Here is a 142,156-nt window from a genome sequence, read left to right on the forward strand (position 1 = left end):
TTATCATGTAGTAGTAAAGTGACAGTTGTAAGGTCTTCTCCAAGATCCATGACTTCACTATACCTCTGGGTGGTTATCAAGGTTTCAGGTACAAGGCATGGTTTCCTCCTGTTGAGTGGCTCTTAAGTCCAATTAAATAGCTGTTGGTTATGGCCAAGGTATGTTCCGGGCCACACAGTAAAGCACTGTCTGAAAACAAGGAACAGAAAAATACTTAGTGGGAAGAAGCTAAACTGATTCACTGGAATGCTGAGAACACAAAATTGTGCTGCAGCTTCTGAATGCAATACACAGAGGGCCAAGGTTTTAAATCCTGCAGAGATATATACCAGCTTGCAGGTCATGTTCCCTCCTGACAAGAAGAAGGACTGTACGTCAAACCAAGGAGCTTTCTGCTCTGACTACTGTCTTAAATATAAAACAAATGTTACCATCGTTGATCCTTAGCAGTGGGTGTATAAATGATTTAATTTCTCCGCGTTTTTAATGAATCTGTGGCTTCTAAAAGGCTGAACAGCCTGTCAGAAAGTAGAAAACACTGCCTCATTGCTCTGAAGTACATCAAAGCCTTGGCAAAGAGTCAGTAACATTCATTGAAGGTCATTTAACAACCATAACCCACCCTTGCCTTTGAACATTCTCACGTCCGATGAGACGAGTCACACCAGCAGGCACCAGAGTCCCTTTGTGGAGCAGGGGCTGGCCCTGCACAGAGTCCACGTCGCTGTTGATTCTATTGCTGAGAATTGCTGAGAAGGGTGTCTCTGACACTGCCCACTGTGTCATCATGACTTCCAAAGTAGAAAATCCTCCTTGAGTTTTCCATTTGGGAGGAACCCTGCTTCCCTGATATGGCTCTAGTAAGTACATCTGTCTCTGAGTGTAACAACCATCACTTATGTGACACTGTGTCTGTAAGTTGCCCTTGAAGCCTCTCATTAAACCTGAAGCCCTACCAAACACTGGTATTTTCTCTTCATGGTTCAGAGACTTTCTTTGGATCTTCTTGAGTTTTCTATTTGCATTTCATTGTTAATATTTTACTGCATTGTTACTGTATGGCAATTTGAATCTGGAGTCATCCACAAACTTGCCATACTGATGCATGCACAGGGCACCTCCAATGATCTCCCTGACACACTTGGTGGGGTAGACTGACACTAATACAAAAGTATTTTTAATATTCAATAGAACTGCCCAGCTTAGAAAAGGTGTGTCCCTTTATGCTGGCTGCTCTTTCTTTCTGAAGTGAGCATCTTCTCCTCCCTAAACCATGTGTAAGGATGCTCAGAGACTCCCTCTTGCACCCAATCAGAACTAGAGGTCTCCCTGGGCTCAGCACAGTGTTCAACTCTGTCACAGCACTTATCCCTCCAGGTTGTATCTGCCCCTCTATGAGGATGCATTAATTACAGAGGTTACAAGACACTCCCCTGTAAAAATTTGTATATTTTATATTTATTTTTTAAACTTAATTTCTATATTTTGCTTCCAATAGAAAACTGGATTTGATTATTGGGTGTCCTCAAAATTACTACTGAACTCTGTGGCCTATAATAAATATGGGTTGAATTAGTGAATATTGGTGATATACAATGTGAACTGACACTCCTTGATTCAGCCTTGTTGAACTTATATCTTGGAGACTTGAGATGTTTTCCTGGGCAATAGAACCACTTTGTTGATGAATATTAAAATCTGTTTCCCTTTATACAGAAAATTAATTTGCTTGGCTTATATACTGAGATTGTATTTACTTTCTCCAAAAAGCAAGGTTGTTGTCTATATAGTTGATTGTTCAGAAGTGAAACACTTGGTCCAAATAGTTCAGAAAGATACCCACCCTTTCTTTTCATGTGCTCATGAGGCTGTAGAGAAAAATCTCTTGTGCACTCATCACCTGTCAGTAAAAATCTCTAATGGCCTAACAGCAAAAGACAAGAAACAGAAGGTGGGAGTTTCCGTTGACAGAAAAGAACTCTGGGAGTTAGTCAGGCATGGGGAAATTCAGCAGGGTGACTCTGAGGAGACAGACATATGAAACTGAGGAGAGATAACCATCCATATGGCACACCTAGGTAGAGTAGAATAAACAATTATATAAGTTAGGAGCTAGTTGGGGAACAACTCTAAGCCTGTGGCCTAAGCATCCATTAATAAATAACTGTCTCAGAGTTGGTATTTGTGGACTGGGGTGTGGGGAGAAAAGCCTGAAGTTCATAGAACCATTTCATCCAACATCTCAATCTTTACTGGCACCTGATCTGAGTCAGTTCTGTCCCAGGAACCACAACGGCACAAATGCAGGCAAAGGCAGGTACCACAGTGGGGTGGCTTATTCTAAACCTGACTCTGCTACTCCTTGCTCATTCAGCCTGAGAGGAACCTAGATTTTCCTTATTTTAGACTTATTTATCTGAAAAAAAAGTAGAATGCAGGTGGAATCCATGCCTTCAAGTTGTTATAAAGTCGAAATGAGTTCATCTTTCCAGGGTGACTTAGGTAGAGATTCTATTGTTGTAATAAAACACCGTGACATGGGGCTTGAAAGATAACTCAGTGGTTAAGAGCAGTGGACACTCTTCCAGAGGTTTTTAACACCCACATGGAAGCTCACAACCATCTGCAACTCTAGTTCTGAATAACCCAATACCCTCTTCTGCCTTCCACAGGCACCAACCACACACAGGTGCGCAGACATACATACATGCAAAACACTTATTAGCATAACATAAAAATAAAAGTAAAATTTTAAAAATAACCCAAAATAAAAACAAATAAAAATAAACAATGAAAAGACAATATAAATACATGCTGTCAGCTAGATAGTATTCTGTCATAAAATTAAGGGCAAGGAAGAGAGAGCAATAAGGCAGGCCTGAAATTGGTTTTATTTGTTTGTTTAGCTTTTTAATCTCATCTATAAGTATGTATTATGTACAGGTTTGGGGACATGTGAGCAGTGTCCATGGAGGCCAGAAAAGGTCATCAGATCTCCCTAGAGATGAAGTGGTTGTGAGCCATCTCTGACATCAGTGCTGGGAACTGAGTTCAGATCCTCTGTAAGAGCAGGAAGCGCTCTTAACCATTGAGAGACATCTCTCCAACCCCAAAGAAACTGCTTTTATGGGTGTACATGGTTGGGGGATAGTAAATTGCTTTCTGGGAAGACAAGAGGTGACTAATGGGTAAGAGGAAGTCAGGACCTGTTTGTGTAGCCCTGTTTACAGACACCTGTTCTTCTCAAACATCATGTTTACACTCTCACATGGTAGAGTCAACCAGCTTCAACATGAGAGAGGAACCTTGTAATGTTTATCCTAACCCTGAGCATAATGAACAATTGGAAACCCTAAACACACTCCCTCTAACATCTATTCTCAGCTACTGTACACCTGTGGCCCGCAAACGCCACTGACTTCAGGGTGCACAATCATACTCTGGCTCTCAGGCTTCACTTAGAAGATAGCTTCTTCCTAGATTCTTGGGGTGAGGGGACACTTCCCACCAAAGGTAGATCTTGGCTTCTTCTGAGTAAATACCATGAGACTTATCTTTATTTTTAAATTATGTTCATTATTTTCAATTATGTGCATGGGCACATGTCTGTGTGCAGGTATGTGCACATGAGTATAGGTGCCCATAAGGACCAAAGTTGTTGGATCCCCCTTGAAGCTGGAGGTTTAGGTGGTTGTGAGCTACTTGACAGGAGTCCTGGGAATCGCACTAGGGTGTTCCTGAATGGCAGTGCATGCTCTTAACCTCTAAGCCATCTCCCCAGGCTCCCTTCTTTTTAGATTATAGCAGCCATTGAGCAGGTGTCTCTGTAACAACAGCTTACAGACCAACAGTGACAGCTTCAGCAGGCAGCAGGTACCTTGGCTGTCACATTGACTCTGTTCCCCCATCGTTGACAGAGACACTTCAGGAAGGGAGACCAAGCAAACTTTCTATCTGAAACACCATTCAGCATGAAGGGGAGCAGAACTGTCCTCATCCCTCCCTTCACTCTTTTGCTTTGTGAATTGTTCTTGGGAATTTCAGTAATGGCGTCATGACAGAATTAAAAGGGAACAAAGGATGTTCAGGAATGTGGATAGAAAATTCTTTTTCATCTACTCTGTTTTCTAAAACAACATTTCACCACCACAGCACTGCTGACATTTGAGCCTAAAGTCATCTTCGCCGCAGGAAATCATGCTGTGCGTTGCAGAGTATTGATCCACCACAAAGTCCCATCGGACCATGGCCCCACCCCTTCCAGTGGGACAGCCAGAAATGTCTCCTACAGGGAAAAACTGTTCCCATTTGAGAATGACTCAGTGAAATCACCCTCATAGAGTTTTGAAGGACATTACAAACAACCCAAATATGATTGTATGTATGTATTAAAACTACTGGAAAAAATTAGGCCAATTGATCTTAGAAGGTAGCCAATTTTTCTTCAAATTACACTTCCCATCTTCCATGTATTACATTACTGGATATAAAATATTCTCCCAAGGTAAATTATTTTAAGACTATTAAAATAATAAGCAGATGGATTCTTTCTAGGACTGTTGCTCTGACCAACTTTAACAGAAAAGTAAAGGGAAATATGTAACACACTAAGAACATAGACTGTTTTGCCAACTCATAACTTCTACCTGTGTAATTATTGTTCTTCAGCATTTTTTACATGTAGCCAGCATTCTGGTTATTGTTGCAGCATCCTCCCTGGCCTCTGTCCCACCTCTATCAATCCCCTCCTCCTCTCAACAAATCCCTTTTCCATATTTATGTGGTTTTGTTGAGTTTTGTTTGAAGACCCACTGGGTTTAACCAGGGCCTTCCATGTGTCCATGGTTTGGAGCCTAGTTGGGTCACCAGTGGCTTCACGACTAATAGCAGTAACTCTCCATTTCCTAGAATCTATCAGTGGCCACTAGTTCAATGGTTGTAGGCAGGCCTCTAAAGCCATCCCCTATACATGACTGCCTTTAAGAGGCCCATTTTTGTACAGGCTCAGTAGGCAAGCATGGTTGCATTGTGCTTGGGACTGAAATGGCTGATCAAGCTCAGACTGTGACATTCCATAGCCCTTCTTCCTACCTTCTTACATTCTGTTCAACCCCTTTTGCAATGTTCCAAGTCTTAAAGGAGGTAGTATCAATGCTTTGTTTGTGGCTACACAGTCAACTGTCACTTATTTTTAGAGCCTTGAACAGTCATGTGACACTGCATTTGGCACCTTTCAATGTAGAAAGACTTCTCTGATGAAGGCTGGATGTAGCATTTATCTCAATACAAACATAAATAATTAGAAGGTGTGTGGTGGTTTGAATGAGAATGGCCCTCATAGTCTCATGCATTGGAATGTCTGGTCCCATGTTGGTGGACTGTTCAGCCAGGATTAGGAGGCATGGCCTTGTTGGAGGAAGTGTGTCAGTCAGGGTAGCTGAGGTTTCAAAAGCCCATGCTGGGCTTTGTCCAAGAGGTAATAAATAAAAGCAATAGGAAAATTTAAGAATACAGCCACAATATTTAGTTCTCTGTTTACCTTCCTATGGAGCATAAGGCTTGCTTTGAGGAATCTAGTTGAGGGTGTGTGATTGCACTCCTTAAATTAAGAGAGAACATGGAGAAGCATTTCAGTGGCCCTAGCAAAGAAATGACTGAAAATGCAGTGTTCCATCAGCCTGACCAAGAGGTTAGCAAGCTTTGTGCAAAAGAGAGCTAGCCAATTGGAATCCTTGGTCTTATAAAAGTTGTCCCTTGAACTGATATTCCCTCCATACCTCCCTCGTATCCCTGCCCACTCTGTACCTGACTCCCACTGTGATTCTGGCTGCCATTATTTTGCTAAGAAAATTACAGCACCATCTCATCTCTTGGTTGATTTCCATCTCTTGTCCTCAGCCCACAACTTTGTCACCAGCTGAGTCTAAGTATGAGAGGCTGTCTGACCTTCTGGATCATCTTTTACTAATTCAGATTCCCTGAACTCTGTCCTCCCCTTCACAAGGTTAGGAGATGGACAGGAAGAATAACCAGGCTAACTCACTCAAAGACTGACTACCGAGCACATCAAAACAAAGCAAGATGTCATTTCCACAGAAGGGCCTGACTGGGGTGACACTCAGCTTTTGTTAGTTCCATCAAGATGAGTACAGCATACAGCTGAAGCTGTCTAGCCTGAACATGTCTGACTACTGAGCTTTGCTCTATGCAATGACAGGGACATGGAGCCCTTTCAGACACAGGCTCTAGTCTTCTATGCCAGGTTTCCAGGGCCCCTGTAGGATCATAGCCATTCCAACCACCTAGAAGTGGAAAAGAGCATTGGGCATCACATGTGAGGGGTCTCTGAGAGCATGAGACATCATATGTGAGGAGTCTCTGAGAGTGTGAGATATCACATATGAGGTATCTTTGAGAGTGTGGGACATCACATGTGAAGGTTCCCTGTGAGAACATAGAACATGACATGTGAGGGGTCTCTGAGAGCATGAGACACCATATGTGAGGGGTCTTTGAGAGTGTGGGACATCACACATGAAGGGTCTCTGTGAGAATGTGGGACATCACATGTGAGGGGTCTCTGTGAGAACATGGGACATCACATGTGAAGGGACATCACATGTGAGGGGTCTCTGTAAGAACATGGGACATCATATGTGAGGGGACATCACATGTGAGGAGTCTCTGTGAGAACATGAGACATCACATGTAAGGGGTCTCTGAGAGTGTGAGACATCACATGTGAGGGGTCTTTGAGAATGTGGGACATAACACATGAAGGGTCTCTGTGAGAACATAGGACATCACATGTGAGGGGTCTCTGAGAGCATGAGACATCACATGTGAGAGGTCTTTGAGAGTGTGGGACATAACACATGAAGGGTCTCTGTGAGAACATGGGACATCACATGTGAGGGGTCTCTGTAACTTTACTTGAGGAAATCATGGGTCGTTTCCACTCAATGAGCCAAGCCATGTGGTCACATCTGACTACCAGGAAAGCTGGACGAAATGGTCAGGGGAAGTGCTCGGGGTGGAGAACAGGTCTGGCAATCACCTCACAGTCTCTTCTGCAGATTAAATGTAAAATAAAGAACTTGGTTGAATTTTGTAAAGTGTGTCTCCTAGAATGTAGATTCACTGTTACAGTGCAAATGTTCGGTACCCTCCAACTCTAGTAGTAACATGCATTTACAATCCAACGGGAAGACTCATTTTAGACTACATTAAAGTTCCTTGTAACCTATTAAAATATAATTATTTCACTAAATATTTCTGCAAACCCAGGCCTCTTAAAATGTGTTCAGCATGGCCTCATGGCACATGCCGGTAATCCCAGCATTCAACACTGAAGCAAGAGGCTTGCAATCTCAAGTTTGGGCACAAGTATGACTCTTCCCCATGGGATCATGGTTAACACGTGGCTAACACAAGGTTCAGGCTGTCACATGGCCATATCTCTTCCATGATCACCAGCAGAGACATCCTACATCGATGTCACAGACATAGGCATTCTGACTCAGGCAGAAATGCGGTTGTAAATGAGAACTATGTTTTTACAGCTTTCCTTGGCATTTCAAGAAAATTTCAATGAGACAACAATCGCAGGAGAGTTGCTTCTTCAATAATTGTACAAAAATCACTTAAGCTAGAAGCACAGAATGTGGCATTAGCATCCTCAACATCAAAGAATGGAATCCAATCCCCCGTGCCTGCTGGTTTTGACAATGGTGGTCATGGGTACATGTGGATGGGTAGACTGGGCTTTGCTTGAAGCTGCGAGGCACCAGAGCTTCATAGCTGGGAGTACAGCGTGGTCATGCTAAATATCCACAGGCATGGATAAAAACTCTGGCAATGATACAAATTTCTCATTTCAAAGGGATCTAATTATGCCAGGCATGAAACATTCCTGACATGTCTTTGGTTATGTCACAGTTCAGAGGGGGTGGTAGCCAAACTTCTAAGACAACAAAAATATTAGTATTTCCAAACTAGATTATTTCATCAAACTCGTTTTGCAACTGCTCACCCATGTACATTATGGGTCCCCCAGGACATTTTATGTGATAGGAAGCTCTCTGGCTCTGCCAAGCCTGAGAATAAGACCCAATTCTTTCTCAATTTACAAGCCTAGCTCACAAATTCAAATTACTATGCAATTACCAACCACATCTTAATTTACAACTGATACTTTAAAGTGCACATGCAAAAGTGATGGGAATGAGCTCTGGAAACATCTTGATAAATCAAACAGATAAATCAAGAGAAATATAATTGAAAATAATGTGTGCACTGAGAAAACTAAAGTGACTATTCATAACTTGTTTCAACAGACGGTTTAAATGAATAATAAACAGTTACATCACTGGAAATCAGCTGCTTTGGTGGCATAACCAGCAATGACGACAGCTGGGAGGCTCACCCACTCCCACTGCAGCTGTTTCAGATTACTGAAATTCACAATTTGCAGCTGACACAAAAGCCATCTTGATTATTCTAAATAGCATAATGAAGACCAGTGGGTAAGGGCACATGCCTCCAAGCCTGAAGACCTCAGTTCAATCCTCCTACCCTGCACCACCTCCCGGAATGGAGGAAGGAAAGAAGTAACTGCAGCAAGTTGTCTTCTGACAGCTACAAGAGCACTATAGCACTCCAGTGCTTGTGCTTATATGTATACACACACAGAGACATATATACATACACATACATATACACATATACATATACACATATACATTCACATACATATACACATACACACATATACACACATACATATATACATACACACATACACACATATACATACATACACATATACACACATACACACATACATACATACATACACACACATACACATACATACACACAAACACACACATACACACATATACATACACATACATACACACATACACACATATACATACACACACATATACACACATACACACATACATACACATACATACACACATATACATACACATACATACACACATACACACACATACACACACATACACACATATACATACACATACATACACACATACACACATATACATACACACACATATACACACATACACACATACACATACATACACACATATACATACACACATATACACACATACATACACATACATACACACATATACATACACATACATACACACATACACACACATACACACACATACACACATATACATACACATACATACACACGCACACACATAGCCACATATACATAAAATCCCGCTTCTGTCTGTTCTTCTCAGCTATTGGTTGTTGGCATCTGTATTTACCAATCAGAACTGACTGGGAGCAAGTTCTCAAAAGCTATGTGTAAACCCTCTTGTGCAAACAGTTTCTGGGGTGAAACACAATTGTGCAAACCCTCTTGTGCAAACAGTTTTGGGGGGAACACAATTAGCATTTGAAATGCAATCAGCTACACATACACCAAATAAATAAAATGTAGGGGAAAGGAAGAATTTCTAAATAGGTAAAAATCCTCACATTGAAAACCATATTCCTCCAGAAAATATACAGAAGCTAAAACTGAGCCTGCTAAGAGCTACAACTAAAACAGCAGATGATTATGTACAGTGTACACAGGAGATACATTTACAATAATTTACTTTAAAACAAATAAGTAAAAGCACTCATAAGCACCTACTAAGTGTTTGGCCCTAGGTAATGTATGGCAATTTTTAAATGGAAGCAACAGATGTCAGACAGCCTGGAGGTCCAGGTCCAGGACCTCCTGTATCACTTGCTGAACTCCTCCCTCTGGATGCCCTGTTCTGGGTTCTTCATCCTCTCTCTCCCTGTGAGCTTTCTCTTCCTTTCCATTGCTTCTGACCCTCCAAATATGCATCTATTCCCTTCCTCTCTCTTTGCTTCCCCTAAAATATCCTACCATCTTTACCCACAATTCCCTACAGTAGAGTAATGCGGCACTTAATGGGTATTATTCTAGACCGACAACCTGCATATAATGTTTAAGATCTACATCATACAGAGCCTATCCCACACCACAACATCCCTGCAGCTCATGAGTGACAGGGACTAAGTGCTTCTTTGCCACCACTACTTTGGGATACACACAGCTTTGTACCAAAGATAATTTATGATTTTCATTAAAAATAAAATGTGTGTAAAAGGCTTTTCCCCCTAACCCAAAATGACATACAACCTAGTGGGCTACATAGTCCTCAGATATGTACATCTTTTAGAAGACAAAAGGTGTTCTGTGAAACAACATTCAACCCTTCATGTATAAAAATCATGCCTCAAGTGTAAAGCGTATGCTTTATGCTCACCTAATAAAGTCTAAGACATCCCTTTCTTTCATTTCTTTCTGCCACCATGGCTTACATTACCTATCTAGCCCCATAAAAAACTGAATTTAATGCACTTCCAATTATCCAGACATAGACCTACAACATGTGTTAATCTTCCCGGCTCTCCAAATTCCCAATGCCATTTAGTTTCAACTTAAAAATGGGTTTCTTTCTTAAGCCACGTTTGAAAAGTGATCTCAAAGTTCCCACACCTGTGCTTAGGGAGGTTGAGAAGATGAAGCATGTGCTGTGTGCTGAGAGCCCTGTCAACTGCTGAAGGGAAACTACCCTCAACAAACCTAATAGAACCCATCCTTGCTGAGAACAAGCGCATGCCGATCGATCGACTGATGGAGCGCTATCCACGTACAAACTTCACGCATTCAATCTTCATGCTTCATCAGCCTCTTTTAAAAAGGGCTTTGAAGTGCAATTATACATTAATTTTAAACAAATAATTAACTCAGTTTTTTGTTAAATTAAACTGCTTGATAATCTTTATCTAGGCTTATCAAATGTATTTGAAAAGTCCTTAAAACAAATTAATTAATTCACCATTTATAGTAGTCGCTGTTCTCCAAAGAAATGGCGTCAGTAGCTACAGATGGTTTGTCATAAGGCATTGGCTCCTGAGTTCTATTTTATTTTTTCATCACTACATTTTAGGAAAAGAAAACCCATTATCTGGCATCCTGGGTTTACAGCTGCAGAGGAATTTGGTCCCACGATGAACCATATCTTGAGTCTTACCTCAGTGTTGGAATGCTGTGTTTGTACTTACAATGGACTCTGTGGTGCTTAAGACTTCTGCAGGTAGTGGAAGGGAATGAGTGAATTATGCATGGGTAAAAGACAGGTGACTTTGGGGGAAACTAGAGAATGGTCATAAGGGTTAAATTCTCCAATTCACAGACTTACTGAAGTCCTAACACCAAGTGATTCACAGCATGACCCTTACTGTGAGATAGACACTATTGCAGACAGGGTCACATTAAAGAAGAGGTTAGAAAAGTGAGCCTTGGCCCAGTTTCACCGACATCCCATGGGAAAGGAGGAACAGCGTAGAAAGAGGGGGGCTGCTGGACAGAGCCTGCCCTCAACAACACCCTGCAGTGTGCAAAGACACCCATCTCTCAAGGCACAGAGAACCCTGCTCAGATCTGTGCAGAGGGCAGCCTGGCCATACAGTCTGTGTAACATAGCTAACACCATTGAAGACGTAGTTCTGAGAAGTGACAAATGACCTCTGAGGCCAGTGGCTGTCACTTGTTCTATTTTGTTGTGGTTTTGTTTGTTTTTATTTGTAGCCTCCCTATTCCAGGTCCTCCAATGTCTTAGAACCCCCTGGTGGTTCCCGGCCAACTAGATTAAACCCTCCAGGTACACAGAACAAAAGTATTTTCTTAATCAATTGGCTAACAGTCAGATTCAAAGCATCCATCCTTATACTGGGCCTAAGCCTTCTCAGTTCCTCAACGGGTAGAGAATAATACTTTTGACAAACATCAGCAGAATTAGTCTTGGCTGGGATCACCTACAGAATTAGGAAATGCTGTTGTAGCCTCTCCTCAATAGATGGACAGAACCTTTCTTACCTGTTCTCAGTCATTCTCTAGCTTGTCTCTCTGCCAAACACATGCAGTGTATTTGGACAGGATATCTCCCCGTATCTTCTTGAGTGTCATTCATTGTACATACTTCAGAGCACAGCCAATTACTTATGCAATGGTACATGACAAAACGCCCTATTAGAATGTCAAAGGTATATAAGGAATCTTTTCCTGTGGGACACATTTTTGGTGACAGTGGAATTAATTTACAAGGTAAATTTTTCTGTTTAATTCCTATAAATCTCAATTTCTTATCTGTAATTACAATAATAACTTATATTTATTGAGTGCTTAGTGTGTACCTGGCAGTATTCAAAGAATCCTTTTATAAGGAGTAATCCACTTAGCTCCTGTGGCTACTGGATGAAGTGGGATTCATTATCAAATATAAATTAGAGACAAGACACAACCACTTTGCAAGGTTTTTGCAGAAATCACATGGCGTAAGACTTATAAAATACGATCAGAGCACATGCATTATAATTTTGTTTTGTTTCTCTCCTGCTTAATGATAGATTTGAATTGCAGCTCAGGTTCAAATGATAAATTCAAGGTGATGAAATATAGAGATACCACACTGATACAAGAAATTACTCTGAGGAAACAAAGATTTAACGATACAAAGATTTGGCTAGAAGACAAGTCTGGGAGGTCTAAGCACAGCTGACAGCAGTTTCTAATGAACTGGTGCATTCTGGGAAAGGATAAAAGTTATACCTGCTGTACTAACTTCTTGACAAAGGCCTACATTTCATGATCTGTCATTACTACACAATCGATTCCTTTCCTCTGCTCTTAGGCTTCTGTGGTGACTGCCACACACTCCCTGTTGGTATAGACTACGTGGGAAGACAGACTTCAATTGACAGCTATATGCATGAATGTGACATTTAATGACATGGTTGGCAGAACCATGTGACGAGAAGAGAGGAGGGAAAGTAGAAAGGTGTGACCACATCAACCATAAAGACTACTGATGACCAGAGCAAGTCTCTGTGTCTAAAGACAGACTAGAGCACCCTAAAGAAAAAGCAAGTCAGAGGCAGAAGAAATGAGCTGGTAAGATGTGGGGACCCTTCCAGATATAAAATGATCAGAAAGGTGAATGCCAAGCAGAGAAGGTCAGAGAGCAAAACCATGGACTTAATAATAACGCAGCATCTCAGCTCTCCATCTTCTCTGTTCTAATATGGAAAAGAGTGAGTGCAAAAGATCACCTAGAGGAAGCAAACGACTCATCTTAAATGCTGAGTTGGGAAAATTTAATATACTTAAAACTAAAAAACAAAATTCTCTTATACCAGACAAAGCGATGCATGCCTAGAGCTCCAGCACTCACAGCCTGAGGCTGGAGAATCATAGGTTCGAGGCCAGCCTGAGCTATACACTGAGACCCTGTCTCTAAACAAGAACCATTTTAAATGTTTGCTTATGATCTTCATTCTCTACATAAAGCAGTAATCAGCTTTCCAGTATAGAATGCTTCATTCTTGCATAACAGAATTATAGGTGTGTTTAAATTTTAAAAACGCATGTTTAAAAGAGATTTTCTGGATGTGCTGGTTAACATGACTTAATTAAGCTTAAGCATGCATTATTTAAAATGTACTATCTCTTACAATGTTGCTATATGAACAGCTCCGTGCTGGTGAGGTGGAGAAGTATTCAGCTCTAGTGGACCACAAACATCACAGCACTTGACAGGTTGGCTGTTTAGAGAGATTAACACTTTGAGGCTCATAAGGTATCTTGGTTTGAAAACAGTGGCATGGTGCTGGCTGCGTGGCAGCACTGGCTGCTGTTGCTAAAGTAAACAAACCATTAGCAACACTGATGAAAAATCAAAAGATTAGTTTATGGATGACAATCCCGGGTTTATGTTATCCGGTTGAAGCCATTTTTTTTTAACCAAATGTTTTAGCGTGCATCTATTTTCAGTCACTAAAAAGTCCCTGACATGAAAAAAGAAACCAAGTCAATTGGATTATCTTGCAGTGACTGGCCAGATTCTTCTAGTCTCTAAGAAATTAAGACAAGTCAGGACCTGACATTCACTTCACTCACAGACAGGAAACAGCTGCCCCGGCCAGTCCCCCGCCCCGCCAACCCTGTCAGCTTCAGCGGTAACTCTGACTCTGTTCTACCAGAGACACTATTCCTCCTGGGTGAATGGACCATGCCAGCGGTGTCTCCCACGCACAGAACTCACTCAGGCGCAGTCACTCTCTCTTTCCCAGCCCTGAGGGACAATCCTTTTGTGGCTCCCAGGGAAAGGGGTATCCAGAGAAGACAGTCGGAGGCAGGCAACCCAAGGCGGTGACGTACCAAGGTAACTGGGATAGACACTGGGAAGGGGGGGAGGGTCTGCATGCTCCCCGGGTGTCGGTGCGGTGCGCTGGGGCACATCTGGGTGGTCACTGACACCAGTGCAGGTAAAGACTTGGAATACATAAAACAGAGACAGCCCTTCCCTCGCTGTTACCTGCAGCAGCTCCTAGCTCTGGCGGGATCCAAGCATCCCCCAGAGCATCACTGCTTCCATTGGACTGGGCATCCTCTAGATATATCAATTCCAGAATTCCATCGGACCATGGCTGGGGATTCGCTGAACCTTTCTGGGATGTCTCCGCAGCTGCTAATGGCTCTCACCTGCCTGCTTTTGACTTGTTGCTCACTGGGGGAGCAGGTACCCTTGAGTGAAAACGTGTCCCACTGGGAGCTCTACCAGCCTCCCTGAAGAACGCTTGATGGTGGTAGTCACCAGAACCCTGGCATCCTGATAGCAAACCCCGGTTTCCAAGAGCCACAGGGCCGTTCGGTTTGGCTCGACCCACTGAGGAACCTGGTGAGTGCAGCGAGGGGATGAGTGCCAGATTACCGTGCTGGACATCCCGCGGTTCCAAGGCGCACTCTCCCCAGGCCAATTTCCCTATGATTTCCGGGCCCACCAGGTCAAGTACACTCATTCAGGCTCGCCCAGCGCCGCAAGAATCCGGATACAGCTGCAGCTGCGCTACCACGCAGGGAATTCCACGCTGATGCTGCCCTTCGCTCTGCTTCAGGTGGTGACGCACAACAGGCCATTGAAAGTGTTTAAACTGCTAGGCTGCAGCCACCGACAGGAGAGTGCTAAACTTTGCCTCCAGGAGCAGGTGCAGGCTCACCTTGCTTCCTCACGCTGGCGGACCACTCCCCAAGTATGGACGCTTGGTAAACTCCGCTGGGACCCCTCTCTCCAGGAGCCATCTGGCCGACTGTGGGACTCTCATCCAGGCTGGGGTGCGCTACCAGCATACTGCCACACCATCCTCACCCAGCAGGGACTATATGCCCATGCTAGTGGAACTGCTAGGACCAGAGTCTCAAAGTACCAGGTCAGTGGAGGTGCTGGCCCAGGAGTACTTCCAGCTTCAAGTCAGAATCCAGAAGGGAGCCAGAAGCACAGCACCGAGACCCAGTCTCTAATGATGGTGACGTCGTCGAACAGTCCTTACTGACAGCCCTGACGCCTGAAGCGCTGGCTGCAGAAGACAGTCAGACCCTGATGACCTAGTCTTCAACATTCTCAATGTCCCTGAGGCCCCACCTGGACACCATGGTCGACGGGGTTAAGGTCTTCCAGTCTCTTTCTTTATCCAGAAAGAGCTTCGAGAACTGAAAATTGCCTATAGACCCCCAACGGGGAGCATCTTTCAGCTCGAGCTGCAGGTGGTGGATGAAGGCGGTGACACCTCTGAGCCCCATGGTGGTGGTGAAGTCTATGAATACTCTGGCTCCAGTATCTAGCTACAGACGAGGGCTGGCGGCGTTTGAAGGCCAGGCAAGGCCCTTGTCCGATGCCCAAAACTTTCAGGTCAGTCATAAAGATAATTCCAAACCTCTGCAGTCAGAGGTTTGCAACATGGGCAGCTGGTGGTGCGTGGGGCACCTGCTTGGTGCAAGTATTTCACACCAGCAGACCTAGGTGCAGGGCGAGTGGTGTATCATCACGATGGCAGTGACTCTTACAGTGACAACATCATCCTCAAGATGGAGGATGGGCACCACCAGGTGGACTTCCTCTTCCCTATCACTATGGTGCCTGTGGGTGATGAGGCGCCAGTGCTCACCACCAACATGGGGCTCTCCATGACTGAAGGGCAGGTGGTCCAGATATCCCCCTTTGTCTTATGTGCCACAGATATTGAGTCCGAGAACTCAGGTATCCTCTTTCTGTTGGAAGACCAACACCAGGAAGGAAAAGAGGAAGAGAGGAAGAGAGAAGCGGAGATCCGGCCCCTGGTTCCTACGGCTCAAGCCAGCACCCAGGCAACATGCTGCTGAGGCAGGCTGAACCCCCTTTATCCTTTCTGCACGGTGACTGGCACTATGTGAAAAAGGGGGGATTTTATGAAACGGTGGTGACTGAGTGGCTGCAGAGAGACATAACAGAAGGGAGACTTTTCTTCTCCCACCCTGGAACACAAAGCCCATCTACACTGGCCCATCTGGCTTTCCGAGTGCTGGATGATCATGACCCTCCAAACCTCTCCAACCAGCACCTCTTTTCCATCAGCATCCAGCCTGCAGATAAGCTGAGTCCTCAGCCTTCTCCAGAAACTACCCTAGAAATGTCAGTGAGAGGATACCAGCTCACTCCCTTCCAAGAAGTTCCTCCAGTACACTGACCAGAACTCAGATGAACAGAACCTGTGGTATACTCTACTGACACGACCGATGGATACTGCCAGCAACCACCAAGTCCAGGCTGGAGAAATCGTGCTCACTGATTCGCCAAATAGACCCATCCTTCATTTTACCCAAGCCCAGGTCAATCATCAAAAAATTGCTTATTTACCCCCACAGAAGAATCTGGGCATCGTACCTTGAGTTGTACAATTCACCTACAAGGTGGAAGACACTGCAGGCAGCAGTGTGCCTGGTACATTCACACTATTGCTACAGCCTTTGAACAACCAACCACCAAAAGACATCAATAGAGGCTTTGCTGTCTTAGAGGGAGAAAGCTTTATTCTTGGCAGAGGTGAACTTAATGTTTCAGACCCTGACACACCAATGTTGGTCAATTTTTCTTCACTTTAGTTTGGGGTCCCCAGCATGGACACCGTCAGTATATATATTTCCAGGAGAATCATTTATGCTAGCTGATGTTATCAATGGGAACATCTCTTATCAACCCAGCAGAGACCAGACTACCAGTGACATCATCTACCTAGAGGTAAGTGGAGGAGTACACCATATACCCATCACTGTCCAGGTTTCTGTGCAGCCCACTGTGGCTGACAGAAGTACTGGAATCTCTATTACTCCGGTATTGGCTATTTCTCTAGATGTGCTTGAAAATGCAGCTTCTGAGATCACTATGGGCATTACTTGTGGCAGAAAGGATTTGATGCTATCTTTCATTGTGGAAGAGAAGCCTAGACTGGTCATGATTCTGGTGAATGGTTTGCCTGCAGAACGAGTCACCCAGGAGGACCTCCTTGATGGGGCAGTAAGCTATGTTCACACAGGAGGTGAAATTGGCTTCCAAAGGGTTCATGATGCTTTCAGCTTCATCCTCTCCAAAGATGCTTATCGCTGGGCCATGGGGGACAACATACTGGAGAGATTCCTAGTGGAAGTGACAGTGATGCCCATGGACAACGTGGCCCCCAAGGTCTTGGTAGGAGAGCCCTTCATCATATATGAAGGTGGGAAGAACCCCTTGACCCCACAACATGTCAGCATTGAAGATGTAGATGAAATCCTTTGCACTCTGACTGCACAGCCATCCTCTGGCTACCTGGAAAACCTGGCACCAGCTCCTGCTTCAGAGGTGTCACAGGCTGGCAGTTGCATCAGTGCCTTCTCCATCAAGGATGTTCAAGTGGGGTGCATCAATTATGTACAGAGTATCCACAAGGGAGTGGAACCAGGAGCAGATCAATTCACCTTGCATTGCTCTGATGGCATCAGCTTCTCCCCCAAATGTTCTCCTTCCTCTAACCACCTTGCCCACCAACGATGGCCAGCAACAAGATATTCTTTGCCCATATCTCAAAGAATGAAGTAAAGATGAACCACTTTGAGCTTACAGTGACTGGGGAACACAGCTCTGTGTCTAGAATCTTCAGGATATTCATCATAGACAAGGACAACAAGATACCTACCTTGACTATCCAAACAATAGCCCTGAAAAGAGGAGACAGCATAGTGGTCACTCCTTCTCAGTTGACAGTGGAAGATGAGGATACTCCAGCTGATTTTATTCTTTTTACCACCATGCAGGTCCCTATCCATGGCAGGATTTTGTATAATGGTAGCCATCCCCTGACCACTTTCACTAAGAAGGAACTGGCAAAACCTGATTCTCTACTGTCACGATGGCAGTGAGATAGTCAAAGACAGTTTCTCCTTCACTGTGACTGGTGGCATCCACACAGGCTTCTATGTGTTCCCAGACACTGCCCTGGAGACACATGTGCCTCAGATAGTGTGGATCCAGATAAGACCCCTTGGCAACAGGCTCCTGCAGATTGCCATCAACAAGAGAGCCACAGCCTCGAAGCTCCTTCACACTGGACACTTGGGTTTCCTCATTACCAACAAGTATTTACAAGCAATCCATCAGGATGCTCCCCACAGACTCCTGAAGTATAAAGTGACCAGCGGACCAGAACATGGCTATACTGTCAGTGCTGGCCATGGAAATGCGAGCACCCACATGTTCACACAAGGTCAGTCAGATGTTCTTCCTTGGCGCCTCTGTAGTCTGTCTCCCTCAGTGGATTAGAGTTCTCAGAGCTCTGTAAAATGGTTCTGACTCTAATTTTGTTTTTTAAAAAAGAAAGAAAAGAAAACATAGTATAATGTAAAATTACTCATTAAAAAAAGTCTAGTCCTTTTTCAACTATTTATTAGAAGAGGCACTTAACAGAAAGCCCATGAACCTTGTAATTACACCTTAGCTTTTGGTATATCATAAGATAAGGTTACATTTATTTTGGTAACATGTTTTGAAGTTAGAAATGACAACTGTCATTGCTAGTAGAGTCTAGATTTTTAAAATAAGTGTTATCTAGATTTGAGATATAAATAACTATATCATATATGTTAATGTACTATTCGAAAGTAATTTCTAAAGCTGAAAGCTCACTCCTGCAATTCCAGCACTCAAGAGGCTGAGGCAGTGGGATTGCAAGTTTGATGACAATGTGTAACAAATACCAGGCCAGACTGGGCTAGAGTGTAAATTCCTATCTGAATGCAGGAAACAAATATAATTTATTTATTAGAAATGCATAGAACTAAGTTAGCCTCAGTGTACAAAGGACTTTGTTTTAAAATCATGGTTTTTTTTTTTTTAATTTTGAGTTAATACTAGAGCTGAACTAGGAAGAAAACCCTGCTTTTCCAGGTTCTATGGCGCCAGGGGTCCTTGGGATGTGCTTTACTATTTCTTTAGGTATCTTTGCCCATGAGATGCAAAGAGATGCATGGAGTGATCTACCATGTGTGTTCCACCATCAACACACATGTACCTGGCTGTCATCGCAGAGTAACATTCATGGAGAGGGTTTGTCTTGGCTACTTTTCTATTGCAGTGAAGAGATGACCATGACCACCAAGGCAACTGAGAGAAGAAAGAGTTTATTGAGGCTTACAGTCTTAGAGGGTGAGTTTGTATGTAAGGGAGTGTGCCAACCAGCAGGGAGGCATGATGTCAGAGCCATAGCTGAGAGCTTACCTCTGATCCACAAGCACAAAGCAAAGAGAGAGTCAACTGGGCCTGGCATGTTCTTCTGAAATTTCAAAGCTCACCTCTAGAGACACACTTCCAAAGAGACCACACCTCCTAGTCCTCCACAAACAGTTCCACCAACTGAAGACCAAGCATTCAAATATATGAGCTTACGTGTGTGTCGGGGGGGGGGGGGGTCTCATTCAAATCATCACAGTGTTTAAAACGTAGCTTGGCTAGGTTTTTAGATTGATTCTAAAACTGGTGAAATCATATGATTCTATAAAGTTAGTTTGTTCAAATAAATTCTACCTAACAGCAAATTGTCATTAAAACACTAATAATTACTAATATGAAAAAACAACTACAGATCTTAGGAACAAGTTGTTTAAAGGCAAGGGTTATAGACAGTAAGTAAAAACAGTAGCTTTATTCTCATTTTCTTTGTTCTCAAGATATAACATTAATTGTTATTTAGACAAATTTTTGCAAAGAATTAACAAGTACTAGTCTTTATGGCAAGCTCTCTGCTCACACCAAAACTTAGGATCATACTGACCTGGCTCTTCACAGAATGGCTGGATGCTCTAAAAGATGTATAGCCAGCATGTTGCCTGGATTTATAGTGTATCCCAGAGCACATGTTAATAGCAGCACTTTAAAATGTTCTTTTATTTTTGCCTTTCTAGCTTTAAAAAACCAATTTGTTGGTCAGCAAGGTGGCTCAGTAAGTAATGGTGCTTGCAGCCGAGACTAACAACCTGAGTTCAGTTTTCAGAACCCACATGGTGGGAAGGGAAAACAGACTCCTGCAAGTTGTCCTGGGACCTCCATGTCTGTACCATAACACACACACATTCAATAAATAAATGTAAATAAAAAACTTAAAGCACTCCACCTACATTTAAAATGGTGTTACATTCCCCCACCATATGGAGCACAAGTTACCAGCACCCCCTTTCCTATTGCGCACATGTGACTTGGTATGGTGTCTGTTCTTGTTTAAAGCTGACATTGATGAGATGCGGGTCTACTACATCCTGAGCAAGGGCAGTGGCAGTGCAACAAGAGATGCCTTCTACTTCTCTGTTGAAATCAGTGGTAAGTCTCGCAAAGCCCCAGAACGCACCATGGTGAGTGAGTATCAGTACACAATGGCCAACAGTGTCTGCCCTTCCCATCACCATCAGTAATATGGCACGCCATGCCAGCCAATGAATTCTTTTGCTTTCACTGTGTTCCTGTGCCCAGTGCTTTTTGACAAACCAATGTCTCCATCAAGTAAACTTTTTATTATTCAGTCTTCTCAAGGAAGTGCTGGTATTTAACACAAAAGGGAGGGTTGAGAGGCCAGCCAGTTTTTAAGAGGAGAAAAGGATCAGGGAGTTGATGACTGTGATAAAAGATGTGGTAACTGACTTTCTGACATGTATGATGATCCTAATGGCCACTGAATCCTAACTTTAGGAGATTCTGAAACCCCAGGTAATGGCGTCTATCATACTGACTACATAAAATGTCCCCCTTTCCAGTTGGTCAGCATTCTCAGCTCCAGAGTGAGTTTTGTGGCTTTCCAACATTAGAATTTAATTTCCTCGGGGGTTGATGGGGTGCAGTGGTGGAGCATATGTTTTGCATGTGTTAGACAGCTCTGTGCCCCTCCCCCCAGTGTAATCTTCTGAAATTTTTTTGGATGGGTGCAAAGTGTTATTACTGGAATTTTAATCTCCTTAAATGGAGAAGAAAATGGATTTACTGACATTAAAGAAAACTTATTTAAAAGCTGCTGGTTTCTGCTGCACCTGAGTCTATCCATTGTGTCTTCAAAATCACAAAACAGAAAGTGAATAGTTAACAAAAAGTATTTACTTCACACAGCAGGGAACAGGATAATCCTGTGGTCAGAAGAAAGGCCATTTTGAAGCATGTCAGGATTAGAGCGGAAATTATATCCATGTGCTGCTTGCCACTTAACCTCTCTCAGTAGAGGTCATTACTCACTCCCAGCAAGTGACAAGACTCTCTTCCTAAATCATAGGTCATCATTCAAGGACCAATTTACTCCAAAGTCATACTATATGAGAAGCTGGAGGGTGAGCTCAGCCCAGGCAACCTTGAGCAAGACTTTTTGGCCCTGTTCTCATTCATCTACCAGTGACATAAAGATGTCTCATATCTAACTCAGCTGGGTGAGATCACACAGAAAGCACTTGGCACAGAATTGATGCTCAGTTGTCACTGCCTTCTCTGATGAGCCTACAATGCTGTGAGCTCACTGATCTCTCCTCTCCATCTTCCCGCCTAAATGTGAAAACAAGTCTTTCCTCCTTTTCCCAAGTTCTCAAGAACCACAGTTGTTAAAAAGATGAATGTATACTTTTTAAACAGATTCATAAAAGAACATGGCACATGGACATTGGATAGTCAGTATTTCCCCTTTTATTTTTGAAAAGGAGATGTCTTTGATTCTGGCAATGTGGTTTGTAGGCAGCATCAGAAGCAAGATAATTCTGTGCCAATTCTGAGAGAGAGGTTTTTGTGTTGTTTTGTTTTTCTTTGTTTTGTTTTGCTTTGCTTTGTTTTGTTGTTTTTTTAATCAGTACTAGTTGAATGTTTCTTGTGAGCCAGCACATATGTAAGTTAGGACTTGTAGCCCTCCCTGTAGAATTGACAAGAAATGGCACAACATTGTCTAAGATGAAGATACTGGGGTTGAAGAACTTGTCCAAAATTGGAATCATAGTAAGCCAGTGAAACAGCATCAAAACTCCACTTCCAAAGCTAAGACTCTAAAGTGCCAGAGATCCAGGAAGCTGCAGCCATGAAAAGAAGTCAGGGAATAGCTTCCCATGCCAACAAAGAAACATCTTACAAGTTAAAGCTACCAGAACAATTAAGTGCAGACACCAAAACATCAGGAATGTATTTGTTTACAGCTGGAGCTGTCTTAGTTTGAGTTGCATTACTGTGAAGAGACCAATGCTACTCTTACAAAGGAAAACATTTCATCAGGTCTGGCTTACAGTTCAGAGATTTAATCTAATATCATCATGGCGGGAAGTATGGCAGCATCCAGGCCGACATGATGCTAGAGGACTAGCTGGGAGTTCTACATCTTGATCCATAGGAAGCAGAAGGAGGGTGTCACTGGACATAGCTTGTGCATACAAGACTTCAAAACCCACCCCCACGATGACACACTTCCTCCAACAAGGCCACACTTCTAATAGTGCAATGCTACTCCCTGTGGGCCAAGCATTCAAACCTGTGACTCTATGAAAGCCATAAGCTATTCAAACCACCATAGTCGCCATAAGCTAAGTGTGCATTTATGCATCCTTTTTATTTTCAGTAAACTGTTCCACTACCTACTGAGCACCAAGCATAGAGCTAAGATATCTTTCTATTGGTGATTCTAACTGCTGATAAAGTGTTCCCTTTAAACACTGTTCATCTGGTAGTTTCAAAAACAATTTAGTCTCTGTCTCCACAGGAACCAACTTCATAATTTTTTTTCTCTTTAAAATATTCCCACTTTGGGCTGGTGGAAGGGTCCCGTGCTTAAAAGCTCATATTGGCCTTACAGAGGACCTGAGTTCAGTTCCCAGAACTTTTATTGGGCAGCTCATGACTGCCTGGAACTCCAGCTTCAGGCAGCCCACACCTTTCTTGCCTCAGTGGACACACACACGGACACACATCCACATAAATAAATAATAAACCGCTTTTTAAAACTTCCATCTTTAAAAAATTTCCAAATGGAAAGTTGAATAAAAATTTCAACCTGAATTCTCAGTAATTTCTTTCCCAGTACACTCGCAGAAGGCGCTGCTTCGTGTCCCATGAGTGGTCTGGCATGGATAACTGTCTAGTGATGTACTTTCCACTGTCGCACTGAAGGAGAATGGCTGTGGGGGTCTGGGTTAGGTCGCCTGGCTCACATCTTCTCGAAGGAAAGAATTCAACTGAGTTTGAGCAGTTTCTTAAACAAAGCAAAGCAAACACTCCAAAAGAGACTGATGTAGGCTACTCAGAAAGAGAGAGAGGCAGCCCACCCTATTTTGTACTATGAGTTTTTGAAAACTTTTTATAACTATTTTTGAGGTGCGTAGCACATTCATGGAGTATGGTGGACAGGCTCTCCCTGTTAGGATTGGTCCTCATGATGATCCTCTATGTGATGGTCTGTAGATGCTCGGCCCAGGGAGTGGCATGATTAGAAGGTGTGGCCCTGTTGGAGTAGGTGTGTCACTGTGGGTGTGGACTTTAAGACCCTCATCCTAGCTGCCTGGAAGCCAGTATTCTGCTAGCAGCTTTCAGATGATGATGTAGAACTCTCAGCTCCTCCTGCACCATGCCTGCCTTGATGCTGCCATGTTCCTGCCTTGATGATAATGGACTGAACCTCTGAACCTGTAAGCCAGCCTCAATTAAATGTTGTCCTTATAAGAATTACCTTGATCATGGTGTCTGTTCACAGCAGTAAAATCCTAACTAAGACACTCTAGAAAAACCCACAAAAAAATAAAATGCATGGGCTGAAAATGACAGTGTGGATGATGTCGTAGTGCTGGGGTCTCCTGGAGATGTAGCCCCTTCAGTGGTGCACAGGTATGGCGGCTGGCAGCTGGGTTTCTGGTATAGCAGAACAACCTAACTACAGCTTCAAAGATGCTTAACCATGAAAGGGCATCGGACCATCAGGAGAGTCTGCTACCAAGATCCAAGATCTGCAGTTGCCTTGTTTCTCTTACATCTAACTGTTTGCTTGCCTGGCTCCAGGGTGATGGTGGTGATGGTGATGGTGGTGGTGGTGATGGTGGTGGTGGTGATGATGATGGTGGTGGTGGTGGTGATGATGGTGGTGGTGGAGATCATGATCATGATGATATGAAATTATAGTGTTGAATTCACTCAGAGGAGTCAATCCCTGCAGAACTGTGGGTTACGAGTATGTCTCTGGTGAGCTGGGCAGTCTCAAGGATGAAAATACTGGCAAGATGTCTACAAAGCTATAATTTTATGAAAACCACAAGGCTGGTGCTATGAAAGCTTCCAGTTCATAGAATCTGACGCTTCCAAGTCCCAACTCAACTCTAGAAATTTGTGAGATATTTTTTGATGACCTGACATTGGGGAACTGCTTGTTGTCATAGCATGAACATACATGTTCATGAACATAACACTATGCTATGCTACCGCTACCATATAACTAATCACCACAAACACAGTAGCTTGAGCAATATACTCTATTACCCTACGGTTCTGGTGATTAGAAGTAGAGAAGGTTCTTACAGTCCAGAGCCGAGGTTTTGTCAAGGTGAATTTCCCTTGTGGGGATCCTTAGGAAAACATGCAATCCCTGATTCCTCTCAGCTCTGAGGGTTGCCTATCTACACAGCCAGAAGTGGCCTTCTACCACCCTCTCATTGACATGGACCTACCTTTGTGGTCAATCCAGAACAACACCCATCTCAGCAGCAAAGCCACCTTTGTTCAGTGATACACTCACAGGCTCCGGACTATGTAGACAGCAGTGAGAGCATCCCATGCCAGCCACAAGTATGATGGAAATCCACACATGTAAGGCACTTGGAAGGATGCTGGAGGCACAGCAATCGTGCATTAAACCCGTCTTGACAATTATTTGTGCAGAGATCAAAGTTTGTATTTTTTTTCTTCCTCTAGCTGAAAAATTTAACAATTTAATCCTTAAAATCTATGATTATCTGACTTGATTATATATATATAAGATAAGGCTGTTTCACTGGCACTGTGTGCAGTATTCACTGTCACCTCTGTAACTCTGCCCAGCTTTTTGTCTTTGCTAGAAGTGGGCACAGGAGGAGGAGGAAGCACCAAGTGCCATGTAGGCTTTGGCACTGAGGGCTGAGCTGGTGCTGGGTGGCACTGCCCGTCCAGTTCTCGACTTCACAATCAGCTGTGCCATTTCCTTTTGCTCCTCTACAGCTCAGGGGAGTAACAGACATCAAAACATACGAGGTGGCCCTTTGTATATCAGTTGACCCTGATAAGGGTAAGGGTCTCTTCCTCTCACACAGTTATAAATACGATACTTGTGTACTGCAAAGCCAGCTATATAATGGAAAACTTGACAGTAAGTCCAGTTTCTGTGTTCCGATGGTTTCTACAGTTTAAAGAATTCAAAGTCAGGCTCCTTCAGAGTAAACTCTCAGTCCCCTTTTTAAATTAAAGACATATATGTGTATCTGTGCATATATGTGCCTCTGCATATATGTGAACCACATGCTTGCAGGTACCCAAAGAGGCAGGAAGAGAGCATCAGCTCCCTGAAACTGGACGTACAGATGGTTGTGAGCTGCCCAGTGTGAGTGCTTGGAACCAAACCCAGGTCCTTGTATAACAAGTGCTCTTAACTTCTGAGCCATCTCTCTAATCCCAAGATAAGAGGAAAACATATTTTTGTTTGTTTCTGAGAATTGAACTTAAGGCCTGTCTTAGAGTTCTACAGCTGTGCTGCTGTGAAGAGACACCATGAATTATTATTATTATTATTATTATTATTATTATTATTATTATTATTGTTGTTGTTGTTGTTGTTGTTGTTGTTGTTGTTGTTGTTATTTATTATTATTATTACTATTATTATTCACTTTACATCCTGATTACAGCCCCCCTCCTTCTTCTCTTCCCAGCCCCAACCTTACAAATCCCTCCTCCCATTACACCCTCCCCTTCTCTCTAGAGAAAAGGAGCCCCTCTTGGGTACCACCCCACCCTGGCACATCTAATCCCAGAAGGACTAGGCTAATCCTCTCCCATTGAGGCCCAACCAAACAGTCCAGGTAAGGCAAAGGAGATCCAACTGCAGGGAACAGAGACCAAGACAACCCCTGCTCCACTTGTCAGGGGCATTTGCTACAAATGTGTAGGTGCCTAGGTACAGCTCTGCATGCCCCCAGTTGATGCCCCAAGCTCTGTGAGCCCCCATGGTCCCAGGTTAGTTGACTCTGTCTTCTTGTGGTGTCCTGGACCCCTCTGGTTTGCTTATTTCTATCCCCCACTCTTCCACAAGATTCCCTGGGCTCTGTCTGATGTTTGTCTGGGTCTCTGCATTTGCCTCCATCTGCTGGATGAAGCCTCTCAGGAGACAGTTATACTAGGTTCCTGTCTGCAAGCAAAGCAGAGTATCATTAATAGTGTCAAGGTTTGGCCTCTCACATAGGATGGATCTCAAGTTGGGGCAGTCATTGGTTGGCTGTTTCCTCTGTCTCTGATCCACCTTTATCCCTGTACATCTTGTAGGCAAGACAAATTTGGGGTTGAGGGTTTTGTGGGTGGATTGATCTCCCCCTCCCTCTTCTGGAAGTCCTGCCTGGCTACGGTAGGTGACTACTTCAGTCTCTATATCCCCACTCTGGTAGGAATCTCAGCTTGGGTCACCCCCATAGACTCCAGGTTCCAGGCCTCCAGCTAGTCGCCAGAGATGTCCCCACCCCCACACTGATTTCTATTCACTCTCAGACCTCTCTCACCCCTCACCCACCTCCGCTGCCCCCTGCTCCAACCTAATCACCCACTATCTCCATTCCTCTCCTTACCCTCTTCCCTCTCCCACACGGTTCTCTCTCTCCATCCACCTCCAATGACTATTTAATTTCCCCTTCTAAGTGAGATTCACACATCCTCCCTTGGGACCTCCTTAAATCCAGCCACTCTTATGAAAGAAAGCATTTAGCTGGAGCTTACTTACAGTTTCAGAGGTTTAGTCCCTGGTGGGGAGCATGGCATCGTGCAGAGAGATGTGACTGGAGAAGTAGCTGACACTTCTACATCCAGATCCTTTGGCAGCAAGAAGACAGAGAGACTCTGGATGTGGCATGAGTTTTTGAAACCTTGAACTCCACCCCAGGTCACACTTCTTAATCCTTTCAAATAGTGCCACTCCCTGATGACTAAGCATTCGGATCTCAGAGCCTGGGGGTGGGGGAGGGGGTCATTCTTGTTCAAACCACCACAGGGCCTTATACTTGCTAGACAAACACTCTACCACTGAGCTGTGTTCCCAGCCCTCAGTCTTCTTTTTAATATTGAGATAAGTTTCATTAATTCAAGATTGCCAAGAAAGCCTCTGGTGGAGCAGAGATTCCTCAAATTCTGAACCGTGGCAATTAAACATACTATTAAGTACATTCATTTGTCTTTTTCCAGGTCATTATACCCTCTATACTCATGGAGGGGTGTGTGTGTGTGTGTGTGTGTGTCTGTGTGTGTGTGTGTGTGTGTGTGTGTATGTTAATAATAATAATCAAAGAAAAAGAGGCTATCTACTTGGCTTGGGGCATGAGAGAAGTTCAAGGGAGGGTAGCCAAAAAAGGCTGGAATGAGAAAATGGAAGAAAGAAAGTGATATCAATATATTTCAATTAAAATCATACTTTTTTTAAAAAAAAAGATTTTAAATTCATGAGTACCTAAGGAACAACAAAGTGGTGAGACAAAATATTTCTTGTGTTTTTCTGGCTCCTTGTCAAATCAAGGAAAGCATGGCTGTAATACAATTATATATAAAACATTCCATGGATCCTGATGTCATAATAAATCTACAGTTATAAATGTGGAAAGATTTTCGCCAAGATGGCGCCGAAAGCGAAGAAGGAAGCTCCTGCCCCCCCCCCCCAAGCCGAAGCCAAGGCAAAGGCCTTGAAAGCTAAGAAGGCAGTGCTGAAAGGAGTCCACAGCCACAAAAAGAAGAAGATCCGAACCTCACCCACCTTCCGGCGTCCCAAGACACTGCGGCTCCGGAGGCAGCCAAAATATCCTCGGAAAAGTGCGCCCAGGAGAAACAAGCTTGACCACTATGCCATCATCAAATTCCCACTGACCACTGAGTCAGCCATGAAGAAAATAGAGGACAACAACACGCTTGTGTTCATAGTGGATGTCAAGGCCAACAAGCACCAGATCAAACAGGCCGTGAAGAAACTCTATGACATTGATGTGGCCAAAGTCAATACCCTGATAAGGCCTGATGGAGAGAAGAAGGCGTATGTTCGCTTGGCTCCCGATTATGATGCTCTGGATGTTGCCAACAAGATTGGGATCATCTAAACTGAGTCCAGATGACTAATTCTAAATATACACTTTTTTTCACCAAAAAAAAAAAAAAATGTGGAAAGAGGTTAATAATGTGTCATTAAATAAAGATGGTCAAGCAGCAAACAGTGTGGAAAGACACAAAGAAAATTATATGAGTGAATGTGTGTGTGTGTCTGTGTGTGTGATTGTATGTGTGTAGTATAGGGGCAATGTCAAGGAGCCGGGGTGTGGTCTCTGTGGTGTGTGTCTGTGTATGTGAGAGGTGTTTCTTTGCATATGTGTGGAGAGGATGGGTTTGTACATATGTGTGTGGGAATAGGTGTGGAGGAAGTATATATGTACGTGTATGATGTGTGTCTGTGTGGGGGGTGGTATTAGAGAATGAAGAGGAAGGGAATGGGGTATGTGGTATGTTTGTATATGTGAGGAGGTAGGGAGTGTGTGTGTGTGTGTGTGTGTGTGTGTGGTGTCAGTGTGTATGTTGAAGCAGAGGAAATTTTTCTACAGTATATACAGTGATAGTAAATTAGTTTATAATGGCAATAGTGGATCATAAATTCTTTATTGCTATTTACTTTTTTACATTTTCTTATCTACATGCTTTACAGAGGTCATTCCGATTATCAGGAAAAAAAACAATTTTCATTTTTAAAAAGAGAATGCATGAATGAACCACACCCATTTTGGTCCAATAACATTAATAAGCATACCTAAGCATGTTGTTCTGGTTGTGCACACTTTAACAATTTTTTTTATTAGATATTTTATTTACACTTCAGATGCCATCCCCTTTCCCCATTCCCCCCCCCCCCCGCTTAGAAAACCCCTATCCCATGCCCCCTTTTCCTTTTTACATTTATACATTTTTTTAAATAATGTTAATCATAAGCGTTTTAAGTTTGGTATTGTTCAATCAGAGGTGTAACCCACTGACCAACCTAGATATAACAACTATCTTTGACTGGTGGAGATACATGAATATCTGCCTCCCTGTCTCCCCTCTCTTTCTCTCTTTCATCACCTAGCTTCTCCTCTCCTCCTTCTCCTCTTCTTACTCCTTTTCTTCCTCTCAGTACTCCTCCTACCTTAGCTCCTCCTACACATCACCCTTCCTGTTAAAATGAAACTTTTCTCTCAAAATACAATTAGAGCATAATTATGCCAATTTGTACCAGTGAGGTACAAGATAGTCCTAATACCCCATCCATCCTTTTGTTGACTAACCAGCACCTCTGTCATTTATCCTAACTAAAACATTTAGTTCTGAACCTCGCTTTAGGATGAATGTCAGCTGACGACCATCCACTCAAATCTTTTCTCTTATGGTAAATAGCTGTAAGTTTTCAACCCCATCAGAAATCCAGAATGACTGAGTTAACTATAATTGTGGGAGGCACAAAGCATAGCTTCTAAAACTTAGCCAATTTATAGAGACCTCTGAACACCTGAAAAGCCCCTATACTACCGAACGTTGGAGCATCAAATCTTCAGCCTTCTGGCCCAGAATCATCTGACAGACCTTGGTGATGCAGGATTATTAAGGACTGATTACTCTGTCTAGGCAGATATATTCTGCATGTGTGTCCTTTTCTGGACAGTAATTTGTCTGTAGATGGAGAGAGGCAATTCTTGCCTAGTGGCTGTTACCACACAACTGGAGTAACTTCAAGGATGCTCAATTTCTTCTTAGAATCCACGACAGGAAGCTGTCAGGAGCAGACAGGTCTCTAATCAATATGAACATTAATATATAAATATTTGTAGCATCGGTTCTATGGACTTCTGATGTTTTGAAAACCAACTATCCATGTAAGGTAACCTGGACTGTTGTCTGTTCACTCCTCTCAGCTATTTCTAAATAAAATATGGGAAACACCCTAACAATAAACTCAAAAATATGAATTTGCTATAGTCCCTTAACTCATAGGTTAAGCGTCCTAAATCAGTTAAAAAGGTTAAAAAAGGACTGGGTCTAAGCCTTGTATTCCTAAATGTGTTATACAGGCACAATGCCCATGAGCGTATCAATATTCATCTCATTTTTATATTAATAAGAGGCTTGTACCAATGAAAACCTTAAATTTGAAATCAAAGTAAATTTTGTACCATTTAAGAAATTATAACTTCATCTTGATAATAATTATACAGATTTCTACCAATAGGTTATGGCTATGCAATAAGTCCTAGCTAATCCCCCTTGTTCCAACAAAACCACTACTTGTCCCTAGAAAGACAGACCATTATTAACCACATTAGTCCCCAAGCTCAGGGAATAGGGGCGCTGACTCTTCTTTGACTTCTTCATGCTGATTAAGGGCATTGAGATTTTAGAAGAGGGGTTGGGGGTAAGAGTAAGTTGATAAGCCTCTAATGCTGTGTCTTCACTGAATCCAGATGGAATTCCAGGACATCAGAGGTTTGGGCAGGTCTGCTCAGTATGCTTGATGAGTAGATACACCAAGGCTGTGTATTCTGCAATATACAATTCTCAGAACAAGTTTTAGTATCAAGAAAAAAAAATTTCCCACAACCAGGGGGCTGACATTTTTTTTTAAAGATGTTGGTTCTGAAGACCTCCCCCCCCCCCGCTTGTTAAAATTGGTTGTAGTATTTACATTTCAGATTTTATCCTCTTAGCCTACTTCCTCCCACCACCCAGAAACCTCCTATCCCATCCCCCTCCTCATGCTTCTATGAGGCAGTGACTGCACCTACCCCCCCTCACTATCCTCTCCCCATCCTCACATCATTCCCCCCCCCACTGTGTGTTCATTTTTTTTTTATGGGACCAAGAAACTTCTCTCCCACCTATGTCCGACAAGGCCATCCTCCCCTACATATACCTCTGGAGTCTTGGGTCCCTCCCTATGTGTCCATGTTTTGTTTCCCTATTTGCTCCCTTGAGCATTTTTGTTTCTCGTTCTAAGTAGAACTGAGGCATCCCCTCTTGGTCTTCCTTCTTCATGAGCTTCATGTGGTCTGTGGGTTGAGTCTTCACTAATCCAAGCTTTTGGGCTAACATCCGTGGAGATATGTTTGTGTAACTATCTTCTTTTGGGGTTTTTGGAAGATTACTTTCTTGCTTTTTCTAGGTTATAGTTTCCCTCCTTGTGTTGGAGTTTTCCACCAATTATTCCTTGAAGTGCTGGATTTGTGTTGAGATACTGTGTAAATTTGGATTTGTCATGGAATATTTTGGTTTCTCCATCAATAATGATTGACAGGTTTGCTGGGTATAGTAGTCTGGGCTGGCATTTGTGTTCTCTTAGGGTCTGTATGATATCGGTCCAGGATCTTCTGGCTTTTATGGTCTCTGGTGAGAAGTCTGTTGTAATTCTTATAGGTCTGCCTTTATACGTTACTTTGCCTTTTTCCCTTACTGCTTTTAGTATTTTTTCTTTGTTTTGTACATTTGATGTTTTGACTATTATATGGCGGGAAGTATTTCTTTTCTGGTCTAAACTATTTGGAGTTCTGTAAGCTTCTTGTATATTTATGGACATCTCTTTCTTTAGGTTAGGGAAGTTTTCCTCTATAATTTTGTTGAGGGTATTTACTGGTCCTTTAAGTTGGGAGTCTTCCCCCTCATCTATACCTATTATCCTTAGGTTTGGCCTTCTCATTGTGTCTTGGATTTCTTGTATATTTTGGGTTAGTAGCTTTTTGTATTTTGCATTTTCTTTGACAGTTGTGTCAATGTTTTCCATGGTATCTTCTGCACATGAGATTCTCTCTTCCATCTCTTGTATTCTGTTGGTGATACTTGTGTCTATGACTCCTGATCTTTTTTTTAGGTTTTCTATCTCCAGGGTATTGTCCCTTTGTGATTTCTTTATTGTTTCTACTTCCATTTTTAGATCCTGCATGGTTCTGTTTAATTCCTTTTCCCATTTGGTTGCATTTTCTTGCAATTCCTTAAGGGATTTTTGTGTTTCCTCTTTAAGGGTTTCTATCTGTCTACCAGTGCTCTCCTTAAGTTCTTTGAGAGCGTTATTTATGTCTTTCTTAAAGCCTTCTATCATCATCATGAGAAGTGATTTTAATTCTGATTCCTGCTTTTCTGGTGTGATGGGGTGTTCAGGGCTTGCTCTGATGGGGGAGCTGGGTTCTGATGATGCCATGTAATTTTGGTTTCTGTTGCTTATGTTCTTGCTCTTGCCTTTTGCCATCTGGTTAACTCTAGTGCTGCCTGTACTTGCTATCTCTGACTGAAGCCTGTCTTTCTAGTTATCTAGCTTGTGTCTGATCTCCTAGGGGTCCAGATGTCTCTGTGATCTTTTCCAGCTGTACTGATTATAGTGGTACCTCTAGGATGCCTCAGGATATGGTGCCTCCAAGGTAGTAGTCCAGCTAGGTGTCTGCTGTTCTGGGTGCAGTGTCTCCTCTAGAATATCTCAGGATATGTTGTCTGAAGCTCTGAATTCATTTGTTCCTCTGTGGCTCTGGATTGAGTGGACCTTCCAGTATGTCTCAGGTGCAATCCAGGGTCGACACAACGGCAGATCTGGCAGAGGTCTGATCCAGGCCTCAGATCTGAGAACTAGTTTCTAAGACACTGTCCAAGTTAGAGCACCTGGGATCCCTGCTTCCTCTGGGTTCTTGGAGGTTGGGGACAGAGCTGCCACCCAAGATCTGCTCAGTGCTCTGGCCCAGACTGAAAGGAACCAGTGTTCCGGGCCTGGAGTGACTTCCTGGGTCCTTTTGGTTCCCAGTTACTCCCTGTTTAGGGCGGGCCCTACTGACTGCTTACCTAAGATACTGCCTGAGTTCGAGCGCCTGGGATCCCTGCTTCCTCTGGGTTCTTGGAGGTTGGAGACAGAGCTGCCACCCAAGATCTGCTCAGTGCTCTGGCCCAGACTGGAAGGAACCAGTGTTCCGGGCCGGGAGTGACTTCCTGGGTCACACTTTAACAATTTAATGAACTCGGAAACCCAAGCAAAGACGAATCAGAGTAGCACCTTTTCAACAGGGAAAGAATCAAGCATCATACTGTCATCATTTCTATCTTTATAAAACAAGACATACACTCATTTTGTCACTATAAATTAATTAATTATTTTAATTTTAATAAAATTTAGTTAGTAAATTTAATTTTACATTTAACTCATTTAAAATTAGTTTTTCAATCATGAATTTCCAAAGATGATAACAGAAGGCCAGCTTGAGTGTCTAGGAAGTAATTCTAAGAAAATCTTAGAAAACCAACATACTTTAACAAATGATCAATGGGAAGAAACCCTTTACACAGCAAGAAATGATTCTCTTGCCTATTTAAGGTGTTGAGGTCCAGGAGTCATCCCACAACCCACACAAACACTGATTTCAGTCAGACAGGGATAGTTTATTGAACACACAGCCCAAGACTGATTGATCAGGGCCATACCTTGGCATTTCAAGGCTGAACTATAACCTTGAATATCTTGCTCTGTCAGCTTATACAAAAACCACAATAAGCAGGTGCAGGAAGTGCTGCTCAGTGGTCAGCTCTGACTCAAGCCACTTTAGACACAACAGTTCATATTGACCTTTAATTTGATGGGTCTTACATAAAGCTTTATGGAACCTCATGAGATTAACATACAGAGGATAACAGGATATGGGATCAGCATGACCCTGCTCTGAGTCGAGTTATTTTTCTGTGCCAATGACTGGCAGGCATGTTACAGCAACAATATGAAATAGTTGGCAGGCATGGAACAAAATGGCTACAGCTATGCTGTGGGAATGGGGGTGAGGCAAACCTCAACAGAGGTAAACCTCCTTCTTGTCAATATAATGAGATCTATGGTTCGTGTGGAGATGGAGTCCCAGCTTCTTAGGTGAATAGGGTCAATGGCCTAGCTATGGGGCCCTAGGGAGGCACAATCACCTTATGTCATGCCTAAGAGGTAGGAGGAAAGGTCAGCCAATGATAATATACTTTCCTTCCCAGAATCTCCACCCTCACCACACAACTCCAAGTTGAGCCGAGTGGTGTTTGCCTGAGTCCTGATCCCTGAGTCAGAAAGGTAGAACTTTAGCCATGTCTTCTCTTCTGTCATTTCTTTTGAGTGCTGATCAGACCTAAGCCTGCTTTTCCTGGCTCTTTGGGCTACTTTACTTTTTCTCTAAAGATCTTGTCCCTACCATGTGGATAACTGCCACCATGCAGGTAGCTTCCATATCCAGCTTACACAAAGGAAATGGCTTTTCTCTTCTTCTCTTCTCCAAACTGAGATTTACAGCTTGCCTGCCCTAGAGTTTTTCTTTGAAATGCTAACAAGAATTGTCTTTAAACTCCAAAACAAATAAACAATTTCCTTTAGTATTTTTATTAATAAATAATACCTACTGTTCTTGAGGGATATGATGCTTACATAGCCTTATTATGAATCTCTTGCTTGCCCTTGTCACTTTCTAAATATTCTGGTTACGGCATACATCAATTGAGGAGTTTGTTATTCCGTGAGAGGAGAGTTCATTTCTTGAAAAAGTCAAAGATGTTCTCATTTTGCATTGTGAAACAGATGTGTTGTGTAGCAGATTCCCAAGTCACTTCAGGGTCAAGCATAGTGTCATATGCCTGTATCCCAACATATGGAAGGCTGATACAGTAAAGTCATGAGCTGGAGGCCAGACTGAGCTACATAACGACATCCTGTCTCAAGAACAATGATGATGATGATGATGATGATGATGATGATGATGATAGTAATAATAATCACTTCAGGGATACAAATACAAACATGTACATTTACATATGCAAGTGCATGCTAATATTTGAGGCTGAGCATGCATATAGCTCTCTAGAATGTTTTATTCACTTGGAATGGCTGGCTCACACATTCCCATCTCCTTAAGGCCAATATCTCATTGTCAAACTCATGCCCAGCAGTCACTGAATAGCTGCCTCATTGCAGGTGTCACGGTAAACCTGCCTTCCCTTCTCATTACCCTTCACAGCACCATCGTGAGGTAGATATTATGCCCCATCTCACAGATGAAGAAGGAGAATGTTGAGGTAGATATTATCTCCACATCATGAGATAGGTATTATCCCCCATCTCATGGATGAAGACAGAAAATGTTGAAGATACTGACTTAAATGGTTAGGGTTGCTGTGATTAGTGCACAGACTTTTTAGGCAGAAATGTGTACAGATGAAAAATATCACAGAAACCAGCCAGTGGGTTCATACGGTAATTTGTTAATCCACTCTAAACTCCCTACATCTTCATGCTACCATGTCTATTGGCAGCTGGGTGCACTAGTTATCACCTGCCAGAGTGTTCTGGATTCATTACACAATGGCTGGGCATTTCCAAACCTCCCTGCAGCTAACACACTCTCTCCTCTGATATTTCTGAATTATTACTTACTAAGACTTATCTTCCATCCTGGTTGCACAGACCTAGTCCTGCAGCCCTCGTGGGCCACGACCCAGACTCTTACATCTTGGCAATGCCTCTGTCCCTCTGTCTTACACTCTGCAGGCTGGGACCTTCTCCTCCATGGCAATGGCGATCTCCTTTGTCTTGTTCCTTGCCTAGGAACCTCAAAGGCCCACCTCTGTCTCACTGCCCAGCCATTGGCCACCAGCAACTTTATTTACCAATTAGAACTAGCTGGGGATGGGGCCCTCAGTGTCTCATACACAGACATGGGAATTCACGTGTAATTTGGGAAGTCAATTAACATGATATAAGCAACAAACCAAATCCACAACATCTCACCCTTTTTGTCCATTAAAAAGGCCTTTTCTCTCAGATATACATTGAATATAGTTATAACAGTTATGTGAACTATAAAGTATGATATAAGGTATGATATACACTAATAACATCCAGTCTGTCAATTTTGACAATTTAGGTATATTACTTTAACATCTATTCTAACTTAAAGAGTTTACAATTGTATACTGAATTATGTTCTGATTTTAACTTGTATTACTGTCTGAAAACCATCCTTTCAAATATAAATCACCTTACTTAATGCTAAACAACTTAAGTTTGGTTATGAGACTATAACTAGTCCTCAGCCCCATCAGAAATCCAAGAGCAAATGAAATATTACCTGAATATATAGGAAGCACAAGGACCTACCTTCCAAAAGTATACAATTTGGAGAGACAGCTGGCTGCCTGGACAGTCTCTTAATTTCTTATAACATTGGAGCATCTGTCTTCAGCCTTCTGGACCAGAACCATCTGACAGACCTTATGTGAAGAAGGAAATGCGAAAGACTAGCTTATCCTGTCTTGGCAGAGCTAAGCTGTTTACTATCCCACATGTGTGTCCTTTCCTGGACAGTATTCTTTGTCTGCAGAAGAATTAGGGCAATTCTTGTCCAGTGGCTACCTTGGTACGATAAGCAACTCCACCTGGAGGTTATGATGCTCAATATCTTCTTTGAACTGTGAAGGGGTTATTGTCAGAAGCAGACATGTCTCTAGTCAAGTGATCTTTAATAATGAAATAACATTAAATACCATATTCCGTGGATTTCTGATGCTTTTGAAGACTATCTATATAAAGTATATCTGAACTGTTAAACCTTGACTACTCTTAGCTATTTCTAGTTGAATAATATTAAAAACACTTCATTATAATTAAATCGGAATCTAATATAACTATGAGTTTACTATCTGTCTCTTAACTTGTGTTACTTAATCATCCTTAACGGTTTGTAATAGCAGCTAGAAGGACTGGGTTAAAGCCTTGTATTCTTAAATTACTTGCATAGGCACAATGCCTCTCTAAAAGTAACAATATTAATTTCAAATTTTTTATCAATATGCAAAGATTTAACTAAAGAAAACCTTAAATTTCTGTGTGAATTCTGAACCAGTGTAAGAAATTATAACTTTGATTGTGCATCAATTATAAACATTTCTATCAATGTAAGATTATGACTATACAATGCTTCATTCAAGAATAAATTTAGTAATCCATACCATCTATTTCCTCCCTGTTCAAAATTATGACCATTTCCAAATTATCCCTTAAAATAACAACCTATCTATAATTTATAAAATAACCATAACCAAATCCCCAAACCCAAGGGATCAGGATGACAACTCTCCATAGCTTCTTCCTGCTGAATGTGAGTGACAAAAAATTTTTAAAGGGGTGGAGAGGGGTAATAAAATTAGAAAAATTGGTTAGGCTTAATAAAGCTAGCTTTAGCGTCTGTTATCCAGTCTCTGTATACTTAGAAGACTCAGGACTTGACTGAACTTCTGACTGGCTCTGTCTGAAAGGCTGGATGAACTGAGTCAGTCAGGAACCAGCAGCTAGTCCTGATGCTGTTTTGGGAGGCAGGTAGCAGGTCATTTCAGCATCCCTGTGGATGAGTTTTGTCAGAGTTGTACATTCTGTCATATATGAATCTTACAACCAAACTTTTAATACTGTTCAGATATTCGTATGGATTATGCAAGGTGCACAGATCAGTTAAGGATGAAATTTTTGTTCCTTATTTGAGCAGGTGAAAGACAATTATCCTTTTATGAGTTAATTTGATCAATAACCAATTATAATAAATCTTCATTCATGCCATGTGAAGAATGATATGATGAATGTTAAGAATTCTATAACAAACAAGATTTATTATCTAAATTTAGCTGAAGTTTTGGCTAGAGACATTTTTAGGTCTAAGCCAGTTATTGGGCTGTTCCCATGTCGAGGAATCAGCAAATTATGTTACCTGTTTGATGTTCTTGAATTTTTCTTTTCTGTACCCAAGAACATTAGGGGGTCTTCCTCTGTCATACCTGAAACATATTACTCTGGAAGGGACCCAAATCCTTTTCTTCTTTCATATTACAAATACAGAGCCTCTCTCCCAAAATAACAAGTCCTTGGTCCAGTAACCCGAAATCATCAAAGGTATAGATTGATTCAATTTAGTAGCTTGACCTTTCTCCCAGAGGATTTTTAATATCATAGCCACCAAACTTATAACCATACACATCTTTATAATTGAAACAATTCAAAGCAATGAAAACAATCTAAACAAATATTATCATCTGTTGAGACAGTGTTCCTTTACTATCCCCTGCCTTGTTCTTACACAAGGTCAAGGCCTAAGTTTCTACTGTCTGTCATTCTCCTTGTCTCCTGCTCTTGACCTACAATTTAAGATTTAAAAAAAAAAAAAAACTCAATTTCTTTATTTATCTATGTATACTTAAATTCTCCCTTCTGTTGGGATTAATATCTTTTCCTATATAACTTCCTATCCTTTCCTATGTATATAACTTCAATTCAATTCCCTTCTGCTTACGGTATATGTCTACTTCCAGGCTCTAAATTTGTCATACCAGGCTAAGCAATCCCAGAATTCCTGTGTAGACCACGTTTAAAGAAGCCGAGCACTGCCCTGACATAGACCTTTCCAAATTTCTTTTAAAGCATTTTTCTCATTCATTCTATTCTATCTCCATGCCTCTGCTGAGAAGTCAGTTCTCCCACCTCCTCATCTCATGTCACAGTGCATGTTTTTCCATTTGGGTCTCCAATTAATTTTTTAAAGTGAGTACAAGCCTAAGACTTGTACCATCTGATGCTGAGCACCATCTGATGTGGTTATTTGTTAATCCACTCTAAACTCCCCGGCAGTAGCTGCTTGCAAGCTTCTCACTACTGCACCTACCAGCAGCTGCACGCATGCTTCTCATCACCCTCCAGAGTACTCTGGATTCGCGAACGAAAAGACACAAACACACAGCCTGCTATTTTAATATGCCTTGTAGAGCGTGATGGTTGGGCACTTCCAAACCTGCCCGCAGCTAACACACTCTTCCCCTCTGCTATTTCTGTATTATTACTTACTAAAACCTATTTTCCATCCTGACCACCACAGACCCAGGCCTGCAGCCTCGTGGGCCACAAACCCAGACCCTTACATCTTGGTAATGTCTCTGTTCCTCTGTTCTACACATCTCCTCAAAGGTCTGCCTTTGTCTCCCTGCTCAGCCATTGGCCACCGGCAACTTTATTCACCAATTAGAACCAGCTGGGGGCAGGGACCCTCAGCATCTCACATGCAGACGTGTGAATCCTCATATAATTTGGGAAGCCAATTAACATAATATAAGCAGTAAGCCAAGTCCACCACAGTGGGCTCGGGGTGGAGTCACTTGCCATGAAGACTGACAGCTTGAATCAGTCCTTGGGACCCACGGGGCGGAAGGGGGAGAACCAGCTCCTGCGTGGGCCTTGTGTTACATTGTGCAAAATGGTTTTAGAAAGATTGATGCTTTGGACAAGAGATGTAGCTCAGTTGTTAGAGCCTAGCACGCATGAGTTCTTGGGTTCAGGCCCCAGCACCATATAAACTAGATGTGGTGGCACATGCAAATACAATCCCATGACTTGAGCGATGGCGGTAATGAGGGATCAGAGGTTCAAGCTCGTCCTCAAGTACATAACGAATTTTAGTCAAGCCTGACCGACGTGAAATCTTGTCTCAAATAAAACAAAAAAAATTATAAGGAAAAATGATTTGACTATTTTTAAATAGTTATATTAAAATACAAATTCAAGTGTCACCAAAGTGCATGCCTTTATCCCGGCACTCAGGAGCAAAAGGTCATCTCTGAATTTAAGGCCAGTCTGGTCTAGAAAGTGACTTCCAGGGCAGCCAGGGCTACATGGAAAAACGCTGTCACAAAAAAAAAGAAGAAGAAAACATACAGATTCAATTATTAAATTAAATTCAATATCACACAATAAACTACTTTTTTTATATTTGACTACTAATGTACCTTAGGAAAGTGTAATTCATATTTTTAGAAGTAAGACTTCTCTGAAATAGTATTATTTGTGATGTGTACTTTAAAAGTTAATATTGAGGTTCAGAAATCACCATACAAACCATGTGAACACTGATCTCCGTTAAAGAATAGTTTATTGAACACACATCCAAAGACTGATCAATCAGGACCACAAAAAGGGACTAGGGATCCTGACTGTGGTGTCAGTCCGTTCTTACTGCAGGCTTTTTACGGGTAAAAAAAAAAAAAAAAAAAAAAAAAAAAAGGTTCAGAAGTTCAGAAGGTAAGGGTGGAGGTAGTACTACATTTTGGCTAACTAGACAGAGTGTTACCAGTTAACCTTTAAGCTAATTGGACCTGAGTGAAGGGTGGTGGATGCCTGGTGAACAGGGGAATTTCAGAGCATTGAGATAACAGAACATGAGTAATTCAACCATAAGTTTTTAGCTTATTAGTAGCAGTCTTCAGTGCTACTTAATACTTAAAACAGGGAGACCCCATTTTAAAAGAATAAAAATGTAAGAATATTAGAAAATTCCCCAAAAAAATCAAATCCCACTAAAAAGAGAAAATACATTCCCTAGAGACTGGCTAGGTAAGATGTTTCATTCCCACAAGGAGTTCTTGGGAGCAAACCTCCTCTGTTTAAGTAATTGAAGGGACATCAAGCTACAGGGAGCAGGCACTTTGCCATACTGGTGGTATTACAGCCGGAGAGTTACTCCTTAAGGGAACTTCTAGCAGATTTAAAATGATCTGTGGTCTCTGTTTCCTCTGATGAAGGGAAGGGGAAAAATGTGCCAATTGGCAAGGAATTATGGGGGAAAATTGGGTTTCTTAAGACAATGACTTGCTAATCCCAACTGGGGTTAGACAAATGAAAGTTTGAGGGAAATTCTGCCAGAGACTTACTTCCTGTTTTCTGTGATAGCTTGATTTAATGTGCAATTCTAAACTAGTAGTTGTTGCCAAATATGGAATTCTTCATTGCCAAAATTGTTCATGCAACAAATTAAAGGGTGCAGGCAAAGAGCATCACCCCGCCCCCCAGGAGCTGAGGTTCCAAAAAAATGAATACACACACCTTAGTCCATATCTCTCCATGGCATTCAGGGAAATGAGTAAACCTGAGGGAAACGATAGTTACTTTTACTCTTAGTCAGGGCTACCATTGCTGTGGTGAAACACATATCCCAAAGCAACTTGGGGAGGAAAGGGTTTATTTTGCTCACAGTTCCATGTAACAGTTTATCATCAAAACAGTGAGGGCAGGAACTCAAACACAGCAGGAACCTGGAGGCAGAGACTGACAGAGGCTATGGAGGGTGCTGTTTACTGGCTTGCTCAGCCTGCCAGCCTAGGGATGGATCCACCAGGATGGATTAAGCCCTCCCTTCAATCACCAATAAAGAAAAAATACCCTACAGGCTTGCCTACAGAGTGGTCTTACAGAAGAATTCTCTTAATTAAGGTTCCCTCCTTTCAAATGACTAGCTTGTATCAACTTGATATATTCAGCAAAATAATCTTCACATAAAGTTTAATATTATCGTGTGTGTGTGTGTGTGTGTGTGTGTGTGTGTAACAAATGGCAGGCTTACTGCCTGTTGTTGTCTATGTAGCCATAGAAATGATAAATTACAGATATTATAGAGATGGCAAAATACCCTTTCATCCTTCAGTATGCTGTTATTTTGTTAGTGAGTTCATCATAGATTTCCTTTTTAACTGCTTTATCGAGATGTAATTCACACACCATACAGTTTGTCTTACTTTTCTATTGCAATGCTAAGACACTGTGGCTGGGGCTACTATAGAAGAGTTTATTGGGGTTACAGTTCCAGAGGGTAAGTCCATTACCATCCTGAAAGGGGGTATGGCAGAGGGCAGATCCACGTGGCACTGGAGCACCACCTGAAAGTTTATATGTTGATACAACAGCCCTGAGGCAGAGAGAAAGAAAGAGCCAACAGGCAATGTCATGGACTTTGAAACCTCAAAGCCCTCATTCAGTGCTATACCCCCTCCAATAAGGCCACAGCTCCTAATCCTTCCCAAATAGTTCAACCAACTATGGACCAAGTGTTCAAATATATGAGACTACAGGGGCCATTTTCATTCAAACTACCAGACAATTTATCCATTTAAAATGCACACTTCAATAGTTTTAATATTTTGCTTTTACTGATGTTGTTTTTGAGATAGGCTCTCACTTTGCAGCCCAGGGCTACTTAGAAATCATGCTATACCCCAGGCTGCCTCAAACCTCTTGTCAATCCTACTGCAAAAGTCCTGCAATTACAGACATGAGACACCATGGAAAATGTGCAACATAAATGTTCTTGTTTTGGTAAATTTTGGTGCATAAGTCATAGGTGACATCAATTTCACATATAATATTTTATAATCCCTACAGCCACATTTCTTCAAAACAGAAAGTCTGTAACCACAGAACAATAACTTGGGCTGGCAGTGAGTATCGATGACACAAATTTCCCTTAGTGGGTGCATGACTCTGGGTTCAAGTGCCCCCCCTCTTAAAAAAAGGACTGGCCTTTTCTGTCTTCCCGCAATCCCTGACAAGCTCTGACCCTCTGATCTGTTTTGTATCTCTGTGGATTCTCCTTTCTCTGATATAAGTAGATTAATATGACATTTATCCTTTTCTGTCTGACTTTTTCCCCTTAGCATACTGTTGTCTAGGTACATATGTAGCTTGTATCAACATATCACTGTTAGACTGAACAATAATATTCTGTCTTATGTATACATACCCTTATCTGCTCACCTGTTGATGGACACTTGGCTTGTGTGTGGGCTTGTGAAGCTGCTGCACTACAGTATCTAAGCTCTGCATTTAATTGGGACTGGCTTACAGGTTCAGAGGTTTGGTCCATTAGAAGCATGAACGAAAGCATGGAGGCAGCAGGGAGAGAGATGCGGGACTGGCTTGGGCCTTTGAAACCCCAGTGACACACTTTCTCCAACAAGGCTACACCTCATACTCTCTGTCAAGTAGATCGATTCCCTAAGGACCAGTCATTCAAATCTATGAGCCTACGTGGCCATTTCTATTCAAACCACCACACTCAGCATGCACATGCATGAAATTGTCAAAGAATAAGCAAAGAATCTAGAAAATTCCATCACCTACATAGATTTATAGTCACTTTAAACATCTGAAACACATTTGTTGTATTCTGCATTGCTGCACCATTTACAGAGTTATGTTTAAATTCTTCCTTGCTGGGGCCTGGTGTTATTTGTTGTTGCTGCTGCTGCTGCTGCTACTGCTGTTGTTGTTGTTGTTGTTGTTGTTGTTGTTGTTGTTGTTGGAGTTTTGTTTTTTGTTTTCAGTACATAACCCAAGCTGGCCTCAATCCTAAGTGTGCCAACATATTCAGCTAATTCTTTATTTGTTTGTTTGTTTGTTTTTACTTTTTGAGTCAGGGTTTCTTCGTATATCCCTGGCTGTCCTGGAACTTGATCTGTAGACCATGCTGGACTCAGACTCAGAGATCTGCCTGCTGCTGCCTCCCCAGTACTGGGTTTAAAGGTGTGTGCTACCATACCTGGCTCAAGGTTTTGTTTCCTGGTAAGAAAAATACCTGTTTGATTTAACTGCTTAGAGTTTAAAATATGATTAATATCAATCTGCAAAACCATTCCTAGCAGAACCTGGACTCAGGTTCAGGCCCCACTCTTCATCATTTCTTTGTTGTGAGAAACTTGAAATCCTCTCCTTCATAATATCGCTGTGCTATCATTAGCTACAGTCCCCTACTGTCACTAGAACTTCAGAATCATTCACCATCCTTGACTGTAACCTTGTCTATACGTGTATGAATTTATTAATGGGATCTCAATTCTGTCCCACTGGTCTATATATCAGTTTCTATGTTGGTACCATTCTGTTTTGTTTTCTATAACTTTATAGTGTATTTTTAATTAAATGATGCCTTCACTCTGTTCTTCAAGATTACTTTGGTTACTTGGGTTCTTTTGTGGTGCCACAAGAATTTAAGGATTTTTTCTATGTCTTCAATGAAGACTAGACTTTTGATAATGACTACACTGAGTCTGTAGGTGGCTTTAGATCATGAAATAAACAAATCACTAACAGTGACAGAGTACATTAGCAAAGTGAAAAGCAAAAAACCCACAACACGTCAGCAACTTTTTAAGACTAAATATATGTAGTGTGTAGTTTACCCACATAGAGTAAGATGGAATGTATGTAGTGTGTAGTTTACCCACATAAAGAACACAATCCCATGGTTTCAGGATGTACACAGAGTTATGAACTCATGAAGGCCCCCAGAGAAATCACATACCCGTGAACAGTTACCCTATGCCCATCTAATCTACTTTCCCTCTGGACAGATTTGGGTGCCTTCCATACAAACAGAATCTTTTCTGGCTTCTATCATCTAGAAAAAATTGAAAAGTTCAGCCATGTTTTAGTATTATCATTCCTTTTCATGCCTAAAAAATATTCCATTGTATGACCTGTAGTCTGAACTTGATGGCATTTTAGTATTTATAAATATTGCTGACATTAATATTCATGAACAACTTTTTGTATGGCTCTAAGTTTTGTGTATGCTTGAGTGGAGCCTTCCCTTCGGACAGCTTAGGATCCTAGTATCTGCTCTCACTGCTGCCTTGCAGAACTTCACTACTTCGATAAAAAAAATAATAAAGTTGATAATCAGTTACTGAGAGAGAATTTGATCTTCTTGAAAAACATATTTAGACTTGAACATTTTCTAGGTATGCATATGTCACTTCTTTTTGGGTTTAGAACTACTGAAGTGGAGACGTTTTAGTGTCATGCCCTAAGTTTGCCATCTGGGGATTTCATTTTGTGATCTTCTGTTTTTCTGGTCAGGTTTGTTGTTGTTGTTGTTGTTGTTTTGTCTTGTTTTGTTTTTATTATTGTTTATTTGCCCTGGGGGTTGAAATGTTACCTCCCATTTCCCAGCAAGTGTACTACCACTAAGATACATACCTGGCTGGTGAGCTGTTTTTCCAAGAGACTTCACAGTTTGCCTATACTTGCTCTGGTATTGATTAGTTCAGGACTTAAATCCATGAACTAGACGGTTCAGATAACAGTAAATCTGGTGCCTATTCTCTCAGCAAAGTTTTGCTTTTGTATTAATAAAAATATTTTTATTATCAAATGGAGTATAAATTTTACCGAGAATTCTCAAGGTGCCTCTGACATTTCAAAGCTCATAGCCTCCAGCCATGATCCAGGTCCTGGGTCCTCCCCACTGCTTCTAACATAGATTCATTTGCAAATACTCTGAGGAGTCTTTTAACGCAAGGTGTAGGAAGCACTGATAGAATAGATTTGAAATGTTTTTATATGAACCTACAATAAAGTGCTACTTCCTCAACAGGATCCTGTGGGATTCATAGTGAAAAGGTTGACATTAGCAGGAAAATTATTCTATTCCAAGAGCTATAAAAATTGCCACACAGAGTAGTGAAGACATTGGCCAAGGACTTCAGACAGATCCATGGTTCCTGGGGTGAGACCTTTCCTCAGCACAACCATCCCCAGCGCAACCACCTGCATAAACCCAGGACAGTCCCCCTGCTATGTGTTCCCCCTGGCTGACTTCTGTCTGGATATTTCTGCTGTTGTCTTCAACTTGTCTCCTACCTAGGCCCAACATGGCCTCACTGATCTCTAACTTGTCTGCTGCCTAGGTCCAACATAGCTCACTGCAGAGTAGCATGGCAGAACAGAACAAACAAAGGTGTGAAAATTCAGCTTGAAGATCATCATGTGAGAAAATATCCACAAAATCATCCAAGCAAGTCTCACAGGGGCTCATAGAATCTGAAGCAGCAATCAGGGCATCCCCATGGGTCTGACCTAGGTCCTCTACATATGTGTCATGGATGTGGAGCTTGGTGCTTTGTAGGACTCTTATCAGTGAGAATGGATGTTGTTTCTGACTCTGTTTCCTGCTTTGGGGAACCATTTTCCCCTACTGGGTTGCCTTACCCAGCCTTTATATGAGAGTATGTATCTAGTCTTATTGTATCTTTTTATGCCATATTTGGTTGATAACTCTGGGAGGCCTGCTCTTTTTTGAAGGGAAATGAAAGTGAAGTGGATCTAGAGGAGAGAGAACATGGTAGGGAAGAGACTCAGGAGAGGGAGGAAGAAAAGAAAAGAGAGAAAAGAGGAGAGGAGAGGAGAGGAGAGGAGAGGAGAGGAGAGGAGAGGAGAGGAGAGGAGAGGAGAGGAGAGGTACTTGTGAAAAGATACTCTTATACTCTTTTCTCTCCTTGGTCAAGAATTCTGTCAAAAAAAAAAAAAAAACAGAAACACAAGAGTTCAATGAATGACATTGTTTCATTCAATGTAGTAACAGAGAGAGAAACAGAGTCAGAGAGAGAGAAACAGAATCAGAGAGAGACAGAGAAACAGAGACAGACAGAGAGAGTCAGGGGGGAACAGACAGAGACAGAAGAAAGAGACAGTGGGGGAAAGATGTATACAATGTTACAAAATGTTACATATTATATGCTGCATTAATAGAAAACAATGACAGCTGGAAGATTGGATTTCTGTGTTCATTTTCTACTGTTATGACAAAATATCAACTTCTTTAAAAATGAAATGTCATAATCTGTTTTCAGTGGTTTCAATGCTTGGTTCTTTGGCTCTGACACTTTGGGGCCTGTAACAACACAACCAAAGGCAGTGGGTTCACGTCTTAGTGAGTGACGTGGAAAAACAGCATGAGCGATAAAGAGTAGAGAACTACTTATCACCTGATGAAGGGAAGGGAAGTCCCTCACAGTGGACACTCCAAAAGCAATGTCTCCTTTAGCAAAGGCAACATAGGTTTTGCTTGACGAGCTTACACACACTCCTAGAGGAGAGTACCTGGCAGTACATTCCTAAGAATGTGCTGGTGAAGGTCATAATTTAAGACAGAAGATGGCAGATGTGCTTCTGGGCATGCTCAGCTCAAGGTCATGGAGACCATGTTTAGAAAGGTCTAAATAGTAAACAGAAATGCTCTGGGCATGCCATGTTTTCCAAACAATTTTGGCTAAAACAAAATGCCCTTTTGAGGGTGTTTCTATACAGTAGCATTCATGAATGGGTCCTTAAGAGCATGCACTGCTGATCCAAGTCTCTCCTGCTGTACTCTACTTCCTAAAGGGCCCGACACAGAGACACATCCTTTAATTCATGGGCCTTTGGAGGGCATGCAGATCTCTATGGTAGCTTTGGAAGTCCCTTCATCCTTTCTATTTCTTTCCTGTCTGTTCTTGCCCACACATTCTCCTGGTCAATCTTTCCAACTAGGATTTTTGTCCTAAGTGTACCTGAAACTTTTTCTAGAAGATGCTTCTCTACCCACACCCCTGCACCCCAGCACTTGGTTTGTTTTGCTTTGGGGCTGGGGATCAAACTCGAGGACTTTTCCTCCCCTGATGGCTCTAACATCTCTCTTCATTCCACTCTTTTCATTATTGTCAGCTGACAGGAGTATTCTCCAACCTGCCACGTTAGATCTAGATTCAGACCAAGAGATTTCTTAGAAGTATTAGCTCAACTACTAGACACTGTCTCACTTGGTCAGAAACTTTTACTTTGTGTACAAGCTACTGAATAAAGATTTGTTCTTTTAAATTCTCTGATATTTTTGTCTTTTTTGGTTCAGAAGAAGAAAGCCCTGTGTTTTCAGGGTCATGCTATTGTGTTTATAAAGAGATAAAGAGAAAAGTAATATGTTTTGGTGGTTGTGTTGTAAGGTATAGGGGAAAAGGGTGCCTCTTCAGGCCCATGCTGAGGCATCTCTTCCCCCTGGCAGACCAACCACATAATGGTATGATGGTATAGTATAGAATAGAGTCTTTTCAGGGTATGGGGAAGGGAGTTGAGAGACAGAGTAGGGAAGTAGAGAAGTAGAGGAATAGAGTCTGGCCATAGAGAGAAAGGGGGTAGGGAATGGAGAGAGAGGGGGGAAGGGGTAAGAGGACAGATCGGGAGCAAAAAGGCAAGAGCAAAAGAAGAGGGGACAAGCAGCCCCTTTTATGGTGAGTCGGGCACACCTGGCTATTGCACACAGGTAACTGTGGAGCAGAGCTTAGACAAAATGCTAACATTCCCTTGTTTTGGTTTAATTAAAAAAGAAAAACTAGACAGAGGTGATGGTGGAGCAGGAATAGGGTCATCGTGATCTTCAGCTACTTCCTGCTGACTTTGGGGTGTGGTAGGAAAGCTAGAAGAATGGGTATGGGATGCTGGTCCAGTCTTAGGAGAGTTGGTTGTTTCTTTGTTGCCCAGGGTCCATGGAGCCATCTGCAGCTAGGTCAGAAGAAACAGGTCTAGTAGAAGCATCTGTGTCTGTGAGAGAAGATTAGAGCATCTAGAGGTTGCTTCTCTGAAGCTGTTCTGGATTGTAGTAAGCACCTGGACTTGACAAGATGCTGAAACACACACACACACACACACACACACACGCGCACACATTATAGGTAGAGAATAAGATTAAGTACGTTTGTGAGAAAGAAATTTTTTTATATGTACAATTGAAACTCAGAGGAATCCCACCCTTTGGAACAGATAGTAAGTGGGAACTTTAGGCAGATGTACTCATCTGGATGGAGTCTATTTGGTCCACAAGAGGCAGATCTGAGTGGGTTTCCTGTAGTGTATAAGTTTTAAAAAGAGATAACAACACGAGTTAACAATATGAACAGTCTTTTGAGCTTTCGTGGAGGAGAAAAAGCAAGAAGGGCTTTTTCCTTCTGTCTAGGAGACTGAATATGTATCACTTTAGATTTAGCTAAAAGTCAACCAAAGAAAACTTAAAATTTGAATTTGTGCTTATACAGTTGGATCGCATAGTGGAATGTTTAATGTTAGGACAGTGACACAGCAAGAAGAGGAAATATGAAGCATTTAATCAACAGAACCCGAGTTTAGGTAAGAAGGTGACAGATTAAATCTGTGAAAGTTTACATCTAACTAGTCGCTAGAAACTGAGTTTAGGTAAAGAGCTAGATCTGTCTCCTAGCTGTCAAGCTATACTTACCTTAGCTGTCAATGTAGTCAGAAATCGGGGGAAGAATAAATTATAATCTAGCGGTCATATATTAACTAAAAAATGACAAAGTTCATCTGTAGTCCAAACAGTTCCCTGTGGTCTCTGTGGTCTCCATGGCGACTTGAGCGACCACATACAATAGGTGCACCTGAAGACTGGTGACAAACTCATTGCATAATAATTAGATTACTTTGGACATTTTATAAAAGAGAGCACAAGTGTGGGCCCAGGCCCCTGGATGCTCTAGGTGAGTGCAAACTATCTGTATGTTAGGAGCTCTCCGGGCAGTCATAAACTGCAGTCAGATTAGAAACTACAGCAAGCAAAACTCTTAGGTAACCACCCCCCCACCCCCAACCCCCCTGTGTGCTTCTATCTCTGTTTCTCCTTCAGGGTAAGTGGGAATTATCACTCACCTCCTGTGGTGTTTGAATGAGAATGGCTCCCATAGGGTCAGATGTTTGAATGCTTGGTCCCAAGTTGGTGGCTTTTTGGAGGTTTGCTGGAAGAAATGTCACCAGGGCAGACTTTTGGGTTTCAAAGCCTTGTTCCCTTTCCTGTGTGCTTTCCACTTCCTGCTTGTGATTCAAGATGTTGAGTCCTGAGCTAGAGAGATAAATCAGTGGTCAGGAGTACATACTGATCTCCAAAGGGATGTAGGCTTATTTCCCATCTCCCACATTAGACAGTTTACAGCTGTCTGTTAGTCCAAGACCTCTGACTTCTGAAGCACATGTGCACACACACACACACACACACACACACAATTTTTTTTAATTTTTAAATTTCCTTTAAATCAGCTTTTTAAAGGAAAAGTGTGAACCCTCAGCTTCTGCTCTATCCACTTGCCATGTCTGCCGCCTGTTGCCACTCTTCTTGCCATAATGGGCTCTAATCCCTCTGTAACTGCAAACCAAATACAACCCGTCCTTCCATAAGCTGCCTTGGTTGCAGTGTTATCACAGCAATAGGGGAGTAACTAACACACTTCAAGTGAACAGAATACATCAAGAGTGCTAGCACACCCTACTGTGATTAGATTTGCACACACCTGTGGGTGTATGATGGTTGTGGGATGGGGGGCAGGTGGGCTCCATCCTGCTAATGGACACTAAAGCAATTGTCCTCTGGCCTTGAAGAAGCAAATGACCATGTTGTGAAGTTCCCACTAGAAGATCTTCAGAGTATGGAGACCGCAAGACCTTACAGAGCTACTTACAGCCTCCAGCCAATGCCGTGTGGGAAGCTGCTAGAAACCTCAGCTGCAGACGGGTTCCAGTCTCTGCCAACAATCCAAGTGTGTCTGAAGCATATTCTCCTCTCAGTTAAGAGAGACCAACTAGCTCCTTGGTCTTCGTCTTTCCAAGCCTGATCCTAGCTCAGCCACACACCTGACCCACTGAATTAAGGGAAAAAAAAATGTTTTCCTGGGCAATGGTGGCACACGCCTTTAATCCCAGCACTCTGGAGGCAGAGGCAAGTGGATCTCTGAGTTTGTGGGCCAGCCTGGTCTACAGAGAGAGTTTCAGGACAGCCAGGGCTATACAGAGAAACGCTATCTCGAAAAACAAACAAAACAAACAACAGCAACAAAAAACTAAATATGTGACGTTAAGTGTTTAGTAAATTAATAAGTACCCTAAATCCCCTATTCAACAACACCCACCTCCAAACTCAAAGTCCTAAACATTGGACAACAGCTGCTAACTTATCCTTTTATATCTAATTTTGCCTATTAGGGAGTCAGAATGTATTTATTATATATACTTGCAAGTTTTTCTCTGGTTGTTTATAATCCCTGTTTGTAAATAATTTCCTTATTTTCATTTTATATGCATGGGTGTTTTGCCAGTATGTATCTGTGTGAAGGTGTTGGGTCCCCCTGGAACTAGAGTTATAGACAGCTGTGAAGTGCCATGTGGGTGCTGGGAATTGAACCTGAGTCCTCTGAAAGAGCAGCCAGTGCTCGTTACCCGTGTGCCATCTATCCAGCCCCTATAATCTGTTTTAAGCTCTAAAGGTCTTGCATTTATTTTCTACTCTGTCCCACTGAGTTACATGCCTAACACAGTGAGCTGGTCAAAGGACCACTTGCAAGAGCAGGGAATCTCCTTCTGTTTGATGGGTTCTAGGGATGGAACTCAGATCACCAGGCTTGTCTGCAAGTGCTGCTGGCCCAATTTTTATTTTTAACTTTAATTCTAAGTTCTTTCATTTTTAAAGGAAACTTTATTTTGCTAATAAGACTTAGACATTGAGTCCTCCTAGATACAATGTCTAGAAGGGTTTTTGCTTTGTTTGGTTTTTTGGTTTGGTTTGGTTTTTTGTCTTTTTTGTTGAGTGGTTTTTGTGTGTATTTGCAGTGTAAAATATAATCCGATACTTGTATAACATATACTACTGAATCTAGTACTTGGATAAAGATTTGATGAATTTTTCTCACTTTTCTCAACCTCATAAGAGAATTGTGAAGATGTGGGTCTCGCTGTGCACTGGGGATGTAGCTCAGTGGTAGAGAATTTGCCTAGAAGGCTCAAGGTCTGTGCTCAGTTTCCATCACTGCAAGATGAAGGGACTGATATTTTGTGCCTTTGTTAACTTAGGTGGAAATGAAGAGATACTCTAAGTATGATCTCACGAATGATAGGATTTGTTGACACACAGAATTTTTCTTAGAGCAGATACCAGTCTCTCCAGAAATAAACCTCTAACTAATTTGCAGTATTTTTGTTTGTTTGGTTGGTTGGTTGGTTGTTGTTGTTGTTTTTCTTGTTCTCACTCTTGTTGTTTGAGGTTTGTTGTTGTTTGTTTTTTCAAGACAAGGTTTCTCTGTGTAGCCCTGGCTGTCCTGGAACTCTGTCTTAGACCAGGCTGGCCTCCAGCTCAGAGCTTCACCTGCCTCTACCTCCTGGGTGCTGGGGTTAAAGGTGTGCATCACCATGCCCAGCTAGTTTGCAGTGTATTTTTACATGCATGTTTTCCAGGATTATCTGACTTGGCTCCTGCAGTGAAGTTCCTTAGTGAATTATGAGTTCTCTTGATGCTATAGACAATGTCCGGACCGGCAGACATGGCTTTAAAACCCCCACGGTTAACAGGGCATTGCCCTGGAAACCTGAACTCTCAGGTTTAGAGAAATAGCTGACAGAGTGTAGCCTGTCACAACATGCATTCAGGACCTAAGCTCTCTGTATCTACATCAAATTCTCAGGTTTATATTGCATTTTGGACTATGTCCTTGAGGTCAGCTACTCACATATGGGTATAATTAATCTGAGATGGATTAATATAACTTTCCCAAGAAGTGGAAAGGACTCCACACCCTCAGATAGAGATTTGATAGGATGTCACATTGTGGAAGGGACAAGGTAGCACACTCTCCCACAAAAAAATACTATGGTAAACTGTTTGGAATCCTTCAAACCTAGACAGAAGTCATTGACATTTCGGAAAGTTAGAAATTCTGCAATTGATTGTTTATCTCCATTAATAGTTGTGGTAGTGAGCTTTTCTTGACTGTAACAACGTATCTAATGTAATCAAAATAAAAAGAGGTTTCCTATGGTTCACAGCATTGGAGGCTCCAGTATATTGGAGTAGTGATATCCCTTCAAAAACATGGCTCAGTGAACTAAACACTCCCCGCAGGCTGCACCTCTCAAAGGTAGCATCATGTATAAGCCAGCGCCAGCATCAAATATTGTCATTGGCAAAAGCCCATACTTAATGAAATGTAATGTGTCTTTAACATCTTTTAAAGGGTGCATATTTAAGATCAGTCTGTGGGTCATGTGCAATATTCCAGAGGGAGGGGACCACTCAAAGGAAGGGGTGCTCTGAGGCTCTCTCGACACATAGGGCTTTTTAATTTTTCATGACTACTTTTTTTCTTCACAGTGTCTTATTGCACACACTTGTGGCATCTATCCTTACACTGACGCTTTAGCAAACTGTGTCTTAGATATTTGCTTCTGTATTCCTGGGGTCTGCGTTATCTAGTACGGTTCATGATAATAGCCTTCAAGGGCCTGCAGATGAGCCTCTCCTGTTAGCTTCTTCTGTCTCCTCCTATCACACTGATGCAAACGTCCCTTGATGTGTGGACATGCAGGCTTTCTCAGTGCACACTGCTGACGTTTCTTGTTTCTCTAGGAGGACATTGATAGGTGGCCCTACAACAAGCGAGGGCTTGCAGAAAGCACTGGCTTGCCTTAGAAGTAGTGAGTGCCACAAGGACTGGTAAGCTGGGCTTCAGGCAGGGACACTTTCACAGTTACTTACCTTGCTCCAGGACAGGCAAGCTAACATTAGGGCATTGTATGTAACAATGCTTTGGCTGGCTACTGGGCAGAGAGAGTAGGCATTGAACTGAATACTCTGCAAAGGGAGGAGAAGGTGCTTTGAACTGAGATGTGGAAAAAGTAAGGGATGCTCTTACGGCTAGCAGAAATTTTAAAATATACATGATCCAGTTATTAGTAAAACCAAATATTCTACCAAGAGTCGATAGCCTGGTGGGAATCAAGTCTATGCTTCTTTATGATGAAAATCGAGAAGCTCACAACAGCCTGCAACTCCACGCATTTTGATGTCTTCTGGTATCCATTGACACCTTCACCCACACGTGCATACGCAAGCACAGACACGCACACACACCACATACCACACACACATCACACAGAAACACACACCACAAACTCACACACACATATACACACACAGCACATACACTCACACATACACAACACACACACACAGCACACACACAACACACACATACCACACACTCACGCAACACAACACGCACCACCCACACACGCCACACATACCACATACCACACACACCACACACATACACACCACACACATACACACCACACAACACACACACATACATACCACACACACACATACCACACATACACACCACACACATATAAACCACACACACCACACATATACCACACATACATGTTGAGAACCGCACTACCCCACGTTGGGAGCTGAAAATGTTGTGGACCACTCTGTCAGTGTTGGAACCCGCACTGCCAAAAGCCTTGGGGGCTAAACTGTTAGAACCCACACTGCCCCAAGCTGCTCCAGTCCGAGGGTTAGGGACACAAAGAATGAAGACCAGAGTGTGATTCAATCCCGTTTATTCTTCAGTCTCTCTTCTTCTCTCCAAGTCCCTAATTCCAGGTCTCTAGTTCCTAGCACCTAATCCTAGTTCCAATTGCTAGTCTCTTTCCCAGTTCCAAGTTCTTTCTCCAAGTGCCAAGACTCAAGTGCCTCCTACCTAATAATAATTTCTTCTGAGTTCTCTAGTCCAAGTGTCTTCTTCCTCAATGCCTAATTCCTACTCCAAGTTGTACTGAACTCTTCTGTCTGCCTCTTGCCTTTTATATGTCTCACTTCTAAGTCAGGCCCTTAAGTCACACCCTTAGGTCTGATCTCTAAGTCACACCCTTAAGTCTCGGCTCTAAATCACAGCTTTAAGCCTCACACACCCAAGGGAAGATCCTGGGTATCTAAAGCAAGATGTTATCAGAGTGTGCTCAGCTGTTGTAGGCTGATGTAATCAAGTCTCTTGTCAGGGTATATGGCTCAAGACGGCTGCAAGGATGATAGCTGCCTTCTGTCGGCTCCCCACACATACACACATCACACACACACACACAAGCCACACATACACACAAACCACACACACCACACACACATACCACACACATAACACATACACACATACCACACACATATACCACACACTCACACATACACACACACCACACACTCACACATACACACCACACACACACCACTCACTCACACATACACACCACACACACAAACAACACATACACACAAACCACACACACCACACATACCACATATACACACATCACACACACAAACCACACACACAAACCACACACACACACCACACACTCACACATACACACCACACACACACAAACCACACATACACACAAACCACACACACCAAACACACATACCACACACTCATACACACACCACACACTTACACATACACACACACAAACCACACACTCACACATACACACTATACACAGACCACTCACTCACACATACACACCACACACACACAAACCACACATACACACAAACCACACACACCAAACACACATACCACACACTCATACACACACCACACACTTACACATACACACGCACAAACCACACACACATACCACACATAACACATACACACACCACATACTTACACATACACACCACACACACAAACCACATACACAAATCACACACACATAACACATACACACCACACACACACACCACACACACACCACACACTCACACATACACACCACACACACACAAACCACACACACCACACACACATACCACACACTCATATACACACCACACACACATACACACAAACCACACACACACACCACACACATAACACATACACACACCACATACACATACACAACACACACACAAACCACACACACAAACCACACACTCACATGCCACACACTCACACATACATACCACATACATACACCACACACTCACACATACATACCACACACACAAACCACACACTCACACACACACTCCACACACTCACACATACACACCACATACACATACCACACACACAAACCACACACATCACACACACAAGCCACACACCACATACATATGCACATATACATTACACACAATGCACAAATACACAACATATACATACACCATAGACACACAAATACACACACAACATACACAATGCACACACATACATACATACATACAAGACAGACACATACATACCACATATACCACACACACAAATGAAAATTTAAGACTAAATAAACAAAAACCCTGATAAAAATAGCTGACATGTATTGAGTAATTTGTGACCAACAATTTGTAGTATTCTTCCCCTAAGTCTTTATATGATGTTCACTAGAAAACAAAGAAACTTTCCTCTCTACAAAAAAATAGAACAATACATATTCCCAGTCATTATTCCTTTCATCACTTCTGCTCACGTCTTCTTTATCCCTCACAATTACAGGAGGAAACCAGCTAAGAAATCAACCTTTCCATCTAAACTGGGCTTGGATTTCACTGCACTAGGTTTCCACATTGCCTCCCAAATGACCCCCAATTCCAGCTGTCTCTCCCTAAATTTTCTCCTTCACTCTTCTACCTCCTTCCCAGGGAGATCCATACACCCCCAAGAGCCCTCCTCTTTACCTAGTTTCTCTGGGTCCGTGGATCGTAGTGTGATTATCATGTGCTTAACAGCTAATGTACACTTATAAATGTATGCACACCATATTGGCCTTTCTGGGTCTGGGTTGCCTCACACAGGATGATCTTTTCTAGCTCCATTTATTTACCTGCAAATTTCATAATGTCTTTGTTTTTAATAGCTGAATATTATTCCATTGTATAAATGTTCCACATTTTTTTTTATCTATTCTTCAGTTGAGGGATACCCAGGTTGTTTCCAGTTTTCTGACTACTATAAATAAAGCTGCAATGAACTTCTTTTAAAATTGCCTTTAAAGTGTAGAAAAATATATTTTCATATACTAATACATTAGTTCTAGCTATTCTTCTGAAGTATTGTTTCTATTTAATTGCTGTTTTAAATTTCATTACTTAATTATGTATAATTGTTTTATCAGCGCTGAGGTTGTAACTTGCTTAAGGACATGAGCAGTGTCAAGTTTTCTATGCATTACAAACACCGCCAGCAAAACACAGCTCTTTGGAGTAAACACACAGGCAGGGCTGACAGAGAGGATCCAATTGTCATCCTTAATAATTAATAATAATTGTTCTAAGAACCCACTACATTTTCACAGCACTGTTAGCTACCAGAACCTTCTGAAGTCATTTTGCCTTTATACTTATAATCTCTTGAGAAGTCAAACAAGGTTGTCTTCATTTTTTTTCCTACATGGGCAGCTTCAAGACAAGATCTCACAGTGTAGCCCTGGCTATCCTAGAGCTCACAGGCTTGTCTTGAACACACAGAGATCCTTTTGCTTCTGCCTCCGAGTGCTGGAATCAAAGGCATGCCCCTTTTTTGTGGTTGTAGTTTATTTTACATTTTACATTTTACAAATGACCAGTAGGAGCCTCCCAGACAGGTTCAGAACTCAGCCAGTGAAGGGGGGGGGGGCAGGAAGGAAACATGATGTGTGGGGCGAGGGGTGAAAGCGGCTAATCAAGGAAAGGAGCTATTCAGGAGGCTTTAGGAACAGGCTTGTCTTAGGTCAGCTGAAGCCCCAGCCCATACCTCAGATCCTTTCATCACTGTGTGGTTGGGATGGCTGCCAAGACATTCAGCTGAAATACGCCTCCTTTCTCTTTTAGTACTTGCTTCTGCAATTCATCACCCAAGGCCTCCTTATGAGTTTGAATTAATATGTCAGGAAGAATTTCCATACTCCAGTTTTAAAGGTGTGTGTGTGTGTGTGTGTGTGTGTGTGTGTGTGTGTGTGTGTAAGCACTTGTCTGTGTGAGACAGATGCTCAGGAGGCCCTCCCTTGTACCTAAACCAACACCCTTACAGCGCTTGCCCGCTCAGGCCGGGTCTAGCAGCAGACCACACGGTCTACAAAAAGAAAGACACAAAACTGCCTAGTCCAGCTCACTGTTCCAGCTCTGGCTTTTCAATGAGTCTTAACTGCTATGTCTGACACTGGCTATTTTCTATATTATCGAGTAGGTGTTTTATTATTGTTGATGAGTTTCTTTCATAAGTTACTAATTCCTGCTTCCTAGAAGAACTCCAATCAGTCACCGCCTCTCCATTTTCATTATTGAGGATCTGACTGTCTGGAAAGTTATTAAAAATTATCTCACAGTGGAAAGTCACTAAACAGGTTTGGAGTGAGGCTCAGCTGGAAGGGTGGCTGCTTAGCATGTGGGAAGCTCTGGCTCTGATCCACAGCACTAAATAAAACCATGCCTATAATCCCAGAACTTGGGAGATGGAAGCAAGAGGGTCAGAAGTTCAAACTCATCCTCAGCTCCATAGTGAGATGGAGGATGGTCCGGACTATGTGAGACACTGTCGCAAAAACAGAGATGGCAGAGATTCAAATTGTCGTAATATTCTCCATTCTATGTAGATCGTCTTTTTGCAGTGTGGTTGGAAACTCAAGGCCTGGCACATACTTAGCCGTTGCTCCAGCATTGAGCTGCACCCTCCCCTCCCTCGCTCCTTCCCTTCCTGCTTTCTTCCTGACTCAGTTCACTTCTGCTCACTCTTGTAGCTGGGAAAAGTGTTCACAAATATCTTCTCCAGACACTAAATAGAAGCAACAACTATGTTATCTGTGTTTGTCAACAATAGAAAACAAAATATTCCTTCAGCCCCTAAGAGTTATGTTGAGTTTTCTGGCTTCATTCATTGGATCCAAAGGAGACACTGACAAAGAAAATAAGGATTTTAAAGGAAAGGCTTCTGCACTGGTCCAGTTCGATCCCGGCCAGTCTACAACCACATGGAAGGTGGAACTTATGCCTGAGACCTCAGAAACTTTCCAAATCGTTCTCTCTGAACCTGACATGGCTGCACTGGAGTTTCCAGAGATGGCAACAGTCAAAATTGTAGATCCTGAAGATGGTGTGCCACACATAATTTAATAAGGGGGAAAGACAAGGGGATCTTCTAAACTCAATTCTGCTTTTTACTTAATAACGAATACTTCCTACCCTTCTCAAAAATGATTCAGTTAATCATGTTGCAAACATAGGAGCCAATGGCTGCACACTTCTGCATAGGTGAGATAAAATACCAGGGAGCTGGTATTTTAATCCTGCTGAAATGCCTTCTCCGGTCTTTTCTAGAATCAACAGTTTACATTCCAGAGGCAGAATATAAACTGGCAGAGGCTGTTGGGGAGTTTCTGGTTCCTGTAAGACGATCTGGAGACACAAGCCAGGAGCTCAGTGTCATCTGCTCTACTCGTCCAGGTCTGAGACTCGTGGGGGTTCGGGGGAGTGCACATGGCAACAGGACTATTAGAATGGGTTGCAGTGATTCTGGGTGTGGGAGAGACTGAGGGCAGGGCATCAGACACCAGGCTCAGCCACCAGGCATGAGTTGCAGTTTCCCTCCTTGGCTGACTCTGCTCAGGTGCCCTGAGTGCCTCCAGCTAGCTGGTCTCCATCTAACAGAGATAAATGTACTCAATATTGGAACAAGAATGCCTGCTCTTAGTGTTTCGTTAGGTTTTGTGAAAGTCCAGTGAGACACTCATATGAAACAGTTGCTATGAACTGATGGGAAATATAAGCTAGGCACAAGACCTTTACTGGTCTGTGTCTTCAAAGCAACACTGTGAAACAGCCTACGTCACTCTGTCATTCTCCTACCTTTCAATCTTACAACTGTACGTATCCTCCGACCTTGAGGTCTGGAGTTCGCACGCCTCTAGATATGGCGCCATTCTTTGTGGCTTCTCTAAATGTACAGGGGAAAAATTAATTCTCCTGCATCTTACCCTTTAGGTTCATTGAACACCACCCACATGGGAATAAGAAAAAAGTTTTGTTTAGTTCTGGATAGAGCAAGAAAGTCTGCCTCATCCATTTGGCAGAGATTCAAAGGCAGGGAGAACAGTAAAACTGAGCAGTGAGAGGAAGAGGAAGGTGTCAGTGTGGCCTAACTCAAGATGCTGGCGTGAGGAAGCTGAAGTTGAGATAAGGGCTGTCCTGTGGTTGGCTGAGATAAGGGCAGTCCTATGTGCTTGATTGGCTGAAATAAAGGCTGTCCTATGTGATTGGCTGAGAGAGATAAGGACCATCCTATGTGATTGGCTGGGATAAGGGCTGTTCTTTGTAATTGATTGGCTGAGATAAGAGGTGTTTATGTAATTGGCTGCGATAAGGGCCTACGTGATTGGATAGAAGAGCATGTTTGGGTTTCTCTGGCTGTTCTTAAATGAGAAAAGATTTAAAAGTATGGAAGTTGAGAGTTCTGGGCCTAGTCCTCACCATTTGTCCTGATTACTGCAGATCTGAGACTTTGCTTCCTGACTGAGCTCTCTGGGCTCCCAGTGTTCTGGGAGTTGAGGGTAGGAATAGGTATTTATTTATGTATGGGGCAGAGATTTCATGAAGTGTGTGTGTGTGTGTGTGTGTGTGTGTGTGTGTGTGTGTGTGAGAGAGAGAGAGAGAGAGAGAGAGAGAGAGAGAGAGAGAGAGAGAGAATGCTCCCATAGACATATGGAGGCCAGAAAATGATATCATATGCCAGCTGGTGTCTGCTTCTCCCCCTCACCATTGCACACCAGGCTGGACTGGTAGAAAAAAAGCTTAGCCGGGTATGAGTGGATTCAGGTAGGATCTTGGTCTGTGGTGAGAAAGGGGACATTTATGCCCCTGGAGAAGTGGCCAGGGTCTCTAGGGCAAGGTTTGTGTGGCTGTGTACCACTGGTCAGGACAGGGGTGTTGGAAGAGGCCTCATCTGAATATTCAGGGGCTGCAGGAGGTGTAGAGTTATAGGTCCCACATCTGCTCAGCAACAGGGCTCGGCCACTTGTGAAGCCTGGACGCACGAAGTTGACTGCACTTATCCCATGCCGTTGTTGGGCAGGTACTGCTCCCGGGATGGGAAAGCGCAATCTGAGGCCTGTGGAGGCTAGGTCCATCTGGTTCTCAGGCTCTTGGACACCCAGGTACCGCTAGAAGTCAAGGAAGAGCTGAAAAGGAAATGGGGGTCCACGGGCTGGATCTAGCCCTGGGCAGAAGTGGGAGCTAGAACTAGTCCCATGGTGATTGTCCTTGGCTTGACAGCTGCAGGCTTGAGCTTGGCTTGGTGGCGGTCATGGCTGGGAGTGCAGAGAGGCCTCTACAGGAGACTGTACAGCGATTCTGTATATAGGTGAAGCCCTCCCCACGGAGGATACCGATGAAAAGAGACTGTCCATGGTTTTAAGGCATTTATTGTCATGGCAGAAAGTGGATGTGTAGAACCATACCCCACTTCTCAGGGTGGGCCTGAGATTAAATACCTTTTGCAGGAAGGAATGCCTAGGAAGGAAAGATCATTGGCTGAGCCTTCCAGCCCTTCAAGGTACCTCATCAAAATGGAGATCTTACTTGAGCCTACGTGACCACAGGTCATGTTCTCTACATGTAGAGGGGCTTGGGGCATTGCCCTTATGTGACTGATGGCCACAAATCTATGGGGGGGTGGGGGTGCAGCTAGTGACACGGGCCTGGTGCCCAAGAACAGGCAATGCTCCTACTGTCCCTTCAGGGTCTCTGGGGCTTTTAGCCTTAGCTCAACCAGGAGCCACAATACCTTTCACGGTCCCACAGGGAAAGGGAATCTTGTAAGGTCAAGCAAGGAGGGAATCGTGATAACTGTCAGAGTGATAAATTTGTACTAGGGTTGATGGTAGGGTGGCCAACTTTATGGCACCAGGTTGGGAGTGGGGTAGGAGCCAACTCCTGCCATTCTCATCTGAGCTATCCAGGGATGAAGCTCTCCTCCACCCATCCTCTGTTTCCTTGGGCCATTATGGTCCCAGAATCAAATATCCTGCTCTATCATGTGATACCTCATTCATTTACTGAAGGGAGCTAGGCCAGCAAGCCCCAGTAATGCCCCTGCCTCTGGCCTCCACGGTGCTGAGATTACAGACATACACGGTTACACTGAAGTGTTTGTATTCGAGTTCTGGGATTTGAACTTGGGTCCTCATGCTTACACGGCAATCACTCTTAACCATCTCTCTAGCCCTGTATTATGGTTTTATGTGTAATTAGCCACTGTCAAGTCATACAGCCTGTCTTCAAATCTGGCCCCTGTTGATGGTATACTAACAGTGGGCATTTAGTTGTTCTTTCCTACTCTGTTCAAAACAAAATAAAAACCCCTCATACTTTGTTTTTGATGTTTTGTAATGCTGTGGCATGGTGCGGCAAGAGAAGGCCCATGCTGAGGCATCCCCACCTGAGGTAACTGCCATAGGATGTGTCTAGTATAAAATAAAGTTTATTTCGAAGCATGGAAAGTGGGATTGGAGAAGGGAGTTGAGGCAGAGAAAGAGAATGGACAGAGGTCCGGGGGTCAGAAAGAGAGGGGAGAGAGAAAAAAAGGGAAGAGTTGGGCTGGGAACACTAGGAGAGAGGGGGAGGGAGGGGAGAGGACACAGAGAGAGAAAGGCCAGAAAAAGTAAGGCCAGAGAGAGAGAAAGAGGGGCCAAACAGCCATTTTATAGCAGCCAAGCTGTTGCTAGGTAACTGTGGGGCGGAGCCTAGAAGAAATGCTAAACAGCTTTAATATCAAACCTCTACATTGTTTTCTGAAAGTAGTGATGAGGAGACCTCTCACCAGAAAACAAGAGCTCGTTATCTCCTCACTACTGTGACAGAATGTCTGCCAAGAACAACGTGAGGGATAGGGTTTGTTTTGGCTCATAGTCCCAGGGCACAGCCCTTCTCAGGAAGGCACAGAGACAGGAGCATGAGACAGCCCACTGCATCTGCCGTCTGAAAGCAGAGAAGAAGCAAATTGGTACTCGCTTCATTTTCTCCTTTTTATGGAGTCATAAGACTGTAGCCCAGAGAATGGCACCACCCACAGAATGACTCCACCCACAGAATGGCTCCACCCACAGAATGACTCCACCCACAGAATGGCTCCACCCACATGTACAGTGGGTCTTTCCACTTCACTAAACTTACTATTCTAATCTGTCACAGAATGTGCCAAAACTTGTTCCATGATGATTCTAAATCCAGTCAAATTGACAATCAAAATCACACATCAGAGGCAGACAGTGTGAGGCAAATGGAAACCTTTGATGGGATGGCCTTGGGAGTCTTCCCAAACCATAACATTTGGGAACCCAGAGCCACAGTCAGTATTTGTAGTCTGTTAATAAGATATGTGTCTACCGTCCTTCCAACCGTTCAGCTGTTCCTAAAATCCATGTTAGTTTTATTCACTGTTAATTGTTAAATCTTTATTTTAAACTTTTGAAAAAACTTTAAAAGCGATGGCAGCTCGGACCAGTCAGAGGGCCTTGGCAAGGGTGGCAACGGGGTGCCGTCCGAAGTCCACCACGGTGACTGAAGCCCCGGCGCGGGGGTCTACGCGCAACGTCAGATACTTAGCTCCCTGTGGTATACTGATGAACAAAACCCTTCCACCACGTGCCTCAGTTTTGCCAAAAGAGCTCTGTGCAAGAACCTTCTTCAGAATCACTGCTCCATTAGTAAATAAACGAAAGGTGTATTCAGAGAGAAGAATTATAGGGTACTCAATGCAAGAAATGTATGATGTCGTATCAGGAATGGAGGATTATAAGCATTTCGTTCCTTGGTGTAAACAATCAGATATAATATCAAGGAGATCCGGATATTGTAAAACCCGATTAGAAATTGGGTTTCCACCTGTTTTGGAACGATACAGATCAATAGTAACCTTGGTAAAACCGCATTTGGTAAAGGCATCTTGTACTGATGGGAAACTTTTCAATCATTTGGAGACTATTTGGTGTTTTAGCCCAGGTCTTCCTGGCTATCCAAGAACTTGTACCTTGGATTTTTCAATTTCTTTTGAATTCCGCTCCCTTCTGCACTCTCAGCTCGCTACATTGTTCTTCAATGAAGTTGTGAAACAAATGGTAGCGGCCTTTGAAAGAAGAGCATGTAAACTCTATGGTCCAGAGACAAACATACCTCAGGAATTAATGCTTCATGAAATTCACCACACCTAGAAGGAAAATAAGAGCTGCCTCCACTAACTCTTGACTAGTTTTTCACTTAGGAAGTCCTTTCGCCATCTGTTGAGAAGTCAGGAAGCATTTGTTAAACCTGCCTTGATTCTAAGCCTGCTCCATTGAAAATTTGCACATTGAATATGGATCCACTTGTACATAGAATCATTTCTTCAATCAAGTGCAACTCTAAGTAACATGTACATTTCCAGGCTCCTTCTGCCTTTGTAATAACGGATGTCGTCACTGTTGCTACGATACCACATTCCTCATTTGAGCACACAGATGAACAAGTCTTTTAATTCTCACCTTACATGAAAGGTTAGCTGAGATACAATGTGTGTTATATTTACCATATCATGTTTAAGTTATTAGGTTCAGAGTATTTGTAACTTATTGTTATTGGGCATGCCATACATACGGCTTAGGGTATTTTTGAGTAATCATATATGTAACATTAAAACTTTGATTTAAAGTACTGCTAATGAAGTCTTAGCACTTTGGGTATTTTAAATTGTTCTTACGGGTAGCAGTAGATAATTCAGTGTTGTTGGGAAGTTGCTTCACAGATGTACTGAGTGGGGTTTGGGGGAGGGGTTGTTTTTCTTTTTTGTTTTATTTGGTGAGCGGTCCAGAGCTCTGAGCTACTTTTCTAGACATTTGAAACTTCCTACCAGGTGCTTTGCACTTTCGCGTGCTGATTGTGTGTCAGAATTTTGTCTGCTACTATAGGCAACAGATAAGTAAGTAGTTAATATGTCTCCAGCACCACACAGGCCATTTTCTATTTATTGTGCATATTCACTTTCAATAATATTCTAAACTGATTTTAAAAAAAAAAAAAAAAAAAAAACAAATCAGTGTAAGGGCTGAAGTCATGACTTAATAAAGTTAAATTATTTATTTTTGTATTGTGAAAAAAGAAAGAAAAAGAAAAAGTTTAAAAGCCCACTTTCAAGTTCCATCCTCTGAGATGTTGAAATAGCTGTGGGAAGGACTGAGGACAAGGGCCACAGTGGCCTTCCGTGTGAGACATGACAGTTCTCACAGTTCCACAAGAGTCAGGTGCTCTCATGCACACACCGTGTGCCTACGCGCTAGGGAGAAGATCTGAGTCCATTACCTGTTTCCTTGTTTTAACCACAAGCAGGAAAATAAATGCTGTGTAGAGTCCAGGATCACATGCCAGCATTCTGTACTATGTGACAACTGGGAATGGAGTCTTCTGAGAACACCTTTCAGATGTGGAGACATAACAGGAAGTCACGTTCTATAGAAGAGTCAGCTCCAGGGAGGTAACTCCGTCTCACCGCCTCTGCCCACTGATTCACAAAGCTCTTCTCTCAGCTTCCCAGCTCATTTCCAGAGGCAGAGCGATGGGTGGACCCCAAGTAGACCCGTCCAGTTTAGCAGATCCATGAGCTCTGCCAAACTGCTGCTCTGTTACAACCTCATTGCACTGCATTCTGGGAGGCCCTCTGATTGTGAACAGAGAATTCCGTGTGTGTCTGTGTGTGTGTGTGTGCCGTATATATATATACACACTATATATGTGTACATATAAATTCCATATATGTGTGTATATTATATAAATATGTAAATATATATGGAATTTATTGGAATGACTTACAGGCTGCAGTTCAACTAATCCAACAATGGCTAGCTGTGAATGGAAAGTTCAAGAATCTAGTAATTACTCAGTCCTACAAGGCTGGGGGTCTCAGGTGGTCTTTCATATATGCTGGGATCACCCATGCCAGTGAAGGAATAGATGTGCTAGCAAGGCAAAGGCAAGCAGGTTAAGAAGAACCAAAATCTTCCTTCCTCTGTGTCCTTACATAAGCTTTCAGCAGAAGATGTGGCCCAGATTAAAGGTGTGTCATTGCACCTCAAGATCTGGATTAAAGGCCTGTGTCTTCCCCCTCCCCCAACCCCCAAAGATCCCAATCAAAGACATATCTTCCTGTCTCAAGATCCAGATCATAGGTGTGCCCTCTATTTCTGGATTGTAGTTCATTCCAGATACAGTCAAGTTGACAACCAACGATAGTCATCATACCAGAAGAAGTATGGTTTGAAGGTGCACGTTAAAAAGTACATTTGTTACACCACCAGGCACTGAATATTCCTCTGTGTAAGGATCACGTGATCTTTCCTAGACAGGCTGGGCTCTCTGGAACTGAGTGCATGCCCCTGTAATTAGCTAGCAGAAAAAGAAAGACTTCCGTGGGCAGTGGTGGCTCATGCCCTTAATCCCAGCACACAAGAGGCACAGGCAGGTGGATCTCTGTGAGTCTGAGGCCAACCTGGTCTACAGGGCTATTTTGAGGATGACAAAGGCTACAAAGAGAAACTCTTGAAAAACAAGACAAACAGATTTTAAAAAGAAAAGGAGAAGGAAGAGGAGGAAGAAGAGGAGGGAGAAGAGGACAACTTCCTCATGGAATGCTTCTGCCCACCTAATTTTCTTTTCACCCTTCAACACCCAAAAAGGAGAAAATCCAGGTCTAGCAAGGAGGCTCAGAGGGCAAAATCTCTTGCCACTCAAGCCTGACCACCCGAGTTTGAACCCCAGAACCCAGAAGGAGTGAACTAACTCCAAAAGTTATCCTCTGACCTCCACATATGCTATGACCACACACAGAACATATTGTACATACACACACACACACACACACACACACACACACACACACACATACACGATAATAGCAAAGGTTTTGTTTTTTAATTTTAAGAGTAAAATTAAGTTAAACTTAGAGTTAATAAAAAAAAATCTACATGCATCTGGTTGTATCTGGTGTTTGCAAGATAGAACCTTTTCTTTGTATAGGTGTATACGCATATATTTATGTTCCATGCATTCGAATGTGTAGGTGTGTGCCATGCGTGTGCATGCAGAAGCCAGAGCCAGACATCAGGTGTTGCCCTTTACCATGTGCTGCCTGGTCTCTTACTGAACCTGAAGCTCACATTTCAGCAAGGCTGTTTGGCCAGTGAGCTCTTAGGATCCACCAATCTCTGTCCTCCAAGTCCTGGGGTTACAGGTTTGCACAGCTATGCTTGCCATTTTGCCCGGCCACTGAGGGCTCACTCTCAAATCCTTTTGCTTGCAAAGCAAGTGCTGCTGCCCACTGAACCATCTCCCCAGTCCCTTGAGAGGCCACAGGATTGTCCATCTCTGAATAGTCAGCCAAACACAAAAACATGAAAAGCTTTGAAATGTGTCTCAAGTGCCTTGTCCTTACGTTTGATTTTGAACAGCTCAAGATAAATGGTATGTGTGCTATCAAATCCTCTGTCCTCAGGGTCAGAGGAGAATTTATTGTTTGTAGGATATTATTAGAATACAGGAGCATCCACCAGCTCCTGCTGTGAGTCTTCAAAATACCACCACACATTAACAAACAGCCCCTGGGAGATGCAACCAGCCCAACTAACGTTTATTGGTCTTCAGTGAAATGTTTTGATTTTAATGATACTCTGTATAAAAACTTGCTAATTAGATATTTCTTCTTCCCACATTGTTCACAAAGTAGATCTCAGCCATCTTTTCTTACTTACTGGCCACTTTCTTATTAGGAAACTAGACTTTTTGCAAGAAACAGTCAATGAAAAGCAAACCATAAACCCAGAGGAGCAGGAGTAATGTTGAGTCATCCTGTGGTGTCAATCAGCCTGAAACTGAGTGTGTCGTAAGTTATTAATGATGGCTCTATCCAGTTGAACAATACCCTTAAACTTTCTTTAAAAAGTATTTTAATCAAATCAGGAATTCTATAAAGTCATTAATTCATCTAAACATCATTAATTCATGAAAGTTCATCTTCATGTTTATCTGTAGGAAATTTGCCCAATGGGGTGGCCTATCATCCAGGAAGTAATCACACCAGGCTATAGGCAGTGAGACCTTCCCAGTGTCCACTCACACCACATCAAATCAATGAGGAATATGAAAATGACAAACATAAGAAAGCACACCAGTAGCAAGAAATAATCCTGCAAAGAAGTCTCACCAGAGTGCACTCATTGCAGCCAAGCAAACTGGTGGGCTGTCTCCGAGCTCACTTGCCCACTACAGCAATTCCTGCATGGCATCTGCCACCTGGTCCCACTCCTCTTATTGGCTGTTTTTTCTTCTGTGCCTTGATAAAAGGTGGGTAGATTATGCTGAGAGAGTTGGAAACATCCAGGTGAAAGACTTGCCCCTCTCTTCACACCTTCCTGTACTGTCAATGTATTTGTTTGCAGGTTTGTTTTCAGAGTATAGATGTGAAGCTCTGTATCTCAGAGGATTTTTCTTCCACCTCAAGCAGATCCTTCAGAAGTGTCCATTGGGGTGGACTAAGTCCTGTTTATAAGCTCTAGGTGGGTAGCTGTTTTCTCCCAGCATCTTAACACTTCTCTTCCACTGTTATTTTTAAATCTCCCTTTGTTTTGAAACCCACCTTGGTAGTGATGACTTCTTACAGCTAAGATCTTCTCTCATATATTTGATCTAAGGCTGTGAAAGTTCTGGAAACTTCACTTAAAGAGGATTTACTCCCAGCACTTGGGAGGCAGAGGCAGGCGGATTTCTGAGTTCAAGGCCAGCCTGGTCTACAGAGTGAGTTCCAGGACAGCTAGGACTACACAGAGAAACCCTGTCTCGAAAAAACAAAAAGAAAAGAAGAAAAAAAAAAAAAAAAAAAGAAGAAGATTTACTTCACTCAATCCATGGACCAGGACCAATCCAAGGCCCCTCTGCTGCTCCCAGGTGTCATCCCGCAGGTTCCATGTTTGCTCTTAGAAGGTGTCCCAGACCGGAGGCCAGGCTCCCCCTGCAGTGCTGCTGATGCAATGGCCACTGGAAGATACCAGTTTCTAAGTCGAAAACCCTAGGTGTCTATTTTTGAACTTTGAAGGATTTGGTGGCGGCGGTGGCGGTGGCGGTGTAGATGTAGCAGGGTGTTCTGTTTATGTTTCTGTCATTGTTTGGGGCTCTGGATGGTTTTCCTTGCTTTCTCTACAGCACAGAAAAGCCAGGATAGTTGCTCTTGCTTTGGCTGTAGTGTGGAGCATCTCTGGGTGTCTCACTGGCCAAGCACTGGGAGCAGAAGTTGCAAGAAATCCCTGAGACTGAAGCCCCAAATCTGCCCTTCCCCCACTCGCTTCCCTACCTCTCTCCAACCACAGGCTTTCCTCTCTAGCTTAAGTTGCTTCTCATAAAGCTAAACTTTTTATTTGTATAAATGTCAATATTCTGTGTTCTTGACTATCCCACATACCTAGCCAAAGAGTCTCCTAAATTAAACTAGAATCACTGATAAGCTACATCTCATCCCTTCCTTTTCTTAGACTCTCATTGTGCTACTCAGGATGGCCTTACAATTTTTATTTTATCCTATTTTGTTGTGGTGTGTGTGTGTGTGTGTGTGTGTGTGTGTGTGTGTGTGTGTGATGGCACATGAGTAGAGATCAGAGAACACCTTGTGGGAGTTGCTCCTCTTCTTCTACTATACGGGTCCCTGATTGAGCTCTTGCCACCAAGCAGGGTAATAAGCACTTTTTATCCATTGGCTTTAAATTACTGATCCTCGTCCTGCACCCAAGTGTCACCCATACAGGTGTGTACACCATGTCTGTCTTTGCTGTTGACTTTCATTGTTGTCTTCTGGCAATACTGGGAATTGAACCTGGGGCCATGTATACAGTAGGCAAACACTCTGCCATTGAGCTACAGCCTCAGCCTTTGTGTTGTTGTCTATTAATGTTGTCCAAAAGTGAAGCCGGGCAGTGGTGGCACATGTCTTTAATCCCATCACTTGGGAGATGGGCATGTGGATCTCTGTGTGTTTCAGGCCATTCTAGTCTACAGAGCAAGTTCCAGAACAACCAGGGCTATGTATGATGACAGCACTCAAACCCTCAGGAACATCTGCTAAATTGTCATTTAAGGTGTTTAATGAAAAAGGCGTCCCCTGACAGACAACATACCAGCTTTTGGTAGCAGTAGCTGAGACTGTCTCCAAAGAAGGCGGGCCCCAACAGACTCCCAGATCCAGGGCTCTGAATCGGCCCACCCCAACGGTGGAATGCATCCAAGGGCCAGTTCTGTTGATCCAAAGCTGCAGGATCTCCATGACACAGGACAACAGGAGAACCGGAAGGAGTCCTGATGAGGATCCAGTATTGGTGGTGTCACAGAAGCCAGAGGTCTCAAAGCAGACCAGTGACTCATTGCAATGAACATTTGCAAGTTAAAATGTGTGGACCAAGGGATACACTGTGGGACACATTATGACACACTGCAGCTTCCACCATGAGATATTTCCTATGCTTTGGGGGTTTTGTTGTTGTTGTTGTTGGTGGTGGTGGTGGTGGTGGTGGTGGTGGTGGTGGTGTGTGTGTGTGTGTGTGTGTTTTATTTTCCAGGAGAGGTTACAAGGTCAAAGGGCAGATATGAAGGGGCAGGGAGAGGAGTGGGATGGGGTGCATGGTGTGAGACTCACAAAGAATCAAAAAGCTAAAAAACAAGAAGCCAGCAGTGGTGATACATGGAGGCGGATCTCTGAGTTCAAGGCCAGCTGGTCTACAGAGATAGTTCCAGGACAGCCAGGGCTACACAGAGAAATTCTGTCTCAAAAAAAAACAAAAAACAAAAAACAAAACAAAAACAAAAAAAGGAAGAAGAAAAAAAAAGAAGCAGAGAGAGTGAGAAATAAACACATTATTATTATTATTATTATTATTATTATTATTATTATTATTAATGATAATAGACTTTAATCTCCCTGCTTCTGCTCTCTGGAGTTGGTCTTGCTTGACTGTTTTTATAAACAAAAAACCAGAGAGGACCATGCTGGGATTGTACAGTCTTCCCAGAGTCTGTCCAGGCAGAGCGGGAGGTTACCACAGGTGCTGCTGAGCCAGCACTAGCTGGTTTGATCCAAAGGCGCCACCTGGAGGCTAGGACACTTACAGTAGAGACGCCCAGCTGTGGGAGTGACAGGCTGCTGAAGATGCCACAACATTTTTATAACAAATTGATTTTTCATCCATCCAAGGCCAGAGAGGACCAACAACATGAGGTGTCTGTTAAGAAAGACCTGCCTGGCAGATCCACAAAGTCGTATGTGTACAGACATGAAACTAGGGGAAAAACTGCCTATGGGGACAAAGTAGGCTCAAAAAAGGGGACAGGGTACAAAAGGGAAGAATAGCCAGAATATGCTCAAAGCACACTATATAGTCACACACACACACGCACACACACACACACACATGCACACGCGCGCGCACACACACACACACACACGCACATGCACACGCGCGCACGCGCACACGCGCATACACACACATACACACACACGCACACACACACACACACACACATGCACACGCGCACACGCGCATACACACACATACACACACACGCACACACACACACACACACACACGCATACACACACACACGCATACACACACACGCACACATGCATGCACACACACACGCATACACACACACGCACACATGCATGCACACACACACGTGCACACACACACACAAAGACTTTATGTAACTCATTTTATTAAACTTTTAAAGAATGTAAAGAAAAATTACTTCCTTTCCAGCTCTTGACTTCTGTCCTGGCTAACCTGGGATGGGAGGTGTCAGAAACATCTCCAGGATTGAGAACAGGGAGGTGGGGTTGGAATTCTTGGTGCAGAAAAAGAAGACGGCCTGGACGCCCTTCTCTGGATGCTGCCTGTTGTCGGTTTGCAGGGACCATTCCCACGATTACAAACAAGGCAGGCTTTTATAGAAGCACAGCTTACAAAATTCACAATTTCTTGAGAAAATTCAACATGGCTTCCCAAACTAAAACTCTGGGTTCCTAGTAATGTTTCACCAAAGCTTTGAAGAAGACGCAGTCTTCAACATAGCTCAACCCAGCTCAGAGAAAATCACCAGTGAATCTCTTGCCATGTGGAGCACAGTGCAAGCTCTTAGGTATAACTGCGAAACAGGGAACTCCATGGAGCATGGTTCTGGGGACTTCTGAAGAAAAGAACAGAACCAGACTCAGGTGGGACTGTGCTGGAAGAGGTCTTGTGTGCAACAGTAGCCGTTCTGTAAAGCTTCCCCACACTGTGTGCAACAGTAGCCCCTTCTGAAAAGCTTCCCCACACTGTGTGCAACAGTAGGCCCTTCTGCAAAGCTTCCCCACATTTCTAAGTTCTCCTAAAACGAGTCATGAACGGGTATCTTTTAACTCTGATTTCTGCTCTCTGGACTCTTGTTTACTTGGGTTAAAAGCACACACCCTCACTGGGTGAGCTTACAGGGCATCATCTCCTTCACTCTGTATCTGTGGTTTTCTGTCTTTCCATCTTCAGGATTATTCCTCCATTATAAAGCTTCCTAGCTTTAAAAAAAAAAACATATTTAGGACAGAATATATCTAATGTTAGGAGCTAAACTTCCTAAAACTCTAATTTTATTGCATTTATCTGTCTGTGTATTTATGTATCTATCTTTCTTTCTCTCTGTCATCTATTTTGTTGGGAGTGTGTGCCACAGCACGTGCAGCTCAGAGGACAACTTGCAGAAGTCAACTCTCTCCTTCTACCATTCGGGTCCTGGGGATCAAATTCAGGTCATAAAACTTAATTGTGGGGGGTGGGGCTTTAGCTACACTGCTCACCAGACCTAAACTTCATATAAATTGTAATTGGGTCAGGTCACAGTATGATTCTAGTATATTTACTTGGCCAAATCTTAACATTGTCTTTATCAAGTTTTCTTCCTTCTAGAAAATGTTTGCTTCCTGAAAGCTGGTGTCACTCTGACCTCCTTCAGTCCTCCTCAGATCCACTCCCTCCCCTCTGGGGAGCTTTCTGACATCTCATCTAACAAGAGTTCCACCTTCCCAGCTCCAGATTGCCGTCTGTCCCTGCAATCAGCAAATACTATGAAAAAATACACAGTAGTTGTCCCCAAATTCAGAACTATCAACTGCCTCTTAAGAAAAAGCAAAGCCTTGTTAACTTCACCTCTACATTTCCAAAACAGTAGCTGGCTTCCTGTGTTTGCCTGACTGGCTGATTTCACCCTATTTGACAGAAAGCCCTTAAAACAGAAGAATAAGTGGACCCCAACAAAAAGAGAGCCAGAATTATAGCATGTTGTTCACTGACTTGGCTCTCTGAGTTTGGGGGGGGTTTTGTTTTCTTGGGGTTTTTTTTTCCTCCGCTGAGGAAGACCTGTGTGATCTGATATGTGTGATAGGTGGGACAAATGTCCAGGCCCACCCAGGGCCAGCAAAAACAGAGGGACACCCGGGAGGCCAACACATCCTCTCTTAGCTTGTCCCTCTGTACCTCCCTAGAGCCTGCTCTGCACTTTGAATACTCTGGGTACCACTTTGAGGAAAGTGCTGGCTACGTGGAGGTGGCAGTCTGGAGAACAGGCACTGACCTGCACCTTCTGTCATCGTGTGTTCTAAGGGGACAGAGCAACAGGCAACAGAAGGTGGGAGGGCCATGGGAAGGGTATATCATTGCTATGTTAATGGTGGGGTCTGGCCTGTCAAGGGCCAGCATGCCAGGTTGGTGGTGATGGGCTCTGGTTCTGCCTCTTTTATCGGAATATACAAATGGATTTTCTACACAAAGACATCCTTAGACCACAGCCTAAATGGTTTGTCACCAACATGCTTATTATTGACTCAGATTAATTTTTCCAAAGTTCAGGATATTTACAGAGACTTTACAGTACTCATCAACGACATGTGGGCTGGAGCAGGCAAGTGGGGTGGGTCCGGGATGGGGCTTGGGGAGACAGGTGATGGCTCAGGCATTAAAATGCCTGCCATACAAGCCTGAGGACCTGGATTCAGTCCTCTGCAACCACATGAGCATAGCAGTGCACACCTGTAATCCCTGTGCTGTGGAAGCAGAAACAGGAGGCTATCTGGGGCTCGTGGCCAGGCAGTGTAGCCTAATCAGCAAGTTCCAGGGCAGTAGGAGACCCTGTCTTATAAAACTCTCTCCTAAGGAGCAATAGCTGAGGTTGACCTCTGGCTTACACACACACACACACACACACACACACACACACACACACACACACACACAATGTCTGCTGAAAGAACTGTTTATTAGCTGGACAAGTCCAACTCCTGAAAGACTTAAGTCACTTTGAAGGAAGGAGATCCTCACCTCCAACTCCAGCGTTTCTGTTGTCTCTCAGTAACTATTCTCGCGGCCCTCTCACATTTGTGGTTCCTGATACAGGTAATGAAGCTGGCAGCCAAGCTAGATTATTCTGGATCCCACATCCTCCTGCAAGTCTCTTGGTTGCTTTATCATAAAAGTAAATATAGATGCAGGGCATAGTGGCACGTGCCTTTAACACCAGCACTGGGGTGGGGAGGAAAGGCGGGAGCAGGGGCAGGCAGATCTCTGTGAGGTCAGCCTGGTCTACAAAGCACGTTCAGGATAGCCAGGGCTATTACACAGAGAAAATTTGTCACACACACACACACACACACACACACACACACACACACACACAAAGGAAAAACAGTAGGACCCAACAGAAATAGATAAGACATCTCCAATATGTAGATGCTCGCATTTCCTCATTTCACTGGGATCTTTTAGTCTTTCGGGATACAGTCAGCCAGCATACCTCAGGGCCAGCCGCCTATGTATCTAAAAAAAAAAAAAAAAAAAAATGGCAATACTTTGATATAGAAGCAAAAGCCTGGGCTGGAGAGATGGCTGGGCAGTGGTGGTGCATGCCTTTAATCCCAGCACTTGGGAGGCAGAGACAGGCGGATTTCTGAGTTCAAGCCCAGCCTGGTCTACAGAGTGAGTTCTAGGACAGCCTAGGTCTACACAGAGAAACACTGTCTCAAACAAACAAACAAAAAAACAAAAAAAAGGAGAGAGAGACAGAGATAACCACTCAGACCAGGTACTCTATAGAACCTGCTCAGGAGGTAGTACTCATTTTGCATATGTATTTTTAAAATAAATGTATAATTTTAAATTAGTTATTTAAATAAATAATAAATATTTTAAAATAAATGAATGGCTGTATTTTTTTTCACTCTATACTCAGTGCCCAATATTTGCCAGATATCTTGCTGCTCTGGCTGCTTTATTGTTTCCAATCTTCACAATGACGTTGAAAGCAGCTGTAACTATCTGCATTTGCAGGTGAAGACACTGAGGCCACAAAGAGGTTGACTAATGTATGAAATTGAGCAATGACCCAAGCTGTGGCCCAGGTGCATGGGATACAAAGCCCTCTTTCTCCTATTCCCCTGCTTGGAGACTGTCACCACAGTCATGTATTTTCTATTAATGCCATCATTTATTTGATGCTTCCCAAAACATTTTTGAAACAATCTCCAACTGACAGAAAAGCAGCAAGTGCCACAAGCCACGCAAACTGTTTTCCTCAGCCATCAAGAGAGAGTTGCCAGTAATTTTTGAGCCATCACTCTAAAGACTCAACATGTGATTCCTAAGGAAATATTCTCTCATACAACTACAACATAGACACCAAACCAGGAAGCAAACGACACATATCTACAATCTAATCCATTAACGGTCCTCAAATCACAAGTAATCCAACTCAAAATCTCACCTTATATTTACTTAGTTGTCTGATCTGCTTTAATTTCTTTATTGTTTTACATATGGGTGCTTTGATTGCATGTGCATCTGTGAATCACGTACAGGCTTGGTGCCAGAAGAGGGTATCAAATCTCTGGGACTGGAATAAAAGATGGTTGTGAGCAGGCATGTGGTTGCTGGAAGTGGAACCCAGGTCTCTTGGAAGCTCAGCCAGTGCCCTTAACTGACAAGTTGTTGCTGCCCAAGCTGCTCCACGCTGGGCGCCAAAAAATGTTGAGAACTGCACTGCCCTACGTTGGGCGCCAAAAATGTTGAGATCAGCTCTACCCCACATTTGGGGGCCAAAATGTTGTGGACCACTCTGTCAGTGTTGGAACCTGCACTGCCAAAAGCCTTGGGGGCTAAATTGTTAGAGCCCACACTGCCCCAAGCTGCTTCAGTCCATGGGTTGGGGTTCAGCAAGAGAGAGAATGAGGACAGACTTGAAGAATGGAGACCAGAGAGAGTGTGATTCAATCCCGTTTATTCTTCAGTCTCTCTTCTTCTCTCCAAGTCCCTAGTTCCAAGTCCCTAGTTCCTAGCACCTAGTTCCAGGTGCTAGTCTCTTTGCCAGTTCCAAGTTCTCTTCCAAGTGCCTGTCTCGAGTCTCAAGTGCCTACTCCAAGTGCCTAATACTTAATAATAATTTCTTCTGTCTGCCTTTCACCTTTTATATGTCTCACTTCTAAGTCACGCCTTTAAGTCATGCCCTTAGGGCTTGTCTCTAAATCTGATCTCTAAGTCATGCCCTTAAGTCACACACCTTTAAGTCTCACACACCCAAGGGAAAATCCTGGGGTATCTAAAACAAGATGTTATCAGAGTGTGCTCAGCTGTTGTAGGCTATTGTAATCAAGTCTCTTGTCAGGGTATATGGCTCAAGATGGCTGCAAGGATCATAGCCGCCTTCTGTCGGCTCCCCACAACAAGTCATCTCCCCAGCCCCTCTTTCATTTCTAACAATGTAAAACAGTTTCTTCTTCATCCCTCCCGCTTCCTCCCTGACCCTTCTCTCTGAGGCCAGAGACTAATCAGGTATTGTGACTATGATGGTTAGCTTCAGTTGTCATCTTGACACAATGTGAGTCACCTGGGAAGGGAGTTTCAGTGATGGTCTCCATTATTCATCGATGTGGGAAGACAAAGCCTAAAAGTGGGTGGTACCATTTCCTAGATTTGGGTCTTGGGCTATATAAGGGAGGGTTGAAGGTCAAGGCAAGGATACACTCATTCCCTCTCTGTCCTTAGCTGAGGATGCCTATTGGTTTAAGTTCCTTGACATCTCTATAATGATGAACCTGGACTTGTGAGTTAAAATGAAACCTCTCTAGCCTAAGATGCTTTGCTCAGGGCACTTTATCACAGCAATAGGAAAGGAAAGAAGAGCACCTTTCTTGTTTGCTTCCCACAATGTTCCCCTGGCCACCAGTGGCAAGCACTTTGCTAACTGACTGAATCATCCCTCTAGCATCTCGGTCCCACCCCCACACCTTTTTCCTTTAATGCTCATCAACTTACTAGTTTTGAGATATCTAATATACAGAATGGCTCAACTTGGATTTGCCTGGTTTCCCTCATGGTTGGACTGAAATGATACATCTTCAGCAAGACTATTACAGGGGTGCTATGTTCTCATTGCACTGTCTGGTGGTCTCTCGTCACCTGATCAAGTGTGATCAAGTGGTGTCTGCTAGGTTCTTCCACTGTAAAGTTAGCTTGTTTTCTGTTATTATTGTTTTCTGGAGCGATCCCTTGAGACAATTATGTTTATGTTTGTGTTGCTAGAGGATCCCATCTTTTTCCATTGTCATTGCTGCTGTCATCATACTAAATGTCCTTTAAGTCACCAAGAATCTAAATGGTCAAGTGTCCCAGCCTGCAAAAATGATGATGAACTAAAACAAGCCAGAGAATACCAGAAACTCTGGCTGAGTAAAAGTGAATTGGGATCTTGCAAGACTGCCCCAGAGGTATGGGGTCTCATTAAATGTTATCTTCAAGATGGAGTTTAAGGAGCAAGCTTTGATTTCTTATTGAAGCTGCCTCTTCCTTGTAATGCATGGAGTCTCTGTGGAAGTCAGCAGAAGGTGATACACCTTGTCTGGTAAGGGTGGTGGGGAACTATACATTTGTTTATAGAGACTTCTCTCCCCTTCTGAGAATCCACCGCAAGCAGGGGTCTGGTAATATTAACCATAGAGAGCATGGCTCTCAACACTTACATAAAGAACCCCAGTCTCACTACTGTCCTTTCTCTCCTCCCCACGACAGCTGGACAAACTACATTGGTGTCAGCCAACATCTGCTCTTTAGCCCAGGAATGAGTGTGCAGAGACTCTTGAGTGACAATCCTTGACAACCTGCCACAGCCTGCCTTTAAGGGTCCAGAGATGTTTGAATTACTTCCCCAGATGTCTACAGATGCAGTGTTTGGAGAACCAAATAAAACCACTGTTACCATCCATGACAGCATCACCGACTGTGAAGAGGAGTATGTGTAGTTCCTTGGACTAAGTTTGAATTGAGGAACAGTATCCTAGATGTTTCCCAACACAAACTAAAGATATGGCATTCCAAAGCTTAGTGGCTCTGCAAAACAACATTGTACTATAATTGTGTTTTGTGAAAATACTCTGTGACAGCATGGAGATAGAAATTTATATACAAAGGATTGAGCCAATAAAAAAATGAGGCTGTGTTCTTGTGTTTCATTTGTTTTTAGACCAACAGAACCATGGTCATCAATTAAATCAGCATTCTCTACTAGTTAGTGCTGGGTGCAAAGCACAAGGCACTTAGATACACACACACACACACACACACACACACACACACACACACACACACACAGGCTACCTGATGAGTGCCCTAACTGAAACCTGCAGATAACCCCAAACTCCTTTTTACCAACTGCTTCATGTCTATCCACAAGCCTTCATCAAAGCAATTATCTTCTATTTTTCACTCTTCCATGTAAGATAATAAACAGTAACATGAAAAAAACGTTGAGTAACAGAAAAGACAAGAACAAAAAGATTTGAATAGCTCCCAGATCACCCAGTAAGTTAACTAACTTCATATTGCATTTAACCATTCCATACCTTAGTAATCAAATCCCATTACAGATGGTTGTGAACTACCATATAATTGCTGAGAATTGATCTCAGGACCTCCAGAAGTACTCTTAACCAGTAAGCCATCTATCCAGCCCCCCCAGAATCTTTTAAAATTCAGTTAACAAACATTGATTTAACCTTCTATAGGTCAGAGAGATACACTCTCCCCATTTTAGCAAGGGTACTGAAAAAAAAATTATCTGTGAACAGGTAACTGTTGGATATGCAAGGCTCCATGTAGGCTATGACTCTGTCCATCATGGATTTCATGCTGAGAATATGTGGCACAATAGGGAAAATAGGAAAAAAATGGGGAAAATAGGAAAAGCCTTAGAAGATTAAATTCCATCCTCTCAGTGATTTTCAGAAAATCCTCTGTGTCTCTTACTCTTAAATTGAGAAATTAACCTTTAAATGAATGTGGTGTTAAGACATTTGTCTTACGGAGATGATACAAAGACTTCCTATGAAATTAGTCTGTTCTACTGTTTCCTAATACTTCACAGGTGTCATTAAGAGGTTTTGTGAATGTAATGTTTACAACCCTTCAGCATTGACAAGGGAAATCTCTCCATTACAGGCAACATTAAACACTTCCACCAAAAGCTACTTAGAGAAGAAAGGGACTTATTTTAGCTTAAAATTCCAGGTTGCAGTCCATCAGTGTGGGTAAGTCAAGGTAGTTTATAGTATCACATCCACAATCGAACACAGAGAAAATGAACACATCCATGCTGCCTGCTTCCTAGCTTTCTTTACTTACAGTTTTGGACCCAATCTAGCAGTTGCCACTAACAATGAGCTGATTTTCCCACCTCATCTAGAGAATTCCTAAGACTATATTCCCAGGTCAAAGCCTGGCAATCTGAGTTCCACCCTCAAGACCTATATGGTACAAGTGCTGATTCCAAAAAGCCACCCTCCTCCCTCCTACTACCTCCACATGTGCGTCACACACACACACACACACAGAGAGAGAGAGAGAGAGAGAGAGAGAGAGAGAGAGAGAGAGAGAGAGAGAGAGAGAGAGAGAGAGAGAGAATAAATTTAACTCTCTTTCCAGGTTATTCTAGGTTGTGTCAAGTTGATAGCTAGTATATAGCAGCCATCCTTTAACTATTCAGACTTATCCAAATGTACATCCTTCCTTTATTGTCCAATACATTTGATAGACTGATAAATTTGAGAGCAGGAAAAAAAAAATCAATTGCTTAAAGTTGTTACATTCATTCCATTTAAATGGAAGAAAAACACTAACCAATGGATATACTGAGGCCTTCTAAATGATGGCATCTCAAATTTAACATGCCTGTATGTACCCCATGAACTTCTGGGTCACAACCTGTGATTTACTTTTAGGAGTGTGGGAGATTGATACCAGGGCCTGTGCATATCGACCATACTAGTGATTCTCCTTCTTATATACTGCCATTGCTGACACCACCAGTGCCACATCCTGAAGAAACACAGCTCTAATGTAGTTGGGACTTGAGTTAAATGCTAACATTTAGTAATTTAACTGGCTGGGTGTATTGGAGCATGCCTGTAATCTCAGCCCTTGGAAGGTACATGAGAATTATAGGCCAGCCTAGACTATATACATAGGAAAACTTAGAAATGAAGCATTCTTTCTTTAAGTGTTGTGTGCACTGGCTTGCACCTGGGATCACAGCTAGGATGCTGAAGCAGAAGAATTACTTGTTCAAGACCAGCCTGAAAGCACTGGTTAGCTACCTGGAAAATATTATAGCTCAGGGGTTCAGCATTATGGGGGTTGCAGGGGAGCAGGGGGAGTCTTACTATACCAATAATGATATCTGCTGCTACACAGACACTAAGATTTCCTTTTCCTTTGGCAAACTACTTTGAAGCACTGCTTTTCCAACTCTACTATACGCATCACCTCTGAACAGCTTGGTGCAATGCCACCATTGTACTGTGGCTCCCAGTTTACCTTCACCAACAATTCCTCTAAGACAGAGATAGGTCAGGGTTAGAATACTCTTTCCTTCCTTCTAGAGGAGCATGGAATGCTATCCAAATGGGCCCTAGAACAAACCTCCAACACTGGCTAAATCATAATGCTAATTATTTTTTCACTTAAGATTTTTCTTTATATTTCTGTTTTTAAACCTCCATGTCTCAGCAGATACATCATGCTCAATTCCACTTCCTTCCACTGCACCTCTCAATGTCTCTGCATCTTCCAAACTTCAATTTTGTGACCTTGTTTTCTTCAATCTTAAAATCTTTTCAATTATTTCTCCCAAAATGAGGGGTCATCTAATGTTCAATATTAACTTTGTACTCTACAATTTCCCAAGACTATTTGCATGACACTTATACCAACAATCCTACATTTGAAAAAAAAAAAAAAAAAAAATCAGACCATCACAGTACAGACAGTCTTTTTGGTGACTCATGCACACACAAAAATTAAGTTTCATAGAAAGAGATCTAAGAAAAATGAACTATAAATAAATAAATAAATAAATGTGATTCTGTGTTAAATAAATGGGGAAAAAATCAAAGAAATGGAAAGAAAAGACCACTTTAAGGATTATAAAAGTTATATTTATTCACGATGCTACATTTATTGCATTCCCTTAGAAAAATGGAGAACTGCTTATGTACCCAATTTGCACATATAAAACTTTATACAAATGATGTGTAGCACATAAAGGCCTCTGGGTATTCCTGCTTCAGGGTCTCCAGTTTACCAGTCTATTCCATAGAAAATAAAAACTGGAATTATACTCCATCTTGCTACCAAGACTTAGAAGTTCTTTTTAAAATATAATAAAATAAAATTTTCATTTACTCTAAAAACTTAAAAATACTATAAACTGAGAGGGTACATTCTATTAGCATTATAACAGTATGACAAATTCAAACCTTATTTTGGCTGGGTCATTCAAATTAAAAAAAAAAAAATCACCTTACTTCTGACATTATCTTTCTAAGTTGTGGCTGCTGCAGACCATTTGTCAAAATATTTTCCAAATACTTAAAAAAATTCCTTTTACAAAATAATACATCACCTTAAAGAACCAGAAAATACTAAATGTCTTTGGCTATACAACTAAAAAAGGCCATTCATCCAACAAAATAGGACACATTCACATCAAAACCATAGGAACAGAAAGTGTAACAGAAATATGCATAGAAAATTATTATTACTTGTCATCCCCCATTCTATAATAAGCAAGAATGCAATTTACAATCTTTCCAGATGAGACTCAATAGCACTACAAAAAAAATTTTTTCAGCAAAGGCAAAAAATGTGAATTAATTACACAACCAAGTAGAAGGGACCAATCAAATGTTATCTGCAATATTTTTTACTTGTTTGCTCGTTTTTAAGCTATACAAGTGTTAAAGTAGCTGATAAAAAGCCACAATCCTAACAAATGAAACTATTAGAAAAATAAATCAAATGAAACATTTATTAATAAATGAAGCCTGTTTTATTACTTCAATTGTTAATGATAAAAAAAATTTCAGCACAGCTGTTGCATTTTAAAAAAGTGAAAGTACATACTATGTTTCTAGCTCAGGAAGCAGATGGCCCTGATGTCTCAATGACAACAGTTGAGCACTGTACAGCACATCTTATGAAGACCCGTAAATTAAAGAACTACTAGTTAGTGATCGTAAGACAAAATGCATTCATAGTTTCAGCTTCTTTTTTCTTCCACGGCCATCAGGGGCACCATCCATTTTACGTTTCTGTGTCTATAAACAAACAACAATTAGTTCTCATGACAAGTCAAAAATGATACAAATAATTAAAATACTCTCCAACATGATGCAGCATGTTACTAATAACTAACATATGACAGACAGTGTGAGACTTTTCTCCAGGGCTACATAACAAATCTTTCAGAACAACTATCAAATCTCCAAATAATATACTGCTGTTAAATAACAAGACGCCTATTTCCTATTTCCTCCTGAAATACTTACATTCAAACTAACACATTACTAAGACAGTCAATCAAGGCTTAGAAGACTACCAGAGAACCTGTAAAGCTACTATGTTTAATATTCTAATATTCCTTAAAAGACTCCCAAAACTTCAAGAATTCTCAAGAACAAGTGTGCACTCTTGGCAATCAGAAGACTTTCAGCTTTTCAGAGTATCACGCTTTTGTATATTTAGTGCATCAAATTCAGTTTATATTTTTAAGGCAACGCAAATGTATTATTTACAAAGAAAAAAGACAAAACAACGTTCAAATACTTTAAAAGCTGGTTAAAGTGGGATTTGCTGGAGAGCTGGCTAGAGGGTAAACTGCTTCTGATGAAAGCATGAGAACCTGAGTTCTGATCCCCAAACTCCAGTAAAGCTCCACAACCCCATCAATGAAGGAATATGGGTCAGGAAAAGAAGATGTGCTTACAACAGCCAATCTAGCCAAAACAGCACGTTGCAAATTCAGTATGACTCTTTTCTCAAAAAAATAAGAGTGGTACCTGATTCTCAACCTCTGCCTCACACAGTACTACCACACATACATATATGGAGAAAACACACACACACACACACACACATGTTCACAAAACACCCCAAATTGTATGATTCACATAATCTATACTCACAGAAGGTTTTGGTCCTCTTTTCTTTTTCTCTGCCTTCTCCTTTTCTTCTAGCTCCATATTTTCTCTTTCAATCAAAGTAATTAAGGTATTACACCTCCTCTGGAGCTCCTGCATTACAAATATACATGATAAACTTGTTTTTTCCAACTACATGTTGGCAAGATTTCTGTATCTAAATAAAGATATACTTTAACAAATATAAAATCACTCAAATATTTATACATTTAAAAAAATCAAAAGGAAGTTAATTTTTTTCTCGCAGATCACTCTATGAGAATACAAAAACTCAAGGATCTAATGTTTTTACTTCATTCTTTAAAGCTGCACTAACATGGGTGGGGTGTAGCTCAGTGGTAATATGCCAATAAGCAAACAAAGATATAGTAATGCTCCATACTTGTGTATATTCCTCACAAATTATTTCTTTATTTATCATGTAGGTACTAAAGCAATGAAAATGAACATCTCACACATGTCAAAACTATGCCTAGGAACTCTGGACTACTTATATTTTAAAGTAGTTTATAATTTAAAATATAATTCAAAACCAACTAGAATTTAAGAGATAAAAATATTCTTTTCTTTTAAAGCATCATCACCTTAATTTATAGCAGTTACAAAGCACAGTCATAAAGCCCACTGCTGGCTACTCACACCTCCCATCCAAGCAGGAAGGCCAACATCCAGGATGCATTCTTATACCCCTCTTCTCTACAACTTAGGTAGCCGCCAGAAGAGAAGTAAAGCACAATGGAGAAACAGCAGATAATGCTCACTGAGGTAAAGATCTATCTGCCTCACTGTTTTGCTGCCTTACAGAACAAAAGTGTTTTGTTTGTTTTATTTTTTTAGTCTCTTATATGTAAGTAAAACTTCTACACAGGCAACCACAGTAAAATAATTCTGAACTACCTGGTAGAAACTCCATGCATGGCTTATAATTTTGAATAATAGAGACAGAAGGCAATAAAAAGCAAAGTTGTGTTTCCATTTTAAAAGTATAGTGCAAAGCCATGTGGCGGTGGCACACACCTTTAATCTCAGCACTGTGGAGACAGAAGCAAGTGGATCTCTGTGAGTTCAAAGCCAGTCTGGTCTATAGAACAAGTTCCAAAACAGCCAAGGCTACACAGAGAAACCTTGTCTCAAAAAAACAAACAAACAAACAAAAAATCCCAAGAAAGTATAGCATGGCACACACACCAAGGATGTGGTGCACAATGTCTTATCAAGTCTACTATAGTACACACACTGCTGGTACACTGAATCCTTAACTCCTGGGCAAAAATTATGCCTCTATTATTTATCACAAAGGCATATATATATATATATATATATATATATATATATATATATATATATATATATTTGATTATTTTGTATGCCTTAATATTAGCATATGAAGAAGTAAGCTAGTTTTCAGAACTGGCTTATGTGGTATGTGACACTATCTCATTAGCATTATTACAAAATAACTTCTTATGTTATATAAAAACAGACCTAGCAACTCAACCTTTCAACTAATATATACTTATAGTATCTTCAGGGTAGTTCCATATGCTAATTACATTCTCTAACAATGGCATAAAACAGCAGCCCTAATACCTACTGAAAAATAAAAGTATTTTTCAATGATCAAATGCAAAATTGCCACACATTATTCACAGGTATACTTCAAATGCAAACACTCTCTTACTGCGGTTATGTTTCAAACTCAAGACTACTCAATTTTCGTTAAAGGTTCTAAAATACAGAAGGCAAGACACAATCCAAAGGTAAGCTTTCTTGAATTCTACTTTTGAGGATGTTAGAAATGGACGTCTCTTATTAGAAACAGCTAGACATTAAGACTACAAATAAAGCCCAGCCATAAATCAGTGTAAAAATATTGTTTTATGCCAATCAGCCATTTTAAAACAACCCAGATTCAGCATCCTGATGGACAGACAGATGCCTGAAAAACATTCTTCTCTACAGTACTTGCAAAGTCAAAAATCATCATGTTCAGGTGAACATTTCTCTCACAACTTAATTAGTCTTACTGTATAAAGCCATGTTAAAACATGCAACATTAAAGGAGAGGACAAACTCTTCAAATTACCTCTAAAGCTTTCAAACTGCGACTGTGAATAATAGAGGAAACTACTTAATTTCTGAAACAAAGAAAAGTCTTCCTCATGGGCGTTTTTACAAGGTAACAAGTGAATATACTTATTCAGAACTCTGCTACACTACACAAGCCTTGGACACTCACCATTGCAGTTCTGGACTTGAGAAACCAATCGAATCTGAACTGAGGGGAGTTCCGGATGCACTGTCGTAACTCATCATAAACATTTTCCTTGTCAAAGCCAAGCTTGTGCAGCATACAAATGAGGAACCGGTCCTCCTCTTCAGTATAGTTTTTTCCTTTGTTAGTACCATAGGATATTCTTAGCTGGTGAAAGGGTGCTTTGTACCGTCCAATCTATAAAAGTTATAATTTACATATATTACATAAAATAAAGTCCTGTGCAATCCATACTTCAAACTTACTTCAGCCCTTCTATATAATAAACCATAAATGTTCCATTTCAAATCAGAATTTTCTATCTCGAGACTCTCAGCCTGCTCTTTGTCCTGTAGTGCTTCTATAGTCTTTCACTATTGTTGTGACTACAAGAAACGAGGTTTAAGCTCTCTAACACTTAAGAGGTGGAGTAGTCTTTAAACAAGCTATCAATTTACTATTCAGGGAAACTGTTAACAAAAGTTAATAATTTTTTTAAAGAAATTTTAAATGGTAATTTCTTTTCCTTTAACATAGTTATCATATCACAGTATGGTGTTACAATAGTCACTGTATTTAATATACAAAGTACCTTTGTATCTAGTGCTTTCTTGATACTTATTCTTCTTTGAATCCTTGCCTCTCCCCTTTCAATCTGAGCCATAATCTTCTCTATGTCCTGGAGCTCATTGCATCTTTCCCAGAACACAGCTGTAAGAGTATAAAAGAATGAGGAAAATAAAAAAACTATAAAAAGAAAGCTTCCAAAAAAAAAAAAACAAAAAAAAAAAACTTCTATTCAATATTCTTATACTGACATAATAAAAGTATTACCTGAGTATTCAATGACTTCTTCTGGAGTTTTTCCTTCTACTTCTCTGGCTATATTTTCAATATCATCACGACCCCACTTCTCATTAGCCTTGATAAACTGGTTAAAATCTCTCTTATTCCAATTAGTAAACCCCTAAACAGCAATAAGCAAAATATTCAATCACAGCACACAGGACTTAGACAATAATGCTACCACACTTTCAAATACATTTGATGTTACAGAAAAAAATCTCCTACTTTATCTTAACCAGGAGTTTGGTTAAGTTTTCACGTACACATTTTTACTAGTACATGATACATTTCTTAGAAACCTGAGCAACAAACTCTAAATGGAAGACAATAGGAAGGCTGCATGAAAAGCCCAATGACACTTTTTGAAGCTCTGAAGTACTATTAGTAGTTGGGAAGTAAAAGTAACAGAAAAATGAGCAAGTAGAAAAATGCAAGAAAAACAAGGCTTAAAGTACAGGACACATGTGAAATGTAAGTGGGGAGAAGACACTAGGGTGGTAAAGATCAAATGGGGAAAAAAAAGGCAGAAGAAAGGAGAAGATGGAAGGTGACAGGGCTAACCAAAACTAAAGATGTCATATCAGAACCTACTACTCTATATGCTACCTACATGCTATGAAAATGAATTTTAAAAGAGCCAGTAAGATGGTACAGCATGTACTTGCAACCAAGCCCACTAACTTGGGTTCAATCCCCAGAATCTACATGATTAAAAAGTATTGATGCCCACAAATATTCACACACATAAACACAAGATTATATAACTGTATTTTTTAACAGCATCTAAACAAGGCATCCTACATGGGTTATGCTGAGCCCAGAAGCCATGAGGATTAAACAAAACTCCCATTGCCAGATATAGGACACCTCCTTATAAGCTGTTGATTAGGAAGGTTCCAGAAACCCTAAAACAATACAAGCTATTGCTGGTATTCCTGACTGCCCACCAGAACTAAATATAAGACTCTCCTGCTGGAGATAGCATACAATTTGGTTTCAGGATAGAAGACTCAAGCTGGAACTCAACTGGATGCTTCCTTCCTGCTGGCTGGCATTGCATGCCTGCCCTTCCCCCCTCCCTCCCTCCCTCCCTCCCCCCCCCCCCCCCCCCCCCCTCTCTCTCTCACACACACACACACACACACACACACACACACACGTGTGCCAGAAGTGCTATGTACTACTGCAGGGAGTATCAAAGAAAACAAAGAATATACAAGCCATACAAGAAGGATGGCTGTGAAATGTTTTCCTTCACGGTATAACACACCCATTATAATCACATACCAACAGCAGTTGCTATTCAATTATGGATAGAGCACAGGTTCACAGGGCACCACCTACCAATGGGGGAACTACTGGCTACTGATGAATGGGACAAGGGGAGCAGATATATTCAGTTGTGGAGCCACTGATGAGACTACTATGCTCTATCTAGAGGACCTTTCCACACCCATACTCACATAGACAAATCTAATTAAAAACTCAGTGGGTCACAACAATTCGATTGGGGCGAGGGTTGTACAGTGGTGGGAAGAATAGAGAGAGATGTTGAGGAGCAAGAGTTGTCAGAGTGCATTGTATGTGTATGAAACTGTCAAAATTTAATTTTTTAAAAAGGGTAGGTTAAATATCAGATTCTCAAAGGCTTGAATCCCAAGCAATCTTTTAAAAATACTAAGCAGAATACATCTGACAGAGGGTTAATATTTACAAAGAACTCCACAAAATTAAACTGAACTTAAAGAACCCTGTAAGGAATGGGCTAAGGAAATACAAAAGCAGCTTACAGAAAACAAAATACAAATGACTAATGAACATAAATAAAAATCAATACAAATGGCTAACGGACATATATAAACTATCCAACTTCACTATCCATTAGAGAAACACAAATTAAAATGGCATTATAATTTTATTTTATTAATGGCACGCATGAAGAAAATATCAAATATTGCCAACGATGTGAACAGATAGGAATCAATATATGCTTCTGGTGGGAACTTAAACTCGTCAAGCTATTATAAAAGTCACTACAGTAGCTTTTTGTTTGTTTTTAAGACTTGTTTAATTTTGTGTTTGTAATTGTTTTACATGAATATATGTCTATACCATGTGTATCCTGGAACTAGTTGTCGACATTTGCCAGGTGCCATGTAGGGGCAGTGAATCAACCCCTAATTCTGCAAGAACAAGTGTTTTCTTAACCTCTTAGCCATCCATCTAAGAGTATGGAGAGAGAGTCCACTATATGACAGTTCTTTTTCACCCAAAAGACTCCAAGTCAATACATCTGAGATACCCCAGCATCAATGTGTATTCAGCAATCATTCTCAAGAGCTAAATTATGGGACCAATCCAGTTGTCCAACAACAGAGGAACAAAGAAAATATAGTATAAGCAGTGTGTGGCAACTTTTTTGAACCATAAAAAATAGTTACATTGTTTACAGAAAAATGGAAGCAACTGGAGATAATCTTACAAAGTAAATGAAGCCAGCCTCAGACAAACACTGTATGTTTTCTCTCATTTGTTTCATCTAAATTTTATGCTGACAGTTAAAATTATCTGTCTGTCTGTCTCTCTCTCTCCACACACACACAAACACACACGCATACACACGAAAAACATGAGTACAGGAGACTAGAAGAACAAAGGAGACCAACAAGAGAGGAGCAGGAGGATGGAGTGTATTGTATGGTACGAATATGCTCAACATACAATGTATAGTTTTGGTGGCAAAGTATTTTTCATGTAACACAGTGAATGAATACACTACAACTACACCCAACTACAATGAATACGTAAACTTTTTTACATGTTTTAAATTAAGTACTAAGTGGAAATTTGTACCTTAGAATAACTTGGAAGAGACACAGAAAGCTGGAAATACTGAAAGTAAGTTCTAAAGAATGCCCAGTACATACCTATAACCTCAACTAGTAATGACAATCGAATCCAGCAGCATGTGTCCAAGCTTCCCCATGTTTAATGACCCTGCCTATTACTTCTCCAGAGTGCTGGAGATTGGACCGAGAATACCACATATGCCAGGGAAGCATTCCAGTACCAAGTTATCCTGTCAGCCCAACTGTTCTCTTTGACAGCAGAAATGTGCATTTATGTATGACTAAACAAACCTAAAACAGTACAACTTAATTTTGTGTCAATCAAAGGTTATACCTGTGTCAGAAGCTTCTCTTTTTCCTCTAACTCCTCGTCATTAAGGGGCTCTGCTTCATCAATTTTAAGCTGTTCTTCTTTCTGGGCCTGTGCCGCATTAGGTAAATCAGGACTCCGAGGTACCTAAGAGAAGTTTTCAATGCCATCAACTGGTAAATTTTAAGGGACTTAATAAATTCCTAACAAACTAACATTGCAGTTTTAATATACCCATAAAATTAACCATATTATTTAACTTCTAATACATACATCTTTAAAAAGTATTACTCATAAAAATTTTTTTTAATGAAAACTCAGAAAGTCCATATACTAGAATATAGCAAGCAACAGTATTTCCTACTAGGTTCAAATTAGTTAAGCAAAAGTCAGTAAGTAGTAGTTTTGCCCTTGTGGTTTGAGAAGAAAATGTAAAGAGAAGAATTTCAATTACCTTGTACCCAATAGTTTTCCTGTAATACAGAATTTCTTTTTCCAGTAATTCAAATAAACGTGGAGGAAAGAACTGGAAATCCTGAACATTTGGTTGTTTTGGAGGTCGAGGTGCCTAAAGAAAAATAAAAACAGTATTGTCCATTAAAAAACAAAAAAACCACAAAACTCAAACTCGTATTATTTCCTAAATGATAACAGCCAATCTCCGAGAAAAAGAATTCACCTTTAAATAGAAATGAACTGACATTAATCCAAATTTAAGCCAATTCAAAAGTAACACAAAACATAATTCTGAATTTTATTTTTGTAAAAATGTGAGAAGACACAAATTCATCTACAACATATTTCAGTATCTTCATGCTGCCACCTTACCTTGGGTGCTTTAGGTTCACTAACACGGAGAGCTTCCCTGAAATATGCATCAACAGCATAGTTGGCTTTTCTTTCTCTTTTTGGTGGTTCAATCCACTCTGTGAATGCAATCTAGGATGTGGGAAAAAATTCCAATCACTAATTTCATTATACACAGCAGTAAATTATCTACAGTGATTTATAAATAAAAATATGGCCGGGTGGTGGTGGCGCATGCCTTTAATCCCAGCACTTGGGAGTCAGAGGCAGGCGGATTTCTGAGTTCAAGGCCAGCCTGGACTACAGAGTGAGTTCCAGGACAGCCAGGGCTACACAGAGAAACCCTGTCTCGAAAAAACCAAAATAAATAAATAAATAAATAAAAATATGATGAGCTACTAAACTAAAATTCAACAAAGGTGAAGACTGTGGTACTTTTAATACTATGTAATTAGTACACACAAACCAGAATTTATAAAATACTACAAAATACATGGTAGAACCCAAATAAATAAAAAAATTAGACATAATTTTGTTTAAAAAAACTTCAATATTTGTCTAAATAGTAAGAAAAATGACTATTTCTTTTATACAGCATTTGACAATTTCTCTCTATATTAGTAAATAGATCTACTAAAACTAAATCATTTTAATTACCAATTAATTCAAGTTCTAAGAAAAATAGCCTGTGTCCTTTTTATTGCCATTTAGTTTACTTTCAAATATTCCAAATGATAATCACACTATACAAGAATACTTTCCGTATTAGTATACAATGAACTTTATTGTATAAATTAAAAATACTCCAAAACTAGCTTAGTGGCACATATCTGTAGTGGCAACACTAAGGACGGACCTAGAGGCAATGCATTAAGAGAGTTCAAGCCAGTCTCAGATAGAAACCAAGGAAGGGCATCCCCAGCAATGTTAAGACCACTCCCCCCAGTCCCCCAATGAGTAAGCAAGCAAGGGAACCAATAAATCAGAGATTACAAGCTACAACACTAAACTATGAAAAACCTAACATAGGAATAAGCAACTAACACAAGATTCCAAGTTTTCAGTAAAACTTCATTCTGAAATAAATACCTTTTGTTTTTCTCTATAGTCTTCTCCTTCAAAGTTATAAACACTGGACTCTGTATCCATCGTAAAGTTTCTAAGTGAGCTTTCACCCATCTTGGAGAGTTTTTCATTCATTTCTGCAGTCTACATAGAAAAAAAAATCTTAAATTCAGAGCAAAATAATCTTAAGACCTGTAGTCAATACAAAACTAGAAAGATGGCTCAAGAGTTAAAAACACTTGTTGCTCTTCCAGACAACCTGATTCAATTCACAGGGCAGCTCACAGCTATATTTAACTCCAGTTCCAAGGGATCTAGTGCCCTCTTCTGGCTTCACTGGGCAACAGACACACTTGTGATGCACAGACAAGCACCCATACACAAAAAATTAAAAAAAAAAAAAAAAAAAAAAAAGACTGCTTTATGGTATAGAAACACTTGGTTTTTTATATATAAAAAAGAAGTTAGTGACTCACAAAGGAAGTATTTTCTCAAATAGTTTTGGTCTAAACTTTCAGATCCAAAGAAAATTCCAATTCCTCAAATCTAAAAGGCAGTCCAAATATCTAGGAACTACATCAAGGTGGACTACAGGAGGATTCTAGGCAGCTGGCTAAAAGCCAGTATTCCTCAGAAACTTGTCAAGCCAGTTGTCTCCCGAAGGGAGTCACTTCCCTTACCTCTGGCAGTCTCTCACCCCAGGCACCTATCTATCTGTATATCAAAGCCCATGCTGGCCTCCAGACTCCCCCAGTATTGTAAGTACCTGTTATATACGCATTGCAAAGTCCATGCTGTCATGCTAGCATCCTAGCCTTCTCCCCTCCTCCCATAGCTAAACCCCTTCTAGCTCTTGGGCTTCCCCTGCCAACTGCTCATCCTTCTATAGCCTGGCTAGTTTCACTGTTCTTCCCTTCATTCCTGCTATCTTCACTATGCTTTCTCTACCCTCTGCTGATTCCCCAGAGCAAATCATGTATGCTCTGCTGATCATGTTCAGTCTAATTCTTTCTCTGCTCTGGACTCCTCCAGATGCTGCTGGCTGTTTCCTCTCATATCTACAATAAAAAAAAAAAAAAAAAACACCTCTCCTCTTTAATCATACAGTCATGCATGGTTATAGAGAACAGACTGTCAGTTTCTTCATAAACTATTGGTTACAAAACACTACCATTTACTATGCATCTCACCTTCTTTGCACCTCTTTCTAAAATACCATCGATATCCTCATCAGTGATTTCACTCTCTTTTGAAGCAAACACATGTGTGGCGCCATGTCGAATCATTTGAAGCATTTCATCTTTCCCAATTTTGTTCAGGTTCTGATCTACAAGCCTCCCTGGGGGAAAAAAAAAAAAAAAAAAAAAAAGGATTGTGTTGTATTATATTGTAGGAGGAAGAATGGATACTAAAATCTGATTCCCTAATTAGTTCTTGATTGTGTCAATAAAGGAGGAGGAAGCCAATTGCTGGGTGAAAGGAGACTGTTGGGATTTCCGTGCGCCAAGAGGAGCTGAGGTGGGCAGGCAGGAGGAGAAAGAAGTCAGGCAGTTGTTGGTGACTTGGCAAAGCTAGCTGAGAGGAAAGGAGGTAGCACGTTTTTAACTTTACACACAACAGTATATTAATTAGACTTTATTTTACTGTAAACTTAAAAATTAAGTATTAGAAATTTTACCAATTTCTGTTTACTGTTAATTTATAAACGACCAAACTCACTTTTATGCTAAATTCAATGCTTCATTTTCAGCTGTGTAAGTTTTTAAGTATTTCTAAAGGTTACACATTATATATTATCTACTGTATATTGGCTCATTAAAATGTTTTTTGAAGAATATAGTATGAGATATTTGAAAATCAAGTTGCTGAGAGCAGTGGCGTATAATTTAATCCCAGAACTCAAGAGACAGAGCAGGCAATTTTCTATGAGCTCAAAACTAGCCTGAACTATGTAGTGAACTGAACTATGTAGTGAGTTACAGAACAGCCACAGCTATATATATTGAGACCCTGTCTCAAAAGCAAACAAACAAAAACAAGAAATGAAAAGAAAATCAAAGTTGACAGAAAAATCTCACAAATTTTAACATATTTAAACCTTATAAACATAAGACATTTCCTATCAGAAGGATGTTATTGATCATCTTTCCCAGTCAGTTTTATCTGAGAAAACTGAAATATAAAAGTCTTCATTATGTTTAGATTTTACAGAAGAACAGGTACCTTTAATCACAATTGTGGAAAATCAGAGACAGTGTATGAGCTCAAGGCCAGCCCAGTCCACTTAGGAAATTCTAAATCAGTCAGCGCTACATAATGAGCCCATTTCAATTAATTAATTAGTTCATTAATTTTTAAAATAACAAGAAAATATCTAGATATGAAAAACTCAAAAGCTTTTGAAAATTTAGTTTAATCACAGAAAATAACATTAATAAATCAAGACATTCAACTGCTAGGAATTTAGCCAATCTTAATTTGTATTTTCATAAATGTAAGCAAAAAAAGTCTTCCTAAAAGCTGATCTGGTACAAGAACTTGAAGTTTCCTTCATTTGAGCCAAATAATAAAGTTCTATGGCTATAGTCAAGAGACTCCCTCCTACTAACTTCTAAAGTTCCTTGAAAATGCTAGCACTTTGGTCCACTTGTTGCTTTATTCTCAACACCAAAAACAATACCTAGCATCTAACAGTCACTTAATAAATAGTTCCAGATAAGAAAAAAGTACCACACTTTTTGTTTAGTATCCTCAGTGCTTCTATATCACCACAGCTCAATTTAATATATGCTATGCTCAATGTCATATATTTCATATATTTTCCCATTAATTCTTTTTTTTTTTTTTTTTTTTTTTTTTTGGTTTTTTGAGACAAGGTTTCTCTGTGTAGCCCTGGCTGTCCTGGAACTCACTCTGTAGACCAGGCTGGCCTCGAACTCAGAAATCCGCCTGCCTCTGCCTCTGCCTCCCAAGTGCTGGGATTAAAGGCGTGCACCACCACCGCCCGGCTTTCCCATTAATTCTTAAAAACTAAGTATTACTTTTATTTCCACTTAAGTGAAGTATAAAGTTCAGGTTAGAGAAAAACTGTTAGCTAGTAAATACTATAATCAACTTATCCAAGCTCAAAACTCATTACCTTAGTGACAAAATTAAAAATTAAAATATATGTAATATAAACCTTCTTTCTCGGCTGTTAGCTGGACTCTAGGTGCTTAAAATCTCCCCTAAAGCATCAGACTGAAACATGTTGCTGTCAAACCAACTTAGGGAATTATCTAAAGTTCTAGGTCTCACCTTGTTGAATTACTATGGAATCCAGTCTGAGTTTCATCTCAGCACGCTCTACTATTCTTTCTTCCACAGTGTTATCAGTTATAAAGCGAAACACTCGGACAGTCTTAGTTTGTCCAATTCTATGTGCTCGGTCCTAGCAGAATGAAATTATCATGTTATTTTTAATATAGTTAAAAAGTGAAATAATAAAAAAACATGTACACTGAGAAGCAAAATTAAAATATTCATTAAATATAACACCTATACTATGGATTCATGTTATATAAATAAATATTTCTTAAATTCTCAAATTTAATCAAATTAAATGCCAGGGAAGCTTCCTAAAACTAAAGAAAATTATAATTGTTTAACAAAGCCAACCACATGAGTAACAAAAATATAATGATACCAGCTAACAAGCAAGACTGTAATATATCAATTTAATAATTTCTTTCACTTTCATTTAGTTTCAAAATCTTTTCTTCGTCGAATTAATGAAATCTTGTCACTTATTAGGAAAATAAAAAAAAATGTCCTTCACACATGATATAAAAATCATATTCAAATATTACTCAATTAGCTAAATACACTCAATCAAATTAATTTGAATGTTAATTCTGTTTAACTTCTGGTAAATTCACAAACCATGTTCCTCTAACAAAACACCTTAGTTATGGAGCTGGTCAGATGACTCAGTGGTTAAGAGCACTGGTTGCTCTTCCAAAGGCCTTGAGTTCAATTCCCAGCAGCCATATGGAAATAAGATGCCTCTTCTAGCAGGCGGGTGTACATGCAGCAGAACAGTCATACGTTAAATAAATTAATTAAAATCAACTTCCTCATTTGGCCAGACACTCACAAAATGGGCATAAATTTTAGGCAATCCAAGTGGCAGATGAATTACCAGCTCACAAACTAATTTCCCTTTCTCATAAAGCACAACTGCACTCATTTACTGACATCCTCATTCACCAGAGTATTCAAAATACTCTGAATACTATTCAGTGATAGTGAGTGCTCAACTTGAAAACGGGACATCTTCACCAATCTCCCACCACACTGAAGGGTTCTCTTAACACATCAAAAGAGGGGAGAGGAAAAGGTGGGAGAAGGAATCTAAGACCCAGAGACTGGAGAGGAAGCTATCGTCTGTGTGTAAAATGCCCATTGCAGGCATCGACCCACAGCAGTTGTGGTTACCTGCACAAAATCAAGTCCATCAAAATTCTAGCTGTTGAGACCCATTTTTCCTAGCCAAGGAGCTACTGGCAGGTAACTTATTAGAGGAAGGGAGACTCTTTTTCCTTTGGGTATAACCACTGGTAAACTGCCCCTGCTCCAGGAGACGGCCCCATGTATAAGTGCAATAATTGGAATCACTTGATTGTTTAAGGAGAGAGAGTGAGACAGACAGGAAGTTGCAAAGGGAGAGATGTATTAAGATGAATCTAAGAAGAGCAGGCGGGGGCAATAGGAGATATATATGACCAAAATTAAAGATTAAAACATTATATACCTATAAAAATAAAGAGAATTGTGGGATGAGGAGATAATTAAGTGGGTAAAGAACTTGGTGCCCAGCCTGACCACCTGAGCGCAACTGAAAACCAGATGATGGAAAGTTAACTCCCAAGTTGTCCCTTGTCAACTTGAAACGGGACATCTTCGCCAATCTCCCGCCACACTGAAGGGTTCTCTTAACACATCAAAAGAGGGGAGAGGTGTATAACCTTCACTTATACACCAGGCAGAAATGTGTTGACACACTTTCTAAATAGCTAAATTTTTTAAAATTAAAAGAAAGTTCTAGTAGGTAAAAATCAGGATATTTTATAAAATGAACATATCCTAAGACATCTATTAAGCACACACAGTATCTACTTGTTATGTCTCACCATAGCCTGAAGATCAACTTGAGGATTCCAATCTGAATCATATAAAATTACTACATCAGCAGTTGCAAGATTGATGCCCAGACCACCAGCACGTGTACTTAGCATAAATACAAACTTTGTGCTATTTGGTTCATTGTATGCATTGATGGAGTCCTATGGAAATAAAATAACAAGTGTTAAGAAATTTCTGTTCTATTTGTTATGGGATAGGATTTTTTTTCATTTAAGACGATCTTACTATGTAGCCCTAGCTGGCCTGAAACTCACTATATAGACTGCCTTCTGGCTCCTGAATACCGGGTTTAAAGGTACTCTACACCATATCCAACACGGGTGGGACATTTTTTATATTGCCCACGCTGGCTCAAACACCTGCTCCTCCTGTAGTTACAACCAGCTGGGGCTACAGGTTTATACCATCGTGACTGACTTAGAAAGTTACTTTATCTAGGACATGGTAGCACATTCCTATAATCAATCCCAGCACTGAGGAAAAGGCAGTTTAAGATCATACTCAACTACACACTGAATTTCAGACTAGCATAAACATATAAATCCCTATCTGATGTGACTGGCTCAGTAGTTAAGAGCGCTGGTTGCTCTTCCAGGAAACCCTGGATCTATCCCCAGCACCCATGTAGCAACTCACACCCATCTGTTACTCTAGTGCCCAGGGTTCCAATGGCCATTTCTGGCCTCCTTGGACACCAGGCACATACAAGGTACAGACAGACACGCAGGCAAAACACCATCACACAAATAAAAGACATTTAAAAAGAAATTTACATAACTATTTTTAGAAAACAAATACTCTGATATAATACAATACAAACATATTAAATTGGTACACGCTAATGGAATATAAGAAATAAAGTTGTTTTATCTGATTTTTTAACTACCCATCCTTTTGTACGTACTTGTCTCTCATCATGGGGTGTCTGTCCATCCAACCTGCAGTACTCATAATTTCTCCACATGCAATAATCTTCCAGAATGTCTAACACCCTTGTCATCTGACTAAAGATTAGTACTCTTGAGCCTGATGAACAGAAATAGCCCATTATCAGAAATTTCTAACACAGAAATTTTTATTTAAAAATGTAACACTAAACAAAAGTAGGACTAACAAATTATCCATCAAGTTCCAAATTAGTTATTTGGTTAAAAGGATAAAAATGGCATCAGTAAACACCCAGGCCAGTCATTCTCCACCTATCTTCCATTATAGAACAAAAAAGTGTCATGTGTACAGTATACTAAGGTAAAAACTTTGCTTTAGGAGACCGAATCATTAGCCTGTTACCTCATTTATATTTAAAAGTTGTACTACAGCACTGCACATTTTTTCTTTAAACATGATTCCCTAAACTCCAACACTAAATCCCTAGTATTTGAATTATGGGAACCACATTTTAACTTAACAGACCATGAATGTGTTTCAATTCACTAACAACAATAATGGTGGTTTTGGCTGTCATTATCAAGGTCCATCTATAGGTATAGCCATCTGTGGTGGTTTGAATATGCTTGGCCCAGGAAGTGGCACTCTTAGAAGGTGTGGCCTTGTTGAAGGAAGTGTGTCACTGTGCGCCTGAGTTTTATGACCCTCTTCCTAGCTGCCAGGAAGCCAGTCTTCTCCTAGCCTTCAGATGAAAATGTACAACTCTCAGCTCCTCTTACACCACGCCTTCCTGTGAAAGGGTTAAAAAATTTTCAAAAACTCCTAACAGGCAAGCAGAACCAAGAGTGCAGGTCAGCTTGGTCGTGAGCTCTGTGTTTCAGGAACTTAGCTGACCACAAGATGGCTGATTACATACAGGCTCTTAGAGAATAGCCTATACAAAAATGTTCCTTGGACCCTGTCACAAACTGAATAATGGGCTGGGACTTTCCACAGGTGCTCTCCAATAACCCTCCTTCACTCCCTCTGGGTTGTGGTTTCCCCCCTTCCCCCCCACCCCGAGTTGTGGTTTTGGGCTTTAAATTCTCTCTGTCTTCAAAGCCCCACTGCCCCTGCATGGGTCATGGGTCTTGACCTCAGTATACTGATTGAAATATACCTCTTGCTGATTGCATCAAGTTCGGTGTCTTGTGAGTTAATAAGTGGCCAAGAATTCCCGAGGTTTGGGTGAGGTCCTCCCTTCGTGGGGGCCTTACACCTGGATGCTGCCATACTCCCACCTTAATGATAATGGACTGAACCACTATACTTGTAAGCCAGCCTCAATTATATGTTGTCCTTAAACTTGGTCATGATATCTGTGCCCTCTTTCCTTCAAAATCATACCTAAGCCAGGCAATGGTGGCAATGCCTTAATTCTAGCAAGAGGAAGAAGGCAAAGGCAAGTAGATCCTGAGTTTGAGGCCAGCCTAGTCTAGAAGGAGTTCAAGGATAGCCAGGACTACACAGAGAAGTCCTGTCTTGAAACATAATTAGAGAAATTTGAATGTTCACTGTACGCTTGATATTACAGAAATCTGTTTCTTTTAGGACTGGTATTTATCTTTAAAAGCTGCATAATATACAAAACCACTATAATGAGATGTTTCATTTCAATTCATCTAGGAGAACTATACCTATACACATACAATCCAGACAGTCATTCTCAGAAAAAAATTCAGAACACTGTAAATAGAAATGCTTTGAGTAGCGAACGCCTTTAATCCCAGCACTTGGGAGGCAGAGGCAGGTGGATTTCTGAGTTCGAGGCCAGCCTGGTCTACAGAGTGAGTTCCAGGACAGCCAGGGCTACACAGAGAAACCCTGTCTCGACAAACCAAAAAAAAAAAAAAAAAAGAAATGCTTTGAGTACATGTAGTACATGTAAATAATATTTAAGTAAATATTTTAAACTCTATAAAAGAAAACACCAGGAACACAACATCACTGTCTAACAAACTATCTGGAAAATGTGCATATAAGAAAGGCATTCCTGGTATCTTATGAAAAAGATGAAATTTCTAGGAAAGCTACAAGAAACTGAATGGTAGCTACTCTGCATGTCTACACAACTTCTATAAGAATTAAGGCTTAAAATTAGGGGACGAAAATTTGGCTAAGATTTTTAGTTCTTTTAACACTTAACACTTCAACTTTAAAAACTGTTAGAATAGACATTTCAAAGTGTTGTGTTTCATCCTCTTAATACTAAAATGTTTAAAGTTTTCATTACTTTTCAATTTAATGCCAGTAACATAGATACCTTGTTCTTTTAATTTAGGGAGTAGCTTGTCTAACACCACCATCTTGCCACTGTTGGTAACTAGATGCATATCTGTGGTGTAAGGGGGGCCAGGCTCAGCTCCATCGAAGAGATATGGATGATTGCAGCACTTCCTCAACTGCATCAAAATGTTCAATAACCTCATTTTGTCCATCTTCCCTGCTGAGTTTAATATGTCTATATCTTTCATTAATATCCGAGTATACCTATTAAAAAGAAAAAATGTTTAATGCATGACACACTGCACACTTAATCCCCTCACCCACCCCAATCACAAAATACTTAAGAATAATTTGAAAAATTATTGCCTGAAATTTGTTTCCAATGATCTAAGTTAAGAATAAACAGGTACAACACAGATTTTAAAAGTTTAAAATGTTTGTACAAAAAAAATGTATTTCTCAGTTTGTGTGGTGATGATGAATGGACCCAGGACTTTGTGCATGTTAGATAAACACGTTAACAACTGAACTAGATCCTAAGCCATCATTTTTTTTGTTTGGTTTCATGGATCTTACTTCTGTCTATTACGTCTTTATGACTGGCCAGCAAAATGCTATACTTTTTAAATATAGAAATTATGACTGTTTTAAGTGAATCTTGGGCAAAATTAAGTAGAAGCATATCATTCAATGTTAGGATAATTAAACTAAACCTCTAGTTCTTATCATTTGTCGAAAATAAACAGAAGTCCCACCACCAGAATACACTTGGGCAGCAGAAACCACACTGCAACCCAGTCTGGTGTGCTGATTTGTCTCCTGCCACCTACTTTTTAATGGGCATTGAATTAACAGGTTAAGCCTAATCAAGTACACAGAAACTCTAAAGACACAAATTAGATAAATAAAAGACTGTAAAGTGAAAATCTGGGAACAACAGTATTGTCAAGCATCTCAGAATACATACCATTCTCTTTGCATTTTGCTAAGACCCACATAGATTTTTACTTCTTTCTTGGGAGGCAAACTCTTTTCAACATCAGCTTTAATTCGACGAAGGAGGAATGGACGTAAAACCTTAGAAAGGGAAAAAAAGAGAATCTTATCTACAATATTGATATTATTTCAAAATCTTAAAATTATGTACCAAATACATAGAAACAATTTGTTTGAATAGCAACTATTTTTAATATTTTCCTGTCCAAAACACATCATTTATTACTATTGCATTACTGAAAGGTAACAATAGCATCATTCATGCTATATATGAATAATACTTGCTATATTCTCATTAAATACTAGAAAACAAAGAGTTTTAAAACTCTTTTCAACATTGCTAATTCATGTTAGTTTTAAAACTAGTTACTAGAACACATACTGTTCAACACTGCTTAAGAAATGGCTAGCCCACATTAAGAGCTGTATAACTAGCTTTTAAATAATTACCCATTACAAAATCAGTGTGGCAAGTATAAAAACCCAGTTCAGTTCCGTTCAGTCTTAGCAAGTTAACATATCTATATAGTCAGAACTACAAATCCTTGAGACCCTCCCACATCTTTCCTAACAGTAAGCAATATTTTTTCTTTTTAAAAACAGATCAGTTCTCATCTCTTATTTTTAATTTTATACAACTCATTATTTCTATACTTTATGACTCATAACTTTTTTATTCAATGTTTGTGATCATTATCTAGATTTCAAAAAGTACTAGTTCTTTTTATAAAATATAAGTTTTAATATAACAATAAAACTGAAAATTATTTTTATACCTTCTTTGTACTAGTTTTACTGACTTATAAAAATGACTGTATCACAAAACAAATTTAAAATGGATGAGGAAAACCATCTTCAACTCTTGTCTGATTACAGTATATGACAAAGCTAGGACAGACACCAGCTACTGCAAAGACAAAAAGACCTTCCGTACCACGTGGCTCTCTTCTGAAATTGTCCAGCTAGATACAGCTTGATACACCCAGGGAAAGCCAGCCAAGAACTCACCAGACTACCTACAAACTCTACAAGTATTAAAATGCAAGTTATTAAGATAGAATTTTGTAGAGAGTAGGAAAGTGATTTTGTGTCATTATACAGCTGATAAATCATTCCGAAGAATACCAAGGTGAGTTATAAATTTTTTAATTAATATTATTGAGTGTATCCGTCCATGATGTATCTGCTATGACACACATTGGAAGTCAGAAGCCAACCATGTCGAATCAGTTCTCTCCTTCCACCTTGGTGTGGGTGTCAGGGATGTAACTGGGGTCAACAGGCCTCCAAAGCAAGCACCTTTCTGTAATGCTGACGCATGTTACCAGCCTCTATGTCCCTTTCACCACAGGGCCATAATGGGGATTTCAGCATGCAAGGGCAGGACAACAAAGTAGACAATACCATTTCTCTTCACCCTTGAGTATTTCACACTATTCTGAGAAAAACTAACAAAGATACCAAAACACTTGACTGCTGCTTAGGCACTTTCACCTGCTTTATCTACATGGACTAGACATTTACTTAAAGGAAAGCCATGAAGTAAAGGACATGAGGACAAAGTTAGAAAGGAATTAATTCCTGTGCCTCATTTTTCATCACTAAAATTTTATCAACCTTTCAAGATTTCAGTCCTTTAAATAAGAAAAACCTAAGCTATATTTAAATGCTTGACTGTTATCTGAATCAAGAGTTCCTAGGAGACTATCACTACTCTCAGATATACTTAACAAAAAAAAAAAAAAAAATCTCAATACACAAGAACTTAAAAGTATAATTTATATAGAAAAAAAGACCAACCTAGCACTTGAGAGGCTGTGGCAGGATTACCTAATACAAGGCCAGCCAGGGGTGCAAAGCAAAATCATGTCTCAACAAACAGAACAGAGAAGAGAGGAGAAAGAAGAAAAATATTCACTGAAGCCAGGAACCCATGCAAAGTATATATGTTTTCAGTGGGAAGTCCTATAAGTGAGAATGCTCAAAAGATTGAAGATGGAATAAATACACAAAGTACCTAGGCTAGCCTCAGCCTAGATGGTCAACATGAAAGGTGGTAGATATAACTAAGACTTAGGCTATGAAGAAGTTTGGAAAGAGATTCAATTAGACATAGTAAAAACAATGAACAAAGAATAAGTGAAATTAGTCAAATGTTTCCAGCATATTTATGTAAAAGTAATATTAAAGCTAAAGTATTCTGAAAAGAATAGGATGTAAGGAAGGAGAGGTGAGCAGAGCATGACCTATCTCCCAGGGAACGTTTTACATGTTTATAGTCATTTTATAGTCACATATAGCATCTAGGAGGAAGTGTTAGGGACTATATATATATAGTACACAATACAACTGTCTCTTCTCCTCCTATCCCCTACATATTATCCAGGCCAAATGTGAACAAGTGTTTAAAAGCCCCAGTGTTAGGTCATGAAAGAACTTCTAGTGCATGGTTACGTGTCTTGCTTGAACCTGACAACCAAGAGTGTCCTTATCTACCTACCAACTTTTACCTATGAACTTCTATAAGAAGAAACTGAACTATGCATTAGTTGCTTTATTACACTCACTATATTTAGAGACAGATGTATCAACTAGTCCTTTCAGATATCAACTTGTCAGATCCTGTTACAGAATTTAAGTGAAACTAAGCTTTAAGAAGTTATCTAGTCAGCCGGGGAGTGGTGGTGCACGCCTTTAATCCCAGCACTTGGGAGGCAGAGGCAGGCGGATTTCTGAGTTCAAGGCCAGCCTGGTCTACAGAGTGAGTTCCAGGACAGCCAGGCTACACAGAGAAACCTTGTCTCTAAACCCCCCAACCCCACCCCAAAAGAGAAGTTTAGTCTGTCATCAAGTACTGTTTTATCCTTTTCACTATACCTTTTAAAACTAAGAGATTACTTTCTTCATTACATTAAAAGTCCATCCATCCTAGGTTCTAAAACTAGATACTAAATACTAAAATTATCAAAGATCATCTCTCTAATATTTCAAACAGTGGATATTAAATTCAAACACACACACACAAACATATAAATGCACACTATACCATACTTCTGTTAACAGCAAAACAATGAAAATACTTTCCTATTAAAAGTATGTTCTAGCCATACTCACCATATGAAGCCTCTCAACTAGCTTTTGATCCCCAAGGCAATTATTTGTATCAAACCAGGAATCAAAGTCCTAGATCAACAAACAAAATAACATCATAAGGTCAGAGATAAGATTAACCACAAATGTCCTATAACTCCAAGTCTAATAATTGTTTCTAAAATTAATATAGTACCTGAGTTGTGAGCCACACAAAAACAATTTAGTTTCAGCCCTTCCTTTTCAGGTTTACTACTAGCTCCAGAACAAGTGGCTGAAGCGTATTGCTCCCTAAGCATCTTTCTTCCATAAGTGCACAGACTGACAGTGAAGAGTCTGAAAGCTAGTTACAGACGTAATTAGAAGACACAACTCAAGGTTTCCAGAGAAATGTTCATCTCATTAATCTAAGTGAAACTTAAGGTAAAAAGCATTTTGTTACTATTTAGAAAAGAACTGCAGCTGGGCAGTGGTGGCGCACGCCTTTAATCCCAGCACTTGGGAGGCAGAGGCAGGTGGATCTCTGAGTTTGAGGCCAGCCTGGTCTACAGAGTGAGTTCCAGGACAACCAGGGCTACAAAGAGAAACCCTGTCTCAAAAAACCAAAAAAAAAAAAAAAAAAAAAAAAAAAGAACTGCATAAGGGCAATTTCCGTATCAAGTATCCTGAAAATATCTATTATAAATTTGTTATGTTAAATAAACATCTTAGAATCACTGTTATAACTGAAAGCTTTAACAGAAATCATTAAATAAGTGTTAACCTAGCAAGAAAAACAAATAATCTTGAAACTATTTGTAAAACAGCAAATATTTAAAAGAATTGAAACTTTCAAATCTGAATGTACTTTTCTATACACATTTCTGTTCTTTGTAAAATAACCCTTAGCTGGCTGATGATAGCACATTTTATCCCAGTACTCAGGAGGCAGAGGCAAGCAGATCTCGGAGTTTGAGGCCAACCTTGTCTACAGAATGATCAGTACAGCCAAGGCTAAACATAGAAACTCTGTCTCAAAAAGATAAAAACCAAAAGAAAAAAATGCAAAAATAACCTTTAATGTAACAAACCAAATTAATACCTTTATAGAATTTATTTTATAATGTACTAATATGTATCTCTACAAAGCTCTCCCACCCACTCCAGATGTAGGAACAAACATTCAAAACTAAACTCCAGTTTGGCCACTGTAATTACTAATTGCAGACTATCAATACATAAACTACTTTCTGTTGCACAGTAAAAAGGTAACTACTTATACCATCATTTGCATTATGCAAATAATTGATAGACTACATTATTACACAGTAATAAAAGATTGGTGTGATGTTCATTGTTCATTGTCAACTTCACAATCTAGAATTAGCCCAGAGCTGGTCCTCCCAACACATCTGTAGGGGATGGTCTTGGTTACATTAACTGCTGTTAAGAAGACCCATCTTAAATTGTGTGACTATTGCCTGGGTTGAGGATCTTGTACTGTTAGAAGAAAGAAAGAAAGAACTGAGCAGCAGGATACACTTATCACACTGTCTGCTTTCTGACTGTGAGTGAAGCATGATCAGCTACAGCCGGCACCTGCCATCTTGTACCCTTGAACTGTGCCCCAGAATAAACCCTTTCTTCCTTAAGCTGCTTTTGTCAAAGTATTTTGCCACAGCAACATGAAAAGAAAATAGACAAAAAGGTTAAACAAATCCCTCCACATTTGAAGGCCATCTCTTAATGTTAAAACACAATGTGTAAGATACACAAAGATACTTGAAAATGCTTAGAGACAAGCCTTTAACCTAGAAACCCTGAGGCAAAATTAAACAGCCTTGATTGCCAAACAGGAAGAATATGCCAATCCAGATGAGAAAACTGATGGGAAGTGATATTAAAGCCAAGGTTCAAAAGTGAGTAAATTCTAAGAATACATAATCAATTTAGTAGGTTAGTAACAGGCTAGCTACATAAGTATAAAAAATTAATGGCCATATCAAACAGTGCTATTATTAGAATATAGGCATTAACTAAAATATTATTAACCACATAAAGAGAAGCTTACATCAGCTGAATTAAACACATCTGGTAACAAAAAATTTAGAAGTGACCAGAGCTCGTGCAGGTTGTTCTGAAGAGGTGTCCCTGTTAGCAACAGTCGATTTGTCGTCTTGAATTCTCTCACTATTTCTGACAACTGAAAGAACCAAAGCCTATTATTAGAACATTCTGAATAAGTAGCAAACCCTCAAACACAAAACATGTTCACATTAAGTATCAAAGTACCTTAGATTTTTCATTTTTTATCCTGTGAGCTTCATCTATAACTAAGTATCTCCAGTTAAATTTTTTGAACACAGACTTCTCTTTAATAAGCATTTCATAAGATGTGACACACACATCCCACTCTCCTGGTAATAAAACATCCCTGACAAATGCAGCCTGTAAAACAAAAACAAAAAAAAAAAAAACAAAAAAATTACACCACTCAATTACACATTAAATTCACTTAACAAGTAATCAAAAACAAGAAAGGAATGAGTAGCTATTAAGTAAGCATGTAAAGCTACCATCCTACCACTGAAATTACTTCATTCAACACTTCAATGTAGTTTTAACTTAGTTTTCAAAAAGTTGAAGTGAATCACAAAATTCCATAGCCTAACTTTAAATTTTCTTTCCAGTCCCCAGGTCTTGCCATTCTTAGGAGCAGGATTTGTGAGATAAAGTAAGGCTGACAGCAGGCAGCAGGCAGCAGCCGATCTCACTCTTTTGATTTGTAGATGTATTAGCACACTGCTGTTATTGTTATTCTATAGGTAAGGATACGACATAAAAGAAGCAGAAGTAGTTGACTTCCCCAAACAAAAAACAATTTGGTAACTTAAAAGAACCCACATAATCTATCTACTGAGAGGCGAAAGCAATCAAGCCTGCTACTGGAGAGAAGGCTTAACGGTTAAGAACACTTGTTCTTGGGCTGGAGAGATGGCTCATCGGTTAAGAGCACTGATTGCTCTTCCAAAGGTCCTGTGGTTCCCAACAACCACATGGTGGCTCACAACCATCTGTAATGGGATCCGAAGCCCTCTTCTGGTCTCTCTGAAGAGATCAACAGTTTACTGACATGTATGAAATAAATAAATAAAATGCTTAAAAAAAAAAAAAAAAAAACAGAACACTTGTTCTTATCGAAGACTAAGGTTCAGTTTACAGCACCCACACAGTGGCTCACAGCCATCCATAACTCTAGTTCCAGGTTTCTGACTTCCTTTTCTGGCCTCAGTGGAAACCAGGCATGCAGACAAAGTATAAAATATTTTTTAAAAAAACTAATCTAAGTATAAACTCATTTAATACAATTATTTAATCAATGAATGCAATTAACTCCAACTTCCAAATCTAAGTTCTTTATCCTTAATAATGTCATTATTTCCATGACTTTGTCCCAAAAAGATGTGGCTAAGAAGTCAATAATTTAACTCCTATTTGTATCATAACAGCTCATTATTAATTAACTCAACTAATATTTAACAACTACTATTCTATGACTATTACCACTATACCCTAATCTGGAAATCTGGCCCCTCAAATTTCTAATGATCTAACATCCTCAAAAAAGCAAGCTAGTATTTCCAAATAAATAATCTTGGACTTTATACAATGACTTCCAAGAAAGGAAACAAACTGAAAATAAAATTAATATTCATAGTTTATTCTAGTCTTTAAAGCCTTCTCAGTAAGATTCTTGAATAACCAGACAGTACTGTAGTTATAAATTACGAATAAGTTGTAAAGATCCTTTGTTTTTAATCCTTTCTCCAGTTATTTTGTCGTAAGCCTAAATTTAAATTCCTTTAATATCAAAAATACCATTACATAGTATAAAAACTTACTCTTTGCTCTTTATCTCCTATCAAGCAAACAGACCTAAGTGTTGGTACCCATCTCTTGAATTCACTCATCCAGTTGTGCAATGTAGACTTGGGAACCAAAACCATATGAGGACCAGGAATATTTCTATAGTGTTTCATGTATCCAAGAAGAGAAATTGTTTGAAGTGTCTTTCCCAAACCCTGAAAAATTCATATTTAATTGATTTAATCAATTTAATTACATTAATCAAACTAATCATTAAACAAAACTGTTCTTCCAGACTTGTAACTCCATCATACATAGAAACATTTAAAAGGAATGCCGAGTATGAGACAGCAGGACAAGCTTTACTGTGTGTGTCCGTTTACACTTAGGTCTCACACAGCTATAAGGAAGGTATCAACAGCACCTTAAGACTCAGAAAATGTGATATCCCAAAGTAACCCATCAGAGACCGAAGTGAAACACAACTGACTGCATACTTTCCCCACCTAATTGTTTAAACACTACTTTGAGAAGAATTAAAATCTTCACTATGTAACTAGTTAGTAGTGAACAGAAGATAAGACGTTTTGTGAAACTAAACCATGTGAGCTATTTTTAAAAATGGAAAGAAACGGCCAAATTATTGCAAAAAACAACAAAGTTCTCAAAATGTATTATTTTAAAATGTAGTCTACTGCAGAGACGGTAATTCTTCACATGTGAAGATGTCACTCACACAACTAAGTCAGCTGTTTAGTTGTAATCAAAACTATTAATCTCTCTTGTTACAGATTTATTTCAAACTATCTTAAGTTACAACAAGTCAACAAAAGTCTTCAAGCTTTAAGATAAGCAAACACATACCATCTCATCTGCAAGGATCCCATTGATGCCATTCTCATACAGAGAGATGAGCCAATTCAATCCTCGGACCTGATAATCTCGCAGTTTACCCCATTTTACATCTAAAAATAACAACAAAACACAATGCTCATTTTAAGGACAAGAACTATAAGACAGGGCTGGCCCCTTTTATCTGATATTCAGAGGTTTTACTGGAACCTACAGGTGTCTACTTCTCTTTCTAGAGGATACATGTATAATGGGGTTTCAGCAAGGCTAAAATCATTAAAAATAGTTAATGAAATCTGGACTGAAGCAGGGGCAGCTGAATACAAGTAACTGATAATGAAGTTATTAGATAAGGCAGAGTCCTCATCGAAATCACTCAATCGAATGTTAAACCGCATTGGTCTTCAGAGTATCTCTAGTCTCTTTACCTCTTTTTAACGTTAGCCCATTTTTAACCAAGTGTTTTCATCCTTCATAAAGATCAGACAGTGGTTCTCTGAAGAGTCTCCTTTCTTCCCACTAAGAGTAGAAATAAAGACAGGAAATCCCTTCTCCAAGTCCACCCTCTCTATTCCTTGAGTTCTTTTGCTGATAGATCATCGTATCTAAGTACATAAGGACCCATGTCCTTCAGTGTATAGACATTACTTGGACTCCCTAGAAAAGCTAATCAGGACTGGGCACACTAGTTAAAATTTGAGAAAGAGATAATCTAAATATACTTTCCAGCTTGTCATACATGTAGCTCTAGCCCCTAGCTTGATTTGAAAAAAAGAAAAAAAGAAAAAGAAATGGTGCTTCCTAAAGCAGGGGAGAAATGATGTTATGCTAAAAAGTGAACCAGTGTGTGAGTGAACTCTAACTAAACAAGAGTCCAAATTCTTGTTGTCCACACTAACTACAAGAGTTGCAAAAAAGCTAGGCTTCAGGAGATTACAGAAGCTTCTAACATTATCAGAAATCAAGATTATGTGCAGGTAAAACTAAGTGGCCATCTTACAAAAACATTAATACATTTCACAAAAATAAATCATCATCAAAAAAAAAGCAAAACACTTTCATGATTTTTCCCCTTTTACTGTTTTCTAATTTGTGAAAATATGTGGCAAAAATCATTCTGTTTTACGTGGATTTTAGAACCATAGTAAGCTGAATGGCATCTTCATATACTTCTGAAATATAGCACATACTCTTAGTTCTAGGGATCAAAGCCAGGGCTTTGCAACATACTATAAGCTATAACCCCAACCAACACATTAACATCTCAGATAAAAACAAAACAAAAACAAACAAACACAACCCTAAAACTTATTCACAGCCAGTAACTATCCAACATTACTAAAAAATTCCTTTATAAAATTATAGGAAAAATAAATTCAGACATCAACTAAGGGATTCTCAAAGGAGCCGCCTTTGAAAATCAAATGGTTCAATGAATTTAACTTACATGATGGAGAATCTTCAAATCGAGTACAAACATTAGTTGCTTTGGAACTTTCTGTTAATAGCTCTTCATCCTCCTCTTGCTCTGTCCTGCGGTGTCGGTAGCTGTAAAATGAAAACAAATCAATTTATAATGAGTTTTATTTCAACACAGTAGCCAAATAATGACATCACAATAATCTTAGCGGGTCTAAGTTAAGACAAGGCTACAGAGCAGCGCAGTGGCAGAGCACCTGTCTAGCATGAGTAACGGTCCTGAGTTAAAAGGCAGGCAGAAGTCTGAGTTTGGGCCAACCTGGTCTACAAGATGAGTTCCAGGACAGCCAGAGAGACACAGAGAAACCCTATCTTGACATGAGAAGAAAAAAAATTGCTATTTTTATAAATTGCTATATTTATTCCCTCCAGATGAACATACTTTCCTATTTCAACTAATCACTTAACAATTTTCACTTTGATAAATATGGTGAATTTTATAAGCCATTGGTAGAATGCTTATCCAGCAAGCATGAGGCCTCGGGTTCTATCTCCAGTACCAAAAAACTAAAAAAACTAATGCACCTATGAAGGGTAAGACCATATATCAGATACAAATTCAAGCCTGGATGATCTACTTCTATGTATAGATGAATAACACATTTAACCTCTGCATTTTTAACCTAAAGAATAGCTTAACATCTTAATTCCACGTACAACATAGCTGCCCCAATTCATAAAGCATACAATGTTATAAAAATAAGTCATTGTATCTATTTTTAGATATTTAAACACTGATGGCCACATCTGTGAAGCCATAGAAAAATAAATTTAAAACCTTAAAAAAATAGAATTTAAAAAGTATGTTTGCTTAAAACTATCAAATATAAACTATTACTCACTCTCCAACTGAAAGCAAATTCTGTTTTTCATCCTTTTTTACCCGTGGGCGCCCTGGTTTCATCTTCAAGGGTGAGGTTGGAGTCTTCTGAGCAGCAGGCTGAATGAAATGTGCGAACAGCTCTGTCTGCTTTAATAAATACTCAAATCTATTTGCTCGGTCAGTTTGCTGCAAAATTTAAGAGACATTTATCAAACTTTTAGAATCCATTTCAACAAGCCAGCATGTTGAAGCTCGAGAATCAAAGTGAACTCCTGAAACATGCAACATGGGTGACTCTCCAAAGCACAGCCAAGACATGCACAGGTTTGAATAGAGACGAGTACATGAAGTGCTAGTGTGTGATTTAAAGATGAGAAGGGGTAATGGGCTAGGGCAGAAAGGATTTACTGCAAAGAAGCATGATAGAAAATAGTCTACAGCATGCTTGCAGTATTGCTTAAATAAATTCATATATTTCCAAAACTAAAATTATATGGGCATTATCATTTAATAACTTGAGTCTGTGTGCCACTTGCGTGCCTGAAGAGACTGGAAGAAGTTTTCACATCCCCTGGGACTAGAGTTACAGACAGTTGTGAGCTACCATGTAAGTGCTAGGATTTGAACCCAGGGCCTCCAGAAGAGCAACACGTGCTCTTAACCACTGAGCCATTTCTCTAGCCCCTATTAAAATCTTTATAATTTATATTTTGCTAGCATATGTACTATGCTAATTCTGTATATACACATCTATAATGTTGGCAGTTTGAAGCTTTTGAATATATTTTTAAGTATTCTCTAATATTTGAAGGTGAAATAAAAGCAAATTTTAAAAAAAATATTTGAAAAGTTCTACTCTTGGTGGGGGGGTATGGCACACTCCTTTAATCCCAGCATTTGGTAGAAGTGAGTTCAAGGTCAAGGTCAGCCTAGTCTACATAGTAAGACCCTGTCTCAAAAAAAAAAAAAAAAAAGGCAAAACAAATAATAACAATAAATACAAAAAACACAAACAAACAAAAAACCCAGTGTATCCTGTACCAGACAACTAGGTGGTAAACACAAGACTGTAACAATGTTCATACTTTTAAGAAATTATTTTTTATTTGCACATTTTTACTTCTTAAGATCTTAACGGCCGGGCAGTGGTGGCACACACCTTTAATCCCAGCACTTGGGAGGCAGAGGCAGGCGGATTTCTAAGTTCGAGGCCAGCCTGGTCTACAGAGTGAGCTCCAGGACAGCCAGGGCTACACAGAGAAACCCTGTCTCGAACTCCCCCCCCCCCCCAAAAAAAAAAAAAAGATTTTAATGTTCTTGAGTTTAAACACGTATAAGGCACTCAGAACAGGCCCATAATGAGCATTCACTGTTGGCCATTATCATTAAAACTGAATGTGAACATAAAGCTCTTTGTGGCACGAAGTTGAGGGAAGTACATGATGTAAACTGGCCCTGTAAACAGAGTAAAATATCAAGATTCCTTTTTATAAAATAAGGAACTATTCACAAAGCCAGTACTGTAACTCAACAATAGAACACACATCCACAAGGTTTGATCCTCAGCCCAAGAAAAACACAAACCCCTTCACAATGTAAGAATGCTGAGACCAAATTGCATATTAGTCCTTGAACATAGTAAAGAATACTAGACATACATACGACAGTTTGTGGATTTAAAAAAAAAATCATTTCAACGCCAAAAGTATTTAAAGGTATAAAAATACAAGGTATTAAAAAATAAAGGTATTAAAAAATGCAAGTGGGTAATTACATCATACTATGTAGCCCTCCTAAAATACTTGTTTGGTTTAAGTAGGCAAACAACACCCCATGTTGCACATATTTCAATTAGTCATCTCTGCTCTACTTATAAAAATTAAACACAAGATTATAGTACATTGAGCTCCAGAGAGCAAGCAAGAGCCAGACACTGGACAACTCTGTGCCTCACAGAGGAAAACCAACTAAACATGGGCAAGCAAAGGAGACTCTAAGAAGCCAAAAGGCAAAATGTCTTCTATATACATTCTTTGTGCAAACTTTTGGGAAGAGCACAAGAACAGCACCTGGATGCTTCTGTCAGCTCCTCAGGTTCTCTAAGTGCTCAGAGAGGCAGAAGACCATGTCTGCTGCTAAAGAAAAAGGGAAATTTGAAGACATGGCAAAGGCTGGCATAAAATCCCACATCACCAAAACACAAAGGAGAGACCAAAATGAAGTTTAAGGACCCCAAAGCATCTGAGGCCTCCTTCTGCCATTCTGTTCTGAATACTGCCCAAAAACCAAAAGAGAATATCCTGGCTAGACCTTTGATGCAAAGAAACTAGGAGACATGTGGAACAACATTGTGGCAGGTGACAAGCAGCCCTGTGACAAAGGAGGCTGCCAAGCTGAAGGAAACATATGAAAAGGATAGTGCTGCCTACAGAGCTAAAGGAAAACCTATGTGGCCAAAAAAGGGGGGGTAGCAAAGGCTGAGAGAGGAAGAAGAAAGGAGGAGGATGCAGTGATAGAGGGTGAAAGGATGAGGAAGAGGAAGTTGGTTCTCACGGCTTCTTTCCTTGTCTATAAAACATTTAACCCCCCTATATACAACTTCACTCCTTTTAAAGAAAAACCTAAACTGTAAGGCGTGTCAGATTTGTTTTTAAACAGCACAGTGTCCTTTGTTTTTTGTACAGTTAACACACTACTGAAAGTGTCTTTAGATAGCCCTGTCCTGAAGTATTTTCAATAGCCACTAACCTTGCCTGGTACAGTCTGGGGATTGTAAAGTGGCATGAAAACTTAAAACAGATTCTTGCTGATTATGTGGAGGGACAGTTTTGGGGTTTTAAGTTTTGTTTTTATCTTCAGTTGTCTCTGATGCAGCTTCTACAAAGATACTTGTTGTTAACTGAATACCACTCTATTAAAAAAGGCTGTTCTTCTGACATTCTGAATGCTTCTAAGTATATACAGATGTTTAGTAGATTTAATTATCTTAAGAAAAATGTTTATTATAAACCATTCACATATTTAGAACATACCATTTTTTCTTCATATGTTGGATCTGGTTCTTGGATTTCTTTTTGCTTTCCAGGTGATTCATCATCAAATACTTCCTGGTAGGAAAGGAAAATGATCAAACTGTTTAAGGATTGTCAACTCACTATCATACACTCATTTCTTGGAAAAAAAATTATTCTAAATAATATACTCTTACTCCAAACTCCCTAGATATTTAATGGCTATCAGATAACCTGACATGAAACCTGATATGGCTGAAATAAAATACTATGGGGATAATTACTTTTCCCAATTATAAACTGTATAGCTTTTGCCATGATAAAAATATTATCAATAATACCCTAAAGCAAAATTGCTTTCTATACAAGCCATGAGGGCAAATCTGTATCTTTTCAAATAAAATTAAAAATACAAATTAGGCAACATAAATGTGAACAGAGTTCTCTTTGTGTCATAAAATTCCATCTATCTACTGTGCTAGTCTATACAAATGTATTCATGGAAGGAAGCATGAGTCGCTTATTTCCACTATCTAGTACATTACCCAAAAAAAGGAGCTTAAATTAAATACCCTTAGTTTGACTCCTAGTTAGTAAAAAATATTCTATTCTTAAAAATGCATTTACCCTGACATTCAAATGCCACAGCAAAGTGACAAAACCTCCAGGTCTAACTTATAGAATCCCTGCAGCACCCATTCAAGGAAAAGTACAGCTACAATAATAATATGTTTTCCAACTGCAGATATTACTTCTATATTTCAATGTCTTTTTCCCCAACCATAAAACATATCTAAGGTCATCAGAAACATTAGGCAAGTGTACTCAACTCAAACCTAATTCTGATTCTAAAATCACTTAGGACAATGAAAAGCACAGTCTGAAGATAACTGTCTTAAAAGACAATAAAATAGTCAGGATAATTTAAGCCCCAATGAAATACTTTAATTTTTGAGTTACTGTTTATAAATTAAAATTTAAATATAAACACAAATGTGAAAAATATGTGGTATTTTCATTAATCAGATGAGTAAACTGAGTCTTCTCAGTATAGGAATATCAACAGTTTCTATTTTTTCTTATTCTTCACTCATTTTCTTTTGTTTATGTCGTAATTACTACTTGTTTATTGTTTTGTTTTTTGGGATAGGATCTCTCTGTGTAGCCCTGGCTGTCCTGCAACTAGCTCTGTAGACCAGGCTGGCCTCGAACTCAAGAGATCTGTCTGCCTCTGCCTCCCAAGTTCTGGGATGAAAAGGCCTGAGCCACCAGTGTTACTGGTGTCCAGATTCCTTTATTTCACGGAATAGAAATCTAAGTATCCAAGTTAAACAGCCTTAGAAACTCAAAAGACCATTTAAAACCTTAAAGGGGGAGGGGGTTATCAAGTACATTTTTAAATTGAAACTGCATTCAGTTCAAATTGGTGCATTACACTAACACCCACCTTCCCCACTAAAAGTTGTTTCAAATATTAACAACGGTATCTGACTCAAGACGCCCCATAAAAGTAGTGCAGACTACACCATCACTTCCTTATAGTGTAAATTCTGCACTAAAGTTCATTTTTATAGTATTACTTCCGATCTGAGGATTAAAATTCCCAGAAATCTTCAGACTGGAACTACAGAATACCTCAAAACAAGACCAAGGCCAAGAATAAAAATTGGAAGCATTAACTTTGTTCCCAGGCAACTCAAAGCCTGGGAGAATATCCAAGAGACCTGACTGGCAGCTCCCCCATTTTCCACCCTCTCCCCCCTTCCTCCAGTATTGTCACCATCATCTGGCCCACTGAAGCCCCAAGAAGATGGTTCAACATCGAATCCTCCGAATACCTTCAAAAGGAAGCAATGCGCTGGGCTAGAAGCCATCACCCTCCCCCGATGCTCCCATTCATTCGGTTTTCCATGCATACACCCCTAATTGGATGGGGATCCAGGACAGGTGCCGCGGCTGTCACGCTCGCTCCCCTCCCGGTGGAGCAGGGCCCGGGAGGGGCCTCCCCTGGCTGCACAGAAGCAGCTGCGCCCCGCTTATCCCCACTGCGCACTCGGCCCTCCAGCTCTCGCCATTGTTTCTGCCCAGAACAGACAGATGCCGCCCCCGCCAGCACCGGGATGAGGCACTGGAGGCGCAAGTCTCCAGCTGCGACGCTGGGAAACGTCGCCCTCGCCTCGGGAATCCCACTCCAAAGGGGCATTTCCCTCTCCTTCCTCAAAGTTTAGTGCAAACTAAAACCTAGATCGGGGGAAACTGAGCGAGTTCTGGGGGAGCCCAGTGATGGAGGAAACGGGTCCCCTCGGCCACAGTAATCAGGAACATGTGTTTCGTAAGAGCGACCCGAGATCTGGCTAGGCAGGCTGCACGGAGGGGAAAACGTAAAGGTGAAGAGCGGGAGACACGCCAGCAGAGCATCCATCTCCCTCCCCGCGCCCCGACCGCGCTCACCTCCATCTCCGTGTCCGCGGGACCCGAGCCCGCAGCGCTCGGAGCCGCCGGCGCCGCGCCGCCCTCGGGGCCGCCTTTGTTGCCGAGGCTGCTCCCGCCGGCGCCCGCCGCCGAGGGCTTGGAAGGCGCGCTCTCGGGAGGCGGGGGCGGCGGAGGCTCGGCCGCGGACGACATGTTCCGGCTGCGTCACCCGCCGCGGCCACGGGCAGGCGCGGCGCCGAGGGAAGCGGCCTGGGCCTGCGCGGCACTGGCGTCCGAGCCGCCCGGGGAGCGAGACCCGCCCGGAAGCTCTCACGCGCGGGGGCTCCGCCACCGACCCGAGCCGGCCCAGCCGCGCCGCTCGCCTCGTCGTCCTCTTCCGCGGGACTCTGCTCTACTGGCGTTTACCCCACGGCGGGAATCACGTCGACGAGGGTGGGAGGAGCCAGCGGGGTCACGGAGGTCAGGGAGGGCGGGCTGCCTCTAAGGAGGCGGAGGGCCGAGGGAAAGGGAAAGGAAAGCGAAAGGTACTGAGAGGCCTCCCGGCGCCTTCTCCTCTCCCGGAGTAGATTATCTTCTCCAACCAACCAGGACGGCTACCTACGCCACCCGCTCTCAAGCCTCGCGAGAGCGCTAGTTCCCCCTTCGAAGGCCGGGTCGCGAGGGCGCATGCGCCGGCTTCTCCTTGGCCCCGCCTCTTCGGGCCTCTAGCAGGATGTAGAGGGCGAGTGGGCGGGGCCTCGAGGGAGCGCGTTGGCGGAGGGTTGCGCGTCCGCTCCTCGGAGTGACGCGAGCTGGGGCTGCGGCGCTCCCGTAACGGCTCGGCTGGCGGTCTCCGCCGCGCTAAAGAGGCCCTCCCGGGAGCAGCGCGACTGCCAGGCGTGCTAGGCGTGGAGCAGAGGCCTGGGCAGGCCTTCGTTGTCCGTCGCTCACGGGCGTGACGTTACGTGACGTTGGGCCCCTGAGAAGAAAAAGCACCTCGGAATTTAACCGTGTGTTCGCTACATCCGTCAGCTTCGCCTAGAGAGTTTGGCTCTTCGGCGGTTTTCAAGTTCAGCTTAAGCCAGAAGACGCGCTACTCTGTGGGAGCACGAATGGCAACTGTTGGAGACAAACGATGGCGTGTTTTCGCATCAAACAGTCGAACATTTGTCTCGAGAAGTGTTCACCGGGTGTGATGCGCACGCCTTTAATCCCAGCACTTGGGAGGCAGAGGCAGGCGGAGCTCTGAGTTCAAGGCCAGCCTGGTCTACAGAGTGAGTTCCAGGACAGCCACAGCTACAGAGAGAAAACGTGTTCATTATTCGTGTTGCTTCTTTATCCTGCCTTAGGCTGTCATGGAGGCAGGCTACTGGGGCCTTGTGTCCCATCCTACTGAATATGAACACGGCTCCATTCATCACCCACCTACTCCCATGCACAAAAGATCTTTGTCATCTTAACCCCGTTCATGATTTAGTACCCACCTATGTTGAATAAAAGTCTTTTCCAGAGTTAATTTCAAACTTCTTGGAATACATAATATTCATATATAAATTCAAATGTTTGAACCAGTCGAATAATCTTTTAGCTAAAATTGAGATCTGAAAACGCTCTCACTTGACATGCTGGGGTTGTAGCTCATCTGGTAGAGTGCTTGGGGAGTACATGAAATCCTGGGTTGGAGTCCTGGCGCTAGTTAATCTGGATGTGGTGATTCATGCCCAGAATCCCAGCACTTAAAGAAGTATAGGCAGGAGGAGCCACCGTTCAAGGTCATCCTTGGCTACGAGGCCAGCCTAGATTAAAACATCTTGTCTCCAAAAACTAATATATAAGGGGCTGGAAGAGATGGCTCAAAGGTTAAGAGCACTGGCTCAATTCCCTAGTTCAATTGCCAGCACCCGTATGTCAGCTCACAACTTTTAAGTCTAGTTCCAGGGGATTCAACACTCGCTCGCACATGCATAATTAAAAATATTGTGGAGGCAGGAAGGGAGACTGGGTTACTCTGTGTAGCCCTGACTATCCTTGAACTCACTCTGTAGACCAGACTGGCTTCGAATGCAGGTATTTATCTGCCTCTGCCTCACAAGTGCTGGGATTAAAGATGTACACTGTGCCACCACCACCCGGCAAAATAAAATCTTTTTTAAAAATTAGTATATAAAAAGTATTTCAAGGATATAGTAATGCTTACATATATATGTGGTTAAATACAATAATTCTCATAGTCTTCAGAGTGGCAAAAAGCTAGTAAAGGGTTAAAATTCAACATTAATATATTAGGAATATTGTACACCTATAAAATGAACTAGTAGAATTTAGCAATCATTAACATAAGAATGTTGATTATGAAGTACTATCTGAAATTTTTTGCACTTTAAAAATGTGTTCAAACAAGTATATTTGTGGAATTATTAAAAGTTGATCGTGGACTGTATTTACATTCTAATTCTTGTCAGCATTTTTTTTTTATTACATTTGTGTTTATATGTGGTAGGGAGATATGCACACATCACTGCATGTCTAGAGGTCAGAAATTTGGGGAGCTGGTTCTCTCCTGTCATACGGGTCCTGGGATTGAACTGTGGTCCATCGCCTTGGCAGCCACTTTCCCCACTAAGCCGTCTCAGAAACCTGAATTTCTTTTTTTATCAAATGTGTTGTAGTGAAAATCTACTTTTATAGAGGTATAACTGACAGTTAAAGCTTGTATGGACTAGGGGTTTGGCTCAGTGCTAAAGCATTCTTGCCTAGCTAGCATCTTCAACCCCTAGCTCCAGAAGAGTGAAAGTGTGTTTACTCAAGGTATTTAATGTGATGTTTAGAAATACAGATACATTGTGAAATGATTAGTTCAAGCTGATTAACCCATTCACCATCATCTCTTATAATCACCATGTGAGCGTGGTGTATGTGTGCGATATTTAAGGTCTGGTGAAGAAGTAGTTCACTGGTCCAGAACTTGCCTGGCATGCAGAGAGCCCTGGGTGAGATGGCCCGGCAGTGCTAAAATAAATAAAGAGGCTAAGGATTGCCTCAGCGTGGTAGAGTGTTTGCCTGGCGTGAAAGAGGCCCTGAGTTCAGGTCCAAGGACTACATATCAGCGCATGATGACACACAACTATACTGTCAGTATTTGGGATATAAGTGGGAGGGTCAGAAATTCAAGGTTGTTCTTACCTACATAGCAAGTTCAAAAGCAGCCTAGGCTGCATAAGACCATGCCTCAAAAATAAATAATAGTAATAAAAAGTAAGCAACATTTTATTTTGTTGAAAATAGATTTTTTCATAAATATATTCGAATTGCTGTTTCCTCTCCCCCTACTTTCCCAGTTCTTCCCCTCTCCCCTCCCATCTGAATCTACACCTTCCCTGTCTCCCACTAGAAAACAAAGCAGGCATCTATAGAATAATAAGAAAAAACAAAAACATCAGAATGGGACAAGACAAACTGAAGAAAAGAAAGCCAAAGAAAAACCACATGGAACACATATAGTTGCAGAGACACATATTCACACACAGGACCGACTGCCATAAAAATACAATGCCAGAAGCTGTAATATACAAATAAGGGATCAGTAAGGTTAAAAATAAAATGCCCTGGTACATCATTATAAGACAAAATCCTGGGTTGGAGAGGTGGCTCAGGGGTTAAGAGCACTGACTGTTCTTCCAGAGGTCCCGAGTTCAATTCCCAGCAATGACATGGTGGCTCACAACCATCTGTAATGGGATCGGATACCCTGTTCTGGTGTGTCTGAAGACAGCTATAATTATACTCATATACATAAAATAAAGAAATCTTTTAAGAAAAAAGACAGAATCTTCCAAAGATGCCATTAAGTTCCTTCTGTGTTAGCCATCTACTGCTGAACATGGAGCCTACCCTCTTGAGTGGTTTTTCCAGTGAGACTCACTTAAGAAAAACTAATCTTTCATTTGCAAAGAGTTATCAGTTGGAACTAGCATCTAGTTAGGGATTGGGGCAGACGGTGTCTACTTCTCTCAGCTCTAAGAACCATCTGATGCAGACCAGTACATGCCTCCTGCATGCTGCCACATGCTGATACAAGCGTTCTCAACCATCCTAATGCTGACCCTTTAGTTCCTCATGCTGTGGTGACCCCAACCATAAAACTCTTTCATTGCTACTTCACAACTGTAATTTTACTATCTCCAGCAGTAGGACCTTAGTTTCTGGAGAAATTAAATACAACCAATACCCAGAACTGAAAACTTTATTTGATGATGAAAGATGTTCAGCTGGGGCTCTGTCTCTCCTGTTATGTGACAATTTCATCTGAATTGACTACATATATGTATACATTATAGAATATATATATATATACATATATACATATATATGTGTGTGTGTATATATATATGCTTTCCAAATGACCCCCTCATCCATTCATAAATATGTAACCTATTTCCCCTTCTGGCTTATGGTTTCACTGCTATGAAGAGACATAATGACCAAGGCAACTCTTATAAGAGGAAACATTTAATTGGTGCTGCCTTACAGTTTCAGAGGTTCAGTTCATTATCATCATGATGGGAAACATGACAGACTGCTGGCAGATGTGGTGCTGGAGAAGGAGCTGAGAGATCTACATCTTGATCCAAAGGCAGCCAAAAGGAAACTGTCTTCCACAGCCAGCTAGTCAGGAGGAGGGTCTGATTCCAGACTGGGTGGCGCTTAGGCATGGGACACCTCAAGCCCACCCCTACAATGACACACCTCTTAATAATGCCATTCCCTGTGGGCCAAGCATTTAAATACATGAGTCTATGAGTCTATGGGGGTCAAACTTATTCAAACCACCACACCTCCCTAAGGAGATCCATCCCTAGTCCCCTAGTCTCACACACACACACACACACACACACACACACACACACACACAACCTCTGTGGTTATACACAATGTAGCTTCCTTATCAATGACATAACAGCTAACACCCACATATATGTGAATACAAACCATGCTTATCTTTCTTGCTCTGAGTTCCCTCATTCAGGGAATGTAAGCTTCCTGGGGACGCACCACACTGATTTCCATAGCGGTTTTCCAAGTTTGTACTTCTGCCAGCAATGGAGGCATGTCCCCTTACACCACATTCTCACCAGCATGAGCTGTCTTTTGTTTTACTGATCTTGCCACTCTGACTGGTGTGAGATGGAATCTCAAAGTAGTTTTGCTTTACATTCCCCTGACGGCTAAGGATGTTAGACATTTCCTTATGTGTTTCTCCATCATTTGAAATTCCTCTTTTGAGAAATCTCTATTTAGAGGTGTTCCCTGCTTTCTAATTGGGGAATTTTTTCATGATATCCAGGTTTTTGACTTCTGTATATATCTTGGATACATCTATCAGATGCATAGGTGGTAAAAATCTTTTCCTATTCTGTAGCCTACCACTTAATCTGAATGGCTATTTCCTTTGCCGTGAAGAATCTTTTCAGTTTCATGAGGTCCCATTTATTAATTTTGATTTTGGTGCTTGTATTAACAGTGTTCTGTTCAGAAAGTCTTTTCCTGTGCCAATGAGTTCAAGACTATTCTCCACTGTTTCTTCTATCATGTACAGCGTGGCTGTCGAGGTATTTGATTCCTCTAAAGTTAAGGTTTGTGCAGGATGATAAATATGGCTGTGTTTGTCTTCTACATGCACACATCCAGTTTGACCAGCACCATTTGTTGAAGATGCTGTATTTTTCCCAGTGCGTATTTCTGGCTTTTTTTTTTTTTTTTAAATCAAAAATCAGGTGTTCATAGGTGTGTGGATTTATGTCTGGGCTTTTAAATCAATCCCATTGATCAGTGGTGTCTGTTTCTGTGCTGGTACCATGCTGGTTTTTATTACTTATAGCTCTGTAGTACAACTTGAAATAAGGGATAATGACACCTCCCAAAATTCTTTATTATCCGAAATTATTTTAGCTATCCTGAGTTTTTGCTTTTCCAAGTAAAACTGAAAATTGTCCTTTCAAGACATATGAAGAATTCCTGTGATATTTTGATGGGGATTTCGTTGATTCTGTAGACTGCTTTTGGCAGGGTGGCCATTGCTACTGTGTAAATCCTACTGCTCTGTGAACATGGGAGATCTTCCCATATTGCGATATCTTCTTCATTTTTTCTTTAATCTGTTAGTTTTCTGGGGGGTTTTGTTTTGTTTTGATTTTTATCATACAGGCCTTTAACCTGCTTGCATGGAGTGGCCCCAAGATATTTTATTAGTGGAGGCCGTTGTGAAAGATGCTGTTGCCCTTATTCCTTTCTCAGTCCACTTGTCATTTGTATACAGGTGGGCTACTGATTTTTATGAATTAATTTTGTATCCAGGTACTTTGCTGAACGTGTTTATCAGCTGAAGGAGTTTCCTGGTACAATTTTTAGGTCACATATATACTACCATATCATCTGCAAATAAAAATACTTTGACTTCTTCCTTTACAATGTTTTCCCCTTGATCTCCTTCAGTTGCCTTATTGCTTGAGCTAAGACTTCAAGTACTGTATTGAATAGGTAGGGGGACAGTGAACAAGCAAGTTCTCCTACAGTTTTGGAGACTCAAATTAACATAATACAAACAGCATTAGACCAAACCCAAAAGAATGTGATTTTATTGTCTTTTAGTCTGTTTCTATGATGGATTGCATTTATTGATTTTTGTATTTGAACCATCCCTATATCTCTGGGATGAAGCCTATCTATCTGATCATGGTAAATGGCCTTTTGATGTGTTTTTGGAATAGGTTTACATGTATTTTATTGAGTATGTTTACATCTATGTTCATAAGGGAAATTGGAACTCTTTGTTGGGCCTTCATGTGATTTAGATATCAAGATAAATGAAACCTCATAAAAAGAATTTGGCTGTGTTCTTTCTGTTTCTATTTTGTGAAATAATTTTAAGAATATTGGTGCTAATTCTTCTTTGAAAGTCTGGTACAATTCTGTACCAAAACCATCTGGCCCTGAGCTTTTCTTTGTTGGGAGAATTTTAAATACTGCTTCTATTTCACTAGGAATTATAGATCTGTTTAAATTGAAAATAAGCAATTAATTGTTAATTGTTAAAAAGTAAGCTAAACATCTTTAATCATAGCACTTGGGAAAATCAATAGGTGGATCTCTGTGAATTCTAGGCCGGCTTGGTCTACATAGTAAGTTCCAGGACAACTAGGGCTGTATAATAGAGAGACCTTTCTCAAACAACCAAATATGCATAAATGAAGTTATCGGCTAAATTCATGTATACAATCGAGGGCTACTAACTACAATAACAATGGTGTACATTAGAGGTCTAAAATTTATTCTCCTTAAATAACTGAACCTTTGTGCCCTGTCTTAGTCTGTGTTCTATTGTTGTGAAGAGATACCAAGAACCACAGGCAACAAGGGGGAGGAGATGAAGAAAGAGTGGGAGAGGTGGGGGGGGAAAGAGACAGAGAGAGAGAGAGAGAGAGAGAGAGAGAGAGAGAGAGAGAGAGAGAAACTCGCTAATGGACCTGACTTGGACTTTAAAGGCACAAGGCCTACCCCTAGTGACACACTTCCTCCCAAAAGGCCAAGCCTCCTCCAACAATGCCATAAATCCTAAACCCTATCATGTAGCAGTACCACTCCCAGACAACCAAGCACTCAAATATATGAGTCTATGGGGATCATTCCTATTCAAACCACTACACACCCTTTAACCAACATCTTTCCCCTTTAAGAAAAAAAAAAATTAAGCTGGGTCATAGCAGGTCATTGCCTTTAATTCCAGCACTCAGAAAGCAGAGGCAGGTGGATCTCTGAGTTCAAGGCCAGCCTGGTCTACAGAATGAACTGCAGGACACAAAGAAACCCTTTATCGAAAAACAAAAACAAACAAACAAACAAAAAACCCAAAATTTTATTGTTTCAAGACAAGGTTCTCTGTGCAAGCCTGGCTGTCCTGGAACTCCTCTATAGATCAGGTTACCCTTGATCTCAGAGATGGGCCTCCCAAGTGCTGAGAGAAATGTCATGTTATACTATTGCCTGGCAGAAAATTTTAATCTAAAAAAAGAAAATGTCTTGATCATGAGGCACAGACAGGGTGGAGGACAGCAAGGCCCAGGTGATGCTAAGATGAGCGAGCATGTGGTGGAGAGATGGAAGAGAAAGAGAAGCAGAAGGAGGTGTGCGAAGTGAAGAGAGGCGGAACGGAAGCTGCAAGCCAGCCAATGTGGGTAGCCTGCCTAGCCTATGCTACCCCAAAGGCCACACACACCAACGGCCCTGTTCAGGGCTTCCTCCTGGTGCCATGTTGACATATGTGAGCTCTCTGGACTGCTGCAGCCAGTAAGGTTTGGGGCCAGCTTTGACAGAGCATAAACGAACCGTAAGAGCCAAGGATTGTCAGCATCATGGTCTCCAATGGTAACTGAAAGGATACTTGATAAAGAAAGCTTTATCAAGGAGAAAAGTGGGACCATTGCTCTCCCTCCTGCAAACTTATTTTATTTTATGAAAACTTAAGAAAACAGTGGTCACTATATGTAGAAAACCTATTTATTAATAAATCTCTGCACCGGGTTGTTATCTGCCTCAATGGTTCATGTTTTTGAATAAAAGACATCCACACAGCTTTCATATTTAATATGCCTTAAACAGCACAATACCTGGGCCACTGCCTAACGTCCACGCTGTTAAGTTATTATTTACTAACTCTGTGCTCCAGACCCATTTGTGTAGCTCTCTGGGCCACACTTTCTTGGCCCAGAGTCCAGGTACCCTCCTTGCTTCTCCACCCCATGGCAGCCTCTGTGACTCTCCTCTCTCCACACTCTCCTAAAGCATGGTGGATCTTCCCTTCCTGCTTCCTTGCTGTTTCAAGCCTGGAAACCCCAAATCCCTGCCTCTCTTCTCTCGTCTCTCGTCTCTCGTCTCTCGTCTCTCGTCTCTCTCTCTCTCTCTCTCTCTCTCTCATCAGCTATTGGCTGCTAGCATCTTTATTCACCATTCAGAATTAACTGGGGGCAGGTTCCCAGAAGGTACATGCAGACCATCCCCTGCAAACTATCTTGGGGGACACCAATTAGCATTAGAATACAAGCAGTTACAACTAGAAGAAAGCAGTGAGATAGTACTGACTGAAAATATATATACATAATATATATGCATATTAATTTAAATATAATATATTCTATGCTTTGTTTTGTTTTATTTCTTGTTTGTTTTCCTTTGGGGGGAGGTTGCAATGGCAGAAGGCAGGTATGAAGGGACAGAGAGACAAATGGGACTGGGGTGCACAACATGAAAACTCACAAAATATCAATAAAAAGTAAAGAGAGAAGGAGTGCACAGAGATGGCACACCTTTAATCCCACTCTCTTGGAGTAGAGGCAGGCAGGTCTCTCTGAGTTTAAGGACAAACGGAGATATACAGTGGGAACTTCTCTCAAACAAAACAAAACAAGGAGGGTGGGGGGAGACTTTCCATCTGTGCCAGTGGCCTGAGCAGTCCCAGGACACCAGCTCTGCACCCAGTTTCTCAGAGGCTGCTGGACTCCCAGGATCCCTGACACACCCAGGAACATAGGATCATAGGATCACAGGATCTCAAGAGCTTGGTCACACCAGGATCTCAGGATCCCAGAAGCAGCCATGACACCCAGGAGCTCTTATACCCAGGATCTCGGGATCTCGGGATCTTGGGATCTCATACCCAGGACCTCAGCATCTCAGCATCTCAGCATCTCAGCATCTCAGCATCTCAGCATCTCAGCATCTCAGCATCTCAGCATCTCAGCATCTCAGCATCTCAGCATCTCAGCATCTCAGCATCTCAGCATCTCAGCATCTCAGCATCTCAGCATCTCAGCATCTCAGCATCTCAGCATCTCAGCATCTCAGCATCTCAGCATCTCAATCTCAGCATCTCAGCATCTCAGCATCTCAGGATCTCATACCCAGGATCTCGGGATCTCGGGATCTCAGGATCTCAGGATCTCAGGATCTCAGGATCTCAGGATCTCAGGATCTCATACCCAGGATCTCAGGATCTCAGGATCATCTCAGGATCATCTCAGGATCATCTCAGGATCATCTCAGGATCATCTCAGGATCTCGGGATCTCGGGATCTCGGGATCTCAGGATCACAGAGACAGCTGGACTCTGAGGAATTCTGATGCAACCAAGATAACAGGGCAGACAGGCTCCAGTCAGAGACAGTGAGTGAAGGTAGCACTAGAGATAACCACATGGTGAAAGGCAAGCTCAAGAACATAAGCAACAGAAACCAAGGTTACTTGGCTTCATCAGAACCTAGTTCTCCCACAATAGCAAGTCCTGAATACCCCATGACACCAGAAAAGCAAGACTCAGATTTAAAATCACTTCTCATGTTGATGATGGAGAAATTTAAGGACATAAATAACTCTCTCAAAGAAATACAGGAGTCGGGTGGTGGTGGCGCACGCCTTTAATCCCAGCACTTGGGAGGCAGAGGCAGGTAGATTTCTGAGTTCGAGGCCAGCCTGGTCTACAGAGTGAGTTCCAGGACAGCCAGGACTGGACTACACAGAGAAACCCTGTCTCGAAAAAAACAAAAAAACAAACAAACAAAAAAAAAAAAACCAAAAAAAAGAAAGAAAGAAAGAAAGAAAGAAAGAAAGAAAGAAAGAAAGAAAAGAAATACAGGAGAACACAGGTAAACAGGTAAGAGGAAACACAAAAATCCCTTAAAGAATTACAAGAAAACACAACCAAACATGTGAAGAAATTGAACAAAACCATCCAGGACATAAAAATGGAAGTAGAAACAATCAAGAAACCACAAAGGGAGAAGACTACCCTGGAGATAGAAAACCTAAGAAAGAAATCAGGTGTCATAGACACAAGCATCACCAACAGAATACAAGAGATAGAAGAGAGAATCTCAGGTGCAGAAGATACCATAGAAAACATTAACACAACTGTCAAAGAAAATGCAAAATGCAAAAACTTCCTAACCCAAAACATCCGGGAAATCCAGGAAACAATGAAAAGACCAAACCTAAGGATAATAGATATAGAAGACCCAACTTAAAGGGTCAGTAAATATCTTCAACAAAATTATAGAGGAAAACTTCCCTAACCTAAAGAAAGAAATGCCTATAAACATATAAAAAACCTACAGAACTCCAAGTAGACTAGATCAGAAAAGAAATTCCTCTCATCACATAATGATCAAAACACCAAATGCACAAACAAAGAATATTAAAAGCAGTAAGGAAAAAAGGTCAAGTAACTTACAAAGGCAGACCTATAAGAATTACACCAGACTTCTCACCAGAGACCATAAAAGCCAGAAGATCCTGAACAGATAGCATACAGACCCTAAGAGAACACAAATGCCAGCCCAGACTACTATACCCAGCAAAACTCTCAATTACCATAGATGGAGAAACCAAGATATTCCACGATGAAACCAAATTTATACAATATCTTTCCACAAATACAGCCCTGCAAAGAATAATACAGGGAAAACTCCAACACAAGGAAGGAAATTATACCCTAGAAAAAGCAAGAAAGTAATCTTCCAGCAAACCAAAAAGAAGATAGCCACACAAACATAATTCCACCTCTAATAACAAAAATAACAGGAAGCAACAATCACTTTTTCTTAATATCTCTTAACATCAATGGACTCAATTCCCGAATAAAAACACATAGAGTATCTGACTGGATACGTGAACAGGACTCAACATTTTGCTGCATACAAGAAGTGCACCTCAGTGACAAAGACAGACTACCTCAGAATAAAAGGCTAGAAAAAATTTTCTAAGCAAATGCTCCCAAGAAACAAGATGGAGTAACCATTCTAATATTGAAAAAAATAGACTTTCAACCAAAAGTTATCAAGAAAGATAAGGAAGGACACTTCACACTCCTCAAAGGAAAAATCAACCAAGATGAAATCTCAATTTTAAACATCTATGCTCTAAATGCAAGGGCACCCACATTCATAAAAGAAACTTTATTAAAGCTCAAAGCACACATTGCACCTTACACAATAGCAGTAGGACACTTCAACACTACCCAATTTGTTCTATGATGCCACAATTACGCTCACAACTAAACCACACCAAGACCCAACAAAGAAAGAGGACTTCAGACCAATCTCCCTTATGAATATCGATGCAAAAATACCCAATAAAATTTTTGCAAATAGAATCCAAGAACGCATCAAAACAATCATCCATCATGATGTATCAAGTAGGCTTTATCCCAGGAATGCAAGGATGGTTCAATATTCTGAAATTCATCAACGTAATCCACTATATAAACAAACTCAAAGTAAAAAACCAAATGATCATCTCATTAGATGTAGAGAAAGCATTTGACAAGATTCAATACCCCTTCATGGTAAAAGTCTTGGAAAGATCAGGAATTCAAGGCCCATACCTAAACATAGTAAAAGCAATATACAAAAACCAGTAGCCAATATCAAACTTAATGGAGAGAAACTTGAAGCAATTTCACTAAAATCAGGAACTAGACAAGGCTGCCTACTCTCTTCCTACCTATTAAATATAGTACTGGAAGTCCTAGCCAGAGTAATTAGACAACAAAAGGAGGTCAAAAGGATACATATTGGAAAGGAAGAAGTCAAAATATCACTATTTGCAGATGATATGATAGTATACTTAAGTGACCCCAAAAATTCCACCAGAGAAATCCTAAACCTGATAACTTTAGCAAAAGTGGCTGGATATAAAATTAACTCAAACAAATCAGTATCATTCCTCTACTCAGAGGATAAACAGACTGGGAAAGAAATCAGGGAAACGACACCATTCACAATAGTCACAAATAATATAAAATAGCTTGGTGTGAATCTAACTAAGCAAGTGAAATATCTATATGACAAGAACTTCAAGTCCCTGAAGATAGAAATCAAAGAAGATATCAAAAGATGGAAAGATCTCCCATGCTCATGGATTGGCAGGATTAATATAGTAAAAATGGCCATCTTGCCAAAAGCAATCTACAGATTCACTGCAATCCCCATCAAAATTCCAACTTAACTCTTCACAGAGTTAAAAGAGCAATTCTCAGTTTCATTTGAAATAACAAAAAACCCAGGATAGTGAAAACTATTATCAACAATAAAAGATCTTCTAGGGGAATCACCATCTGTGACCTCAAGCTGTACTGCAGAGCAATCATGATAAAAACTGCATGGTATTGGTACAGAGACAGGCAAGAAGATCACTGGAATAGAATTGAAGACCCAGAAATGAACCCACATACCTATGGTCACTTGATCTTTGACAAAGGAGCTAAAACAATTCAGTGGAAAAAAGACAGCATTTTCAACAAATGGTGCTGGGTCAACTGGCAGCCAGCATGTAGAAGAATGCAAATTGATCTTTTCTTATCTCCTTGTACAAATCTCAAGTCCAAGTGGATAAAACCAGATATACTGAAACTAACAGAAGAGAAATTGGGAAAGAGCCTTGAACACATGGGCACAGGGGAAAAGCCCCTGAACGGGCTGAGAATGGCTTATGCTCTAAGATCAAGAATTGGTAAATGGGACCTCATCAAATTGCAAAGCTTCTGTAAGGCAACGGACACTGTCAATAGGACAAAATGACAACCATAAGATTGGGAAAAGAACTTTACCAATCCTATGTCTGATAGAGGGCTAATATTAAAAATATAAAAAAGAACTCAAGAAATTAGGCTCCAGACAATCAAATAACTCTATTAAAATTGGGGTACAAAGCTCAACAAAGAATTTTCAACTGAGGAATTTCCAATGGCTGAGAAACACCTAAAGAAATGTTCAACATCTTTAGTCATCAGAGAAATGCAAATCAAAACAGCCCTGAGATTCTGAAACCTCTCACCACTCTGAATGGCTAAGATCAAAAACTCAGGTGACAGCAGTTGCTGGTAAGGATGTGGAGAAAGAGGAACACTCCTCCATTGTTGGTGGGATTGTAAGCTGGTACAACCACTCTGGATATCAGTCTGGTGGTTCCTCAGAAAATTGGACACAGTACTACCTGAGGACCCAGCTATACCACTCCTGGGCATATACCCAAAAGATGCTCCAACATATAACAAGGACGTATGCTCCACTATGTTTATAGCAGCCTTATTTATAATAGCCAGAAGCTGGAAAGAACCCAGATGTCCTTCAACAGAGGAATGGATACAGAAAATGTGGTACATTTACACAATGGAGTATTATTCAGCTATTAAAAACAATGAATTCGTTAAATTCTTAGGTAAATGGATAGAACTAGAAAATATCATCCTGAGTGAGGTAACCCAATCACAAAAGAACACATATAGTATGCACTCACTGATAATTGGATATTAGCCCAAAAGCTCACAATACCTAAGATACAACTCACGGACCACATGAAGCTCAAGAAGAAGGAAGACCAATGTGTAGGCACTTCGGTCCTTCTTAGAAGGCGTAACAAAATCCTCATAGGAGCAAATATGGAGACAATGTGTGGAGCAGAGACTGGAGGAGGGGCCGTTTGGAGACTGCCCCACATGGGGATCTATCTCAGATGTAATCACCAAATGCAAACACTGTTGTGGACGTCAGGATGTGGATGCTGACAGGAGCCTGATATACCTGTGGCCTGAGAGGCTCTGCCAGAGCCTGACACATACAGAGGCAGATTCTTGAAGCTAACCATTGAACTGATCACAGGGTCCCCAATGGAGGAGTTAGAGAGAAGACCGAAGGAATTGAAGGGGCTTGTGGCCCCATGAGGAAAGCGACAATAACAACCAACCAGAGCTCCCAGGGTTTAAACAGCTAGCCCGGGAACACACATGGAGGGACCCATGACACCAGCTGTATATGTAGTGGAGGATGGTCTTGTTGGGCATCAGAGGGAGAGGAGGGCCTTGGTCCTGTGAAGGCTGGATGCCATCATGTGGGAAAATTCCAGGGCAGGGAAGCAGGAGTAGGTGGTACAGCCTCATAGAAATAGGAGGAGGAAGGATGGCATAAGGGGTTTCTGGGGTGGGGAATAGGGAAAGAAGATAACATCTGAAATGTAGATAAATGAATTATCCAATAATAATGATAATAACAATAACAACAACAGGTAATGGAACTGGCTAGTGCAGTCAAGCATTTGAGACTTTTTGTCAGCAAATTAATATTACCCGTATTACTGGGATTCCTTATAATTGTCAAGGACAAGTTACTATCAAAGGGGCCCATGAAACTTTAAAACAATATTTTCATAAAATAAAAAAGGGGGAGGTTCATCCCCACACATCACAAATTCATTTAAATCATGTTCTTTTTATTTTAAACTTTAAAAAAAAAAAAAAAAAATGGGATGCCTTTGAGACCCTGAAAGGATAGCTTGGTTTCTGGTGGAGCACTGGTTAGAGATGGCTGGAGACCCACCCTTCAAGAGACAGCATACATTTCACCACACTCCCAGACTCCAGGCTCCTGACACTCAGTCGAAGACCTCCATTGATCCGTGCCTTTCAGTCATATAGGGCAACGCCCCTACAGCCCCTCCCAAAGAGAGGTTTGTGTCACCTAGCACAGGTACAGGCGGCAGAGCCTCAAGAGATTTTCATATTAATGAGATACCTAAAGGCCAGAGGGCATAGCCACTTAAGTATTCCTTCCCAGACCCTCCTCCCTCCCTATTTAACTCAGGTTTGCCCTGAGGACACAGGGTACAGCTTCATCCACTTTCTGCCATGACAATAAACCTTTTAAAACCATGGACTTCCTTGTGTCTTTGGGGCCCACTGTGGGGAACGGTGGAGAAGGCCTCTGACCACTGAGCCACGGCTTAATCTCCCACTAGAAGACTTCTCTATGTTCCTGCCACCCGCCAACTCAAGCAAGCTAGCCGACCCAGCCAAGTGAGTGCCGTATCCTAGTCTCTCACCCCACAGGGCACTGCTGGAGCTTCTCTCCCTCATCCCTCTTGGCTGCCAGCTGGTCCAGCCCGTATGCCCTCCGTCTCAGTTCTTCTGCAGCTCCCAGCAGTGTCTGGAAGCCCAAGGCAGTCTGTCTCCCAGGTTAGCCGCTTCATCCCAGAGACCCCCACTCAGGAGCTCTGCCCCCAAGGGACTTCAGGCTGAGACCTCTCCATGCCCAGGCGAAGCTCCACAGCTTCTCAGCCCAGTGTCCGCCCATCACCACATGGAGTGAACTCAGTCAAATTCCTGAACTTCTGCCTCCCTGAGCCAAGGCAAACACCCAGGAACCACAACACAGCCCACCAGGACCCATGCCCACACACGAGCTACAGCCCTACAGATGCCGAGGAACTTTCTGCTGAGTGTCTATGGCGCTCTACAACTAGGCATACTTATGTATAGGTGAAAGGGAAGGATCCACTTACTGGTATATGGCATGATCCCAATCAGGTATTTAATATGGGGAAGAGGGCATAAATAAAAATCTTCTTCTTCTTCTTCTTCTTTTTTTTTTTTTTTTTTTTTTTTTTTTTGGTTTTTTGAGACAGGGTTTCTCTGTATAACCTTGGCTGTCCTGGAACTCACTCGGTAGACCAGGCTGGCCTCGAACTCAGAAATCCGCCTGCCTCTGCCTCCCAAGTGCTGGGATTAAAGGCATGTGCCACCACTGCCCGGCCACATACCTTCTTTTAAAGATTTATTTTATGTGTATGAGTGTTTTGCTTTCATGTATGGATGTGTACTATGTGCATGTCTGGTGTCCACAGAGGTTTAAAAAAATGTATGTTTGTTGCTCTTCTGAAGTTATATTGTTGTGAGCCACCACAGAGTTCAGTTCTCAGTACCCACGAAGTGGCAGACATGGGGGACAAGCTCACAATGAGAAACCAACCCTGCTCCATTTTAAAATCAGGAGCCATCTTGCTATTTCTCTAAATTGGGTCTCAGCCCACCCTATAACCTCAAGTTACTCTGTGCATGATGATCTAGGTGAGATCTCCTTGACTGCTTTGTAATGCCTGGTCTCTCTTAACCATGCCTGCTTGCAAATGCCTCCCATCCCCACTCTGTGGGTTTGTTGTTTAAAAAGGCTATGGAAATTGGCTTGGTGTTGACCTCTTGAACCTCACCTTAGGGAGAGACAGCCTCTGGCCAGCTCTCATGTACAGGAAGAAAGTTGGCTTTGACTTGGCCATAATTTGGGTTGGTGGTCTTTCTCCTCGAATCTGTGAGATTAATAACTTCTTCTAATTGTAGCCTCTTCAAGCCCTTCAGTTGAGCATATACCCGCCCAACCCCCGCCAGGCAATAAAATTAAAAACAATACAAATCACTAAAACAATTAATACTGGTCCAAATATTATAACCTAAATTTAATTTTATAGTTGTGTCCAATGCCCAGTCTAGCAATGAGTTAACATACCCCTGGGACCTAATTTACTAGGTTTTCCAAGCATTTTGGTTCAGATGAGGTCATCCTTTCCTAAATAGCACAATATGACCTGTTATAGGTTTATTTTATATTCAAACCTTTTCAATTTCATTGCTTCGTTGCTTACATTGTACAAGACTCAAACTAGTCAATGGTAAATCCAATGGGGAAAGGGCTCCTGAGGCTCCGCCCCTAGTAATGGAGGGGCAGTGGGGTGGGCAATGTTACTTTTCTTAGGAGATGTGGCCACATGCTCACAGAAGCAGCTCTAGTAACTTTGAGAGGGTTATTTTTAAACAGCGGAGGAAGAGAATGGAATCTACCTCTAGGTGGAAAGAGGCCCAAGGCCGCTGATCAATCACCTGGTAAGGGGCCACTCCTAGGGAGGAGGGTTCACCTTAAGATAATACAGTTTCCTTCCCAGAATTCCTGTGCAGTCGCTAAGAGATGAGCTGCCTTGAGATGCAGCTGGGTCTGAGCATAAAGTTTCAGAAGGGCAGAACTCCCCCACCCCCATTCCATTATGGGTTTTTTGTTGTTGTTGTTGTTTGTTTTGTTTTGTTTTGTTTTTCGAGACAGGGTTTCTCTGTGTAGCCCTGTCTATCCTGGAACTCACTCTGTAGACCAGGCTGGCCTCAAACTCAGAAATCCGCCTGCTTCTGCCTCCCAAGTACTGGGATTAAAGGCACCACCACTGCCCGGCTCCATTATGGATTTAAACTACTAGACTAACAGTCTGGACTCCTCTGCTCTTCCTGAAGCTCCCTCCCTACCCTGTGGCTGCCTGTTATTGGCTGACCTCCAGGACTTATCTTCTCCATTGTCCTCCACACAGCTTCAAGAGTTTGCAGCTTCCTTGCCCTGGGGTTTACTTTTTAAAATGAATGCATTACCCTTGAATGTCCATTTAAGTCCCTCCTGAATTCTTTTCTTAGTGAAAATTCTTCAAGGAGGCCTGAGTTCTCTGGTGTCATCTGATGGCTCTCCTGGGACTCCCCAATATTTTTAATAACAATCCCTCCTCCTGCACCCCCTTCCCCATTTTCTTTAATTGGCAGAGAAAAAGAACCTGTACCCCAGGCAGCAAGAAGAGTGGGACCGGTACCACAATGGGAACCTGAGGGAGCCCTGAAACTAGTTGAGAGAGATTTGATCAATATTGTTGATAATAGATTCTAAATATTATTTTAAAAAGAGAAAGAAATTATGGTAATCGGTCATCTGGCAAATTGCTTAGATTCCACAGGACTGAGAATGAAAGCCAGGCAGTGGGTACCTACTGTAGGTGGAGAAGAAGCTCCCTGGGATTCCAGGAGCAGCCCTAGGACAGTGCACTGAGTCACACCGAAGGTTGCTGAAAGGAGCAAAAGGCAGAGGCACTGTCACTGGGGCAGAGAGTGAGTAACCAGAGTGGGGATGCAGGAATGAACAGAACCCTCCAAAGAGGACTTACCCAAGGGAGGATGGGTCTTAACACTGGCTTGTGGGAGGAGGAGGGGACTGTTCTGAGGTAGTATCTCACTAAATACCTCTGACTCACTATGCAAATCCCAGCAATCAGGAGGCAGAGGCAGGTGGATCTCTTTGAGTTCACTGTCATCTTGTTTTCACAAGGAGACCCTGTCTCAGAAAGAAAGAAAGAAAGAAAGAAAGAAAGAAAGAAAGAAAGAAAGAAAGAAAGAAAGAAAGAAAGGGAAAGAGGGACTGATACTATGAACTGGGCATAAGTGACTTACTGACAGCAGGTGGGTAGATCATTTGGTTCTAAGAACATGTTGTAATAGATGAGACCAGATGAAGTTTTACAGTATAAAGTAACCAGGGCCAACAAGAGCAAAGGTTACATATACCATCTGCAGACTTGTCTATCTCTGAGTGCCTGTGGGAGTCAGGAAACCAGGAAGAAGACCTGGAGCTAGGGTTGCTTTAAGAAAAGTGGAAAGGACACAGGTGGCAGTAGAGAGGGGGGACTTGGGGAGGGGGACACTAGAATGAAAAGGCTTGAGCATGGAGGAGGGTGGGAAGATTTAAGGAGATGGGGTGGGGTTCCAAAACAAGGGGTGTGTGTAAAGGCCTTGTACCAAGGAAATGTTAGCGATCCCCCAAAAACACAGACAGGAGCTGATCTGATGCAAATCACAGCAGGGTCTTTATTCTATTCAAGCTAGCTCAGGCCCCCCAACATACCACCATTACATAGGATGGTTTTGGTGATGGGAGAGCCCCAAATGTCTATCCGGGCAAGACTTTATTTTGTAAGCATTGTAAGCAGCAATGGGGGTGGGGTGGGGTGGTGGTAAGTGTGCAAGCATCTAATTGGAAAGCTGCTGTGGCCTTTAACATAATTGGCTGGTGCTTGGAGTCATATCATAAACTTAATTTCTGCTCCCCTCTGCATTGGTGGTCATTAGGCAGGGGGTGGGCTTGTAACCTGGGGTGCAGGTTTGTTGGGGAAATAACCTGGAGATGCTGATTTTGTTGGGTTTTAGCCTAGAGACTGGAGCTAAACTAGGGTTTTGGGGGTGGGGGCAACTTGGAAACTAACGCTAGCACCAGCTGTTAGTTTACCCGAGTTCAAACTTAGGTCAGGTCCTCTAAAATGGAGTCTGAACTTAAAAGATTTGGCCTCTCAGTCTCCATGGAAACCCACCATCTTGTAACACAAATAAAAACATGAGAAAGAAAATGAAGGAGTTGCCCTGCCTTTCCCGGCTAGGTGATGCTGTTGCTGAAAGGCCTTGTGCCAGGAAAGCCAAAAGACCACCAAGGAGCCAGACCCGATGCAATCAAGTTACAGTCTCTTTCTAAGCTCTAGCTTGGGCCACACTGTCGTCTCTGATGCAGGAGAACTGGAGGGGCATCAAGCCCAGTTTCAGGCAAGTATTTATAGAAGCAAGAAGGGGGTATCTAGCCTGATACACATCTTACTGGGGAACCACTGTGGCCTTTAACATAATTGGCTGGTGCTGGGAGCCAAACCACAAACTTAACTTTTGCTTTCCTCTTGATTGGTGGTTGTTAGGAAGTGAAGTAGTAGAGTCAGGCTTGTAACCTGGAGATGCAGATTTGTTGGGGAATAACCTGGAAACTGGTGCTAGACATAGGTCTTGTTGGGGGGCTGTTGCGGTAAATCTTTTGCCCATGGGGAGTCCATAGAATAAAGACACAAGTCAATAAATATCAAATGAATGCTGCATGCCTAGATTGGGCAGATTTACCATTAAACTACACTATTTCCCCGGCTATGAGAGCTCTTAACAACTTGCGGTTTCCTAGGTCAAGGCCTTCTTCGTCTTCTCTCCCTCCACCAACTGCCCTCTGCTTCGACCAACTGCCAACTCTGTGGCTTCTCCCTCCTCTCCTCACGGCTCTCTGATCTTCCTCTTATCTCCTCTGGCTCCTCCCACTCCTCTTCTACTGCCCAATCACTGGCTGTAGCCTTTATTTAACAAATTTGATTGGACAGAAGGTTTACAAGATTCACTCCTCCTTCGCAGCCCCTCCCAGGAGTGGAGTTACCATGACAACAAGAGGCTAGGGCTATCCACCACATTTCCCCCTTTTTGTCCAATAAAAAAAATTTTTTTCACATATTAATTGAACTCTAATTATATTACCATGTTGTGATTGTTAAAGTATAAGATAAACCTAACACCCAGTCCATCATTTTTGTTAACTAAATAGAACCTTTGCCATCTCTCTCAATTAAAAAACTTAGTTCTGAACCTGGCTTATGTCCTGTCTTCAAAATGAATAGCATCTGAAAACCATCCTCTCAAAGTAAATAGCCTGGGTTGACTGTGAGATTATAAATCTTCAACCCCATCAGAAATCCAGAATGACTCAGTTAAATAAAGATATGGGAAGCACAAAGCGTGGCTTCTAAACTCAACCAATTTAAATAGACCACTGAAAATCTAGACAGTTCCTTATTTCAAAACGTTGGAGCATCTGGTCTTCAGCCTTCTGGCCCAAGAATCATCTGACAGACCTAGTAATGCAGAATTACTAAGGGCTGATTACTCTGTCTTGGCAGATATAATCAGTTGACTATTCTGCAAGTGTGTTTCTTTTTTGCACACTATTTCGTCTGTAGATGAAAAGAGGCAATTCTTGCCTAGTGGCTGTCATACCACAACTGGTGTAACTCCAAAGATGCTCAATTTCTTCTTAGAATCCAAGACTGGGAAGCTGTCAGAATCAGATAGGTCTCCAATAAAATACATGTTTATATAAGAATGTTTGTAATGTCAATTCTATGGATTTCTGACGTTTTTGAAAATCAACTATGTAAGGCAATCTGAACAGTTGTCTGTTAATTCCTTTCCACTAAATTTTTTTTTTGATTAAAAAGGACTGGGTCTAAGCCTTGTATTTCTAAATAAGATATATAGGTACACTGCCTACATGAGAGTAATATATTAATCCCACTTTTGTATTAATAAGAAACTTATGCCAGTGAAAACCCTAAATTTGTATAAAATAAATTCCATATCAATGTAAGAGATTATAATTTCAACCTTGTAACTATCATAAAGATTTCTTACCAATGTAAGATATACCTTTTTTTTTTAAAACTGGGTCTAAGCTTTGTATTTCTAAATGAGTTATACAGGCACAATGCCTATATAAGAGTAAAATATTAATCCCACTTAATTCCTGAGATTTAGCTCTCTAATTCCCTTCCTTTCTGAAGCTACATTTGTAAAGTATTCCTTAAATTACAACACATGTATAATTTACAAAGTAACCAGAACCATCCACCCCAACATAAGGAACTGGGGCGATGATCTCCTTTTGTCTGCTTCCAGCTGAATTGGGGCGAAGAATTCCCATCTGGGGGCCCAAAGGGAAACAGGAAAATTGGCTTAGTCAAAGGAGAGCTAACTGGCATCATTTGCCTTGAAGTCACTGTGTACTGAGAAAGTTCATAGCAAAGCTGACACCATAACTGTTACAGTCAGAAAGGCTGGACAGGCAAGCTAGCTGTTCTGGAAAAGTTCTGGAAGCAAGTCCTTAAAAGAAGCGGCTTCGATGCAGTTGCAGTAGAATCAAGCACGAAGCTGGAATAGGAGGTCCTAGAGACTCAGAATCCCCGAGTATAAATCATGCTAGGGCTGAGTTTCTCTTCTTTCATCCTGTAACATATAAAACTTAAAAGCAACAGGTAGTTTTATAAAAACATTCACATGGAACATGTAGGGCACACAGCTTTGTCAATGAAGATCAATAAAGAAAGGCCACTGCCCTCTTCAGGTTAGTTTGATTACTTAATCAAACTATATATAACTTATATACATGCCCTCATAAAGGATGGCATGTATTAAGTCATGAGAAATTATTACCCAATTAAATGTTCTTGGCTTTGTATTGACATTTTAGTACCAGCCAGTTAAGTCCATATAAGAGACATAACACCATATATACATCACCCATTTGGTTGGTTGAGTTAGTCTCCCTTTTCTTCTGTGTCGACTAGTGCTTCAGGGGGTCTCCCTTTGTCATTTCTGATCTTTATCATTTTGGAAGGAACCCACAGCTTTTCTTTTCCTGTGGAAACATAAACATAACCTCTCCCCCAGCATAATACATTTCCCACTTTCCATTCTGACGTCATAATAACCTTAATATAAACAGATTGATTTAGTTCAGTAGTTTTATCCACCATCCAATGTTTCTCAGCGACTGTGGTGTTTTGTTCATTAATATTCAAAAAATTTAAGTTTAATAAAGCAATATATAATCCATCTTTGGGGGTTCTTATTGATTCCTTTTGCCTATTAAGCATCTCCTTTAAAGTTCGATTAGATCTCTCCATTTTTAGGCACTCTTCCTTCTTCTGCTCAAGAGCAACTTCTAAGGTCTTGAGCCGTGAGTCCTTTTTTAGTCCTGAGGAAACCAGGGAAGAAGCATGCTCTTTGAGATCCAAGAGAGAAGTCTCCTTCTCTGAGAGATCTCCTTGCAATAGGCTGACCTTTTCTTTCAAGTCTTTAAGATCTTTTATGTAGGTTTCAATCTCCTCTCGCTCATCTCTGTCCTGTTGCTTCTTTAAACATTTAATTGTCCGCTCTTTGTCTGCAAGAGCCTCCTTCAGCTTTGTCAGAGCTGTGTTCATGTTAGTCGTGTCCACCTGCAGAGACTTGACTTGCTCTTTCAAGCTGCTCATCTGCTTCTCTTTATCTCTTAGTTGTTCCTGAAGATTTTCTATCTTCTTCTGGAGAACATTGACCATCCGCTCCTTCGTGTCCAGCATGTCCTTGAGGTCGTGTATCTCTCCAGTTTGTGTGCCCTTCTCCTCAGTCATAACTGGTCTCAGAACATCTGTTTTTGAAGCAGTGACATTTAATTGTCCTGAGGAAGAGAATTCTCCCTTTCTGGCATTGGGGCCTGCGAGAGGCCCCCCTAGAAGTTTTTTGGCAGGGTATTGCCCCATTTGTCTGTTGTTGCTCTACATTCCCTGGTCAGATGTCGGCCTTTGCCACATCTTTGACATATTCCAGAAGGCCTAGGCCCCCATTTCGTATTATTTTGATTTGTCCTGTAGTCATTTCTGAGATGACCCCATTTACCACAATTAAAACATTTGAAATCTTGGGTCATCTCTAGGTTTCTAGTTGCAGTTTTTCCTATTACTGACATATCAGCTGAGTGAGATCCAACATCAGCTGTGTATCTAATCAATTCATTTATTGATGCTGACCTTGCCCTCAGTGGTCTGATTACTTCCTTGCACTCAGCAGTTGCATTTTCAAAGGCTAAAGACTCAATTATTGCTTTTCTTGCTACTGAATCTGATATACTCCTTTTGACAGCTGAGGTTAGCCTTTGTAAAAAGTCAGGGAAGGTTTCTTTTGGCCCTTGTATGACTTGAGTAAATGGTTCAAGTCTCTTCCCGGATTCTGCAACTTTGTCCCAGGCATTTAAGGCTGATAATCTACACAATGCCAGAGTTTCTTCATCATATACAGCCTGTACCTCTATTTAAGCAAAGCGACCTTCACCAAGCAATTGGTCTATGGAAATCTCTCTTCCCCTAGCTCTATTTTGTCATGCTATCTCCCTCGCCTCATCTCTCCACCATGCAACCCATTGTAAATTTGCGGCAGGTTCTAATATAGCTCTTGCCATATCTTTCCAGTCTTGGGGGATTATTCTATTTTTAATAGCCCAAGAAGTCAGAATTTGTTTAACAAATGGTGAGTGCATACCAAAATTAGTGACACTCTCCTTAAATTTTCTCAGATCTAACACATCCACAGGTTGCCATTCAAATTCCTCATAACCCTGTGGGTAAACAACATTTGGAGGTCTTTGTTGTACCGTAACCGGATAGACCAAGGTGTGTTTTCTAATAACTCTTGGTTGACTTTCTCTATTTACTTCTGTCTTAACCTCAGTATTTTCCTCAGCTGAAAATTTAAATTCCTCCCTTAAGGTTTGTATACATGCTTCATAGGTTTTTTTTATATTGTAATTGTTTCCATTCCTCATTATTTTCTATCTGTTTCTCCATCTGATCTGTGAGCTGTTGTATGCTCTGTTTAATCATCTTTTCTAGCTCCTGTCTCCCACTTTCATTTTCATCTTTTTGTTCCTATAACTTCTGTTCTAAGCCCTGCTTCCATTCCTTTTTATTTTCTATCTGTTTACAAATCTCATCTCTATCCTGTACCAAAAGTTCTATTGTTTCTTGTAATCTCTTTTCCAAGGCAAAGAATTTTTTATCTAGAGCTTTGTCTTTTGAGAAGACATAGTATATCAAAAAAATAAATATAGCAATACTGATAAATAATAAAGTGTTCCCTAAGTTGATTTCTGTCAAACCATTTGAAATATCATCATATAAGGCCCAAAAGATATCCATTGTTTTTGTCATCTTTAAGTATCAAAATATGTTTATATATATATATATATAAACATATTTTATATATATATTTATATATATTTTATATATATAAATATATATATTATATATATATATATTTATATATATTTAT

General features: G+C 41.1%; 2 protein-coding genes and 2 pseudogenes across 2 annotated transcripts; 3 read left to right on the top strand and 1 right to left on the bottom strand.

Annotated features, from left to right (window-relative positions):
• The first annotated feature begins 14,564 nt into the window (after window positions 1-14,564).
• Window positions 14,565-78,640, top strand: Frem3 (FRAS1 related extracellular matrix 3). The gene is given in 21 exon segments (XM_076916082.1): window positions 14,565-14,821; window positions 14,823-15,089; window positions 15,091-15,435; window positions 15,437-15,504; window positions 15,507-15,714; window positions 15,716-15,852; window positions 15,855-16,234; window positions 16,237-16,619; window positions 16,621-17,023; window positions 17,026-17,083; window positions 17,086-17,945; window positions 17,947-17,980; window positions 17,982-18,318; window positions 18,320-18,693; window positions 20,706-20,798; window positions 56,712-56,766; window positions 59,038-59,282; window positions 59,507-59,632; window positions 73,764-73,914; window positions 78,334-78,403; window positions 78,405-78,640. Coding segments are annotated over 21 exon segments (5,010 nt in total). The 3' UTR covers window positions 78,564-78,640.
• LOC117723142 (large ribosomal subunit protein uL23 pseudogene) lies at window positions 28,311-28,843 on the top strand (annotated as a pseudogene).
• LOC117723140 (coenzyme Q-binding protein COQ10 homolog B, mitochondrial pseudogene) lies at window positions 63,670-64,964 on the top strand (annotated as a pseudogene).
• Window positions 78,641-81,730: 3,090 nt separating the features above from the next.
• On the bottom strand, window positions 81,731-117,129 carry Smarca5 (SNF2 related chromatin remodeling ATPase 5). Its single transcript, XM_034522362.2, has 24 exons — window positions 116,812-117,129; window positions 114,382-114,456; window positions 111,369-111,535; window positions 110,495-110,595; window positions 109,060-109,160; window positions 108,231-108,410; window positions 106,621-106,776; window positions 106,400-106,531; window positions 104,374-104,442; window positions 101,231-101,340; window positions 100,301-100,527; window positions 98,015-98,136; window positions 97,098-97,250; window positions 95,224-95,356; window positions 93,117-93,265; window positions 91,951-92,070; window positions 90,883-90,993; window positions 90,509-90,622; window positions 90,079-90,201; window positions 86,884-87,016; window positions 86,642-86,760; window positions 86,035-86,247; window positions 83,781-83,888; window positions 81,731-82,913 (listed from the first exon to the last, which is right to left on the bottom strand). Exons 1-24 carry the CDS (start codon window positions 116,983-116,985, stop codon window positions 82,848-82,850), a joined length of 3,156 nt encoding a protein of 1,051 aa, XP_034378253.1. The 5' UTR covers window positions 116,986-117,129; the 3' UTR covers window positions 81,731-82,847.
• Between the last annotated feature and the right edge of the window lie 25,027 nt (window positions 117,130-142,156).

The sequence above is a fragment of the Arvicanthis niloticus genome, chromosome 18, assembly GCF_011762505.2.
Source record: "Arvicanthis niloticus isolate mArvNil1 chromosome 18, mArvNil1.pat.X, whole genome shotgun sequence".
Classification (NCBI taxonomy): domain Eukaryota; kingdom Metazoa; phylum Chordata; class Mammalia; order Rodentia; family Muridae; genus Arvicanthis; species Arvicanthis niloticus.

Coding starts and splice junctions, on each gene's coding strand:
- Smarca5 (XM_034522362.2), bottom strand. CDS start 116,985: ATGTCGTCCGCGGCCGAGCCTCCGCCGCCCCCGCCTCCCGAGAGCGCG. Junction 106,777..108,230: donor TAGGAGATAAAGAGCAAAGA/GTAAGTTTTTAT, acceptor TTTGTTTTACAG/GCTGCATTTGTCAGGGATGT. Junction 90,994..91,950: donor ACTATAGAGAAAAACAAAAG/GTATTTATTTCA, acceptor CCCACATCCTAG/ATTGCATTCACAGAGTGGAT.